Raw genomic sequence first — 107,398 nt, 5'->3', positions numbered from 1 at the left:
CGCACATGTGAAGGCGAATGAGGGTGACATAATGGCCTTTTGCCTTGTGGGCACTTGTATTAGTAGGGACAGAAGGGAGACAAGGCGCGACTAAGAGATAACGTGTGCTCCAGACTCGACTCCATACTGTAACCTTGCGAAAGCAAAGGCGTGAAAGAGCAGAAGCAGAGTTTGGGTGGCGAAACCGGGAGACAACGGGCCCCCCCTCGAAACTTGCTTGCGTGAATGGCTCTTTGCGAACTAGAATCTTGTCGGACCGGGTCTAGTGGAGGGCCATCGGCACGGACGCTGCATGGAGGATAAATTGGATTTCCTGGGCTTTTAATATCAAGAGCCACGCTCTGGTCTCTCGTTGGAAAAGCTGGGTTGGATTAGGAAAGGCGCGGGGACCGCGGTATGCGTGACTTTGCGAGTTTAATGCAAGTCGGACGCTGGCTGGGAGGGTTTTTTGTTTTGTTTTCCATGCGTGTGACGTGCGAGCGAGAATGCCTGCGCTACGGCACTCGTATGTACTCCGTATGTTAGTTTGGGGGATTTTTGGGATCATATCAGGGAGCAGAGCAAAGCAGCAGCTGAGGGTTTTGATTCGCCGGGAAGGGGGGGGAGCCCTCGTTGGTTTTCCCTTTTTCCTGAGCTTCGAATGCGAGCAATGAAACCCTCTGGGCCTCTGGACAGTGCACGAGGGCCCGCGGCGGAGATGACAGGATGGGCCGCGCTTATTATATCTCTGCGGGCTTGGAGGCGTTGCTTTTCTTTTTTTGGCCGTTTCTTCCTTGTGCAAGGGTTTTGGCGACGACGATGCCTGTAATTGGAACCTTTTTTTTTTTTTTCCCTTTTCCAGGACGGACTCGGTCATCTTTGTACGACGGTCTGAAAAGGGCAGTCCGGAGAGCGGCAGGCTGGGATCCTGCTTTTCTCTCTTTACCGTTCTCTCGTCTGTCCTGTTTCTTTTTTTTCTTACAAATAGTTAATGTTGCTGCTATCTGCCGGGGGTTGATTTGATTTGATTCCATTCCAGATAAAAGATATATTGACGCATGACCGTCCGTGATAGACGGCTCCAGGCAGACGGACCCTCATCCTTCGGCTGGCCGCCCTGATAAATCCGACAGACGCGGTTGGGCTTGGGCTGAAGCTGCTCCTGTTTCTGCTGGTCTCGTATGGGAGAGTCTCATGCCGTGCCGTATCACACGCCGCCCATCTGTCTGGTCTGGTCTGGTCTGGCCTGGCTACGGGCCGCACCCACGGCCTTGGACTCTGTTTTCTCTCTCGCTCCACCCATCCCTGGGTTTGGGTTTTTGTTCCTTTTTTTGCCCCAACAGCTAAAACTTGATTATCGACAGCGGCGCTGTTGGTTGTCCGGCGTTGTAGAGATCTGAGAAGCACATGCCGGAGTGGAAGCGTGCTGTGTTTCATTTTGCCTTTTTCTTTTGTGACCGTAACCGGGACTACTTTATTAGTAGGAGGTAGTAGTGGACTGCCTAAGGGGTGGTCCCTGCGCTATGGGACGTATGGATGACCTGTAAGTACCTGAATGGATGGATCGTAATTGATGACACTTGATCTATTGGATACGTGCCTCATGTTTGATTCAGTTTGAAGTCGTCTTTGCATTTGTACTTGAGCCAGGAGTTGTGCTTTGGTTGCTGAGCCTTTTCTTCCTCTTCTCATGATTTCCCCTTTCTCTCCCCTCCCCTTTCATGCTGGTAGCATCAAACTTTGGACTTGCGTCGTTTGCGTATCATCAATTAATGCTTTGTGGCAAAGAGTGTCTGGTCGTGGTGGCTAGTATTACGGGGAACCCGCCCAACTTTCAGCTTAGTGGATTTGAGGAGGCTCTCGGTAAACCATGGATGGATCAAATGTACATACGTACAGTACGGAGTATACGGGCGCAGGTTGGATTCCGTGGTGACTTTTGGCTGGTGGCAGGTCAACAGCGTCAGATTTACGGCGAGCTATTCAACGGGGAGGAATTCCAGTGATTTGATAGAACCTCATTATCCTTCCATGTTCTTTTTTTGATCTCGGTAATCAACGACACCAGAGACGAATCGCGACAAAGGGACCTGGCTGGGGAGCAACAAATTGAGTTCAACTGCCCAGGCTGGTTTGCGCTCGCCTCCAGGGCCCCTGCAGGGCGCCATGAGTCCCGACTTAGCGCTGTCTAGCGCCTGGAGTCCATTGAAAGGTTGGGGTTGGCAGGGCAGTGCTGAGCGCGGGAAGCACACAGCACAGTAGATGATGGAGCCTCACTCGAATTGATCTCAGCAGCCAGCCCAGTGTGCATGTCTTCCTCACGCCATTTACTCACGGCCGTCGTCCAGACTCAATTCCAGCCCAATTCATCTTCCTGCGGCTTCTTCCAAACCCTCATGATTGCTCCGGACGAGCGCTGCAGTTCTCTAGCCCCTGGCCTGGACACGAAAAGAGCAACGGCCCAGCCTCCAAATCTACTTTGATCGGGCACACTTTTTTGCCTTTGGATTTCTCTCCCGCTACGACGCAGCCGCTGTGTGTTCCATTTTATGGACGCTGTGGGCTGCTAAAACGCCTAAAGACAGCGCTCTTCCCTGCACCGTCATCTGGTCCAGCTCGGAGAATCGCCTTCTCGTTCTTTTCAACTTCAACTCGGACGTTGAGAAGCAGGCAGGCAGAGGCTCTCGGTCCTCTCGCACGACGTATTGCTCCGTCTCACCACCGCCAGACCGCAAGCCAGCGCGTGTTTTGGTCCTGGGGGACTGTGGCAGAGGATTTGAAATGTCGACACCTACAACCGCAACGGCCCTTCTCCCGCCGACTCACTACCGCCTCCACCCTCCATACTCTTCCAACTATCGCACAACAACCACCGCGAACTCGCTGCTGCCCACAACGGCAGTCGTCGACCACCAGCCGGCGTTGCAGAGCCCGGCTCGCCCTCAGCCCTACTACTACCATCACCAGCCTGCCGCCAACGCGGGCTACAGTCTGCCGGATGGCGTAGCCCAGAGCTCACAACCCGTGCCTCGACCCCCTCACGGCCACTACAGCCATCAAGACTCCAACCCGTCCGCGACTGCTCGCTTTGACGACAGCTACGCTTCCACCATGCCAAACACGACGACGACGAGTTCCGGCGTCGCCCCTGCCGCTGGCCGCCCTGTCGCTGAGGACCAGCCGTCCAGGAAGCGTCGGCGCTCTCGGGAGCCCGATTGGAACAATTTCTACCGGAACGGCCTCCCCAAGGAAATCATTGTCATTGACGACACGCCCGAGCCTGAGGCCAACACGGGCCGCAAGATCACAAATGGTAATGCCGTCGTGCCCGACTCGGCCGCCGCCGCCGCCGCTCAGCAGGCCGCGAAAAAGCGAAGACGAGACGACCCGCCGCTGGGCTACCACGTCCAGTATTTGGGCGGTTCGCACACGGGCTCGCACACAAACACGCCCTTGCCCAACGCCACGCCTGCTGGCTCTACCCTCTCCAGCGACCGAACAAACTCGGCATTGAATACCACCGCGCCCACGTCTCTGTCGTCAAATAGCCAGTATGATGAGCTGGCCGCGCCATTAAAGCGCAAGCGCACCACCCGCCAACAGGCTGCCAACGAGGCTAAACGAAGGGATGTTGACGGCCTGGGAGGCGCCTACATGGCCTACAAGCCTCCCCCCTACCCTCCCAAGAAGTCTGCTGAGGTTCCCGTCAGAGTCATTCATGATGTAAGTCTGAACCCGGGCTGCCTCTTTTTTTTCTGTTTACGCTTAAAGAGAGCGAAAAAGAAAAGGGTTCGATGAGGAATCGCCACCTGCTAACTCCTTCTTCTCCCCCCATCACAGCGTCACTATAGCAAAAATGCCAAGGTCGATGATGATGATGGTCACTACATCGTCGTCCCAGATGCGGGACTTACTGAAAAGTGTACGTACAAACAGGACAAGCCCTTCTCCTACGCGGCCATTGACAGCTGACGCCTTTGTTTCTAGACCAGATTGTCCGTCTCCTTGGTCAGGGTACCTTTGGTAAAGTGGTCGAAGCCAGGGATATCAAGAGAAACAAACCTGTGGCTGTCAAGATCATCCGATCCGTCCAGAAATATCGCGACGCTTCCAGGATCGAGCTTCGCGTATTGGCTACGCTCAAGGCCAACGACGAAGAGAACAGGAACCGGTGCATTCACCTGCGAGACTGTTTCGACTACCGCGGCCACATCTGTATCGTCATGGATCTTCTGGGCCAAAGCGTTTTCGACTTTCTCAAAGGCAACGGCTTTGTACCTTTTCCCAACAGCCAGATCCAGAACTTTGCCAGGCAACTGTTCACCAGCGTGGCATGTAAGTACCCAAAGAACCGAAATCTCAAGCAAAGGAAATCGGGGGCAAAAACTGACTGGACATCTTCTAGTTCTTCACGATTTGAACTTGATTCACACTGACCTCAAGCCGGAGAATATTCTCTTGTGCGATAACTCTTATCAAACATTTACGTATAACAGGAAGATTCCTTCATCGTCTACCACGATTAATAGGCAGGCATCTCAGCGGCGGGTGCTTCTTGACACCGAGATTCGTCTGATCGATTTTGGATCAGCCACGTTTCAAGATGAATACCACTCGTCGGTTGTCAGTACCCGCCATTATCGTGCCCCCGAGATCATCCTCGGCTTAGGCTGGTCTTTCCCCTGCGACATTTGGAGCATAGGATGCATCCTGGTCGAGTTTTTTACAGGCGATGCCTTGTTCCAGACACACGACAATCTCGAACACTTGGCCATGATGGAAGCCGTCGTTGGCTCTAGGATAGATACCCATCTTGTCCAAGCGGTCAACAAGATGTCTACCAGGAGTGGAGGGAATCCCGCTTCCAAGTAAGCAACCGCCACCCTCGATCAACGACAATGACCCTACTGACTAAATATCTCGCAGGTACTTCAAGAGACTTAGGCTCGATTATCCAACCCCCGACACAACTAGGGGTTCCAGACGGTTTGTTAAGGCCATGAAGCACTTGAGCGTAAGATTCTGTACCCCTCCAGCTATTGAAACGTGGCAGCGAAATAACAGGGCGACTTAGGACATAATACCTTCAAACTCAACCTTTTTCAAGAACTTCCTTGATTTACTGAGGAAGATCTTCGTCTACGATCCTGCGCACCGCATCACGGCCAAGCAGGCCCTCAACCACCCGTGGTTCAAAGAAATGGCCCAGCCTGACGACGGAACAGAGGCCGCCAAGATTCGCTTCGAACGGAGACGACTAGAGGTGGACAAGGCGAGACAGCACGCCCACTACGTTGGATGAAGTATAACCAAGGACGAGCCGACATATTTCGTTTTATAATGACTACATAAGCATGATCAGATTCCGTGGTAGCGCACACACACTGGATGTGTATAGGGGGGAAAGTCCATTTTCCCGCTGGAGGGGTTCAACATGACCCTCCGGTAGATTTGCCATTGTACTTTAGCGCTTTGAGCTGTTGCAGTTCCAACTTTCTTTTCTCTCTCCCTTTTCTCTTCCTTTGTTGTTTCATTTGTCCTTCATTTCTTTTTTCTAGCGTAGGGTTTGATCTCACAGGTTCATCGTCCTGGGAGGGTTGGCGTCCACAATCACGGATTAGGGTGAGAACCGGGGACGGTTATAACACGACGGAGCTGGGAAGGGAGGGGGCGCCTCGTTGTTGGTGGACGAAGTGTGCAAAGGTCTTCTCGAAAAATCTAATATACCCTCCACAATTGCGATATCAAAATGTCTGAACGTCTTGACTTGGTTTAACTTGAATATGCTCGTGTTCAGATGATGGTTGCTACGGGAACTCGTGTGGACTCGGGCAAAGCGGCTGCACGTCTTTTCATAGGAAGAGGAGGAAAGAAGCAGGAGAACGGGATGAAGATGAAGACACGTCTAGCCTTGCTGGATAATCAACTTTGACAGTGCCCTCGATTCGCGAATACGGTTAGAAAGCAGGGTCGAAGGCATGCTCGAAGCAAGTCAAGAGGATGTTGACTGACCAGGTTCGGCCGTGCCATGCATGCTGCCGAGAGGATTGTCTTTAAGGGGTTGCACATTTTTACAAAGACATGGCATGTTCACTCCTACGCATTTGTCCAAGTTATACGAGGTTGCCCGACTACGTATAATCTTCCGTCTATGCGAAGGAGTTACTCGGCTGGATGACTGGCAAAAGAGAGAGAAAATGTAGCCATGGAGGAGAAAAGGGGCAGCAAAGGTTTTGTCCTTGTGGCATCTGCATCATCTCTCAGAGATTAATGCGTCGTTGATCAACCTTCTTCCTCCCCCTTTTTGTTGTTAACAACAACAGCCTTGACTATGTTTTGAGTCTCCTCATCATTATTGTTAACCATCACTGGAAAAGGAGACAGATGCGGAACCATGCCGTGGTTCGTTAAGCGGCGAGACCCAGCTCTTGCAGACGTCTCCGATGAAGCCCTTCAGCAGCTCACCAAGCTGCTTTACATGGATACGTCCGACTACTTTGGCCATCGGGCCAGAGAATGGCTCGTGAAACAAGAGCAGCAAGTCAAGGGGCTTGACGTTGCGCTGCTGCGTCCAAGGAATCTGTTGGCACGCCTCACTCTCGGGGTTTGTGGATACAGATTACCCATTTACTCGGAAGGGCCGAGACTATGCGCGGCACATGAAGCCCTGGATTCGAAGATTATCCGGTGTATATTGCAGTTGGTTGCGGATGAGTGTACGATGCAGACGAACCGGTATCGCAGCCTACGACTCAAGAAGATGCTGAAACCTTCGCTGGGGGGTTGGATGGGGAGAATCGATTCTATAACGGCGCTTTGGCTGGGAGAAGACAAGTTTCGGCGTGTCTTTGGGTGTCGTCTTAGGGGCGAGATGCCGGATTGCGCCGGGATCAAATGTGAGGCGTGTATGCTTGCTGTGATTGGTGGCTCTTCGATTCATCTTACGGATCTTCGGGCAAATGTGTTGGCGAGAAAGGCGTATGGTACGGAGCTTACGGGGCGGGAATGCAAGCGGCCTCGATTGCTACGGGTGATTGACTCGTGGATGTCACACTTTCAGGAGGACTGCCGGAAGGATATTTGTGAATGTAGCGAGGCCATGGTGAGCGACATTGTCGAAATGCGCACTATGGCGAGGAGGAGGAGAGACAGACGAGATGAGAGACGCAGGAGGAAGGGAAAGACGCCCGGAGTGCGCAGTGATGTGAGGATGAGGTTGACGGAGGAGGGACTACCGATTCCACGACAGCCGAGACTGAGAAGGCGTGATAAGGAGAGGCTTGTTAGGAAGAATGAGAAGAAGATGGAGACGCTGCTGTCACTTCAGGAGACGGTGGTTGAGCAACAGGAACAGGAGTTGGAATTTGTTGCTCTGCTTGTTGTGGACAAAGATTGTGATTGCGTGAGAACCAAATCCTCGAACTGCTCTCAGAAGAACAACGATACTACCGAGACGATAACAGACTCCAAATCTAATGGAGGAAATCAACACGATTCTAGGGAAGACCGGCCATTAGACAAAGATACACGGGAAAAAGAAGCCGTCGACGAAGAATTCCTAGTGCGATCACAGCTCACCCCTGACGACGACACGTTTTGTAAAAGCATCCGCACACGAAACAAGCTCGACTACAACACAAACACAACGTCGAGCTGGACAAGCAAAGTCGACGAGGATTCACCACTCATCGTTCAGGCGCCTCGCGTCGAAGAGCTGTTGACTCGCGAGCAGACATCGTCGAGCGTGTACTCTTGCGACGAGGCCGTCAAAAGCAAGACGAAGATGACGATGTTTGATGAGGCGCTTTCGGCGCTTTCTGGGTTTACGCGCGAATCAGCGTCGTTGTGGTTGATGAATGGGAACAAGGATCATGCTAAGGCGGGGACGGAGAGGAGTAAAAATCACAAGACGGCATTGGCAATGTTGGAAGGGAGAGAAGAAGAAGAAGAAGAAGATGATGATGCTGCGTCGTGTTATGAGACGATGGGGTGGGGAGGACCCAGCAGGTGATAGATTCTATACTTGCTTGTATCGTTGAAGAATGGAGTATTGGCACTAGTATACGGGCTGTGCTATATAACACATGAAGATGCAGGGGTGGTATATACATAGGGAGAGAATGGGCGGCCAAGTGAGAATACCTATAGTCTTTTTTTCGGAGGAGATGAACTCAGCTCGACATGTCTGGTACATGCAAACGAGCAAGTAAACCTGCAGAGTGGCAGGAGATTCTACATCGAGCATCGTCTCCATCCATCTTAAACAATGCTTGGGTTTGGATCATCATCCTCATGATCGCTATATATACATACATACATACATATACACGCAACTCAATCCGCCAGCTTCTCCATAAACCTCTCCACCGACGGCAAATAGCATGCCGCCTTCTGGAAATCCCCCAGCTTCACAGCCATAAAATCAAACGCCAACAGCACATCGTGCTCGACGCCCTCGACGCGCTCCCTCCTCAGCGAGTCCGACTTGGAATATCGCTGCGAAAAGTGCGTCAGCAGAGTCCGCCGCGCGCCCATCTCGCGTGCCACCCAGAGCGCCTCGCCCATGGTGCTGTGCTTCTTGGCCTTTGCGTGGTCCTGCTTGTCGTCGCCAAAGGTGCATTCGTGGACCAGGAGGTGCGCGCCATGGCATTCCTGTGCAAACAGCTTCGACGGCCGGCAGTCACCAGAGTAGGCGATTTTGAGACCCGAGGTGAGCTCCAGCTGCGTGCCAAACGAGCGCCAGCAGTGGGGAACGGGAACTCGCTTGATGGAAGCAAGGCCAAAGTTCTCTTCGCCGAGGTCCTCGCGGGTCGTCAGGTCTCGGTCTTTCTCCTTTGGCCAGGGGCAGCTGGGGAAGCGCAGTCGATGGTAGCCGATATCCTCGATTTGGGACAGCTCCTCCAGCAGGATTCGGTAGCGCCCAATGCAGGATATTGCGAGTGTAGCGTTGCTGTTGTCTCTCAAGGTCTGTTCATACCAGGCCTTGATGAGTGAAGGGGTGCCCATGTGATGGTCGGCATGGACGTGGCTGATAACGATGCACCGCAGGTTACGCAGAACATCTGCGGCTTCTTCAGCGCCAAAAAGACGTCGAATCTGGCCCAGTGTTCCCTCACCACAGTCGAGGAGATAGTTTCCGATTCCAGGAACTCGGATCAGCGTGGCAGAAACATTCCTGTATTTGCTGGGAACAGATGAACCCGTGCCGAGGGGGACAATCTCTGCGTCACGGTTCGGGATATCAAACTCTTCCTTTTCAACCCGTTCTAGAAATTTGGGGTCTGTGGCTTCGGCGCGAGCCTCTTCGGCCATCTCGAGGACCTCGTCGTCTACGGAGTCGTAGGCCTCGACCAAATCGGGAAAAGGAGCAATGGCTTGGTCGTCGAATACAAGACGCGGCATGAGCTGGAATTTTTGTCCAGCACGGCCCAACTCAATCGGAGAGCCTTCTGAAGGGGCCGGGTATTGGACAGTGTTCTCGAATTTGAGGAGAGGGAATCTTTCGGGATCGATTCGGCGCAACTTGGTCTGGATAGTAGCGGCACCGGGGTGTGTAATCATGTTTGGGCATGCCTCGTCTGCGCAAAAAATGTGCTTAATGCTGGCATGCTGCTGGATGAATTGCTGGATTCGTGCGTCGCTGGTCATGTTTGGCCCCAGGATCCAGTACATGACGGCGACGTTTTCCATTATCTCTTTGCTCTTCCACTCAGGTCGCTCCATGAAGGCCTCGACGAAGTCCTGGCTGCTAATATCCGCCACAATGATACCTCTCCCCCGTTGGGTCTCTCCGAGAACCATTTCGGGTATCACCAGGCCATCCTTTCCCCGGACACTCTGGCCTGCAGTAAGGAGTTTAAAGTCCCGAGGCTCGACTCCTAAAGATTTCGCCACAGGAGCATTGAACTTCCCTCTGCGGTCATGAGTCTTGATGACGTAGCTCATAGATGTCTCGCCGTATGTGGTCCTGGGAAGGGGGAAGTGGTTGATTGCAAGAACGTTATTATTGCTCCGGTCATCCACCCCAGTCTCCCCAATATCTGGGAAATGCCACACGATATCATCCGGATTTGGAACCTCTACGCTGTCAGCCATGTAAGGCCCCTTGTACATCCTGATTGTGCCATTTTCCACTACAGCAGCTTTATCTGTGGATTTGAGATCTCGGATCTTCTTGGGTATCAACACGGATCTGTTCTTCAAGCTGCCATTGAACATGATCCTCTCGACTATCGCACTCGCAACTTCCGGGTCCGAAACAGATGGTCGCTGTTGAAATATGGTATCCTCTGGAGACGCATCGCTGTGCCGCCTCTTACGGGGGCTACTCGATCGTTCTCGCCGTACCGGGATCTTCCAGACCTTGATGGCATCATCTGACCAATCTGGCTCGATGTTCGCCGCGTCTGCAGCTCGCGGGTCTGTCCTGTGCTCGTGGGTCCGCACGCAAATGGGTTGTCGAAAGATGACGGGCCGGCATGCTGCCAGCGTGTGGCACAGGTTGTCCGCGCCGTGCACCGCAATCCCGGCATGAAGAGTCTTGTTAAGAAGCTTCTGGCCCTTTTGCTCTCTCTTGACATTCTCCAGCGTCGTGAACTCTTTGGCTGACTCAATAGCTCCGCCAACACTCAGCAGATAGCCACAGAGGCCACCCAACTGCTCCCAGTTCACGCTACCGCTGAGGAAGACGTGCTCTGTCCCTCCCATGTGTATTTTGCGGCTTCCAAATGCTCGCTGCGTTCCCTCTGTGACGCGACCAAACACATACGAGCGCTTGTCGTGATGCATGTATATACATGTGCCTGGAGTGTCGACCGAGGGGACGGCGGCAAGCTCGACTGTGGTCGTCATGGTGGTGGAATCGGCGTGAGTCTTTTTGAAGCTTTTAGAGTAGAATCGTATATGATGATGTTGTAACGGCAGATGTGAAGTGTGTATCGAGCTGTCTAGTCGCGATTGCCGCGGTCTCGTGGGATTGTTGGAGAGAGAGGTAGAGTATCTGGCGATGGAAAGACCGGGAATGGCAAGCTGTCGCGTCCGTCTACCAGCAAGAGAGGAGAAATGTCGAAGCGGGGATGATACGGAGTAGACGAGGCGCCTGGATACACATGGTTCCATCAGCGGGAGAGGAGGAAAGGAAAGGAAAAAGACGAGGAGAGACGCTTTGCAGTCTGCATTGGCAGCTCCAGGCGCAACCCCACGATGACTTTTTTTTTATGCGATAGAGCCGATAAGCAGCACTTTAGCTGCCTGGCGGGGCAGCCACATGCTAGCCTTGCCACCTACCTGAGGTACCTATACTTTTCTCATATATGCTCTCTTCACAGGGGCCATCTATAGATTTATCATGATGTGTCTATGAATTGACTTATAATGTTGTGATAACCTGGTTTGAATATACCTTCCATTAAATAGTAGCCTTTGCATAAACACATGTATACATCTGCATCTGCATCTGCATTTACATCTACTTGCGATTCGCTCGCTTGCGTGCCTTGGCCTCCCTCTCGTAAGCATTCGCTTCTCGTCCCTCCTCGTTCTGAATCTCGGAAATGAGTCTCTTGTACTTCTTCTCGTAGGCTTCGTCCTTTGCCTTCTTGACCCGGAGGTTCTCCCTCGCCATAAAGTTGGCGTCCTTCCGCAGCTCCCGCATGGCGCCCTTGCGCTCCTTCTTGTGCTCGGCCCTGAGTTTGGCCATCTCGGCCCTCTCACGATCAGGATCGTAGTGCTTATCGGGATCAAATGTCTCCTCAAACTTGGGTATATACGTCTTGATTGCGAGGGGTTTGTGGTGGTGAAGCTCCAGAGGCCGGCGTGATAGCTGTGAGACTCGCGACATCCTCTTCAGCTTCTCCTCTAGCCTCTCTGCTTTTTCACTTACAGCTGCCGGGAGGTGCTCTCGTGATGACTTGCTGTTGATGTGACTCAAAACTTCAATGGCCTGGCTGAAAGTCTCCAAAAAACCAGACTTTCCAGTCCACAAGTCTGCAGCGGCGTCGAGCAGTTGAATCGTTGTGGTAAGCAGAGAAACCTTGAGAGCATTGCCCCCCTGTGAAGTTTCAGGCAAGCAGTCGGAGAAGTTTAGACGCCTTAGCCCAACAGCCTTGGCTTTCTGAATGCGGCTACCAGCCGGTGGTTCATGGATCGGGAAGTTGCCCAAGAGATGTGACGGGGCTGTTGGTGAAAGGGAGCAGATTGTGTTGAGGGAGAAGTTGATCACCTCGGGAACATAGCGCTTGGCCAACTGTTGATACTGCAGGGACAGAATGGACAAGTATGTTCCAATGGCGTAATCCGACATCTCTCGAGGCACCTTTTGGCCAATGTACCGGCCAATTGTGAGCATTGCAGGCGTCACAACCTGGTGGAAGTGATCAGACGTTGGGAAGATGGTCCCAATCGCTGTAAGAAGCGTCAAGTCTGACGGCTGCAGCGCAATGGGCCGAGTCTGGCTGATCTCTCCAAGATGATGCCGGAACTGCCTGGCAATTTCGATGGGAAACATCTTGGAGAGGGAGTGAATGTGACGCACAAGGCTCTCCAAGATGGAGAAGGCTGGTGATGTCTCTGAATTCCAAGGAAGAGCCACAAAGTCTACCAAGGCCACAGCGAAATTCGCCAGTCTTTCCTTGTTCTTGCTGTCAAGTTTGGGATGGTGTAGCGCTCGAATGCGCTGGACGATTTTTGGCAGGTTTGCCTGGTCGTAATCTTTGGTGATGGACACAAACTCAGAGCATGACTGAGGGCAAGGGAAGGTGAATGGTAATCCGTTCTCGTCGTTCTTGTCATTGGAAGAGAAGTTTGCTTGGAATATGGGGTTTTTAGTTTCTGCTTCATTCAATAGACCCTTTGTGAATTCGTCATCGTCATCTTCATTATTCTCGGCTTGGCCTGCGGAGCTGTCGTCATCTTCTTCGCCGTCATTGTCAAAACCGTCGTCGCTGTCTGCAAGGTCCAGATCAGATCCACTAGCCACCAGGTCGTCTTCTATGATGAAGTCATCCTCATCATCAAAGCCCAGCTCCGTCGCTGTTGGTCTAGCCTTGATACCCTGTCCGAGGCCGAATCCATCGTCATCGTCGTCCTCCTCCTCCTCCATATCGCGAGAAACTTGGTCGCGTTTCTTATCCTCTTCTTCTTCTTCGCTGTCTGATACTTCTTCGCCCATCATTCGCTTCTGGCGTTTGTCTTCAAGCTTCCTGAGTCGGGTAGACTCTTCTTCCGCCTTCTCCTCGTCTGTCTTGGTGCGATTGGACGGTTGCGCCCTCTTGTCTTGTGCCAATCGTTTGACTTCAATATCGAAATTCTTGTCAAAGGCGTCTCGTTCGACGCCCGCAATGGCAGACAACGGCGCAGCATGGTCTTGACGCTTTGCATCATTGAGACCAAACCAGAGAAGTTGTTTAATATTGGGAAGTTCCTTGTCGAGCTGCGCCCGAAGGTCTTCGTCGTCATCTTTGGCCGCTTGTCGCTCGTATCTGTGAAGCTTTGACTTTGCAATGACTTCTTCCATGACCTCTTTCTTTGTCTTTTTGCGCTCAGGTTCACCCTCTTCGCCCTCCTCTTCACCTGCTGCAATGATGGCGCGCAGGCGCTTCAGTCGCTTCTCGCGGCTTGAGCCGTCGCTATCTTCGCCATCCTCCTCGAGATCATCTTCGTTAAAGTCGTCCACCAGATCCTCCTGGTCGTCAAAAGCCAAGGTTCGCCCCATGTGTGTCAAACCATCCATTGGTTCGTCATCCTCCAGATCGAAAAGAGAATTCTTCTTGTGCGATTTCTGCTTTTCTCTGGCAAATCTTTCCAGCATTTTGTCTTCAGGTGTCATCGTTGGGTCGTTCTCGCCGAATCGTCGATCCAGAATACCGCCGACCTTGTTACGACGCTGCATATCCACGAGGAGGGTTTGCTTGCGCTATTGTATAGAGTGTCAGAGAAATAATTGGCAAGCAAGAGGGAGAGGCGCCTTCATACCTTTTCCTCGGCGGCAGCTTTGGCCAAACCAGGTCGTCCCTTGATGGCAGCATTTCCAGGCTTCGGCCGATTGGTGGTCACCTCGAACTTGGGCCCGCGCGCAGCATGTTTGAGGTCAAACGGGTTGAATTGCTCTCGAATGCCCTCCAGAACAACGCCTCTCTGCAGACGCTTGTCGTTCCGAGACGGGTCATCCTGAGCCTGCTTCCGCCGCTGCTTCTTGGACTTTTGAGGACCTGTGATTCCTTGTTCTCTCAGAGACGCCTTTAGGCGCTTGAGCTGGGAGCCGGCCATAGTCGGCGATTGCTTGTCCTCCGCGACCAAATCTTTGATCACGAAAAGTTGCCTGCTCACAGAAACATGGCTTGCTACAGCGAATCGAACTTGCTAAATTTTTTGACGGCGGCTTATCGATAGCAGCGCCTAGCGCAAATGTCGTTGGTGGGGACAAGCAGAAAAGGTGGGTACGTGCTTCACTTAGTGGGACGTGACTTAAACTGAGCTTCGTCAAGAAGCTTCCACCTATGACAACATCATCAGCAACCGTATTGACAGCAATATCTTCACCGATCTTCCCCATGTGATCCCGCCGGAAAAGAGGCACTCGTGGGACGACATGAGCTGGACACGCCGGCTCTTATTATTTGCACGCGATGAGCGAATAATCTTAGTTAGTATCGGGCTGGCTACGTTTGGCGTGGTTAGTACCATCATCACAGCTCTCACGTTTATTCGAGATGACAATGAGATTCCCCCGTCGGAGCCCAAGACGCAGTACATCACGCAGGACACCGAGGACTCACTTCAGTCAGACACGCTGGAAAAGCTTCTGGACCATCCAAACTTCTCAATCAAAGAAATTGCCGTCAAGATTCTTTGCGACAGAGCTGCCAATGACCCTCAAGTAATAACATACATATGGTTCGGGATCACTCGACCAGATTACGAAGAGCGGATGGACTCCCTGAGGACACTTGCTGTGCTCACAAGCCAGACAGGAAACGAAGGGCTGGCGAGACTGCATGATTACAGAGCCTACTCCGCCTTGGTGCGGTGCATGGAGCTGTGCATGGAGAGCGCCGATCTGCCCGACGTCACTGATATTCATTGGGACGAATACTTTCTCCGTGACATGGGTGAAAGATTCTGCCTCATGTTCATCACAGAGCTGATTAACAAATACGGGGCCACGATGCTTGTCAAGGCCAAGTTTGTTGAGAAGTGGCTTGCAAAGCAAGATTGGGGGAATACTGCCGAGGAAAGGCGTCGCAACTTTAAAGACTACATGGAGTTTCGAAACAACCGGATAACCGACATTGTGAACCGCATCAAGCATTCACGGCGGGGCTTACGAGCTTTGGAAAAAGCAGGGCTGATCGACAAAGAAAGCTCTCGACGTAGAATGAGAGAGCTTCCCGATCTGCTCATGGAAGTGGAAGAGGAGATTGCAGCGGGAGAGCATTCGGGAGAGCAACAAAGCCGGCGGACTAGGGAGCATTCGGCAGAAGAACAGAGGCTTCGGCGCCAACATCGCGAAGCAATGGTTCTCAATGACGGAACACGACCCCTGGGCCGGGAAGACATTATTGAGCGAGACGCATCTCCTCCAGCATGACGTTGTGATGCGTGTAGGCGGGAAGCATATATTCAAACACGCGAGATGACACCTAAAGGTAGTCTGCGGACGGGAGCCATGCACAGCTGGATGGTAATGGTGGCGAGAGATGTTTATATAACAACTGTGAGGTCCGTCTCCCCTCGTCTTGGAGGGATATCAGCTCGTCTGACGCGAATGCAGTAGCAAAGGGACTGGGCGATTCTGGCGACACCAGCTTGCGCTCGTGCATTGCGTACTCTTCTTTACGCAAGCAGAACAAGGGGACTTCCGGAAGGGTATTTCGCTCGGTGGCCGGATGATTCATAATGCCATCACATGCCCTAATTCATGGTCTTTATTATCGGCATGTCCTGATTGAATAGGGGTGGGTTGAATAAGAATTCAGCTGACAGCGTGCTCCATGTTCACATGATGCTGGAGATATGCAACAAGGTTCACATTGACTGCCTGATATCCATACACGTTTCTAATAGATCTGCCTACCTCTCCTAAAATTACCCATATCTTACCCATGTCTTTTAAAACTACCCATATCCAAGATACCTGTAGATCTCTCTATACACGTCTGTTGAACTGATCTATCCAGCACCTCTACTTCAATTATATACTATATGTATTCTACCCTACTAATTCCATAGGTACTTTTGTTCCAGATGCCCTCGCATTGAAGTAAAATAACCCATAACAAATTACTTGTTTGAATGCACTTCTACAGTGCGCACTTTTCTCGAGGTCTCGCGCTTGACCTGCTGACGCGGTGACTTGACGTGGTCTACTTTTGTTAGGTAGACAAGGGGCGAGCCCAGGTTCATGACTGTTAGTCCCGTGCCCTATTACCTTGACGAAGTTGCTGGTACCAAGTGCCATTGGCTACGAGATGGCGGCAGGAGATTGGACGTCTTAAGTATTGTGTATTGGCAGCCAATAATGTGGTGGCCTCCAGCTCATTGCGAGAATAAACAAACAACGGCCGCTGCCCTATTGCGACCACCTCCTGTCACATCTTTTTTCCCTCTCTGCTCGTCTATTTTTGCCTAGTTTTGTTCCTTTCCTTTCTATTCCTTTGCGATTTTCTACACAAAATCTGGCGCTTCTAGAATCTACTTCTGCCGGGCCTTCTTTTCCCGCTACAGGTTTATTGTCATCCAGCTGGGTATTGATTGGCGCATCCCAGGTTCTTGTTTAATTAAAGAGGCCGGGTACCTCCTAACCTACTACCTTGGTAGGTATACCTAAGCATCCTACCTTGCTCATCTCGTTTCCGTCCCCTTGCCGCCCAGCTGGCTCAGCGAAAAGCCGCCAAAAATACCAGTTGATCGAATACGATCGGATTATTCTTTCAATAACAAGGGAGCTGTATTGGCGACCGGGGTGTCCCCTTTTTTTGCCTTTTCGTTCCTGGGCAAGCAGCTCTCCCGAACGGGGCGCCACTACCGCAAAAGCCTGTGGGGTTCTGGCTGGTCTTAACCGCACCGAATCGAATAATGTCGATTTCCATCTCCTCCCCCGTTAAAGCGTTCTCGCGCCTGAGACGACCTTCTCTCTCCAACTCCAAGACAGCTTCGACACCGGACTTGGCAGCCGCCTATTCGCAGTCCAAGCTGCTGCGCAAGACGTCGCTCGCGGCCCTGACTCCGAGCTCCCTCGCCAGCATCCCCGATGTCAGCGAGAGCTACGCCATCGACTCAGTTCTGAACGCAGCGCCCCAACATACCATTCACGAGGAACCCGAACCCGAGACGCCGTCCGCCATGGAGCTGTCTGTCGGCGACTCTGTCAATGTGCCTGGAGGCATGGTCGGCACCGTCCGTTTTGTCGGCACCGTCCAGGGCAAGAAGGGCACATTTGTCGGCGTCGAGCTGGATTCAGAATTCGCCGCAAGGGGGAAGAATAACGGCGACGTTGATGGGTAAGGAGAGAACCAGCCGCAGCGCTACCTGGCGCATCGCCACCGCATTGCATCAAGAGCCGATCGCTAACATGTTCTGTCTGTCTGGGTTTGCAGCGTCTCTTATTTCACCACCAACGCCGCTGGTGCTGGCATCTTCGTCCCGGTTGCCAAGGCCCTCCGACGGTCTTCCGGTCCACCCCCTATGACGCCCACGCCTGGTTCGAGCGGCCTGAAGCTGAGCATGAACAACTCGGTCAGCTTGACGCCTCCGACATCAGGCCTTTCAAAATTGGGCGCCTCGGCAGGGCCCACCTCTCGGGTTCAGAGCCCGCAAGGCAAGAAACCACGACCTTCACTGCAGACTGAGTCACCGCAACGGAAAATGGCCATGTCGCCAGGTCCACGCCCATCGATTTCGGCACCAGCAGTCAGAGCTCCCTCAAGACTTGGCAGCCCGACGGGTAAATTTTCGCAGAGTGTGCGCGGGACTGCCGGGCACCTGAGCGATCCCAACAAGAAAGGCCCAGGCATGGAGCGGCGGCCCAGCTTTGGGGGGCCCCGTAGCACTTCGTCTCTGGGCCCCGAGCCTCTCTTTGACGAAGAACCGGCACCTGTAGCAATGTCTACGCCCCCAGCAAAGATCAACACCAACTTGGGGTCGCTCTCATTGCGCCCACCGTCCCGAGCGACCTCTATCAACGATGAGGAAATTGAGCGGCTACGCACCCAGTTAGAAGACCGCGACCGACAGCTGAAAGAGCAAGCCGCAACATTGGCCGAAATGGAGAGCAGTCTTACAGAACTTCAAACTCTGATAGAGAACCCAGATGGAATGGGATTGAGACGAAGCAGCATAGACGACAAGGATGCATCTCAGCTTCGACACATGCTGCGGGAAAAGAATGACAAAATCGCCATGCTCACCATAGAATTCGATGCCCACCGAGCGGATTTCCGGAGTACTATTGACACACTCGAAATGGCCAGCACAGAGACCGAGCGGGTGTATGAGAAGCGGATAGAGGAACTCATAGCGGATATTCGCGAGCTCGAATCGAGAAACTTGGATGTGGACTCTGTAGCGACGCAACTAAAGCAACTCGAGGAGCTGGTTCAGGAACTCGAAGAGGGTCTAGAGGATGCTCGTCGTGGCGAGGCTGAGGCCCGCGGAGAGGCTGAGTTCTTGCGAGGAGAGGTTGAGAGGACCCGTTCGGAGCTTCGGCGGGAAAAGGAACGCGTCATCCCCCATAATGCAGCGGCCTTGAGTGGTGATAGTGCTGCACTAGCTAAGAGCTTGGAGCAGAAGGAAGATGAAATTCGAGGGCTCAAGGCTATTATTCATTCCCTTAGCCGGGACTCGGTCCCTGGCGCCGAGGCCCATACTCCCAGGCCGCGTCCAGGTTCATTAATCGGCGAAAAGGATGCCATCGAAAACAAGATTGCTCGAGACAACCTGGAGAGACAAGTGGCTGAGCTCCAGCAGGTATTGAAGGAGAAGAGTCACCGGGAGGAGGAGCTGCAGCACGAGATTGAATTCCTGCGCTCGAATAGCGTCAAACCGAACCGCGAATCCAACCGCGAGTCCAACCGCGACTCTGTTCCCATTCGGCGATCATCTGTAAGGGACTCACGGGACACCATCCTGTCCACTCGATCCCACGAAGCACGATCGCCGGAGCCGTCCCACAAGCGGATAAGCACTCTCGATACGATGCACGAGAGCGACACCTATTCGACCGCCACCGAGAGTAGCACTCTTTGGTGCGAGATTTGCGAGACTGGTGGTCATGACATCCTGACATGCACAAACATGTTTGGCACCGATAGCACCAAGATTTCCAAGCCCAATGCCAAACCCATTCAAGAGGAGGACGAAGATGATGAGGAAGCTGAGGAGAAGGCGCGGAGAGCAAATGCCCAAGAGGATCTCAAGCCTCTTACACCCACGGGTGACGAGATTCACCACCCAGCTGTCTTAACCCCCGGCATTCCCAAGGAGGAGCCCGCATCGGTTCCGGCAGTCAGGATCACCCCCAACCCCATGGAATCAGGGCCCGTGGCTGGCAAGGAGAGCGGTGTCCTGGACCTCGAGAAGTGGTGCGCCATATGCGAGCGAGATGGGCATGACAGCGTGGACTGCCCCTTTGAAGATGCATTCTAAGACGGTTGAGCGGACGGACAAGAAAATTAGAGCAGACGATAGACGGCGGGCATATGGCACGCGAACGGCATTAACGACTCTGATGTTTTTGTGTGGTATGGCTGCGTTTTGTATTCGGGACATGGCATTCATTCTTTTTTTTTTTTTTGGCTTGGCTTGGCTTGGGCGCCCTTTCGCATGATACCTCCACATCCTCTTCTTTGCCACCTTTTTTTGTTTACCGGTGCAGAGTTGTACAGTATGACTTAGTCATTAGAGAGCCTTAGATATTCAGGTATGCGTCTTTCTTTCTTTTTCCTTTTGCAATAATACCATTGAAATTTTGTGTAGCATCATATTACACACACCGCGGACTTGTTATCTAATGCCAAATCATTCTACTAGGTGCCTCATCCTTATTCTAGCACCGAATAGCTGCTTATTACCATTGGGACACGAGATGCTGGATATTCCTTTAACTGGTGTGATGGGTAAAAGCGAATTCTTACATGTCATGTACTTTTTACTTCAGCCTCAAGCGGGCTTTAGCTTAGACAATGATTACAATCAGCCAGAGTACCGTGTACGAGTACGGAGTAATACGAGGCTATGGGCTTTGTTGTATCCTATCCCATATTATTAGTACCCGGGTTCCACAGATTGCCTGGGCACATTACTGCATGATGGCCGAGCCGGGACACACAAAGGAAGTGGATGGATGGATGCCTTTTTCAAAGCCCAGGGGAGCCCATGGGTACAGCACAGCACAGCTCTGTCTGTCTGTGCATCTGGTCGACCACAAACCCGGCCGTGTGGCGGTGTCAGCCAGCCTGTTGCTTTTCCATCCATCCCTTTTGTCGGAAGAAGCTCGCGGGCGTGCATTGAGGCTAGTCCGTTTCCACGCGGCCAACAACGGGGGTCCGCTGAGCGAGATCGATGATTTGACCAGGCAAAATCGACGGCCGACGTTTTCGTGGAGGTGCAGCGGGATCATCCTGGTCGGCCAGCTGTTCCTTCACCTTTTTGCTGTACTGTTACGGAGTACGAGCATGTACAAGTACGTGTACTGCTACCCTACCCGTTTGTTTGACAGACAGGGATTTTGTTGGTGCAAAGGACGGCCGGATACGGATACCAGCAGACAGCAGAAAAATCTTGAACAAGCCCGACGGCTGATGGCCGAGATTTGACCAAGGGTTGTCTTTGGTGAGGAGCGGAGGTGGTACAGGTACAAGTGCGGAGTGCGTGAAGATGGAGAACGAGCAGCGTCGGAAAGTTTAATGCAAGAACCAGTACGAGGCCAGCTGGGCCCAAGTACCGGCCATGTAGCGATACCGTACAGCCTCATCTTCGATTGGGTTCCAAGTTCGCTGCCATGTGCCTCTTGCTAGCACCGCTTTTGGCTGCGACAAGTGCCTGAACTTACCGTCCTTGTACTAGAGCGGTACGCGGCCACCGGTCTGAAAGGGCATCGAATCGAATGGGAGGATGTGAGATCCAAAGGAGCAGGAATCCGGAGTGACGAGTAACAAAGGAGAAATACTGCCTGCTACCTACCTAGGTACCTTAGTAGGTGGTACTAGTAGTAATGAACAAAGCAATCGCAATCACAATCACAATACCTATCGTGCTACCGCTCTCATTCAATGTCCTCCCTCCGAGCCAATGTCAAGCTCGGCTGGGCTGTACTCCGTACAGTGACAAACAAATACTCGGCGGTACCCGCTGCTAGCCCGCGTGGCAGCACAAAGGTTGCCAGCTTTTTGCGTTATCGGGCACCGCCACACCATCGACTTTCTTCGATACAATTCCATGAGGCGCACCAGCCTTGGGACCCCTGCAGCCGCCCTTTTAATCCTCCAAGGCGGCGCTTGATCTGCCCTTGGCTACTGACCAAGGCCGCTTCCCTTGACCGGAACATTCTTCTCTTCGTTTTCTTTCAAATAAACCACCAGACCGGCCGAATCTCACCGTCTTGCTCTTCGCCGCTTCACTCGCCTTCTCTCGAATCCTCATTCTCGAGCAAGAAAAAGAACAAACTTCAACTCTCTTCATCCCGCAAATTTCTCCAACGCCCCACCGTTCCCTCAGCGGCTTTCTAGGCACGCTATCTTTTTTTTTTCTGCTGGGCTACTTTCTCAGGTACGATAAAAACCACAAGGGCCGTTTTTTATCAGCATTTGCCCCTCGGCGCAATCGCTGGCCACGGCTTCCACCTTCTTCCACCGTCACCACCAGCGTTTCGCAACGTAATCCCTTCAACCTCGTTTCCAAACTCGGCACGATAGCACAAGTTTGCTCTTCTTCTCTTTGCTCTTCGTTGCCTAGAAGTTTCCACGGGCGCTCGGTTACTGCGGACTCTTCTCATCAGCTCTGACTAATCACTCTTCCACAGAGCCTCTTTTATCATCGTCGAACGCTTGCCGTCGCTCTTGTCGGTTTCATTTCTTTTTGGCGCATACAAAGATCAGTTTTTTTGATATTCTATAATCCGGCACCATGGTGAAGGAGTCAAAGCTTTATGACACCCTTGGTGTATGTATTGGCCTCGCTACGCTGCCGCGGCGCGGATCTGGACGAAGAGACTAACACGCTTGATACTAGGTCGCTCCCACAGCTACGGAGCAGGAGTTGAAGAAGGCCTACAAGATTGGTGCCTTGAAGCACCACCCTGGTACGCTATTACCCCGATGACTGTTCATTACAAACAACATGATTTCTAACATGCACTTTCTTCAGACAAGAACGCACACAACCCCGCTGCCGAAGAAAAGTTCAAGGAGATCTCGCACGCCTACGAGATCCTTTCCGATCCTCAGAAGCGACAGATCTACGATCAATATGGTGAGGCTGGTCTAGAAGGCGGTGCGGGTGGTGCCGGCGGCATGGCCGCTGAGGATCTGTTTGCTCAGTTCTTTGGCGGTGGCGGCTTCGGCGGCATGGGTGGCATGTTCGGTGGCATGCAGAACCGTGGCCCTCCCAAGGCTCGCACCATTCACCACACCCACAAGGTCTCCCTCGAGGACATCTACCGAGGCAAGATTTCCAAGCTGGCCCTGCAGCGGTCCATCATCTGCCCCAAGTGCGACGGTCTCGGAGGAAAGGATGGCGCCGTCCGCAAGTGTACTGGCTGTAACGGAGCCGGTATGAAGACCATGATGCGCCAGATGGGTCCCATGATCCAGCGCTTCCAGACCGTTTGCCCCGACTGCAATGGTGAGGGAGAAATCATCAAGGACAAGGATCGCTGCAAACAGTGCAACGGCAAGAAGACCACAGTTGACCGAAAGGTCCTCCACGTCCACGTCGACAGGGGTGTTCGAAGCGGCACCAAGGTCGAGTTCCGCGGCGAAGGTGATCAGGCTCCCGGCGTTCAGGCCGGTGACGTTGTCTTCGAGATTGAGCAGAAGCCCCACGCACGCTTCACTCGCAAGGAGGACGATCTCCTCTACCGATGCGAAATTGAGCTGGTCACTGCCCTTGCTGGTGGTACCATTTACGTCGAGCACCTGGATGACCGATGGCTCAGCATTGACATCCTGCCTGGAGAGGCTATTGCACCTGGTATGTATCACTCTTACTCCACATTTGCTTCAATTTTACGGCAAGACTAACACCTCTCTCTAGACTCTGTCAAGATGGTCCGCGGTCAAGGTATGCCCTCATATAGACACCATGACTATGGTAACCTCTACATCCGCTTCGATGTCAAGTTCCCGGAGAAGAACTGGACCGACGATGCCGAGGCGTTCGAGACTCTCCGCAAGATTCTGCCACCCCCTACATCACAGCCTGCTGCCCCTGCTGAGGCCATGACGGAGCCTGCTGATTTGGAAGACATGGATACCAAGGCTCAGACCAAGGTCTTCGGAGACCCCAACTCCATGGGAGAGGACGAGGACGAGGATGGCCACCCTGGCGGCGAGCGCGTCCAGTGCGCGTCGCAGTAAAGCAGAGCCAATATATACCTATATATAACTTGGGGCTAAAAATAGAAAAGGAGAGCGGACCATGGATGCACGCTGACGCCATGAGGCATTGGACGGCCCCCCTCTTTCCAGAGGCAACAGGCGTGTGAAGCAGGCGGAGGATACTGTTTTGGTTTCATTGGGAAATTGACAACTTGACGTCATTTCATTCTCTCCCGCAGCACATGGGTTTTTTTTCTCGCATTCTCATTGATACCATCTGCACTTGGGAAGGCGAGGGATGCGCGCTGAGGGACGATCACGGGCATGTCCATTTTGCCGACCATTATTATGGACTAGGGTGCTTTTTGGACTGCATGACTAGGTTGGAGGGCGTTTAGGGGGCATAGACGATTTGACGAGCTTTTTTAAGTTGAGTTGTTGCAGACTTAGACTATGAATACGACGACATCAAGCATGCCTTTCTCTTTCTCTCTCTCTCTCTCTCTCTCTCTCTCTCTCTCTCTCTCTCTCTCTTCTATGCAGCATCCCAGTAACAGCTACACAGTGTCAGGTACTACTACCTGTAATGAAGTACCTAGATATAGCCACATTTTTTCAACGTAAAGATGATTGGTATAGAATCTTGCAATTGCAGCGGAATCGAATACTATCAAGACTAGATTACTCCTCGCCATCACCTGCATCATCTACAGCCACGTCACTATCAACATTGCCCTGCGGTGTTTCCGAGCCCCCTTCTTCGTCCGGCCCGCCAGTGACCACCTTCCGCAGGCTCTCGACAGTGTACAAAAGCCCTCGGACGTCCTCTTGACTAATTTCGGGCTCGTTTGCCTCTACTTCCTTGTCCTTGAAGCAGGATTCAACATCCACGGCCAGTCTGCCGTTGGTCATGGTCAGGCGGAAAGCGTGGAGGCTTTGAGCTTTGGTTTCCGCATCGGGTTCAATGGCGGCGATGACGGTGGGAGCGGCGTCGTCGCTGGGGGAGATGGTGAGGGAGAGGGGCTTTCCGGGGAGTTGGATGATGCCTGGGCAGTGGAGCTCGTTGTTTTCGTTGAGTTTCCATGAGAAAATTGCTTTGATGCTGTAAATGTTTGTTAGTATATGAGTTGCTGTGACTGGACTGTTGATGAAGTGAAACACTTACTCTTCACAGATGGCCAATATGTAGGTCATGGGGCCGTCTTCGGAGGGATAAGGCAGAGTGTAGAGACCCGAGACGGCAATCGTTGCAGTTTCGGGAGCAATTTCCTGGGCGAGAGAGAGGATGCTTGTCTTGAAAAGCTGCTTGCCGGCGAGCCAGTTCCAAACGAAGATATCTTCATCACCGCCTCCGGAGATGAGGATCTCTGGTTTGGCCGTAGGGATAACCATGTCACTGATGAACTCCTTGTGACCAAAGCAAAAGTTTTCAATGATGTGTGCTTGGGGAATGTAGCGTGACAGCCGGATATGTTCATCTCTGTCTGCTGTGATGATGTATCTGCGTCCCTGCTGCTCGCCGAGAGCAAGGGCAGTCAGCATGGAGACGTGTCCCAGCAGCAAGTTGAGTTCGAAACCGGGGCCGCCGTTGCCGTCCTTGGATTCGTTGGCGAGTTCGGCTTGTTTGATCTGGTTGAGAAGAGCGAGACGGTTGCCTTTGGAGTGGACGGTGAGTGTGGTGGCAGTGGGCTTAAAGGACTTTTTGGAGGGCAGGGGTAGAGATGATTGTGATGCCAAAGACTTTGATCCATCGGCTGGGATAATGAGAGGTATGGCGTAGACGTCTCCAAACTTGTCGGCGCTGATGATCTGAGAGTCTGGTCCAATGGCAACTGCGCTTGGTCGCTTGGGCATGGTCCTATATCATATGTCTTAATACGGGTCAATCCTAAAGGGCAATTGTGATGAGCGATATCCATACCTTTGGCTAAGCTGCTTCAGCTGGCCATGTCCATCATGCTCAAACACCCAGATGATCTTGTCGTGTCCTGTTATGGCCACCACATGGCTTCCATCGGGAGTACTTGTTAGATGAGTGATCACAGGCCGGTCAGGCACACGAGCGAAACGGGTTTTGCCATTATCAAAATCTTTTGCAGCCTTCCCTTTGCCCTTCTTCCCTCTGCCGTCGAAATGGCCGACCTGGGGCTTTTCATCCTGAGCTGTCGTAGGAGCAGAATCTTCTGCATTTACTGAAGCGCCCCCACTGTCACCATCCAGCTTTTGCCGTTTAGCTGGCGGGCCATCGCTTTCAGTCACTAGATTGTCCGCCTCTATCGTGAGTGCAGCTTCGGCTTTGGCCTCGTTTATGGCTTTGATAGATTGTGCAACTTTGTCGGCGTCGGGATGCTTCCATGATGAGATGTGGCTGCCGTCTGTGAGATTGAAGGTATGGATTGCGCCTCCACGAGCAGCAAAGAGAACCTGTCCGTGGACGTGGACTTTGTTATAAGGAGTCTTCATTTTCTATAAATGCTTTGAATGTGAAAGTTGAAATGAGTGACATCCAATTGAAGCTTGAAGGAATCACGTATTGAGATCCTTTGGCGTATCATCAACTTTTTTTCGACAAGCTCTGAAAAAAAAGATACTTCCCGCTTGTACCTTAGCTTCAGCTGCCTGCCCACCTCTGCACTGAAGTGCCTGCCACATGTAAAACGGTACGTACTGGCCCCACCCAAGCGCTGACAAAGAAGTCCAGCTCTCACCGCTTGCCCAAATCAGGCTAGCAAAGCCATGCCCTAGCCGTTCGACACACATTTTCTCACTGGCTGCAAAATCCGGAAATTTGGCTCGTCTCTTCTTTTTTTCGCGATAGACATCTAGTCACCAAAATTCCCATATACCAAGATACCCTTTTGCCCTTAAATAACCTGCCTTCATAAAAAAGAAGATATGGGGGGCAAATCAGCAAACAAGGCCGGCTACTTCGACAAGCTCAAGGGCTTGCTCCAAGACTACAAGTCCATCTTCATCGTCGAGATTGACAATGTCTCCTCGCAGCAGATGCACGAGATCCGACACTCCCTTCGTGGTACGGGAGTTGTCCTGATGGGCAAGAACACCATGGTATGGCAATTGCGCAAATTTCTGGAACAACCCCAGATTTTTCAAAGGAAGCAAGGCTAATGGAATGGATTTTGCTTTGAACAGGTTCGCCGAGCTCTCAGGACCTTCCTCGTCGATACTCCCGAGTACGAGCGTATCCTGCCTTTCGTCAAGGGCAACGTCGGTTTCGTCTTCACCAACGGCGAACTCAAGGACGTCCGTGACCAGCTTCTCGCCAACCGTGTCGCTGCTCCCGCTCGTGCTGGTGCCGTCGCGCCCGTCGATGTGTGGGTTCCTGCTGGAAACACCGGCATGGAGCCTGGCAAGACCTCTTTCTTCCAGGCTCTCGGTGTCCCCACCAAGATCGCTCGTGGTACCATTGAAATTACCACCGATCTGAAGCTCATCGAAGCCGGCAACAAGGTCGGCCCCTCCGAGGCCTCGCTGCTCAACTTGCTCAACATCTCTCCCTTCACCTACGGTATGGGTATCGCTCAGGTCTACGACCAGGGCCAGACCTTCCCTCCTTCCATCCTCGACATTGGCGAGGACCAGCTCCTCAAGGCCCTGAGCACCGCCATCACCACCGTTGCCACCATCTCCCTGGCCATCAACTTCCCCACCCTGCCTTCCGTCATGCACTCTCTTGTCAACTCCTACAAGAAGGTCCTGGCTGTTGCCGTTGAGACCGAGATCAGCTGGCCCGAGATTGAGCAGCTCAAGGACCGCATTGCCAACCCTGATGCCTACGCTGCCGCCGCTCCGGTTGCCGCCGCTGGTGGTTCCGGTGCTGCTGCTGCCGCTCCCGCCGCTGAGGAGAAGAAGGACGAGTCCGAGGAGGAGGATGAGGAGGGCTTCGGCGGTCTCTTGTATGTGATGCCCTTGAAATCTCTTTTGAAACCAAAACTAACAGGCTTAATAGCGACTAAACAATCAATAACGGTACTGGGTCGGCTTTCAGGGCTTGTTCGGCTTGTTTCACGGTATATGGATCTGAATATGGTGCATAAGTCATTGCTTGGTCAAATTAGGGCCAACGCAATGATTACATGAGACACGAAAAATCAATGAAAGTTGCAAGTCAACTATTGAACAATGAAAAATGGGCCAACTTGTGCATATGTCGAATTGTGATGGTAATGGCTGGAAACCACTCATTAACAAAAGGTTAGTCTCTTTTCTTTTTTTCTAGTGAACACACCCTATCTGGCCTTGGATGATTATAAATTTATTCATGAGCTTTTTAACCCTGAAATCTCCTGATGAAAACAAATATTCAACAACACCTTATGACTCTAACCCTTATGTTTACCAATATTCCATTGCAATGCTTTCAAGACGAACCAAGGCTAATTAGCAAAAGATTTTACAGGACTTTCAACGAACTTGTAATCGTAGATGCGATTTGCCCATGATTTATGCAATGCCACGAGACTTGCTCTCCTTTGCCTCCGTAGCATCCAACACATTCTGAGCAATGTCAATTGCGTGCTGCGGTATTCCAGCCAGACGGGCCACTTTGAGAGCATGGCTCTGGCGATTGACCCCTGGCCGTAGTTTGTGCACGTAGACGAAACTTCCATCTTCATTCTCTTTGATATCCGTGCAGTAGGTCTGGACGGGGCCATGTTTTGGGTGACAGAATCCCTCGGCAGCTGCCATGTCGGCTATATCATGGAAATGTGTCGCAAACAGAGTCCTGCATTGGTTAATGGTCACGAGATGGTGCAGGCAGGCAAATGCGATTGCTGTACCGTCCTCTGGTGTGGTTCCTCGACCTATTTCATCCATTATGACAAAAGACCGTGGCGTGGCTTGTCTTAGAATCTGGGCCGTCTCGAGCATCTCAACCATGAAAGTGCTCTGGTCGTGGTATAGGCTGTCGGCGGAGCCCACGCGACTGAAGATTGCATCAACAATGCCAATTTCAGCATGCGAAGCAGGGACATAGCATCCAATCTGGGCCATGATTGTAATCAAGGCGTTTTGGCGAAGAAATGTGCTCTTGCCGGCCATGTTCGGCCCAGTAATGAACCAAATCTGGCCGTTTGGGGATGGTCCGACTATACAGTCGTTGCGAGTGAATCGACGGCCTTGCTCCAACAGACCCCTTTCCACCGTGGGATGCCGACCACCCATGATGATGTGAGTCCTTGAATCAGTCAAGGTGGGACGGATGAGATTCTGCTCAAGAGCTATTTTCGCAAACGATGTTGCAATGTCGATTTCGTCCAGCACGGCTGCAATGTGCCGTAGCTTGATGAAGTTCTTAACAACTTGTTCGCGTAGGGCGTGAAAAACACGCTGCTCCTCGCGGCGAATTCGCAACGTTACTTGTTCCAAACGCTGACCAAGAGCTGTCCATTCATCAAGCTGGAATGATCTCGTGCTACGGCTTGAAGAGACGGTCTTTATCTGGGCAAGGTTTTTGGCGTCCTTCTCCTTAATATGGGCGATATGGCTGACGGTTGGTGCCCATTTAAGGGTCAAGCTTGGTGCTCGAAATCGTTCGCAAAGTTCTTCTCCAAGAGTAGTCTTGTCCTTTAAAAGCGATGCAAGACTGTCATGAAGACTCTGAAGCTCTTTGCTCGCAGTTGGCTTCATAATCCACGGCCGATTATCTTCGCCGTATTGCTCCTCCTTGATGGTGCTTCGCTTTTTCCTCTTTCCTTTGGTCAAAGCAGCAACATCCTCCGGGGAGCCTTCGGAAGAAACAATATTTTCAGCTTGAGCCATAGCTTCTTCTGCCTCGGAATCTTCTACTGCCTGCTGCTGGGCGATGCCCTCCTCGTCTATTGACTCTTGAATCCTATGGGCAAGTTTAAGCGGCTCTTCAAGCTCAATCCGAGACGCTAGCGTATCAATACAGTCTGATGAAGAAGATGTATTCTCTCTTCTCGATGCTTCTTTCAACAAAATCGTGATTTCTTCAGCTGCACGAATCGTGTTGGCTATTCCAAGTAAGTCATCGGCCTCGCCTCTTCCCAAGGCAAATCTTTGAACAAGTCTTTGGCAATCATCGCTTAGCCGTAACATAACGACCAAAGAATCTCTGAGATCGCCTAATTCCATGAAACGAGCGACAAGGTCTTGTCGAGCTTTGATCACCTCTAGAGATGTGGACGGAGAGCCAAGCCATTCATTGAGCAACCTAGCGCCACTCTTCGTAACCGTGCGGCGTATCGCATGAAGAAGACTGCCCCGGAAGTAACCATCGCGGATGGTTTGTTTGATTTCCAGTGCCCTCAAGCTGTTCTTGTCGATTGTCATCGTCTGCATATTCCCATAGCGCAGAGGTGGCTGAAGCTTCATACTCGTCTCCTGCAGCCGATTCCTAACATAATTCAGCGCTAGGCCACCCGCGATGATTTCGTCATCTGTAAAGGACGTTTGTAAAGTTTGGGAGATTTCTGATTCCAGATGTGGTGCCCAGTCATCAAGTTTCACTAGGCCCCCATCAGATGAAAATGTGACGAGATGCCGGTTGTCTGTCAATATTGAGAAAACGTCGTGATCTTGTTTTAGTTCGAATGACTGCTCAAGAACAACTTCTCGTGGGGCTATTCGGGACAAGATGGACGGAAGAGATGACAAGGTTGTGGACTGGGTGAAGAACTGGCCGGTGGAAAGATCAAGCCATGCTAGACCTATAGGTGTAGAATCTACGCCCATGACATCTGAAGCTTGGTGAGACGAGGAAGTGTCTGGCTGTATATTTCCATCAGGATCGTTCTGAGGAACGTGAATTGCCATGATGTAGTTATTGGCGTAAGGGTCAATAAAATTCTCGTCAATGAGAGTTCCCGGAGTGATAATTCGGGTAACTCGACGAGTGTGCATGAGGCCACCCGACTTGATCTTCTCAGAAGCATCGTTGGGGAATTCTTCGGCTATAGCGACGTGGCGATTCAAGTCTTGAACGAGGATTTTCAGATATCGGTCAGCATGGATAGACCGAAATCCAGCCTGTATACTCTGATTAGCATGGCTCGAATTTGTCAGGTGTTGTGTGTGCAAAATAGAAGCATGCACAGCAAAAGAGGGGGGTAAAGACTTTACCATAGGCACAGGTCCAGCAGTTGTCTTCTTAGAAGCCAGCTTCAGGCTGAGCAGCGACGCGTATTCCTCGGCATGCTCAAAATAGAGCTCATAGAAACCGCCCACTCTTGTGATGAGAACACACTTGTCAAACTTGTCCATATGACGGCGCGCTTGGAGTATGACGGTTGGATAGGCCGGCCCATTTTGTTCCTCCTGTGCAAGGGGACTCGCAGCAATTTTCCCCTGAGGCAAGTCAGAAAGCTTGATAGTCGTCTTCTTTCGCTTTGCGGCAGCTTGAAGATGGGCAGAAGTGGTAAAAGGCTGCAAGGCAAACGCAGCTCTTAGAGCCGGTGCCGATGAGCGGCGAGCATAGAAGGGCCGAGACCAAAAGCCATGAATGGTGCGTTGACGAAGCATTCCAGCTCACTTGACAAGATCACCTGCTCCGTTGTCGAACCTTTGGAAAGTCGTGAAACCCTCGACATTGAGCTCGTGAGCATGAATTTCCATCGAGTGGGTTGGTTGGTTGGTTGGTTGTTTTTTTTAGGTGTCGAGGCCGTGATAGAGGCCCGGCCCCACCAACAGGCGGGATGCCGGTGCCTGAAGCGCCGTGGAAGCGCCACTGCGGAATTTGGAGAACGAACGGCGGCGCCAATTGCCAGCAGCTGCGTGTCCATAGCTCTGAATTGGGTAAAATAATAGCATAAAGGATGGTGTTGATCAGGATGATATAAGGTGTAAGGGGTGTTGTGCAAGAAGATGGAAGGGAATCTGGTAGAGTGCATTGGCAAGCAGAGGACAGAAAAACCAAAGCCGAGAAGATTTCAAAGACACACGGGGTAAATGATACGCCTGGTTTTTAAGTATCTGCTACGGAGTACGGTAGCTACCTATATTTTCACTACTAGGTACTGTGTCTATATTTCTCTACCTAGTAACTGCTATTATAGTTATATCTTTTTCTATCCTCTCCCTGATTGGTACATGTATCGTATTGTATCGTATCGTATCGAGGTATGTACTTGGTACTAGGTGAGTGGAAGGAGCTGGTTGGGCAGCCGCAGGACATTCTCCTTCTCGAGCTCGGCTTTTACCAACCTGCCAATTGTACCCAATACTAATGCTGCAGAATTGGGGGACTTTTTTCCCATCTCTTTCATCCTCTCTCTCTCTCTCTCTCTCTCTCCATTATATTTGATTGTATCTACAGTTTCGGACCCTCGCCTCGTATCCGTTATAGCCGCCAGCCTCTTACAGAATAACGTTTCGGAGAAGCTCTGCCCTGTGGCCGAATCCAGATCGGCCTTGACTCTCCCGCATTCCTCCCTTGGTTAATCCTCGTCTTGCACAGAGTCTGGCCATACTTGGCCTATACAGAGTACGTTGAGAATCTTGACACTCGATCGATTCGGCTCTGGGGTTACGTCTGCGGCGCCGCTTCTCACCTAATCGCCATCAACCCTGTCTGCTTGAGAATTGTCCCTATTCTACTCTGTTCAATCCTGAATACCTTCTTCCATCCTTGGCCATCCTTGGTACTTTGAGCTCCATCTTTGCATATTCGATTATTTACCTATTCCTTGTCAAAGCAACATTGCAATCATGAGGTGCGTACTCCGTACTCCCGCCCTGGGGCCTGAAGCATCATTCCAGCCCATGGCATGACCCCTGAGAGGAGGCGGATCGGCCCAAAAACTCCCCCGCACGCAGCGCCAGCTTCTCCGTCATTAGCGCCCCATGAATTGTTACATCGCCTGGGAAACGGGAATCTTTGAAGCGGTCTCCCCACCTCCACCTCCCCACAGCGGTGACAGCCAAGAGCTTCCCCGACGCAGGTTCCGCGCATCGCAGGGTGCTAGAGCTCTGCACTATTTTATTATCCATATATAATCCCGAATTCACCTTGCTGGCACACCTCTTCTTCCTTTATTCAATCACACCCCTTAAGAATCGACCGCCAGGAATTCGCTCTTGAGCGTCCGGGCTGCTGCTTGTTTCAACTCGCTGATTAGACTCTGCAGTTACACCGACAGCTTGATCGGCCATCTCCTCCCCGTCTCCTCCGATTGCCCACAGCATTCACCCTCTCCGGACAACCTCCAGCCTCTGCCGGGCAAGCTTCGGCGACTGTCCAATCGATCAGCACCGCCGGCTCCAGGGCACGACCTTCTCACCATGGGTGGCGGCGGCGAAGTTAGGAGCAACATCTCCTACCCGGTCTTTGCGCAACGGCCTGTCGGCGTCCCTAAAACTAGCATTCTCAAGGGTCGCATTGAGCCATTCTACAAATCAGGACAGTATGACAAGGTGAACTTGCTAGCGTACGTCTTCCTGAAGCTCCTTTGTCCTCCTGATGTCGGCCTATTGACACCTTCCGTGTAGGAGCCTCTACAATGCCAGATACTCGGGCGCGCCACACGTTCAGCTCTCTGTTTGGAGCGCTCCCGGACAAGAACGACCAACCTTTGAGCATGCAGTTTCCCAGCAATTCAAGGAGACACACATTGGCGCCTCCTTCGGACCTTCATGGTCCACTCATTGGTTCAGGGTGGTCTTGACTGTCCCTGAGGCAATCGCCGACGAAGAGCTGCTCGAGCTCCAGTGGGACGCAAACAATGAAGGTCTTGTGTGGACAGAGGATGGTATGCCGCTCCAAGGCTTGACTGGTGGAGGCGAGAGGATCGAATGGGTAATTCCTCGCTCGTTCCGCGACGGCAAACCGCACACTATTTACATCGAGATGGCTTGTAACGGGATGTTTGGAAACGCGCCAAACGGTAAAAACAGCATTATGCCGCCAGACCCCAATCGATATTTTGGTCTTACAAAGGCCGACATCGTTGCCGTCAACGTTCCTGCGCGCGGTCTTTACTTTGACATGTGGGAGCTTGGGGACGCCGCTCGAGAGCTGCCTGAGAACTCGGCGGAACAGGGGCGAGCGCTGTCTGTTGCCATGAAGATTATCGACACCTTCGAAGTGAATAACCAAGAGTCCATTCTCGAGTGTCGAAAACTCGCGCAGGAAATCATTGGCCCCGATGCCGACTCTCATCGGGTGTATGAAGTTGGTCCAGAGCCCGTCGTTTTCGGCATTGGTCACTGCCACATCGATTCGTGCTGGCTATGGCCCTTTGCAGAGACGAGGCGCAAAGTGGCTCGGTCGTGGTCAAGCCAGTGTGATTTGATGGACCGGTATCCGGAGGCTCATTTTGCTTGCTCGCAGGCTCAGCAGTTCAAATGGTTGAAACAATTATATCCCAAGGCCTTTGATCGTGTGAGACGCAAGGTGAGCGAGGGTCAGTTCCACCCCATCGGCGGCAGCTGGGTCGAACACGATACCAATATGCCCGGTGGCGAGTCTCTGGTGCGTCAATTCTTCTACGGCCAGCGGTTTTTCGAGGCAGAATTTGGGTCACGCTGCCGTACTTTTTGGCTTCCCGACACGTTTGGCTACTCCAGCCAGCTGCCCCAACTCTGTCGTTTGGCCGGCATGGACCGCTTCATGACTCAGAAGCTAAGCTGGAACAATATCAACAACTTCCCCCACACTACCTTTATGTGGGTGAGTCCCGACGGAAGCCAAGTCATTTGTCACATGCCTCCGTCCGAGACATACACTGCTGAAGCCGACTTTGGTGATTTGAGACGCAGCGTCACCCAACACAAGACTCTTCGTGTCGACAATTCATCGCTGTTGGTGTTCGGCAAGGGCGATGGCGGCGGCGGCCCGACTTGGCAGCACTTGGAGAAGCTTCGACGAATTGCGGGAATCAGCAACACCATTGGAGGCATTCCAAAGCTGAAGCTCGGCCTCAGTGTCGATGACTTTTTTGATCGCCTTGCTCCAAAGGCCAACGACCTTCCAACATGGTATGGTGAGCTCTACTTTGAGCTCCATCGAGGCACCTACACCACGCAGGCCAACAACAAGTACTACAACCGCAAGGCTGAAGTCTTGATGCGAGACCTTGAGCAGCTCGCCACACTGGCCTCGATCAAGAACAAGTCGTACAAGTACCCTACTGAAAAGATTGATACCATGTGGGAGGGCGTCCTCCTATGCCAATTCCACGACTGTCTTCCCGGTAGCTCCATCGAAATGTGCTATGACGACTCTGACAAGGTGAGAGGCCTGTCTTGTCCCTCCTGAATATTTCATGCTAACTAGTCATTAGATTTACAAGGACATTTTTGAGACTGGCCACAAGCTACTTTCGGAAATCTACAAGGCCCTGGGTGCCAGTGATTCAAAAGCCGATGGCCACGAGTCGGTGGTCCTCAACACGCTGCCTTGGCATCGCAAGGAGCTTGTTGAGGTGTCCGATACACAGGTTAGCGTTGCTTGTGGACAAGGCCCTCTCCTTGCTCTCCGCAACTTCAAGATCCAGGAGGATAAGCCGGCTGTTTCAGTACAACAGGTGGGCAGCCAGTTCATCTTGGAAAACGAAGACCTCCGCGTTGTTGTTGAGGGTGGCTGCATCACTTCATTGTACGACCGTGTCAATGACCGCGAAACCATCGAAAAGGGTGGCAAGGCGAACAAGTTTGTCATTTTTGATGACATTCCTCTCTTCTGGGAAGCCTGGGATGTCGAGGTTTATCATCTCGAGACCCGCCGAGAGCTCAGCTACGGCAACACAAGCCTCCACGAGGTGAAACCCCACCGCGTCACTCTCGCCACTGAGATTCAGATCAGCAAGCACAGTTCGATCAAGTCTTACATTACTCTGTCGGCGGCTCTCAAAGGCCAGCAGTCTTGGGTTGAATGCAAGGCCGAGGTGGACTGGCACGAAAACTCCAAGTTCCTCAAGGTAGAGTTCCCCGTAGACATTGTCAACACGGAAGCCTCGTATGAGTCCGCGTACAGCATCACCAAGAGGCCAACGCACTACAACACGAGCTGGGACATGGCCAAGTTTGAGGTTTGCTGCCACAGGTTCGCCGATTTGTCGGAGAACAACTATGGAGTATCCATTCTCAACGATAGCAAGTACGGTTTTGCTACGGCCGGCAAGCTCATGCGCCTATCTCTACTTCGGTCCCCCAAGGCCCCCGATGAGCACGCGGATATGGGCCGCCACTCGATCCGATGGGCCATTCTTCCTCACAAGGGAGCTCTGTCGGCGACAACGGTCCGAGCGGGCTATGCCTTTAACAACCCTCTCAAGGTCTTGTCCGCACCAAAGGCTGCGGTTGAAAGCTTGACCAGCGTCCCCATCCAGCTCATCAACTCGGATGAGTCTGCTTCCATCATTCTGGACACCATCAAGCGAGGCCACGACGACGAGGACGTTAGCCGCCGCGAGGGCCTTCGCGTCAACGGCGGCCAGAGCATTATCGTCCGCCTGTACGAATCCTTGGGCGGACGCAGCCGAGGCACCATTCAAACCGAGTTCAACGTGAAGCGCGTCACCAAGGTCAACATTCTGGAGGATGAAATCGAAGAGGTTTCCTTGGCGGATGGCAAGTTTAACATTGTTCTTCGGCCGTTTGAGGTGGCAACATACAAGCTACAGCTGTAGGACAGCAACGACGCTTGTATATGCCCCGGGTCTACCATTCGCATAATGCTGGGATACGAGGCGACTTGACCAGGTGCTGCGTTCAATTTGTGATGTGTGACAGTGAGGAACAGTGTATTGTATCACAAAGTCTCTGTTAGGAAATAGTAATTCTTTTTTACGAGCATTCGTCTCCGTTTCTCTAAATGAATCATTCAGTCCGTCATAACGCCAAAGCCTCCCTAGTGATATGTCATGAATAGTTAGACAGACAGCTCCATCAAACTCGAATGGTATGTGCAGGCTCGCATTTGCATCCAATATCCCCAAACAAATAAACAAGCAAAAAAAAAAAAAAACAGAATGAAAACCAACTATCTACGTCATGATGTAAAGTCACCCTCGGGCAGCTCATCAATGACTTGCTCAACCATGGTGATGAGCTCATTTATGTCGGGCCGCTCCGCAGGCTCAACCTTGAGACAGGCCCGGACAAGATTACGAATAGGCTCGCTGATGACGACGTCTCCGGAAGAGGCACCGGCGCCGGGACCGGCCTCGCCGCTGGCCTTTGCCTTTGCGGCCTGGATGGTGTTTGTGCGCTTCGGCCCGCCGCCGGGGTTCTCGTCGGGGAAGCGCCAGTCGCCGCCGAGGACGCAGAGGCTGAGGGTGCCGCCGGTCTCGTCGGAGCGCATCTCAAAGGGCGACTTGCCGACGAGGCAGGCGTAGAGGGTGCAGCCGAGGGACCAGATGTCCGTCTTTGTGTCGACGACGGTGCCGGTACGGACGTCGAAGAGCTCCGGGGCTCGGTAGGGCATGGTGGAGTGCTCGGCGGCGGTGTCCTGGATTTGCAGGGCGAGGGACTGGGAGGTGACGGGGGTGGGCGAGGCGGCGACGGAGCCGAGGTCCATGAGGATGGGGATGGAGCCCGAGTCGTCAATCATGATGTTGCCTGGGGTGGTTTACAAGTCAGTCAACGTAACCAATGAAGCGGCTTTTGTTTTGTTCGTTACCTGGCTTAATGTCTCGGTGCGCATACGACTTGATCTTGCCGCCGGCCTCGCCCTCAATGCGGTTCTCCGAGTCCATCAGCGGCCGCTCGTGTTCGCCCTGCTCCTCCTCCTCGGTGCGCTTCCCACTCGTGCCCAGCTTGCGGCCGCCTCTCGACCCAGACCCAGATCCCCCCTCGGCAGCCTCGTCATGGTCCTCCTCGCGGCCCATCTGCATGCGCTCGGCGGGGGCGGGCTGGTACTCGTGCATTGCGCGCAGGGCCTTGCAGACGCCGAGGAAGAGCATCATGAGCTGGCGCTCGGGGAAGCGGTTGTGGTTGACGAGGTTTGCGTTGATCATGTCCTGCAGGTTGCCGCGGCGGTAGTAGGGCAGCAGGACGTAGACGGTCTTGCTGGCGTCGTCACCAGAACCGCCACCGCGGTCGGTGGCGACGCAGTGGTCGTAGGCCGAGATGATTGTGGGAACGTGGTCGAAGAGGCGGTAGGCGTCGACCTCGCGCATGGCCTGCTGGACGGACTCGGCGCCGAAGGGGCATCGGATCTTTTTGAGGGCGAAGAGCTCGTGCGTGGATGTGTCTTCGACGAGGTAGACGTAGGAGAAGCCGCCCTGTTCGAACGATGCCTTTGTTAGCTACATTTGTTTTGTTTTACTGCTGCGAGAGACTGAGAGAAGAACAAGTGAGGCTTCTTGTTGTTGTTGTTGTTTTTGCGCACCTCGCCTAGTAGACGCTGAATCTTGAAGCTCCGGCTGTTGATCTTGAGCGTCGGGGAGCCCGGGAAGCAGTTGAGGCAATTGCCAAACGAGTAAAACAAATCAGCGAAGATCTGCGCCATGGTGACGATGGGCGATGTTTGGGCTGAATGGACATGTGAAGAGGAAGAGGAACAGGTGGGAGAAGAAGAAGAAGAAGAAGAAGAAGAAACAAAATGTAACTTGGCAGCTGTCACACATTTGTTAGTGTTGGTACATGTAAATCGTGTCAGCCACAAGTACTGTAAGAGTAAGAGCTCCCTCCCACAAAGACTCAGCCCCACCTACCCCAGCACTGCCCAGCCTTGCGCGTTTCAGAAGAGGCGATTGATGACGAACTGTCCCAAGCATTGGCTCGTACCCTTCAATTATATCTATCTAATAATTACAGGTAACTATCATAGAGACTACATTCTGGGATCAAAGTAAAGTGCCTTCATCTTAACTTGTATTCTTCGAAATACCCGCTGCTATCGCTGCCCAAGATCCGGCCTGCAATAACATCCCACCTGTGGTTCCCCAAAACGTCATGAATCATGTCATTGAGGGCACAGGATGATGGTGGACAAGGTAGACATTCTTTCTATAAGCTCGTCTAGATTCCTAAGTCTGCATGTTTTTTTTCTTCTTTGATTCAATTGGGGTATATATTTCACCCAAGATACAACCTACAAATCTTACTAAAAATACACACGAGGCAGAGCGTCATCAGCCAGGGCGCTTCTAAATTTAGCAACCCCCAGAAGCTCTTCAAAGAGTGGCTTAGTACGCCGTACCGAGTCTGCAAGAGGCCATCTCCAGCTGCCATTGGAGAAATCCCATCGCCATTTTGTATCTCATAGTTTCTCTCTCTCAATGGGTTCACTTAATTGCTTTTTGAGAATACATTTTTTTTGAAGTAGAATCAAACAACAACTCCAAGGGACCCCAATGGAAAGAAGTGTCCACCAATTCGACGGCAGATATCGTCGACTTTTGCCACGACTTTGCAAAGGAGAGTATCTCTAGCATCTCTACCAGAATTAGCAAGAAGTATTTCAAAAGAAATCGTGGCAAAGGGTGTGCGGTCACGAGGAATCACATGAAAAGGGTCGAGTTGAGGCTTGATTTCCTCACAGCTCCATATGCGGGCAATCAAGTCAAACACTTCCAATAATATGTTATTATTCTTTTTTTTTCCTAAATCATGACGTGCATCAAGCATTATCGTCTATTGTACGAATCCAGTCATCATCTACTACAAGGCAGTAACAAAGAATCCACTCCGTAGTACGCCATCCAAGCAGAACTGGCTTTTAAACATATAATAACAATACCACTACTTCAAGCTTCTCATCCAGTGACGCTCTTTTTAAGAAAAAAACACAAGGTTAAACAAAACAAGAAAATACAGAATTCGGTCAAGCAAAAAGAACAATTCTCAACTCCTATATCTCAGTCTTATGCGCCGCGGGCTAATTCTGAATCCCTAACCAATGTCTCAAGAAAGTAAATTGCGAAGAGATGGATTCGTACTCGCGCCTGTGGCAGGCCTGCTGTCTGGAGGTCGCGGTCCCACGGATGCTGGAGGCGGCTCATGAGACTGCGGCGGTGGAGGCGGGGGCCCATTTCTCAACATGGGAGCGCTCGCATGGGGGGTTGGCGGATATGATGATCGTTGAGGGTGTAGCCCGTGTGAGAATGCGTCCGCTCGCGGAGGAGGCGGCGGTGGGGGTGCTCCGTTGCCCATAAGGTGAGCCGGGGGATGGACGGGTCCTCCGTGGCCGGTATGCCCGTGGTAAGGGGGAGGAACATACGGCGCCGGAGGAGTGGGCCCACTCAAGCGTCGAGGTGACGGGGGAAGCCCATTTCCATATGCGTGTCCATGCGGGTGACCGCCAGGCATTCCGCTTGGAGCCATGGCAGGTGGTCTCAGAGCGGAAAGATTCGACATCGGGGGCGGCGGGGGACCGCTGTGCAAGAGAGGAGGCGGAGGACCCCCGTTTAGATGACGGGGAGGGGAGCCATGCTGACTGCCAGGGCGATGCGGTGCCCACTCGCCATAAGCAGGTGGTCTGGTCGGCGGCAACGGTGCAGGTGGATATACCGGAGCTGGGCGGTGTCCTGCCACTTGGACCGGTGCGTGAACTAGCGCTGGCATAGACGGCGGAGTCGATCCGGCTGGCATAGCATGTGAACTCGGCGGAGGAGGCCACGAAAGGGGGTGGCTCGAATGGCGCCCGTCACGATAGTCCACCAGGGGCGGCGGTGTTGAGCCTGTCATGGGAGGAACCGGAGTCATCAAGGAAGTCTCCATTGGCTGGGGACGCGCAAGTTCGGGAGGCGGAGGCGACGGTCCGGGTAGCAAAGTCAGGCGCGGGCTGCGAGGAGTCTTTCGCAACTTGTGGCACTTGTGGCACTGGAATTTCCGCTGCTCAACAAACTTCTGCGCTTCTGAGCCAATGACCCCGTGATGTCCGTTGGTGAGCTTCCGCTCTTGCGAGTTGTCAATAGGCCACCATCTCAGCGTGACATCTATGCCGCAAGTAATGCAGACTTTTTCTCCTGGATGATGGGCGTTGGATCCGGGGTCAACAACTTCACCATTGCGCGGCTGAGCCCAAGTGTTACCGTTGGGGGTCGTCGTTGTGGATGCTCTGCGGTTCCCTGGTTGGATTGGAGCTCCAGACAGCTTCGCTGCCGCTGCCATCAGAGTGGCCTTGCGGACCGTTCCTGTCAAGGTAAGATCGGCCTGCTTGAAGTTCTGGACGTAAAGCTGAAGAGCATTCAGCCCAGACTCGCTGGCCACGTCGTGGATCCGATGAACAATCGCCTTGGTGGGAGCGTGGTCTTTACACCATAGCATGGCTGACATGGTACCGCTCTCGCCGTTGATCGTTACAATATTGAACTGGTCTCGTCGGGAGCTTTTGACAGGGGTTATATCGAAACCAAGAACATGGCCTTTCTGTCGTGCGCACTCAACGTGATCTATCATTTCATTAGCATAAGCACCATGCCATAGCCAAGACCGCTTCAAGCAAGAGCTGAAGTAGAAAAGAAAACTTACAAGGTGCACGACACTGGTGGCAGGGCACACAGGCTCCACCCTGTTGGTTACAGGCCTGGCAGATCTCGTCATACTTTGACCTCGAGATGGAGGGGATGCCCTCGGATGGTTCCATCGCCTTGGCGTTACCAAATTTGACTTCAGGGGTCCATACGGCACAAGTGACGTGAACCCAGTTGTTATCCGCGGTGCGCTTGAGAGGCTCCCGAGGGTTAACAGGGCGGTTCATGTCTTCTTGCTTCTTGCGGTAAAATTCGGCAGCTTTGCGGGCTTGTTGGACTTCCAATTTCTCGCGCTCCCGATCCTTCTCAGACATCTTCTTCTTGTGGTGCGTGAGTTTGGGTTGCTCTACAAAGTCATGCTCGGTGTGCTCAACAGGGCACAAAACACATTTGTATTGCTATCACATAATTGTCAGTATGAATCGATGTGAGGGGAGTTGACTTGACTTACGATGGATACTTGCGGGCTCTTATCGTTGGCACACATATCACATACCCATTTGCCTTGCACCTTGTGATCGATAACACCGTAGCAGTTGCGATGAACCGTCAGGCGGCACTCTCGACACGAGAGGTGTTGATCTCCCATTGGTTCCATCTGATCACAGATAGCACAGGGAAGAACCCGCGGCTTGGGCATTTCAGGGGCAGCGGGCGGCTCCACCACTGCTTTTTCCTTCTTTTTAGCAGGAACTGCGCTGGTAGTGCTACCGCTGTCGGATGGGGTTGCATCAGCCTCTTTGTCGGCGGCAGCCTTGAGCTTCTTCCTAGGAGGCTCCTGTGTCTCGGTAGGCTGAGCCGCAGCTTTAGAAGGAGTCGGAGCTCGTTCAGGGGTCATGTAGCCCAATTCATGTGCGAGCTGCAGCTCCTTGAGGAGCTCTTCGTCTTGCTTGCGTTTCCATGCACGGCCACCAGCCTGTGCAACCTTCTTCGCCACCTCCTCGATAACCTCGTAACGAATGGCATAGCGCCTCCACAATTCGGCGCAGCGTCGGCACAAAGCAACAACGTATTGATTCCCAGCCTTGTCCTTGCCAGATCCCTTGAGGCCCTGGTCGTTGACCAGTCCGGGAAGCGGATTGGGCGCTCTCCTCCACTGCCGGTCGTTTGTTCTGTTACAAAATTGACAGATGAAGCTCCGTTTCTTTTGTACTGCCTTGTCCGCGTCAAACGCAGAGTCGTCATCGTCGTTGGCCACATCATCAGCGAGCTTGGAAGCGGCAGCATCTTCACGCTTCGCTTGCTTCTTCCCCTTGCGACCCGGGAAAGTGCCCCAGACTTGTTGTCCCCTCTCTGATTTCTTCCAGGCATAATAATGCCGAACAATCTCTCCAGGCGACTTGGTCTTGACATGCTTCATGACGAGATGCAATTCGGAGCCAAATTTTGAGACACCTTCTTCAAATCTCTTTACCTCGGCAGGGCTCAAGTTGGGCTCTTTGAACTCGATCCTGGGCTTCTTAGAGAGCACGGCGAGGGCCTTGGAGTCATCAAAGTCTTGGCGATACAAGGTTTCCACCGCCGCATCACGAAGGTTTGTGGAGCGCTCGGGAAGGTCTAGCTGTTTGGCCTTGGACATGGCATCGTCAACAAAACTGTTGATTTTGGCGGTAGACGGGTCATCTCCAGAGGGCGGCTTCCACAGCAGCACCGCCGTGCAATTGGGGTCATCTTCGTCCAGGTCCTCGCCGCGAGCGACGTATCCAGGTGGTTGATCTTGGACCCACTTCGGCCGCTGGCCCCGGCGAGCCCTTTCGGCCTCTTGCTGTTCCTTGAGCAGTTTCTGATCTTTCTTGCCGCCCTTCTTAAATTCCAACGGCTTGACGTACTGCACAGGTTGGCCTGGCCAGGGCCCGACAGAGGCTTGGTTCCTAGGGCCAATGCGGGTGCCCGCACGCGGGTAGATACGGTCATCGTAGTCCAGCGCGTCCTCCGGCTTGCAGTGCATGCCGAGATAACGCCACGGCCAGAGGCTAGCCTGGTAAATCTGCTCCGCGGTTCCCTGGTGAGGCGCTTCATCGTCACCGGGGCTAGTCCTCTCGGTTTCAACGCCATGGACATCTTCCTCATCCTCATCTGGAGGCTCGTCATCTTCGCCATCTCCAGCGTCTATGGTATTTGGCGTGTGGCGGGCTTCCAACTTGCGCTCCTGAGCACGACTGCACGCAGCGCAGGACCAAGCAAAGCCACGTGAGGGTTTTTTGAGCAACGGTGGCTTGACGCAGTTCATATGGTATGTGTGCAGACACACTGCACAGTCAACCGAATCATTGCTATGTGAGAGATTGTGTCAGCATGGGGGGGGTGTATCCAAGTCAGGCCCGATTATGAAAAATAAAATGAAAAAAGAGTGACAGGCTGAGAGAAAAAAGAAATGCTCTGAAAAATAAAGAGGAGTCAAATGCAAAAACTGCAAAAAGTAAACAAAACAGACATGAAAGAATCAGCCCGCAAATGTGTTTCTCTCTTCTTGTCGTCTTGAAATGTAGTCGGTGGTTGCCCATGTACCTCGTAGCTTTGGAGCCGATGCAGTGATGCACGATGGCTGGGGCGGTGACATCCGACAGTGCCTAAACGGCAGCCGGAACACGGCTCTGCTTGCTGCTTGACAACTCAGGCACAGGCATGGCAGCGCGAGTGAGGAGACGGGCAGTGGTCCGACCCAAGGCCAGCAAATTGCATGCACATGCACGCACGGCAAAGACAGGGAGGGGGGAAAACGCAAGGCAAAGGCGGAGACGTGGAATGAATGGGAGGGGGGTGTCGAACGGCTGCGGCTATTGGGATGCCCTATGAGGCACTTGAAGAAAAAAAAAAAGGGCTCTCCCTAGACAGGGCTAAGAGAAGGGGGGGTGGGTGTTGGCGATGGATCAAGTACGTAGCAGCCAGAGCTTCTGACCCTGGTCGATACTTTGTCCTCGGGCCAAAAGGGGCCGGGCAACAAGGTACCGGTCGGCAGACCAGGTGGTGGCCGGTACTCGTGCTGGCCAGTCCCGCAGCTGGAAACACCAACGGACAGGATTCAGGCAGAGACACGCAGACCGAAAGGGAAGACAAGGACAGGGACCGAGGAGGAAAAAAGAAAGGAAAAAACCCGCCCTAGGCCCGATGAAGCGGGCTGTAGGGTCGTGTCGACAATACGTACCTGGCGCAGTACGACGAACATCGTTTGCATAGCTTAACGGCGCTAGTCAGCTCTTTGCCACGCCCCTGCTCGACTAGCACGTATTTCCAGCGCTCGTCCAGCACCTTCTTGACCTTTTCGGGCACGTTGACAATGAGCCGGGTGGGAATCAGATCGTAGTTCTTCTGGATGTACCTGTCGTACAGTTTCTCGAACCAGAAGCTGTCCGGTCGTCGACGGTAGTCGTCCAAGCCCTCGATCTCCAGCCGATGCCTGATCTCGCACTTACCGCGCAGGGCCGTCAGGGGGCTGATGTCGGAGTGCATACTGGCAAAGACCATTCGCGTGTCACTGGCCTTGCGCCCGATATCCTTGGGGCGATAGAACCAATTGATGCGCACCGCGTCCACGGCCTTGGCGGTGTCGTTGCTGGCGTGCATAAACTCCATGATGCGCCCCAGATAGTAGGGCTCTCCTGGAGGCTCGCACACAAGATAGACGTGATCTGCCAGATTGTCTGTTAGCCCGGTCTCGCCGCAGGTGGAAATTGCCTTCGCATAGGGTGGAGGTGGATCCCGGCCGTGCTACCTACCATTCGCCTCCAGCACCGTGCCATCGTCGGCCACCATTCGCCCATTGTCTGGCATGCCTTTGCACGTCTCGAACGTGAGCATGTTGGACTCGGGCCACGTCATGCCCTGAAGCTGGGTTTGCGCCGCCAGGGCACTCTTCTTAGTCGCCGCCGACGTTGAGGGCGGCGTTGCTGCTGCCGATGTTGCAGTTGATGCGGCCGCGGTGCCGTTCTGGTTCGCTGCCGCCTTGCGTTTCCGTGAAGGCTGCGACGTGCCAGCTCCTGACGCCGCCTGTGATGCGTGAATGGTGCCGCCGGATTTTGAGTCCTGGGTGCCGTTCTGGCCTGGGCTGGCCTTGGTGTCATCGGCGGCAGCAGCAGCAGCGGCGGCAGCGGCAGCGGCAGCAGCATTTTTGCGTGAGGTGCCATTGCTGCGAGGCGCATCGCCATTGCTGGCGCCATTCATCTGTCGCGACGACTTCTTGCCGGAGTCGCTGTCCTTCTTGTCGGGGTAGTAATCATACATGTCCATCTCAATGTCCTTGTCCTCAGCGTAGTTGGGACGGGAACTGGCCGTCCTGTTGCGAGAGCGAGTCCCATAAGGCATGGCCACGTCAATGACGGTATCTTTTTCTGCTGCGCCCGAGCCGGGCGACGTCTTGGCCATTGGCTCTGACGTTGGATTTGCTTCCGGTTCAGCAGACTTGGAGTCCTGTTGTGGATGTCAGAGCAGCCAGGCGACGGGTCAAAGATATTCGAGATGGACACGAGGAAAATGAAACAAAAAATTGAAAAAGCCAAATGTAGCGTGTAAGAGTATAAAGGATATTGCAGCCGGAAAACTTACATTTGGTTGCACCATATTGGCGGCAGATTAGCAGCGCGGCCGTGAAACGAGGTAAATCAGAGGCATGCCCGTCTGATTGATGAGTGTGTCAAGACAATTAGAGCAAGACGGGGAGCGATGAAGGTCGGGACTATGAAAGACGGGAATCTGGGCTGATATGAAATTCTAGAAGGTTTGGGATTCGGGAGAATATGCGGGCCGATGAGTTGGGATAATAAAATACGCGACGAGCAAGGTGAAGAATGTCGTCTCGCAACCTGAGGAAAGAGTTGATAATGAAAAAGGAAAGAAGTATACCTGCTGAGAGGCAAGAAGGAAGGACGCCCAAAGGAACGACTTGGAAGAAAGAGGGTACGGAGGTACTTTCCTAAGTGGGTCTGCCTAGGTGACGCTAGCCATGCGATACTCACGTAGCTCGCTACCTTGTCACTTGTACCTTTTAACAATTTTCTGTGGCATATGCAGCAAACATGAGCCTAGCCGCAGCTGATACGCGATGATGGCGACTTGAGCGCCATGTACTCAATACAAACCCTTGCCATGTCCCTTGAGCGCCCACACGAATGGAATTGCAGACGTTCAGGGCATTCGACTGTGAGGAGTCTCAGTGGCGTCTGGCAGAGGCTTATACCTCATTAAGTTGGTTGGTCCAAAACCTTCCAAGTGCCCTTTGCTGGGAGATCGATCAGACCGCGCTGTGCTATCTACAGAGTACCTACTATAGGCTAGATACTGTACATACGAGCATATGTCCAAGAGGCGCCCGTACTGTAAGAGGGGCGGGAGGTGCAAAAGTCGTGTGCTGTGCTGCGCGTCTTCCTTTGGGTGGGCAGCACCACAAGCTGGGACGTGGAGGCACCAATATCATCCATCAGTCAACCTGCTGGCCAGTCCCTCCTTTTTGGGCTTTTTGCATTGGCGGGCGGAAAGGGAAATTTGACATCCCCCATCCATGCCTGGAATTCCAGTCCAAGCACTATCTACGGCGTACCTTGTACCGGCGACGTCTTTCTATCTCTCTCAATTGCAGTACTAACTAGAGCTTCAGTCGGCCAAAGATTTACACATGGACAGCGGTTAGGCATAACGTAGAGTGAGAGCACTGGAGGGCGTTCGGAATTTTGCAGAGCGTGAGGTCATGAGCAAATCCGCCCCCCGGCACGTGTTATGCGGCATGCAAGCGTCAATCTCTTTAGGCGTCGTCTGGGTTTTCAGTTCCAGGGACTTTTTTTGATGACGTATTGCCACGATAGATGAGGTAGTATGTGCTACGCATTTACACCACTGTTTGCTTGGTTATGAATCTGGTCCAGAGGAGGGGCAGTTGAAGCTGAGAACACTCGCACATTGCGATGACAAAATCAGTATAGGAAGCCTTGGGACGGTGCTGGGAAATTGGCGGCGTGTTTCTGCATGCCGGTCGGACATTGCGAAGAATCTACCCGATACCCTGAAGATTCATGTAGGCGTCTCCTTCACTTTAGCAGAAGCAATGCAATGCAACACCACACAAAAGAGAGATATCTTTTTAAACAACGAGACCAACACCAGACATTAGAGGCTTGGTGTGCGTTTCTTTCGCTTTTTTTTCGATGAGAAAGAGAGTCATTCGTGTGTCTGCGCCTCTCCACCAGTGAAGCTGAAGACATTGACATCGTCCTTGTGACCACGAGTTGATAAAACAGCCGTGCGAAAGCCCCGAGAAACCCGCAGCTGCAGTGACATCTGACGAATACGACGGCGCGCACAAGAGAAGCCCCAAAAAGGCCGGAAGTTGAAAAAAAAGGCAAGCTAAGGCAGCAGCCCGAGGACATAGGCAAATGGTACGGATGCGTTGGGTCGAGCCTCTAACACGACGCAGAACCCGCCAGATCGGTGTGTGGGGGCTAGGACTCCGCCTCCAACGCCACAGGCGACAAGAAAAATTAAAGACTCGAGGGGATAATCCGGAATGGCGTCAATAGTAAACCATAATTCCCGCTGGCAGTCGGTACATGGATGGTACAAGCAACCGCGATTTCATGGGCCGTCTCCCAATTCGCACATCGTCGCCACAGCAAGCCAACTTTGTTGAGGAGAATCTCACCAATGGGGTGGCAGAGCGTGGCGGGCGGGAGCCATCGTCAGGTTATCAGCCGACTCATCCCTAATTTTTGAACAAGGCATATATAAAGTACAGTATTGGCATTGTCGCGTGGCGATTATAATGATGGGCGTCGCATTAACTTCAATGAATGAGATACTTGGTAGGCAATGTAAGTGATACTGGGCATTGGCAAGAGAGAAGATCGATTGGGCAGTTCTGCAACAAGTTTCCGATATAAAATTCATATGCCCGGAGTAATTGCGTCGCTTCGGCTGACGACCAATGAAAAGCTGCGGGGCGCTCAAATCGACAAGTGGGGGATGACACGGCAAATGAGAAGAGACATCGGAACCTCCCCAATACAGTATCTTGTCTTCTGTACTGTTATTAGATCTACCCTGGACATCCAGTAGTTCTATTATACTTGTGGCAACAGGTACCTGTATCATTCACAAGTGTTCTCCCTACAACATATTCACTCTTTTGCTAGAGAAGACGTGGGTGGAAGTCCATGTTAACGAGCCTAGTTCCATGACAAGCATGTCGCGCCCCTCGCTAGTAAGCTCTAGTAACCTTCAGAGAGCGCCTAGTAGGCACACAGGATGGCGGTAGTGGGCCTCCATCACGTTGTAGATTCAACTGCGCTTCGTTATTCGTCAAGGCTGAGGCCGAGGAAGAGAAATGAAACAGGGCCGCTAATGTACAGAGTAGCATACCACCGTCGGAGTCTTCAAGGGCTGGTTGGCAGGTAGATGTCAAGTACAGGTACATTTCCTGCGGCTTCAAACGCGTTCGGATCGAATCAGCTATGTTATGTAAGCACCGCACGTGATTTCGCGTTATGTTCGTTCATACAGGATCTCGAGCACTCGTACCTTGTACTTGGGGCATCACGCTCTACTTGTACTCCATCCACATCCTTGTCACATTCTGCCTAAAGAAGCTGAACATACACCATGATTTGCTAACCGACTGAAACATTCATCGAACCTTCTTTTTCCTTTCCTTTTTTCCTCTCTTGCGATTTTTTCTTTGTTACCTTCTTGGTTCTCTTTCTGTGTGCATCTCGATGAATCGCCCTTCTTCATAGGTGCTTGTCGCGCGCGCGCTTCCCCTCCATCATGGAGAGCATGAGGGGCATCTTGTACAAGACGAGCCTCCAAGAAGCTCGAGAGCGGCAGCTGGCTGGGCAAAAGAGGACCTGGTCGATGAGCATTGGTGATGAGAACGGAAAAGAGCCGTCTTCTGCATCTGGATCTGGATCTGCCTTTACTGCGACTACAGCTGCTCCCGCGTCAGCTTCTTCCCAAGGCTCGGTCCGGTTTCAAAGCGCTCTCCATTTCCTTCCACCGGCCACCAGACTTTCTGCAAGCAAAATCATCGCATTTAATGCACCAGAAGGCCCTTCCGAGTATACCCAGAGGCGTATTTTTGCTGCTACGCCATCTTCTACCATAGACCCCGAGCTCGATCTTGCCTATCCTGTATATAATCTACCGCCTCGGCTCGTTAATAATTTTGCTTCCCTTGGAATTAGGCAAATCTATCCATGGCAGAAAAACTGCCTCAAAGGACCAGGCTTGCTTACAGGTGCTAAAAATCTGGTTTATTGTGCTCCCACCGGCGGTGGCAAGTCTCTTGTTGCTGATTGTGAGCCCATCTCGTTGTATCTATAATATTGCCTTGGGTTAAGCAGCTGATGTTTTGCCCAGTACTCATGCTCAAGAGGATAACGGAAGAGCCCGAGACCAAAGCCCTCCTTATTCTCCCATATGTTGCCCTTGTACAAGAAAAGGTTCGCTGGCTACGGAGCGTCGTTCAGGGACTTACCGCAAACCTAGATCCCGAAGCGCTGGAGAAGCAAAGAGCCAATAGTATATGGCGACTTCGTCCAGACCATGATTCTATCAAGGTCATCGGCTTCTTTGGTGGCGGCAAAATTCGATCGACTTGGCAGGATTTCGATATCGGCATATGTACCCTGGAAAAGGTTTGATTTGTCTTATTTGACTCGATCTAATGCTTCTGCATGATATCTAACAGGCTTGTTTTTTTAATTCAGGCCAACATGCTCATCAATACCGCCATTGAAGACTCTTCCATATCCCAATTGCGAGCTGTAGTTCTCGACGAGCTTCACATGATTGATGATGACCATCGTGGGTATCTTCTCGAGCTGATAGCAACTAAACTCCTGAGTTTAGAACAGCCCATTCAGATCATTGGCATGAGCGCTACTCTTCCTGTAAGTCATACGTACTAGATAAACCTCACGCCTTTCCTGTGTCTGACAATTTACTAGAATGCAAGCCTGGTTGCCAAATGGCTTAATGCACATTCTTACGAAACTAGGTATAGGCCGATACCAATCGAAGAACACCTAGTCTGCGAAGGAAAAGTCTACCACATCGGTACCAACGGTGCTGCGGCCCAAAGACAGGTGAAAGTCGAGGAGATATCAAAAGCTCAGATAGATCCTACGCGACAAATCGAAGAATCCAGCCATAAGGAATTTCGCGATCCCGTCCTCAACGCCGTGGTATCCTTGGCACATGAGACAGCCCTGATGGGTTATGGCGCTTTAGTATTCGCTGGTAGCCGAGGCATTTGCGAGTCGGATGCTCGCCTGATCAGCAGAGTAATGCCCCAACCGCACGAAGTGGATAGCAAGACTATGGACAAAAGGATGGATCTGTTGAGTGAGCTACGAAGTCTCAGTACAGGAGCCGATCCTGTATTGGAGGAAACCGTCTTGTCCGGCGTTGCATTTCATCGTAAGTCTCCCTCTTTGGCATCAAATTTCATATGCTAACTACGAGTCCTCAGATGTGTGTGCACCACTATCTCATCTCTCTAGGAAGTGTGCATATTAGCTGACCTGAGCAGGCGGGCTTAACGAGTGAGGAGAGAGATCTCATTGCCGAAGCGTATGATGCTGGCACACTGCTAATATGCGTCGCCACCTGCAGTCTGGCAGCTGGTATCAATCTGTGCGTCTCCTCAATTACCTGGATCGCGACACGCCTAACTCACTAATTACAATGCACCAGTCCTGCTCGAAGGGTGATCCTTCATAATGCAAGGATGGGGCGTGAATTCGTCGGCCCCTCTATGCTACGACAGATGAGAGGTCGTGCCGGAAGGCAGGGCAAATCGCCCGTTGGAGAGACATATCTCTGCTGTCGCCAAGACGACCTAGAGCAAGTCTTAGATCTCATGTATGCGGATATCCCAGAGATTGCTAGTTGTCTCAACACCGAAAACAAGCGGGTTCAACGGTAAGACACTGTTTCAGTTTGCCGACAAGCATGGCATTCGTTGACATTTGAGCAAGGGCCATTTTGGAAGTCATTTCCGTTCGCTTAGCAAACAGTCATGAGTCTCTCCTCGAATATTTTTCCAATTCTCTAATAAGCTATACTCACGATCGAGAGTTTGTAGAAAAATGCCTAACCTCAGGGCTGGAAGAGATCCACGATTTAGGGCTAATTGTTCATGATTCTTCCTCGAGTTTTGCAGCGACGCAATTGGGCAAAGCCATCGTTGCCTCTTCTGTTGATCCCTACGATGGAGTCTTTATACATGCCGAACTAACTAAGACGCTCAAGGCCTTTGTCATGGATGGCGAAATGCACATTCTCTATGTCTTTACTCCGGTTCAAGATTTCGGCATCATAGTCAACTGGCAAGTGTTTCGCAACGAGATGGACGCGTTAGACGAGAGTGGGCTTCGAGTCCTTGGCTTTCTGGGTATCAAGCCGACGGCCGTTCTCAAGCTGTAAGGGATATCTATCGCGAGTCCCTTTCTTGTCAATGTTGCTTCGCTAACGACATCTCAAGTGCTCAGGGAGTTCCACTTAAGGAGAATACACCCGAAGAAAGGGAGTTGGCCCGTATATACCGTCGTTTCTATCTGGCACTGCAATTGCGAGATTTATGCAATGAGATGCCGATACATGTGGTTGCGCGAAAGTACGACTCACCTCGAGGTTCTGTGCAGACACTTGCGCAGACATGCCAGGGCTTCGCGGCAGGCATGATTAAGTTTTGCGAGCACATGGGATGGGGGTAAGATACAATCCACCCTCCTTTTTCTTTCATCCATAGACTGACAAGGTGGGAAGCATCATGGCTGCTGCGCTGGAACACTTTTCGGACAGGCTGATGGCCGGTGCAAGGACGGACCTACTGGAACTCGCCAAGATTCCATTCATCAAGAGCCGCACGGCGTGAGTACACTATTCGAATCCTTACAAAGCGATACAAAAGACAGAATATGCTCATACTACTGATTCAGTCGAGTCTTTTGGGAGAACGGATATCGAACCGTCGGTGCTATAGCAAACGCCGATCCAAAGGAATTGGTTCTGATTCTGATGCAAGTAAGTTGAAGAGTTCTTTAATGGCATGAGTAAGCCCTACGTACAAATTCTCTAATGACCTTTCCAATCAGGCCCAGCCGAATAAACTGCGTATCAAGGGGAAGATTGACGAGAAATATGAAGAAAAGCTACTCGCCAAAGCAAATGTGATATCAGCTTCGGCGAATCGGCTATGGCGTAAGTGGTTTACATCTCACAATATCTACATTGTCTTCTTCTTCTAGGCTAATTGTGTGTATAGAAGTTCAATTGCAGGCTGAAATGGCTGAAGAATAAGAAAAGTAGGCTCAAATATATGATTACGTCTAGATTGTCAGGTGGATTTTTTTTGTCGACATATTCACGTTGGGAGAACTACTAATATACCTTACATCAGCGTCTTTATAAGAAGAGATTTATTCAGTTTTCTACCACAATTCATACAACAAGGATATCTGCTTCCAAGGGTAGTCAATGAACGAAAAGAACTCCAAATCTTTGCCTCTCAAATCTCACTCCATCTACTCTGCAATCCTAAACAACCCGGATGCGTTTTCTATAATTTCTTCATCATCGATTTCCAAGACAAAAAAAAACATGTCCTCGCTTGCGCAACTAACATAATGATCTCTCTAAAGCATCTGCCCAACGTTGCTCATCTGCCGCTCGCAAGAAACCTTGTTCATGATTCCCACCCCCCTCTCGTCTAATCAGCCAAGACATTCCTTAGCATAACCAGGAAATTCTCCTTCAGCTTGTGAACCTCGGAGATATCCGGCTTCACAGGCTCTCCCGCCGAACGGCGCAGACGGTCGCGCTTCTTGGCCCTTCTCTGCCTCTCAGCATCTATCGGATCCATGTCGTCCTCGTCCTCCGCCTCAGTCTCGGAACCATCGTCGTACGCCAAGTCCTCCAGGTCGTCATCGTTGAGGCCAAAGTCGGACGAGCTGAAGCCGGTCGGCATCATATCGCTACCCGGCTGTCCTTCCGCCGCCATCTTCTGCTGCGTCTTATCGCTGTGCCACTTCTTCCGGGCCTCTTGCCAGGCGATCAGGGCGTCAATCTCCTTTATTGCCTTGTCCTTGTTGATGACGCCGCTGCTGACGCCGCCTTCGAACAAGGCGTTGACGTTCAGCGTGCCGTTCTTGGGTCCTTTGCGGAGGAACTCCAAGATGCCCTCGATCCACTCCATCAGCTGAGTAAAGAGACCATTGTCGTGCGTGTGGATCTCGTGTACGAATTTGTAAAAGTTGTGCTCGTGTCTAGCACACAGATCGATAAATGCTTGGACAGTCTGGTTAGGATCTGCAGACGCATCGTCTTCCCTGCATTTTTCAACCACCTTGATCATGTCGTCGATGAAAACAGCAAAGTCAGTGACGCTATTGTATACGTTGGCCGACTTGTACACCCGCACGAGGGGCTCGTAGAATATGGTGAATAGGTCTCGGAAAAGCTTCAGCGTAACAGGCTCCTCAATCAGTTGTAGCAGCATGCTCTTATCTCTGTAGCGCGTGCAAAGCTTGAGAAGCTGTTTAAGGTAGGAGAAGAGCTGGGCTCCTTGCTTCAGTTCCTCGTCAATGTTCTCGACGGCATTGTTAAAGGCGACATATGCGTTGAATAATCGCTGGATCTGCTCGCCCGTCAATTCGGGTTCGAGAAGATCTGATCGCAAGATCACCACGATGATGTCAAGGTCCTCTTCTTCGGCTTGGCGCCGGATTTCCTTTTTGATGTCTTCCTCGGCGTTCGTGTACAGTTTGATCTTTTCGGTGAATACGGGGTCGCCAATCTTGATATCCAATGCGTCAATAGACCTCTGGAAGCTTCGGATGCCATCATGCAATGCGAGGGAAAACATTCGCTGCATGAGTGATCGGGCTCCGAAGGGTTGGGCAATGAATATGTCCAGGATACCGGACATGACGGCTGCAGGATTCGCAATTCGGATGACGTTCTTAATGACGGTATATGGGACGAGCGAATGAATGCGTTTGGCTTGAGCAAACATGTCTGCCGAGTTGTCTTCGGCCAAGAAGAGGTGGTATATGACGGCAGCGATTTCGATCCTCAGCCACTCGGCAAATTTACGATATTGAATGCTGAGATCGCCAATCGTCGGTTTTTCCTTGATCTCTTTGAACAAGAGTGTAAGGCCATTGCGTTCGACGATATCCCGCCGGAACCTATTATATAGTGTTAGAAAAAAAAAAAGTCAAGGGGCTCGAGGGAGCAACTAACTGTTCCATATACTCATCAAGCTCAGCAGCACGCCTCCTAGCAATCTCATAAAATTCCTTTTGCTCCTCCATACGCTTCTCATCGAGTGCCTTGCGCCTCAAGATATCTTCGACGTCCTCGTCTGTCGGTGTGATGGGGTCACCGCTGAAGAAGTCCACCATTGCTTTAGTATTGGCGATTTGGGGGTTGTGCAAGAGAGATCGTAGGAAAGCGCGGAGCGAGACTCTCTGGTTCTCACGCCAAAGGACATACTGCACATCATGTTAGCTCTCTTCGCTGTATACAAGCTCCGTGGGCGGTAGATGCTAACCTCCTGTTTCCCATTTGGAGTACCTGCTCCAGAGCTTACTTGACCATCGACAGATGGCCGAGGTGAGGCTACCTTCCTCGAGCGGTTTGATTTGGATGACCTTATTGATCCTGGGCCACGTGAAGCTATCGCAACAGTTAGCCGGCGACTTTTTATCCTTGTTGATAGTGGGAAGAACAAATGCTCTCGGCCAAGTACTTACCTCCTCCCCCAGGAGTTAGTAGCGACGCTGCGCCAAACTGCTGGGACAGTCTACTCGTCCTCCGAGTTGATTCTGAAGACACAGAGGAGGCATCAGAGTCGTTTCCTGTAGTAAAGCTCGGCAGCAGCCCGGTTGCTCGCGTATCCGACTTGTTCTTCTTCGGCAGCGCAGGTATGACTCTCCCAGGCAGTTCGGTGCGCAGTCTTCGGTGCAATTTGCTAAAGTCTCCATATCGGCGCCCGACAAAGTGTTCCAGCTCGCCCTTTCTCTTGATTCGGAGAATGAACTCGGCGTGCTTGTGGTATCTGATGTTGCGCTTGACCGAAGTGACGCGAACGCCGGCCACATTGACGTCCCAGCCGTTGATGTAGTTTCCTTCGGGGAGGGTGTTCATAACGCCCCTGTCGATGGCGTTGCTATCTACGATTTCGATTTCCGAAAACTTGATGCGCTCTTCGAACCCGGACGAGGTGGGGATGCCGGAAACCATCATCAGCTCGACCAGCTTCTGCGCCTTGATGGCCAGCTTCCGCCGCTTCGTTTCCTCCAGACGGTCTTCGGACGAGGAAATCTGCTTCATGGCAAACGACTCGAGAAACTGCCCAAGGTGTCAGCATAAAATCACCCTCACAGTGTAGCGGCGCAACGTACGACTTGGAGCATATCTTGCCAAAACTCCTTCTCCTTGGCCTTGTCGAGAAACGGGAAATCGCGGACATGATTGACAAAGATGTATCGCAGAATCGGCAGCTCGGATTCCTGGGGGGCCACTTCGCCCTGTTCCGACTTGAAAGGCGCACCGAAGCGCTGCAGGGCCGTGGGGGAATTGAGCTCGCTGATCTCCCACTTGACTTGATCTGCGATGAGTTCCCTCTTCAAGTCTATCCCGTGCCATCGTTGGTTAGCTCCCATCGCAACGGTAAAAGCATCAAACAAGGGGAAGAAACATCAAAGAAACGCACAGTGCTCCTGTTTTCCCGTCAGCGCATTGCTGCTTGACGCGGGCGCGACATCTGAGCCATTGGCGCGAATGGGCAGAGAAACAGCAGCGCCGCTATCGGGCAGTTCCTGTTCGGCAACTGTCATGGCCGAAATCCAATATGGCACCAAAGGAGGGCGATCGCAGAAGACGAATAGGCGCAACGCGAAGATGAGAAAATCCAGGCGTTTGCGAGTCTCGGATGACAGCAGATGCCACAGCCGCCGTCAGCCAGAGGATGAGGAGCCGGCTGAATTCTTGGCGGGGTATTCCGTAGCTAGCGAAGAAATCGCGGTAGGAAAGAGTTTGTGTCCGAGCAATATGTAAGCTCGAGACTGGGCGGGTTCGCCTAAATAGCAGGGCGCAAAGCTGCAGAATCGATTGCGATTTCGACAAAAGGCGAGGAGGGGTGGTGAGGGGGGGGAACTGTCTTGGCCAGGAACTATTAATCAACCCAGTAGTCAAGGTACTCGTTGCAAATCTCGCGCACACAACAAAGAGGAGAGAGAGAGAGAGACAAAGAGACAAAGAGGAGTCGAGAATCGTGGCAATGGCCCGACGTATTAAAAGGTGGTGATGGAGAGTGGAAAAGAGAAAGAGAAGATTGGAATCCAAAGAGTATTACCAAAACACCACATCCATCAAATCCACAGCCCTGTTGCGCCCCATAATTTATTACTACATACATGCTACATATTACAAGCTACCTTGCACACTGCAGTCCAGTCGTCCTCTCAAGTATCACGGCGATGCAGGTGGATTGTTTTGCCGTTATCCCACTGGTAAGCAAAATGCCTGCACTGCATGGGCGCAGTTTTCTGGCCCAGAAACATGACGTTGGACTGCAGCATCCCAAGCCACTCTGGTGCTGTAACCGCCGCACCGCTGCCCATTTTCGGCCCCTCCTCAGCCGCCTGGCCGAGTGCCGAGAGACATTAATTCCACAGAGACAAAGAGAGAATCCATGCAAAAAATTCGTTTTCCTTCGCACATGCGCAAGCCAGCAGAAGCAAGGAACAGATCCATGGCAGCGGCATGGCTTCAGCATGACATCACTAGCTTAAGGCGCAGGGTAGCGTGATGATGGATTTTTATAATTTTATAGGCCTTGGCCGCCCCCTAGGGAGCGATGTGGCTACTAATCCAGCAACCCCCCCAGCGGCAGCGGCGTTGTTGAGGTGTCATTGATGGACAGATACAAAAAGTATGAATATGATTGATCTAGTAAGATTTCCCCTTTAAATCTGACGGAATGTTTCAAAACATATCATACCTATGCTACTGTCACCACAATCTCCTACAAGCTGATACGAGTATTATCACCACTGTAGACCCCATTAACCTCTTCTTCCTTACAGGGTAGTCCATTCGACGCTCACGAAAATGGAACACTGGAAACAAAAGAACGGAGCCAGCGGAACAAAGCCACAAGCCGCCCAGGCTCAATCATGGCGCCATGGCCGTTTCCGCCGCCAAGATCCCCCCATGCCGAGAAAACACACACAGCGGCAGATCCATCCAAACATACTTTTCTTGAACATGTATTTCAAGACATTCTTTTGCCAGCCACATCTCTCAGCGAAATTAAGAGGGGAAGCAAAGGGGTAAGAGAGAGAGAGAGAGAGAAAAAAAAAAAGAAAGGTAATCTCGTCTGACAGGACTCGACAAAGTCTTCTTAATCAAGCTCGTTTCTGCTGCGGTGATTGAGATCATCTGCACACAATTGCGTATAACTCAACTTGACAAAGGCATTGGGGGCTAAATCGCGGTCCTTGGCGCCAAGTTGGCAGTGCGGGCAAACATGAGACCAATCAGTTCCTACCTATACCTACCTTAGTACTAATGCTTCACTCATGAGCGTCTTTTCTCGTCTCTCAACAACGACGAGTAGAAAGGTCAAAGGTACATGTACATTGATGAAATACTGTGGTCAAAGTGCATTGTGTACGAGTACACGATCTACAGAGTATTACAGTACACGGCCGCAGTTTGTTGTACACCAAAATGTCCAGTCCAAATAACCATCAAACCCTCCAGACGCATCATCGCAATTACAGCTTCCCCACACTACACTGAATCCTCAAACCGCCGACTCTTGCACCAACACCAAACGGCCCATTGTCTTCTCCGTGCTTTGGCCGATCGGCAATTCTTTGCAATTAGGATAGTATCATGTATTACCCATAATGTAGTCTGTCCTTTGTCTTCATACCCCTGGCAAAGAATAGTTGCACTCCATGCTACCTTGGTAGTAATTGAGGCTGCTTATTAGTGGCAGCGTTATGGCATGTACTCGCAGCAGCTGCATCCAAAGCAGGCAGGTAATCTTAATCTTACAACTCTGCACGTTCTCTCGTTTGCCCAGCCAACCAGCCGAACCTTGCTTGGCTCTTTGTTCCAATCCAACTCGCAAGTCCAATAGCAAGCCCGAAACGCCGGCTGAGCAACAACGCACAAACCTCGGGATGCTTGGCTCTTCCTCAGCTCCACTGTGGCAGTGAAGCCGGCGCAGGGTTTTGCGAAGTCCGGGTACCGTACGAGTATGGCCAAAGCAGTGCTACACGTCCGTTCTCCGCATATCGCTAGCAGTGGGCTAAAGTGTTGCTCGGTGACGCCGAACAGCTGGTCTCGTGCCAAAGCCGGCTCCTGTCCCCCCGAGCTATTGATGCAAATCCTGTTGGCGCTGTCGATGCCGGCGCGGTGCTGTGCACCCAATGTGTATGGCTTTGGCCGCTCTGCGTCTTGGCAGTGCGAATGGCCCCTCGGGTTGCTTTCGCTCCGTACAGTGTCGACAAGTTTTTGTTTGGGTTTGTTTGTTTGGCATTCGCCTGTCGCGGTTGGGGGTTCAGGTCATAGCTCGTCGAATATCCGTAACGGCTCGTCTGCTAGTGGTGTTTCCCATGCCCTCGTCGTCTCTGGTTTGTCGTCGTGGTTGTTTGCTGCGAGCACTTGCTCGACGCTTTGATGCTGTCCTTTGAACTCGGGCGTGGTATTTCTCCATGCGCCCCGAGCTCCAGGGCTGACCTGTGCTGCGGCGCCGCGGGCATTGTAGCTGAAAGCCATGAAGAGGAGGCCAACGATGCAAACAAGGACTAACAGAGCCGCCCAGATGAGCCTCAGCCGCTTGCGCGTCTTCTCTTGCCACGCCCTGTCGGCGCGCTCCCAGCCCTCGATTTGTTTGCGCACCACATCCACTCGCTGTGCTAGCTTGTCGGCGGTCTGCCTTCCCAGGTGTATGCGACTCTGGAGAGTCTCGATCGTCGACTGCTGTGATGCAAAGTGCCCAATGCCGCGTAGCTGCTCTGTAACGTCCGTCTCGAGCTCGCGCGCGGCCATGTCGAATCCCTCTTGGAGGTCACACGACGCCTGCGCGAGGTCCTTGAGGGCCTTGACCATGACCTGCAAGCTGCTCGTCTTCTCCAGCAGCGCATAGTGTGTCTGGTCTAGCTGGCGGGTGGTTTCGGTCGAGAAGCTGCTGAGCTCCGTGAGAGACTGTCGCAGGCCACTGTAGAGAGGAACCAGTATCAGCATGTGTGTAATCTTACGTCTCGCAGCATCGCCCCGTGGTGACGTCTTCTTACTCTGTGCTGGAAGATGCCTTTTCCTTGTCATTTTCCTTGTTCTTTTGGAGCTTCTCCTTGACCTTGACCTTTTCCTTTTCTTTGTCTTTGTTGTCCCTGTCCCTGTCCCTTTCCTCCCTTCCCAACCGCCCAAAGTCCAGCTTGTCGTCGCCGTCTTTGGAGATCAAGAGACTGGCGCGCCGGCTGTGGATCGGGCTGATGATGGGCGTCACCGGCCCCGACCGCGGCACGTCAACTGAACGGCGCATCCTGTGAGCCTGTGCCTGTGCCTGTGCCTGTGCCTGCGTCTGTATCTGGGGGAGTGTTGGCGTCTCATCGTCGTCCAGCCTCTTCCGGACTTTGTCGCCCATGACCTCCGTGGCCGACCGCTGGAGAACGTGCCGCACAGGCCTGGCTGGGGCTGCGGATGGAGACTCGGGCAGGTTTTGGGTCGACATTGCCGCTGGTTGGACCGTCAGAGGGGCCCCCTTTTCCATCCGAGCATCGTGCATGCATCCAATTATCCACAAAACCGAGGCCTGGGCAGGGCAGGTTGAACATGCCGCCGGACAAAATTAAGTGGGGCCTCGCTCGGCAGCAAGCAAAATGACGACAATCCGGTTCACATGTCATCCATGGCCTGTAGCTGCTGATCACCAAGTTCAAGCTGTACTGTAGACATGTGAGCAGTCACTCTGCGTAGAAATTCAATCGTTATTCATTGACATCGCCTTCAATTTCCTTTGTCTCTTTTTATAAGTTCTTTCTTTGTTTTAATCTTCTATTGTTTCGGCATGTTCCGTCTCAAATAGCTGTTCGTTGAATCAATGTGCTCCCCAACGCCGTGCAAATGCAACACCTCCAAAACCCATCCGCAAGAGCCGCCCCATACTGTAACTAACTAGACGTAGTAAAATGTAAGATGCAGGTAGATACATAGCACCAAGACAGAGTCTGTGTGCTATACCTTGGTAGGTAGGTATCCAGGCCCCAACGCAGCTCAAAAGAAATCCCAGCAAAGTCCCACAGTCTGGCGAAACCAAGTAACAATATCGATCATTCTAGCATGAGGTACTGGGCATATGATGCAGGCAAATCCGCAACAGCTAGTAGTCCTGTTTTTGCTGCAGAACGCAAATAAGACCCAAGTTCAGACTACTGCGAGCAGCGACTGGAGTCCATGGCGGTGAAGAGCTTGCCGCTACAGCCCCCCGTCCAACTGCTTGCAGTGCTTGCTGCTTCGTGGCCGTACCAAGTCCGGATGCCACGGTGCGCATCCGTTGCAAGCATGAGAACTCTTGCATACCGCCGGTACGAACATGTAGAACGCACCACGGGGTTTGCCGATGCAGTCTGATCGCAGTGTCTGTCTTCGGCGTGGATTCTCGGCTCATGAGTTCAAGAGCTTGTTTCGCTTCTCCTTGCGCTTCAATCTCTCCACTCGCTTGCGGTGCATCTTTTCGGCCATCTTCTCGTATCTTTCTCTCTCTTCCTTCTTTGCTCGCTTATCCCTGATGGCCTGGATCCGTCGCTGCGGGTTTGTTGGTAAGTAAACGCACTGTAGATCGATCAACTCGCCAAATGTGAAGCACCACGTACCTGGCGCTCTTCCTCCTTCTCCTCCTTCATCTCCTTTTCCTTTGCCTTCATCTGCGCCATTGCAGCCCGCTCCTTGGTCCTCTGCTCATACGATGAGAGGCCTTTGGTCGGGCGAAACGCCTTCTTCGGAGCATGCCATTGCATTCCTGTGGCCTCGATGTCAGTACATGTAGGAACCGGTGGTGGCGATGCGCCAGGCCGGGATGCGCGTACCATTCTTGCGCATGCCAAGTGGCTTTGTTGTCTTTTCAACCTTCTTCTCGACTGGAGCCTCCATTGTGGACATTTTGCCTTATCTGATCCCTGATGAGCTGGAGATCAAGCAACCGTTTGAGCAGTTCTCCTCTTGGCGCCGCTTCACCAACTTTTTTTCTTCTTAGTTTTTTTTTTGCCAGATAGCTATTGATGTGGGGCTAAGGCGGTGAAAGTTGAAGCGCCTCTCCACTCAGGGGGATCTTGACATTGTGAGTCTGGGAACTACAGCAAGGTACGCCGGTTTAGTCCCTTTCAGCGCAGTGTTAGCGGAGGATTCTCCGTACTTTCAGGTACAGTTCCATGTGTCTTCTGGAACCGAGTCTCTTTGGGCAACTGGTTGCATTCGCCTTATGCGATGGTTGCACAACATCATTGACACATGTCTGGCGCTCAAGTACCAAACAGTACGTAGCAGCCTCGTCTATTTTGCCGGCACCATCCATCCACCTACTAAGGTAGGCGCTTGGTATCTCGTAGGTACCTGGCCTGGGCAGTCAGAGATCAATTCTCAATTCTCAATTCTCGACCTGGATGGACAACTCTCAAGCTGAAGCCGCGGTCCACCTTGCAAGGCCTCGCCGTCCATTCACACTCTGACAACGCACAACTACCCGGCATTCCGTTGTGTTGCGCTGCAGATGCAGGGGCATCCGTACCGCTCCGATCTTTACGAAGACGAAGACGAGGTATCGTGCAGTAAACATCACCCCCCCTGCCAGTGAAGACGACTCTTCAGCAGGTTTATGTAAATAAGCTGATGGATTGATCTTATTTGCTCCTGCAGACGCCTGCACGGAGATGTAACATGCCAGCACATGAATTTTGCCTACTACTACGAGTATACGAACCAAGTTCCAATATACATGATGTAATTAACAATCATGCTCAATAATATTTCTATTTACAGCAAGCAAACTGGCGTCATAGGCGACAAAGGGGCGAGCTGCTTAACGTTGCTTCAGCATCATGGCAGGAGATTCCAGATTCCCAGACGGCCTCGGGCTGACGCCTCGCCAACATGCCTGAACATGTCTATTTTTAATTTGCCTTGTTTCAGGCTCCAAGTTAATCTTCAAACATCCGCTGGGCGATCGGTGGATTCATTGATATTTCCCAACACAAAACAGAAAAGGGTTTTGTGCCACGTACTCCCTTGTCGCTCACGATATTAAGAGAGGCTGAGACAGGTGATTGATTACATGGGGGACGTGCCCTGTGCTCTGTCTAGTAGAGGTATCAATGCCGGTACCACGAATACATTCGACACTGTACGAATACTGGACAGCAAGCAATTCGTCGAGGTTCTACGAGTGTGGCCATGTCAATACGCACATGAACACGCCCTTCTCGTATGTATGACAACATGATCTAGGTATTGCAACATCGATTCCGTTGCCATGGAGGGCTTCCGGTTCCCATGTATCGACGACTTTGTGACTGGGAAAATTACTTTTCCTCCCTGGTGACAAGGATCCCTGGGGTGGAGAATTGACGGGAAATCCCCTTGCGGGCTACTCGTATGTATTAAGGCCTCCCATCAACCAAAGGGAAGTGGTTTTTGGGCTATTTTACTGGCAAATTGCCGTAACAACAAGTTTCTCATGCGTCCTTCAGCTGAGGGCAAGCAGCAGGGCTAAAATTTTCCGTCAGCCTGCATATCGTGTATCAAATAAGACACCAGCAAAAAGTCCCGTAGCTTCAAGGTTCCGTTGTTGGAGGAATTCAAACAAGTATCAGTGGTCACTCAGGTACGAAGTACTGCTATGTAATTAGCACGGAGCACGCAGTCACATCGGCCACGGGTACATGTTAGCACTAATTGAGCTAAATGATGAAACACGAAGAAGGGCCGGCGGGCCGTTGGCTGCCAGGCTGTCGGCGAAAGAAGCAAAGAATGGAAAGGAAAAGAAAAGGAATACCTGCAGAATAAGAGAGAGAAGGATCCAAAACACTCGGGTTGGCCAAAAGGGTTGACCGATGCCAGCTGAGCCCGCGAGGCTAAGATTGTCCCAACACCAGGTAGGTGTCGATTACGACCGCGGATAGGCGCAGACCAAATTGTTGATTGCATCTTGCACCCAACTGCGGCTAGCAAGAGTTGATCCGTATCTGCGGACGTCTGATTGGGGCCTCGTACCGCCTCGATGCCCCTGTCTGTCTGTGGAGCCTTGGTGTCAATGTGCCGCATGAATCTACGGGTACAGGTTCTGTATAGAGCAGGGCAGGGCAAGGCAGGGCAGGACAAGGCAAGGCAAGGCAAGGCAAGGCACCGTGACCAGAGACTCTGCGTTCCTGTCTTGCGTCAAAAAGTTCGATTGCCGATGGGGCTCGTGACCAAAAGAAAGCATCCGGAGAATCGACGATGGCCCTGCCCTTCCCGTCAGCCCCAGCTGATGGGCCTCCAAGGCAAGGGAGAGAGAGAGAGAGAGAGGGAAGAAGAAGGGAAAGCCGTCGAGGGCCGTGGACACTGCGCACTCACTCTGGATGACTGACTGCAAGCGATCAATGCAATGTATTTGCATATACCACCACCTCTTTACGGGTCACGAGGGGACCATGGACAACCATAACGGGCCGGATAGGTGCCAAGATGTAAGTAGTATTACTACCAAGGCAGGAGATGGCCATTTATCCATGGATCAATCAATAGTGTGCTTGTAGACGCCTGGTTATGCAAGCTGACAACAATAGGAAGGCGATTTTAACGTTGGGCTCGCTTGTACGAGTCGATTTTTCTTCTTCTTCCATCGCTGCCGCGTTGGATCTGCTGGGCGCTTCCTTGTGATCTCGATACGCAAGGGACCTGCCTGAGTTGTCCGATAATACCACCTCGACAGCCAGGTCGGATGGGGTGATTTTGCCTCCCCCAGCTGCTATTATCTGATCTCTCTCGAGGCTGTTGCCCGGCTGCAAGACAACCCAAGGTAGTAGGCAGAGTGGCTAATACCAGTAGTCCCAGTTCCGGGGTGAAGCGGGAGCACTACGACGACATGTGTGAGTGCTAACAACTTAGCGCCTCGTAACTCATCATGGCCGTCTTGTACATTGATGTGTCGTGGGTAGCAATTGATACAAAGGGAGGGCGTGGAAGAGGCCTGCTTTGCAGTACTATAAAGAGCGCACTTCGCATGCAAGGCTGCTTTTGGTTGCCCGCAACTCAATGGTTGTGTCTTTTACTGAGTCCCGTGAGCAAAACAGACGGGACCTTGTGGGCTAGAAGAAATACGTACTCGTACTAGGTACATGCACTTATCGGCCCTGTACCGTAGTACATGTAAGGGGACACCACCACCACGAAGCACACGCAAAAGGGCTGACAGGGACATTTCGAGATTCTGCCAATGGCAGCGGCAGGCGGCGGCTGGGGATGCAGATGGCCTAGAATAGATCCATGGGTCATTCTGGCTTGTCTTGTTCCTCTGCTCATGCTAATGTCCCTGTTGTAGACGTGCCTTAGTGCTGGCCCGCACCACGGCACTGTGTGGGCGCGCGCCGAGTTCGTTCGCTAAAAGTACGAGCGCTGCAATGCAATGGAGGACCTCGGGAGGCATTTACGAGTACAAATGCAAGTAACGGTCCAGTGGCAAATGGCGGTTTTGACGGGCGGTTGGTACCTCTAGTGCCTTTTGTGGCTGTCCCGGGGCAGGGAGGTACCTTGGGTACCAACTGTACTCCCGCAGGTACTTGCGGGTGTTGCGAGACATTCCACTGGATCGCGTCCCCCGGCAGGGACGTGCAAAGTACCAGCCCAGGTACTCGTACCGCCCTGGTGTACTTCGTACGAGTACAAGTATGGGTACCGTCGAACCCATCTTGTGCACAAGGCCGCACAGGGTTAGCGCCGGCCAGCGTGCATGTGTACCCAGTACTTGTCGCAAGGGCTTGCTGAGATGTCTGGGGACAGACAATAATCCGCATTTCGCTGTGGGGACCGGGCCCTTTAGCGCGCTCGTACCCCGAGCAGTAGGTACCAGGCACACAGGCAGGGATCCATTGCTCCTGCTTGTCTTCCTCCAGTTTCCGGCCCCCCCCATATTTTCCATCTTTCTCTTCTTCCCAAAAATCTTCCTTTCTAATCCTATCCACGCCATCCAAAACTTTAACCATTTGGTGCAATTCCAGCTACGCTTTTCGAAGTTGTTGCTGGTTTTGGCCGTCCACTCATTTGCCCCGATTTTTGAACTTGATTCTCTTCAGCATTTGCATTTTACCTTTTTTCTCTTCGTCTCTTCTTTTCATTTCTCTTCACATCTTTGCCGTATTATTCGAGCCGCCGTTGATACGCTGGTACGCATCGCCAATCCCATCCTCCTCCTAGCGACGCAGCCGCCGTCTGGGAATCGGCCGCTCATGACTCTCTATAGACTCGGGTTTTAATCAAATCTCATCTGCTTCGGCCTGTTCTATATCGCCATTGTACTTTTTTTTCAGACGAAGAAACGGGAAGAAATCGGATAAAACAACGCCGCAACCGAACCCCCCCCCAACCAAGCACCGTCACCATAGCACATTCACGTCCTCTCTATGGTACAACTACACCCTTCAATCTAGTCGCTCATCGATGATACTGCCACCCCACGGCCGGAAGCAATGATGGCAACCGCACTCTACAGCCCCGAGCGAGCAGCCGTTGCTTCGCCTGTCCACAACATGGAGGGGGCTGTGGGCTTTCTTGCTTCCTTGGACGACGCGACTACGACCTCTCTTGCTCATGGATCCGCGTCTCACGGCGCCCTGCCTCCTCCTAATCCTCAATTCTCGTTCCCCGCAGCACCCCCCTCTCCGGCACACGACTCGATTGCCAAGCGGAGGCGACCTCACTCTGCGGTGGAAATGCACACGAGATCCCTCAGCATAGCCGTAGACAATTCTCGACACGCTGCGCTGCCGGCATTCAGCTTCAATCCAGGTGCCTCTCTTCCTCCAGATTCTCGCGCTTTTCTCAGCCCGCCCCATTCTCCAAGCTCTGCCAAACCCATCCCCGGATCTGCTGCCAATCGCCCCATGGGCCATGGGCATAGAAGGGGCGGCAGCGAGTTTGTTGGCGGTCGTCTTCGTGAAGGAAGCACGATTGCCGTCATGAGCACCAGCCCGCCAAAGAATGAATTCGACATGAGCACGGCCTCTCTGCAGCCACCGCCGCGCAGGGGACATCGCCGAGGCATGTCTGCTACTATTCCCGCAACCGACCTTCCGATTCTTTTCGCTCCACCAGCCATCGGCTCTCTGCCTCAAGGGAACAGCGCTCCCAACAGCCCTACAATATTCGGACGCAAAGATGACTTGCCTCTCATTGGCCCCGGCTTCCCCTTGCCGGAGCCGATGCAATTGGGAACAGACAAGAGCGCAGAGAGTTCCAAAGCCTCTCATCTCACCCCCGAAGAACCTTGGAAGATGGGCAAGCCAATGATGCGTGCGAGAGTTGGGTTTTCGGATACGCTCGAGTTCATTCCTCGACCGCTCTCACTGGTTTCAAATGATACATCCAGCACTGTAACTGCACGACCCAGCCATTCAGTCTCTGACAGTCTTTCCTCAATCGTCTCGATTTCCGAACTTAACAATCGAGACGGCTCCTCGCCGCTGGCGAGGACACCAACTGGTGAACCTCAAGAGTCAAGACCAAGCACCGCCGGCGCTGTTTTGGAACGCACCGCAGAGCTGCAGAGTGTGGATGAGCCACCTACTTCTCCCCGCCGTAGAAACTCGATTCCTGCCCTCATCAACATCGCCGATGCTGATCCTACAGACTCAAACATGTCAACTCCTACCAAACCTGCCAAACGTTGGTCCTTCTTTGGCCTGGACGCCTTTGCCTCCGGATCCCCCATGAAGAGGCGGTCAAGCACCTCTAGTTCTTCAGATTCTACACCTCGCCCTGTTGATGGAATTTCCTGCTCTGACCGTGGGTCGGAATCCTCACTAGAAACCTCAGAAGCTCCCCCTTCGAAGCCTAAGAAGGGAGGCAAAAAGGGTGACAAGAAGAAGAAGAAGAAGAGCAAGAAGGAGAGGAAGGAGAAGAAGGAGAGGAAGGAAGAGGAGAAGAGGGAGAAGAAAGAGGAGAAGGAGAAGAAGAAAGAGGAGACCAAAGAGGAGAAGAAGGATGACAAGAAGGCCAAAGGCTGGTTGCCTCTGAAGAGCCACAAGAAGCGTGGCAAATCAAGCGCAGTTCGACCACCAACCCCTCCAGCTTCTGTCTTCCATCCGGAAGATGAGGAAGAGGATGAACCCGAAAGCGTCATTCAAGAACCGTCAGTCGAACCACCCACCATAAGCATCACCGAATCGCCACCTTTGCCTGAGCCGACAAAAAGCTTGTCAGAGGATGTGTCTTATCCCATGATTGATCTTGACGCTGCTCTTGGTCCCTTCAATACCCCTCTGTCTTACAACCCTGAGTGGGAGGCTGCTCAACGTGCTGCAGGCACTCCGGGCAGCAGAAGGCGCCTTCATAGTGCTCAAGGCTTAAAGGGCTTTAGCGGCCCTGGCATGCATTATCACCGACGCGCCGAGTCGGCTCCTGATCTTCCTCCTTTTGATTTCCGCTCCTCGATTCACCGATTCGGCAGCAGCTCCACCATGGCTGATGTGTTTGAAGAGGATGAAGAGGATGACGACGGAAAAGGCAACGCCAGAACTAGGCTGGAGACTAGCGAAGAAACCAGCGAGGAATCTGATGGCGAGACCACACCCCCTGCAGTCATGCCTATGCTGAAGGAGTCCTTTGTCGGTCCAAGCGACAAAGCGTTGGGCAAGATGCGTCGCGGAAGCGCAGGGCTGGTTGAGAGAGAAGCTTTCAGCTCGCACGCGGTCTGCAATATCCCATTCCAAGATGATACGATCATGGAGGAGTTTACGCTGCCCATTTTCCGGGCCCCAACTTTCCAAGGCCGCAGGGAATCCGTCGACTCAGGAGCACCCTCAGCCCCATCTCCGAGACAGCGCCCTGCCACTGCCGAGTTATTAGTGGATGAGCCTCTCGCTCTTCCCAGTGCCAGTACCACACCTCTCAGCCCCTATTCGGCTAGCTATGCTTCTTCCTCCCATCCCTCTCCACGGTCGCCAATGTCCATTGACGCCCAGCGCATTTCCACCGCACCTTCATCCGTCACCGACGACAGCTTCCACTCTCTCCTCATGGGGGAGCCGGGGCCCGAAGTCAGGATCTCAATGGATTACGACATCCCGTCCCTTGCATCCAGCAACTCCGCCATGACCCGTGACAGCACTTTCATTCCTGTCCCACGACCCCGTCAACCTCTCTCCCGTGATCAACGTCCCGTGTCCATGTCCGCCCCCTTTGGACGCAGACGATCCAGCTTGGCAAGCCTCAGCCGGCTCATTAGCAGCTCTCATGGCGAGAGAAGCAAGCTCTCCATGGAAGTCACTCTAGACAATGAATCGGAATCGAAGAAATCAAAGAGCAAGACCAAGCGGCTAGGACGGATGATGCAGTTTTGGAAACCGAGCAAAGAAGATAAACCGATCAAAGATGATAAAACCGCTTGAACTTTTCAGCGAAGAGGAGAGAGGCACGAAGAATTTACGAAGCAGAGTTTCGCCGACTGAAACTCTGCTTTGACGAACTTATATGTATTCTATGTAGCGCATGCTTTCAAACCAAGAAAATCCTTTTTTCGCCTACACCTTATGGACACTGGATCTATCTGAAGCCTTTTTTCATCGCCGTGTGCTCGCGAGTCATTTATTGATTGAAGATATGCCGAAGCCAGTTTGTGAAAGGAGTCGAGATTTTTCCTTTTTGAAGCAGAGACTTGAGAAGAAGATGTTGTCTCATGTTTGCGATTTCTCACAGTGAGCTCTACAAGAGAGTCGTCACCGCACACATAGCGGGTGCGAACAGGGAACTGGCGTTTGACGATAAGCATGAACATTGCTATTTTTGCACGATGAGTACATTTTTTGTGCTCTTTTGATTTTTTTTTTTAAAACAATCTATTCTTTTTTTTCTTTCCCTTTTGGCCTTTGTTTTGGATGGTTGGCGGATAGGAGGGGAAGTTGGAAGGGGATTATGGAGAAGGGATTTTCGACGAAAGCAATCATGTCGAAATTGGTTTTTTTATTATTATTCGTGGTACTCTGGACCTCGGGCAATTTCAATCTGGAGATCACTGGGGTGGTATGCAAACGTTGGAGGTCAAATGGGAGGGCCATTTGCTTTTTGACGAATGAGTTGCCGATTTGGCTGCTGATAGAGTTGCTTTTTTATTTGAAAGACATATCCATAGCAGATTTAGCTAGTGGAGTTGAGTGCTGAACTGAGCGAAGTTGAAAAGAAAATTATTTACAAATTGCAGGATTTACGGAGTACTTGTGATGGTTTCTTTGCGATTGATAATTGAGTCTCACTGATTTCACGGTAAATCGCATGTACAGTGTTGGTAAAAATTGTATTTAATTGCAGATACCGAGGTGAAATGCCCAAGTACCGACCAAGTAGGATATAATGTTGCAAACAGTTTGCTCTGTCTTTGATGTAAAAAGAGTCATAAGCCGTAACACGTCATAAAATGGTGAGAGATAGAATGATAAAAAAAAAGAGGTCAAAAAGAAAAGAAGAAGAAAAGTCGTATCCAGTCGTATGCCAAAGACAAACAAACATCAACCCTCCCCAACGCCGTCCCCCGTCTCGTCACATCGTCACACAATCGTGGCCTCTAGTGCTATGAAAAGAACTTGGACACGCCCTTGCGAAAGCCGTCCATCATGCCGCCCTCCTGGCCGCCGTCATCGTAGTAGCTGGCCTTGCGCTCCCACTGTAAGTCGCCGCTGCGGCCGCGCTCGACACGAGAGCCGCGGGCATACGAGTTGCCGGCAGCATTGGCGTATGAGTGGCCAGCGGCATTGGCATACGAGTGACCGGCAGCGTTGGCAATGGCGTTGCCGCTGGCGTTGGGGTTGCCGTTGCCGTACTCGCCGGCCATGCGCACAGCGTCGCCGACGGCACTGAAGGGGTCGCCTGTGGCGGCGCGCTTGGCCACGCCCAGCATGCGCTCGAGCGAGGGCGGGATGCGGAGGCCAAAGCGCGCCAGCAGGGCCGTCAGAGCGCCTCCGGTGACGAGGGGCAGGATGACGAGGAAGAAGACCTTCCACGGGTGGCGCTTGGCGTAGTGCTGCAGATCGCGGAGGAGTCGCTTCAGTTGCTTGATGCAGCGCTGGACGAAGCCCTCGCGAGGAGAGCGTTTGTAGTATGAGGGACGGCCTTGTCAAGTTGATCGAGTTAGCATCCGTGTTGTTCGCCAATGTTAGAGGTAATGGTAGTAGCACGTACTGCTTCCAAACAGGCTGGAGCGGCTGTTGTTGCCGCCCAGGCCAAAGAAGGAGCCCTTGGAGCTGCTGTGCCTGCGGTGGCCGCTCTCGCCGCCAAAGATGCCGCGATCTCGGTTCCGGGAGCGCGACCTGTCCCGATTGCGATCTCGAGATCGGTCCCGGGATCTGGACCGGGATCGCGACGGCGAGTGCGAGTGCGAGCGGCGCTTCTTGTGGCGGCTGCTCTTCGCGTGGTGACGAGACGAGCGGCCACTCTGGCTGACGACGTCGCCGTACTGGTCGAGCAGGCTTGAGGAGCCCATGATTGTCGATCAGGAAGGTTTGGTTTCGGGTCCCTTGTTTTGTGCTAAATGACGCGAAGCATAAAAACTGACTTTGACGCTGTTTTTTTTTTCTCAGGCGGGCGGGCGAGGCTCAGCTGAGATCCAGGCGCATTTGGTGTTTTGAGAAACGAGATGGTTGTTGTTTTAGATTGAGAGACGCTGTGTTCCCTCGAAGACGCGGCACTGGCTGGGGTACCTCTAACTACCAAGGTAGTACGTGTAGTACAGGCCAGTAGAGCGCAGCTTAAAAGAACGGATGCAATTAAAGCTCCGTATGCACGCTGAACAGAAAACCAGCAGTACAAAAAAAGCAAAGTAGATGAAAAGTATAGTAATGAAAAAGCAGGCTGGAGCGAAGAAAGAGGGCCTTTACTACAAGGAGTAAGAAAAAGCAAAAGCTGCTGACTACTATACTATACCTACGAAGCTGGTTACTCGTACCTGATGCACTGCTGTAATGCCGGTAATTTCCCCCCCTCCCTTGTCTAGGTGACTCCGTACTTGGTACCTTGTCTCGTCCTGGGAAGCTTCTCCTTTGCGATATGCGCGCAGCGAGGCGGGATGCAGGATGCAGCAATGAGGTGCAGCTGAGCGAAGCTTCGACGAGATGAGATTTGCCTCTAGTCAGCAAAAAGCAATGCAAAGGTGGGGAGCAGAGAAAAAGGCGCCCTGACCGCCATAATTCGGGTGGCTGGGGGGGTTCCGTAATCAAGGAAAAGTCAATCAAATGTCTCTTACTGTACAAGTATTAGCCGCCCACAGTGAGACTTGTCGCGGACTTCGTACGGAGTACCGGGTGACTTTGGATTTTGGATTAACACGAGCTGGACTTTGGCCCTGAAACGTTGCGGTCCCTGAAACATCCATACGAAGAAAAGGTGGCGCAGCAATCCTTGAGGGGCCTTTTTAGCAGTTCTCCAGCTGTCAAAAGGTGCTAATCGAGGTACCTAGTAGTTGGGCCGAAAAGTGCCAAGGAGCGAGAGCTACTTTCAAATACAGCGCCTTATGTTTGCAGATCCTAATACAAAGTTAGTACGGATTACGGCATATAATTATTGTACAGAGCCGTGTTCTCGTACAGGGCGCCGAGTACCAAGGTACTGTTACTTGTGAGATGCTTTGAGCATGTTTACAATGTGACAGACCGCTTGCCTTTCTGAGAAGACGAACCCTGAGTTTAGAATGTACACTGCCATTGGTGTAAACCAGCTGTTTTCGCGCCACACTTGCTACGCCACACCCCAGATTTCAACCTCTTATGCTAATCGTGCTTCGTTCTTGCTTCATGATTGACAGTCTGATATTTCGTAGAACTTGCCATCACCAATACTCTGCTACATAATTGCCATCTCCATCGCTTCTCAATCTTTCAAGTTAGATAGATTCTATCAAGCCATCGAACGAGCGGAAAGAAACATTGACTCCAACAGAACAGCATCCACAATATACAGCCAAAATGTCCGGTGAAGACGATGAAGACGATTACATGAACATGACGTTCCAAGACCCTACTCCCGCCACAGAATCATCTGTTCAGCGAGCTCAACGGCTGAAAAAAGAATCACGCGCTCGTGGTGTCATGAAATCCAAAGCACAGATCGCTCAGGAAGAAGTTGCCGCGAGAGAAAAGGCACTCTCAACCTCCATGCTCGAGGATCCCCGTTCAAAGAAGAGCAAAGGCCTTGCCATGATGGCTAAAATGGGCTTCAAGGGTGGTAGCCTGGGCAAAAAGGCAGAAGATGGCCAATCCTCTGGTAAATCAGAGCCCATCAAGATCAGCATGAAGGAGGATCGCGGCGGCATTGGCATGGAAAGTGAGAAGAAGAGGAAGCTTCAAGAAGCCTTTGAAGAGAGGGAAATCAAGACTGTCAAAATCGACCCCTTAGAGTACCGTGAGAGGATGCGATTGGAAAGAGAAGATGCTAGGCTGGAATCACAGCTGCACGCTGCACAACGAACGGCGGAGAGACTGGATGACGAGAAGGCCGGCTCAGATACGAATGAACACTCGTCATCGGAAGAAGCTTCAACTCCAAAGCCTAAACCACTATCATCGCGACCGCTCAAATCTATCCCGGTGCTTTATCGCGGCTTGATTCGGCATCGCGAAGAAAAGGAGCGTGATCGACGAATGAGGTACGACTTGGAGCAGTCTCTTTCGCGGTTACCGACGTATGAGAATGACGAGGAGGATGAAGATGACAAGAAAGCTCTGGGCAAGAAACAGGTTACATACTCAACTGCGGATGACTTGGACGAGGAAGATGAAGAACTGGACGAGTTCAATGCACTTGAGCCCGGTACTAGACTGAGTCGTTTAATCATGTACTTGCGAGAGACACATCGCTATTGCTTCTGGTGCAAAATGGCATATCCGGACGCGGAAATGGACGGTTGTCCCGGTATAACAGAGGAGGACCACGATTGATACATTCTGAGGATGGAAGTTTATGTAGATTCTCATAGCTATTTCCTTTGCTGTGCCATATTAGCGTATTAGTGTTTGCTACTGTCTCTATCTCATCGGTATGCATGCACGTGAATGATGTATGCCTTGGATACCGAATGCTGGAGAGCTACTCCCTTTTGTTTTAATGGTAATAAGAAGGTCAATCTTTTATTTCGTATTCCTCGCCGCCACCCCTCAAGTCCATTTTCTCATAACTTTGGATACCGACCATCTGCACCTTTAGAGCAACAAGCTCTCAATTCTGTTCCCGTTTATTTTCCTTTTGATCTCGAAGGTGAAGCTGTAGATTCCCTTTTCAATTTACAACTACCCTCTTGCGGTTGAACCCCCAAGACTCATTGGCCACCTCTCTCATCTTCATCGTCATCTTCGTCGCTATCTTCACTACTCTCATCGTCATCTTCTTCAAAATCGTCGCCATCTTCACTATCTTCATTGTCATCCTCTGTAAGAGCCACCTCGGATTTACAAAGGATCATGCTGGTATCGAACTTCTCCCCGTCTGCAGTCCCAATTTTCATTAGGGCAGGGGCTTCGACAAACTTAACAGAGAAATTGGATATATCGGTGTCTTTGTCGTACTGAATAGATTTCATTTGATTCTGGTCATAAGGGTGAAGTCTCTTGCCATCATCATCTCCACACCAATATAGTAAGAAGATAGCCTTTGACTTCATTCTCATGAGATGCAAGTCTGCCGTATCCGTAATCAATCTTCTTATTTCATTCCTGAATTGATTCACCTTTGGCTTTGGTATGAAAGGACCAAGTCGCTTCTTGGCTTTGTTAATGAGAGCCTCCATGGCTTCTTTGTTGAGATGACCTTCGTCACTAAGGTCTGCGACTACTCTAGACTTAATCTGGCTGATAATTTGGAGGTACTTGGGGTCGTTTCTGTGATGATAGTCTGTAACGAAACAAATGATGTTAATAATTAGATTTTTGACAAAACAGTGGGAAATATGACAGGGTAAATATTTACTCTTTATAAGCAGACTCTGTGTCAAAGTGTTACCAATCTTTCCCTGCCAGATAGAGTGTTCCCCTGAAAATACCGGAAGTATCACGAACTTCCATACCGCTCGTCGAAGAATACAGCTGCGTAAAGTCGACATATCGTCTATGGATAAGAGCCGGTGCTCCATCACCAATGACTCGAGAATCGTATCTTGATCAGCTGGGATCTGAGTGAGGCACTGAGAGACTAGGCCTCGGATATTGTAAGATAATGTCATCCAGTTCTGCGCAACTTCGGAGTCAGAAACTTTGACGTATTTGCCAGAGTTCTTCTTCGCTGCTTCAAGAGCAGAGGCAAGGTCACATCGCCATTTTTGTGAATCGTTTTTAAGCTGATCTATCTTTTGGTTGAACGATGCTTCACTTTGCTTGTGAGCTTGTTGCGCTTGTTCAAGCTCCGATTTGAGAGTTTTGATTTGAGCTTGAAGATTTTGGTTCTCGGATCTGGTAGTTTCGTACTCAATCATCTTGGAGCCAAATCTCTCAGCTAATGCGAGGGCGTCCTTCTCAAATCTCTTAATCTCCGTACTGGCTGTGGGCTTCCGGCCACGCTTTGCGGGCTTCACAGGCTCGCTTTCATCATCGCCATGACTTCTTTTTACGGGTTTGATAATCACGCGGCGATCTGGGGTCTGTTGTTCTGAGCTCATTGGCTCTTGCTTGGCATCTTGTGGACGCTGCGCCCGGGAGGCCACCTTTTTTGCGGCACTGGGCTTCTTTGCTGGAATATCTCCTTTGAAGCCCATGTATTCATCATTTGCTTCCTCGGTATCAGATGCGCTTCCAGAGTCGCCATTACCGCATTCCTTATAGTTGGGCCGTTTGTCTCCACCGCGTCGACGAGATGGAGTCTTGGCCGGTTGGGCTGCTTTCTTCATTTGCGAATATTCCTGATTATCTGCCAAACGATTAGCTGGAATCTGAGCCTTTTTAAAGATACATTCAAATCATCAAGGAATAATAATGGAGCTGGGGATACATTATTACCTTCGTCGTCGTCAGTAATTTGGATGATGCTGTTTGGCGGCATTGCACTATCAGTAGGGCAGAGGAGAGTTGACCTGGAACTGCGTTGAAAACAAAATCTCACGAGAATGAAGAAGAGAAGAAGAAGAAAAAAGAATGAAGATCGAAAGGCGTGGAGAGAGAAAGAAATAAGACAAGTGTATTGTGCTGTGCAGAATCATGTGTGCACCGCTTTCGCTTTGCCCAATATCTGCCAGCTGGCACTGTCAGTGTATATCAACTCCCTCACTCTAAAACCTCACCTCAATTCACTTCCTCTTTACTTGAACTTCACATTTATTCCATTTAGTTGGTGAGGAGCTACGATCATCCCTCACACTTCCGACCTGTGGATATCTTGCGCATCTATCATCTCTTAGAGGCGGAGTGCATCTCCTCCCTAGACGACGGTACTCGAGTTGATGAGCTTCCACCATGCCTCGGCCTACGCGCACCCGCAGAGGTGCTGGAAGAGGTACACGGCACCTTCCAGAGACTGATCCTTCGGTCATTATAGGCATAGACTTTGGAACCACGTAAGTTGATCGGATCATCATGATGACTCTGGTTGCTGACTATGCGTAGCTTTTCGGGTGTGGCATGGGCTAGATCGACTCGACCAGAGCAAATCAACATAATAACAAGCTGGAAGACTTCTCTCAACTTCAACAGCGACAAGGAAAAGGTCCCAACTTCCATCTCCTATAGGAACAAGAATGAAGTAGTTGCCTGGGGCTATGCGGCGCCTCTCGGCGAGTCTTCCCTGAGATGGTTCAAACTGTGCCTTCTTGAAAGAGAAGATATACCAGAGTACTTACGAAATTCGAACAATCTCCAAACCGCGAGAGCTTCGTTGGAAAAGCTGGGCATTCATGCCTTGGATGTCATCAGTGATTATTTGCGAGAGTTATGGAACCATAGCCTTGGCTGCATCGAGCGAGCCGAGGGGTCTTCCATGCTGAATCTTTCTTCGTTCAAGGTCATCGTTACGCTCCCAGCCATTTGGCCGCCTTATGCCCAATTCAGGATGAAGGAAGCCATTGAAAAGGCTGGGATTATGAACTTTCGAAGCACTGCGGACACGACTCTGCAGTTCATCCCGGAGCCCGAGGCTGCAGCTCTGGCTAGCTTGCAAGACATGTCCGATAGGGCAGATATCAAAGTAAGAGAGTCCGATCATGTTGAGCTTGTCTTTGCGTTGCTGACGAACTCTCATCCCCAGACCGGTGACCACTTTGTTGTTTGCGATGCTGGCGGAGGCACCGTGGTAAGTGATTCGCAAATGGACCTTCGATTTACGAGATGGCTTATACTATATACAGGACATCATTACATATACCGTCACGACCAAAGATCCAATGAAGGTCAAAGAAAGCGTTAGAGGAGACGGTAAGACGTCCATTCTCTTCTTTGCCTATACAACTAACGCTGTATACAGGAAAGCTATGCGGTGCTACCTTTGTGGACGAGCGCTTCCGACTTCTCCTCAAAAGCAAAATTCCTCTGTCTTCTTGGGAAAGACTTGGGGAAAATGGTGTAGCGCGCCTCATGAATGCCGAGTGGGAAAACGGCATAAAGCCTCAGTTCCGTAACGATGGTCGCGATTGGACTATTCAGATCCCCGTCTCGTCGCGGAAGAGAGATCACGACGAGTTCAGTTCTCCAGAGATTAGTATCACCAAGTAAGTTGACGATAAATTGAATGGCAGTCCAGACGAAAAAAGAGGTTGCTAACTATGCAAACAGCCAGGAGATTGTTGATGTATTCAGGCCCATAATGGCTCAAATCGTGGAGCTCGTGACAGCGCAAATCCAAGAAGTCAAGAGACGATACAAGAAGCTGCCTAAGGTATGGAATTTACTGAGCTATCATCATTTATGAAACTTTAATCTGAGCTGTTAGTTTGTGATTCTGGTCGGTGGCTTTGGTCGATGCCAGCACCTTTTTAGCTGCCTGAAGCGAGGCTTAAAAGACAAAGTTGAGATTCTTCAAAGCTCTGGAGCACGACCGTAAGTACTTATTTCTACAGATAACGTTGATCAAAGCTGATTTACTTCTTCTCGTTGATGATATAGCTGGACAGCGGTCTGCCGAGGTGCAGCCCTTCGTGGCCTCGAGTCCAGCAACACCGCAGAATCGGCAATCTGCTCGAGAATTGCGAGGGCGAGTTACGGCGCAATATACAATATGACACCATGGCGCGAGAAAGAGCATGATGTACGAGACAAAGAATGGTGTCCCATCACCCAAGTCCATATTGCCGCCGATCAAGCTTCCTGGTTTCTACGTATCGTGAGTCACTACATGTGCGCTGATAATGGGAAATGCTAATGTTTATCAAGGGCGATACTATTAAAATGGGCAAAGCTGTTGAAGAACAGTTCCATCAGGATTTTAATGAGCCTGTGGACAGCATTTCCACGTGTCTTATTTACTCTAACGCCCTCAACCCGTCTCAAAGGTGTGACGACACGGTCAAGGAACTTTGCCATATCCGATGGTCGAGTATTCCCAAGTATGACGATCTACCTTCGTGGAAAAATTCCAAAGGCCAGCTGGTTAAACGGCTCGACTACATCATCAAGATGACATCGAATGGCGTATCCCTAGATTTCGAGATTTCGTACGAAGGGAAAATCGTGGCGTCAAAGAATGTTGCGGTTGACTATCGTGAGAGCGGCGTGGCGGCTCGTCAATCTGTTGACCACCTTAACGTGGACGACAGTTGTGATGATGATGATGACAGTGGCACCTATGTCCCAGATTCTGAAAGATCTGAAGCACCGAACTGGGGAAACCTAAGCTGGGACGACCACATCGCATCTAGAATCCCAAACATGTGAACTGAATAGAGCCAAGTTCTCGGTTACGAAATTGCTAGAAGGGATCGTTCATCTAAACAAAAATTGGTGAGAGGGGTTTTATATGAACAAGCTAATGGCCTGATTGTGGCCATATATAACTACATCATAATGTTACATATTGAGCAGCATCTACGGTAAAATCTAGCTAGTATATGGACAAGATAAAGACGATGCAATGGTACAGAAATAAAACTCTTTTGGCATAAATGGGCATCACGAGTAAGATGAGCTCCGAGTTGAATCGTTTAGTATCCGGACTTGGCCAGTAGCTGATAGACTGAGAAATCGCGAACTCATTCATAAGAACTTGATACCTAGATCTGTATGCCGATAGTAATAATCTAAAAGCCAAACAATGTTTACCAAATACTCTTCCTGACGTCCTATAGTTTTAGATATCTATCTTTGTGCCATTATTGGCCATTCCACCAACGAAAGACGCTCTGCCGAGCAGCGGTAAAAGAAAGAGTCACTCTGGTTCCAAGCTCGTTAATCATGTGTCCCAACGTCGCCTCAAGCCTATGTCCTTACGATGATGTTCCTCCCAAAGTATCTGTACTAGGCTCACTCCTACCACCCCATTGAAACACAGAATGTTGGCATAGGACCGTGGTAGAGTCGAAGTTTTCGCCGTCTCCATTTCCAATCTTCCACACAACCGGCGACTCGACCACTCCGATAACGCGTTCTGGTGCATCACTGAGATCAATCATGCCGGAAAGCTCCATGGTCTTTGGATCATAAGGGTAATCGTTGACTACACCATTATCACCCTGAGGCCACTGAATGATAAAGATGGCTTTGGACATCATCATGGCGGTGTAGATATCCCACGCATCCGAGAATATCATCTTCAAATCGTCCTCAAATTCGAGCCGTTTTTTGTCTGCTATGATATCTTTGAAGTGAACAACTGTGTTCTGAATCATCTCTACCCTTTTGGTATGGCTTTTAGTATCTGTCTCCTGTTCAAGGTCCGGGTCAAGAGCTGACTTTATTTTGCTAATCATTTGGAGATACTGGGGACTGGGGAGTTTGTTGACATCTGTTACAGAAGAGGCGTCAGCGGTTTGTTCTTCTCAAGATAGAAAGCAAGAAGTGAAAGTGAAAGTAGGTTCTTTAGGCATACCTAGATGCGCAAGAAGGCGAGCTATTGATCCACCAATATGTCCAAGGTGGTAACGATTAAGGGCCGCGAAGATGTTGCAGAGTAGAATACCCCATAGCTGACGCCGTTTGAGGCTGTCTCGCACAGCAAGAATTCGATCATCAGATGAGGACTGTGTAGATCTATCGTACTCGATGCCATTGATGGAGATCTTCTCATCTTGAGGCCACTCGGTAAAATAGTTACTAACGGTATTCTTGATCTTGTATGATAACCGCCCCCACATGCTCTTGATGGTGTCATCCGATGCCTTCTTTGTGCTAAGATCATCCATATTCTGGAGGAGAAGCTGTTCCATATCGCGATTGAGTGCCTTGATCTGGTTATCGAGTATGCGACGATTCTCTTCATGAGATTTCTTTTCTTGCTTGATTTCTGCTTCAAGCGACTTGATTTTGATGCGTTGTCTCTCGATTTCAGCCCTGTTGCCATCGAGCAAATCACATACAGATTTAGGATCACTCTTGGCTAGCTGACACAGAGTGAATGCCTCCCAACTCTCCGCTCTGGACATGGCAGATGTGGGCATTCTGCTGTACTTCGTAGGCGTCGCAAGCTCGTCTTCTTCCTCATCTTTTACTCGATGTCGCTTTCTGCTACGTGTACTCGGACCCTGGTTAATTGCCACTTGTCCTGAGTTTACCAACCCTCGTTCATTGCCGCAGGAGTGGTAGTTTTGAAGTGCATTTTGCTCCTGTATCTTAGTCGGTGAAGCATTGTGGCCGGCCATTTCCCATTCTTCTCAGATGTCAGCTTGTCATTTTTCATTAAGAAGCAAAGCAGAGAGAAGCAAGTCCAAACAAAAGATGGATCTGTCAGGTGGAAGTTCTCACCATTTTCGTTGGCGGCTGTAGGCATATTCGTTGGCATTGCTGATCAGTGCGCTGGAGAGGCTGGAAGATGGCTGAGGTTCTCCTGGGCGTGATGTATTCGGACGAGAGTTTTGATCGAGTAACCACGGCTAAAATGGCATCTTATGTATGATGCCTTCGCGCTTTGTATCGGACCCTTCTTACTCGGTGAATTGTGTTGGGGGAAGTGTGTTGAAGGAAGTGTGCTACAGGTTTCTGTTGCGGATTTTATCACCTCTTCCGTTTGATTCACTGATGCCTCAGGTTCTATTACGCAGGCATATAAAGCCAGAAATCTGCCAGGTGTAAATTTTCCCTCCTAACTCTGCTCACAACTAGCACACACAAACATCCATCCTCATCCACCGAGAGCACTTCTGCGACGCAAGAGTCGTGGCTCACAGGCAGCAATCATGCCTCAGCCCTATCAAACCCAAGCGGCTACTGACGAGGGAAAGAGCCGAGAGCCCACGATTATCATAGGCATCGACTTTGGTACAACGTAAGCCGATAGTGTCTTGACAAAGAGAACACGAAAATGACTGACTTTGTGCAGCTATTCAGGCGTTGCCTGGACCACTTCAAGCAGACCCGGACATATCAACATGATAACGAACTGGGATGCCGTCAAGAATCACTGCAGTGACAAGGAAAAAGTCCCGAGCGTCATCCATTACGGCGATAAAGGCGAAATTTCTTGGGGTTACTCTGTTCCAGAGAAAGCATCTTCACTCAAGTTCGAGTGGTTCAAGCTTTGTCTCTTACACGAGGGCGACATTCCTAAAGATATTCGCAACGCGGCACAGATTCAAGCTGCTCGCAAATCTTTGAGAGAGTCAAACAAGCGTGTAGAGGATGTGATTAGCGACTATCTACGGGAGCTATGGAAGCATAGCATCAGGAACATTCGGAGAGCTGTTGGTGGGCAGTTGGTGGACATTTCCAAGTTCAAGGTTGTTGTCACCATTCCCGCTATCTGGCCAACCTATGCTCAGCCTCGCATGACCCAGGCCATAAGAAAGGCCGGCATTCTGGAACCTCGAATTGCTGGCGATACAGTCCTGAAATTCCTTACGGAGCCAGAAGCAGCTGCTTTGGCTACGATACACGACATGAGCACGTATAGCCGGCCGAATATGGAGGTGAGAGCATTCCGGATGCCGCAAATTTACTCTCACAAACTAACGGCTATGCCAAGGTTGGGGACCATTTTGTTGTTTGCGACGCTGGTGGAGGCACTGTCGTAAGTTCCAAAGGAATTCCTTGGGCTCTTATCATAGCTTACATTAAATTTAGGATGTCATCACCTACACCGTCATCCAGACTGATCCAATTCGAGTTGAAGAAAGCGTCAAGGGAGACGGTATAATGCCACCCATTCCGTGACCGCCTACAACAGCTAACACGGTGTATAGGAAAGCTTTGCGGCGCTACCTTCTTGGATGAGATGTTTCTAACGGCCCTTCGAAGCAAAATCAACAAAGTCTCTTCAAATGCTTTCGAAATTCTTGAAAAAAATGGAGGGTTGCGTCGCATTATGCACAACGATTGGGAGAATGGCATCAAACCTCAGTTTAGCAACTCTAATCAACACTGGGTGGTTCAGATGCCAAACAGCGGGTCAAACAGAAAACGAACTTATGATCAGTTCCACTTCTCAGACCTTAAATTCAGTGCGTAAGTACTGCTAGGCGGGCTGTTGAGGGCTGAGACTGAAGGAATTCGTGGATGCCAACTAACTTGTTGACGAACAGCAAAGATGTCCAGAAGATCTTCAAGCCAATAGTGGCTGAAATAGAGACCTTGATAGCTATTCAAGCATCAACTGTCAAAATAAAGTACAAAAAGGAACCCAAGGTGTGACATTTGTATTCTTTCGTTGCCGGCTACAATGCTGATCTTTATCCAGTTCCTCGTCCTGGTCGGTGGATTTGGCAGGCAGCTGTTTCTTTACACTCGGCTTCAAGACCGACTGAACTATAAGAAGGGCCAAAAAGAGAAGACCGAAGTGCTACAAGGCTCAGGTGCAGAACCGTAAGTGCTCCCAAGAATCTAGATTGGGAAATGCTACTGACTAATTCTTTTCCATGACTATATAGTTGGACAGCAGTCTGTCGCGGGGCCGTAATAAAGGGACTCGAGCAGTGTGAAGATACAACCGAGTCCACAGTCAGTTCCCGGATATCAAGAATAAACTACGGCACGTCTTGTTATCATTCACCATGGGAAGCGGAGCAGCATGATCCACGGGATAAACGCTGGTGTGATATGGAGCAGGAGTTCGTAGCTAATGACCAGACATCTTGGTTTTTACACGTTGTGAGTCACTGCACCTATATAAACAAGCTCAATCATAAATTAACCACTTTTTAGGGTGAAACTATTCCCGTAGATGAGCCTATCACGAAAAGTTTCTATCAGAACCTCACGCAACCGACCGAAATAGTTGAGACCAGTTTCATCTACTCAACGACGAGTACTCCGTCAAAAAGATGCGATGAGACAGTCAAACAACTCTGCAGCGTACGCTGGGAGAGAGTTCCTAATTTCTACAGCCTGCCTACTCGGAGAAATTCAAAAGGTCGGGTTATCAGGTACATTGAATACGATGTTAAGATGACATCAAACGGAGTAACTCTAGATTTTGAAATTGTTTGCAACGACCAAGTCATGGCGTCGACAAATTTCTGTATCGACTATACCGGCTGTGGTTCTACCGTGAATCAAGGAGACGATGACTCGACCGAAGACTCTGGGGATGATTGATGCTCTGGGGAAGAGGATCTTTTCCTAGCGGAGAAGCTACTGCTGGTATCCGTATTGAGCTTGCTTAGATGGTTATGGATGGAGGCGTTCTGATTTTGACAAAAAGGGGGAGGTTGCCTGCAGATATATTTGCAAGTTTGCCTTTGGGCGGTTGGAGAAAAACAAGATGGCAATATTCAACGGTTCACCAAGCTTTTAGGGAGATTTTAAGGAGAAATATCGCACACAAATAATATAGCTCAAGACAAATATGAAGTTGCTTAGTATCACGTCTAAACCCTTGACCTTGCCATCCACGTCACACTGGAGAACGACCACTCTCATAGCACGCTGAAATTAACTATCTTGCTAGGCTCGCAATGCCACCCCCGTCTCAAAATGCTCGACATGTCGTAAAATCAACCCGTCTCAATCTATGACCTCGGTATATACCTACACTCATAAGGGTATCTGATGAGGCCTCTCCCGCCGGGCCAGTCAATAAATCACTAAAGCCAAGGTACAGAAGCAAAGATGGAGCTGCGTTCATCACAAAAACCCCTTGGGCAAACTACGCTTCCCTTGCCCCAGCCAACTCATTCGAATTCGTTGCAAATATTCCATCACCCTCACCCTCCTTTTTTTCTTTCGTATTTTCGTCCACCACGACCTCATCTCCTGTTAGGCAAAAGGCTGTTTCGCCCAAAGGGCGCACCAGAAAAGGCCGGTCCAGAATTCCAGCCCTGGTTCACGCTGTTCCTAACAATGAGCGCCGCAGCTGCCGTCGCGGCCTGTCGTTCCTTTTGACGCTGTCTCTCCTTGAGATAGTTTGCCGCTTCGGGACGCATACGCAGGATTCGTAAGATCATATCGTCACTGGCATCTGCCTGCATCTCGCGTCGCTTCGCCTCCTTGGCCTTGCGCATCGTGCCCAGATTGCGGCTCATCATGATACTCTTACCACGCCTGATGGTGCCCATACTTGCAAACGAGCCGGCCCCGCCCAGAGATGCTCCCAAGCTTGATGGCACTGCCAGCCTACTACCTGATTGGCTTTGCGGCTGGTTCTGCTGCTGCAAAGCTTGCTGAGCTCGCTGCGCTGAGGCCGCGGCCATGCGCTCGGATTCCCGAATAAGGTTGCTGGTATCTTCAAAGTAGAAAAAGTTCAGCGAGGCCAGTTCGTGCCACTTAGGCGACTTGAGTACTTCGGCGGGAACTCCGAGTTGCTCGCCCGAGTGCTCGTCCTTGGCATTGAAGAAGACGAAGAGCATTTCCAGCCAGTGATACACAATGTCGAGCTCTCTTCGCGAGAGGGGCTTTTGGGTCGACGGCTTTTCTGACAATGGTGGGACGAGAAGATTCTCAATCGTCATGAGGACATCTTTCCACAGACGAGTCATGACAGCTATCATTGTAGCGTCTGTCAGGGTCATCTTCATAATGGCAAAGTTGTCATCAAAATAAGAAAACAGATTAGTGAGAGCACTCTCAATCTGCGCCTGGGTAGGCGCTGTCGAAGGGGCATTGGTGGACGTTCGCTTCTTCCATAGACTAGTAATCGATGCGCCTACGCCCCCAGACCCTAGAAGGCTCCTAAGAGTCTCCAGCGACAGGGTTTCGTTAATTTGAACGGTGAGCTGGAGATGGGTTAGCTGGCTCGAATCTTGATATCCACTATTACGCATACAACACAACATACCTTATCCGTAATTTTTCGAACCATGTCTCTTTCCGTGCGCTTTAGATGGCGGAAAGCTTTTCCAAAGTGGAACACAATGTCATCACGCTCTCCCTCCATGCTGACTCTAATCAACAGGCGGCCTTGTGAGTCCAGGTCCAGCCAGAACTCTCGGGGGAGATAGTCTCCAAAGTGGTTGGGGTCTAGCTTGAGGGAGGTTCGTCCGACGTAGTCGTGATCTCCGAAAGTATCATAGTCCCATATCGTCGCAATGACGTTAACGGGCCCCTGAACTGTAATATCAAACGACTCATCCCAGCGAGGGTTCAGATTCCGGTGAATGATACGCGTCTTGTGAAGTCGCTTCTGGTACTCGTCACCAAAGACTGCGTATGGATCACTGTAGCCTGATGGATCGCAAGCTTTGAGGTCCTCAGCTTCGACAACCTTGATAGTGAACGTATACTTGTTTGGCTTTCGTGTCTTCTTCTTAGGTCCATCTTTCTTTTCTAGCAAAGCCGCACAAGCCTCGACATTCATTGTCTTTTCCAGCTTGTCAAGCTCTTGCATGGCATACTCGATGTTGTTGAGCTTGACAAAAGACTACGGGGGAGTTTAAGTTAGCCTGAACTATAATTATAGCGGACGAGTAAGTTTATAAACTTTGAGGCTTACCTCTGGGAAGAACTGAAATGGTTCAGCCTTTTCCTTGTTGTTCCATGCGTCTTTGGCATACTGCATCCACTTCTCTTGGGTAGTTTGGGTTTGTGCGGCGAGCTCCTGGGCAGAGGGCCGATCCATTTCCTTTGCAAACTGTTGGTCAACTGTTTCGCAATACCGACCAATACCTGTGGAGAAGTTCTTTGCTAATGAGGTCATAAACCTGGCATGATGCTCTGCATTAGCCCATTCCAGCTTGAAAACTTGATCTACCGTCTGGTTGAACAGCATAAACATGTCTATAATGGACACACTATGCCGTTGCGCGTCTCCGGGGATCTGATCTGGACTCTCTGTCCTGACTTGGAACTGATCTTGCTTGATTGCCTGATCTACAAAATCCGTCATCCGAGTCTCGGCCGAATGTAGCCAGCGCCACACGAAGTCGACAAGTAAGTCTTCAATGTTGAAGGCAAAAGGCTCTTTGGGGAGGAACTCTTCGTGAATTCCGCGAATCTCCTTCAGCTCCTTGTAGAGCTCAAAACCGTCCTGGATGTCGATTTCCTCACCTCCCTCGCTGGCCCCTTGCACAATGATTTGGATGATGGCGCTTGCATCTTGTTCAAATTTCGGAAACACCTCATAGACCAGAATGCTCAACGGATCGACCCCCATGATGCTTGCAGTCTTTTTATATCGCTTTCGAATTCGGTCGCACACCTTGGTCACTGCCTTGCCAAGTTTGACAACGTGAGCAAAGTCCCACTCTTCCTTTTGCTCTGGTATCTGCTTCTGCATATTTTCGTGATATATTTCCGTGGCTTTGTGGGCCAGGCGCTCACCTAAGAGCTTCCTGAAGTCTTCCATCACCTCGGGCCGAGGAGAGAAGGTTGAGTCTTGACCAATATGGTTCTCTAAAAGGTACATGACAGGTCCAATGTTTGGGGGTTTAACCTCGTAGCACCCTTCCAGGAGGTCGTAAAGTTCTTGCAACAGTGCATCGTGAAGAATGTGAAGAGTGTGCTGGTAAGCGGCAAAATCATGCATCGTCCAACGGCTAGGGTCAAAATCGGTCAGGGGTGCGTGGTATTGATGTATATGGGGCGGCTTCTTGAGCTCCTGTGACGGAGACTTGATCATGTCAAAGACGGCGTCAAGGTCTTCGGGGGCTATCTCTTTATCAATGAACTGACTGGCGGCTGCTTCCAAGAGAACGACAAGTCGCGAGAACTGCGGGATGCGCCACCGTACACATAGCTCATTCATCAGGTCCATGGATTTGTGTGACAGCGGCTGGTAGTCCATGTTGGGGTCGGCATGGATCTGATCAAACAGCATTGCTTGCTGAAGAACGAACTTGTAAAATGCCCTGGGGTTGGGGGGCGTAAATGTATATATCGTTTCATCTACGGTTCTGATACTGCTTGATTCACCAATCGCTAAGGAGCTTAGGCTGATGGATGGATCAAAGGCGAAGGACGAGGAATCTGGGTCAGATATTACACGGCTCAGATCAGCATATGCCTGGTCATCTGCGTAAAGTGACCCCGGTCGACTCGGCAACGATTTGTCGATGGGGCCGGTTTTGGTTTTTGCCAACTCTGGCTTGGCAGTCAAAATATCCATCATCATCTGTGAGAGATGTGTAGCCTCGGATTTTTTCCACTCGACAAAGCCATCTTCAACATCAAAATCGTGGCTGCTCAACGTGCCGGGCAGGTTGGCATTAAGCCTAGTCTGGTATGATTTGAGATCTTTGAGAGCGGCCTCTTCTGTCCATACCTGGCGGTTTGCGTTGAGTTCCTTTTGAACCTCTGAGAGGCCCATCCCAAAAATGCTTGCAACCACCTGCACCATGGGCATATCCTTGACCTCGTAGCTCAGAGGCACAATCACTTCGATTGTGGTGCCCGTACCAGCTGTGCTGTTGCTGACCAGGTCCTGATCGTTGCGAAGAAGCTTGGTCTCTAGATCTTTGAGTCTAGACATTAATTCAGGTCGATCTCGGTCGTGGCCCAGGTCTTTCATGACATTTGCGGCAAGCCTCACGAACATGGCCAGGTGGCGGTCTGGGAGTAGCTTCCAGGAGTCGGATTCATCGTCCGGTCCTTTTCCCTTCTGGGCGGCCTTGGTCGCTGCAGAGTAGAAGATCAAGACCAAGGGCTCAAACTTCCTTTCCTTCTCAATTGTCTTTCGAAACGTCTTCTCGGAGAAGGCCGTATACGCTTCGGCAAAGCTTCTCTTGACAGCCGCATCGCTGTAACCGGGCAGGGCCTCGCTGCCCCTCAACACGCCACCCACACGGTCGAGCAGAGCGGCAGCGAAGTTGTGAGGCAGCTTGATGCTCGTGGAGGTTCCCGAGACGAAATCTTGCACGAGCTGTCCCACGCTGGTGTGCGTTCGAGTGGGCACCTTTGGAGCCGGAACATATTGCTTTCGTTTGGCCTTGGGTTGCAACAGGTAGTGCAGATAGGCGGTGCGCAGCGCAAAGCTTCGGGCTTCGTCGGGGTCGACAGGATGCTGCGCTGAAGACTGAGGCCGCGATCTTCCCATGTCTTTGCTGCTGTTGCTGTGCCCATGTTGAGGCTGGTACGACTGGCGGTGCGACGCTGACGACATGGCGACGCTCAGCAGGCAGAATGATGCCCAAGCCCACGGCGGATGCTAAGCCTCATAGCCGGACTGAATCTAAAGGGGGTGTCGAGCAGGCAGCCGAGGCTCGAGGCGGCTAGTGGGCGACGCTTGAAGGAAGACAAAGACAGCGGGAGGCTGAAAGGTGTTGCAGAGATTCGTATACGTGGTGTGGTGTTGGGAAGAGAAGGCCACTCAACTAATTACAGTAGGATGGATGGAGGTTTGGTGGTGTAACTGGCCTGTGGAGACAGCAGCACCTGAACGTCATCTCCTGATATGTGCTTTTTTAAGCGCGAAGCCCCCTGGGAAACGTCCAAGCATGCGCCACGGGATGCGCAATCAGGAACCGGGCTCTTGTTGCAGAGGGGCGCTAAATCGTTTCGACGGACGCAATTGATGTCCATTGGATGTACGAAGGGATATGGATACGAAGCAGAGCGCGACCCCACAGCCACTTGATCTATAACGAGACACTGAGCACGGGGAATGAATGACACGGGCTTATGCGATATTTTACTGAGCCTTGCTTTGCCGGTCTGGTCGGGGCCTGGAGTCTCAATGAAAGCGTACATGTATTGATACGGATACATACATGCAGAGTGGTATCGAGAGGCTTGAACATGGAAATTCCGGGGTTGTCACATCTGTTGTCGTTCAATTGGCCAAGGGGGGACGATACGAACCAACTGGCACAAGTTGCCCTTGGAAACCCCGCTTTGCTGTGCTTTGGAGGGGGGGGGTTTAATTTCAAACTCGACGAAGATGACAGTCATGATAATTTGTATGTATGCTAGGTATTCTACCGAACCTAAGAATAGGTTCTGCCTTGAGTAAGAAGTGCAGTATTTGCCATCAGCCCCCGTCATGGCCGGTGTTGCGGATATTTTTACATCACGCACGCGCGTTCACATGCTCTCAAGGCACGTGCGAGCTAGATACCCAGATCTCGCCACCATCTTGCTTTGTCTTGCCCAGCACCCATTTACGATGCTGTCAGTTAGTACCTTTTACTCATGCGGAGAACCTTGATGACATCAGTCATTGGCATTGGCATTTCAAGTAACCATGAGTAAAGCAACATTCAGCTTGAATAGACGGATTGCTTAGTAGGTATAGTAGTAGACTAATCAAAAGCTGTGCCGGTTCTTTAGCCTGTGCTATGCTAAAGAGTACCGCACGTTACCCGCCAGCGGCCAAGATCACTCGGAGCTCCTCTTACGCGGAAATGCAATGAGTAAGACGATCTACCACCTTTAGATACTTTCTTGGCGGCAACGGCTGCTTGATCGCATTATCGATAGCCATCAAATTGCATCCAGTTCTCGTAAATCCCAGCAGGCCCAACGCAAGCCTTTGGTGGCTCAGTCGGTTGTAACAAAGAACCCAGCAAGCGCTAAAACTACTAAACAAAGAGGAGCTCAGATGGATGTTTATCTGTAACAGGCGCCTCCTTGAAGGCGTTTAGCGGTGCCTGGTAGCTGAAGCCACATCTCCACAGCCCTGCGCTCCAGGTCACCTTCAGTGGCCAAACTCAGTTCCACCTGATGCCCATTCAGCCATTATAGGCCTATAGGCGCGTCTGTGGCCGCGGTATACTTCTGCAACGTCCAAACTCTTTATTATTCATCTCCCCGGCTTCTGCGTGCTGCTCCTCTCCTCTCTCGCATCGCATCGCAGCCTTGCAGCATTCAACCACCGCATCCATTTGCTGTCATCACTTATCCAAGCATTTCTTGCGGCCTGTCTGATCGCTTCTGGCCTCCAGATGACGATCCGCTTCCCGCCTCGAGCCCCGCGCCATCTTCCCTTTGCCAGCTCGCTCGCCTCTCAGTATCGCCATTCCCCAGCTCCCGCCGCTGGCCTCCGCTGAGCTCTCGTCGTCATGGGCAATGTCAGTAGCAGACCCGACGATGGGTCAACTCTGTATCTCAGAGACCAGAATCGCCGTGCGTGCCATCCCTGACCGGATCTGCGACAAGTTTGGCGTACTGACCTAAGCCTGCAGTGAGCATCACTTCGATTGTTGTTACGAACCCGCGGAAGCGCACCTCAATTCACATCACTCCCAACGCATTCCCGGCCTCCAGAGTGAGCGTCGCGCGACCTCCGGGCGACAGCAACCCCATAGAATTTGTCCAGGTTAGCCCTGCGCAACCTCTTTGTTTATCCCGCTCCCTGAAGCTAACATCCTCGGGATCAGGACCCCGAGTCTTCCAACGGCAATGGACCGCCCAACTTCCTACTCAAGTTAAGTGGCGATGACGAGCTTATATTTACCTTCGCATTTGTTATCCGCCAGACGACGCAGCCCGCGCTATCCAACTCGCCAAACCCCGACGGGCAAACCGCGCCGACCGATACCAACATATCTGGCCTCACCTTTGTCTACGCTTCCACCTCAAAGGAAGTCGAGAACCTAGTCACCCGGGAATTCCACGCCAATCCCAATTTACATAAAAATGACAATGTGGCTCTTGTTGGAGATTATTCAACAAGCGGCAGCGCCGCAGTGTCCTTCGAATGGACGTGGAAGTGGAAAGCTCCCAGGAGCCAGGAAGACAAAGGCGGTGGCTGGAGGAACTCTTGCAGCGTTCGTCGCATACCTCCTATTTCCCACGGGCTGTGAAGCTGACTGTCTCAAGTTTGTCGAGTACGATTCACGCGCTCACCGATTGCACACTCTCGCTGCTTTTTCATATTGGGTTTCAAGTATGCTCGGCCGGTTAATGTTGCGAAGTCTTCTTGTTGCTGACAAACCTCTTTTCAGGTTCATACACGACACCAACTCAGCCCAGCTCCCCCTCGGCGCCTTTCCATCTGGCGTCACCACCCAAGATCCGAATTGCTTCAGCTCAATCGGTAGACTCTCGCCTTGCCGCCGCAGAGATTGACGAGCAGCCGCTCTCCCCCATGCTCACCCCTGGCGAGATGAACCTACCCCTTGTCCCGCAAACTAAGGAATCTGCAAAGGTAGACGTACAGTGCGTTCCCAGGCCAGCCGAAGATGTTACCGTGGCCGACGATGGTCCCGTTTTCCGCGCCACACTGAAAGCACTCGAACAAAAGACTGGAAACATGCGCGCCCAGATGAAAAAGGTGTTAAAGAGAGCAGAACAGGTTCATGCATCTCAGACCGAAGCAAACGAAGCATTTGTTGCTTTTGTGGATTCGTTGCGCGAAGCCTCATCTACGAATGCAAACGCCGTTCAGCCCGCGTTGGAGCACTACTTTGACAAGATTGCTCGAGAAATCCTAGCCTACGAACGCCAAAATACCGCGAATCTTCAGAGAATCATTATCGAACCAATCACCAAATTATACCAGTTTGATATTAAGCAAGCAGAAAATAAGAAGCGAGATTTCGAGGAAGAGAGCAAAGACTATTATGCCTATGTTTCACGATATCTTGGCCAGCGTCAAGACTCAGTCAAGGCTAAGAAGCTTGCCGAAAGCGACTCCAAGTATCAAAACAAGCGGCGAAATTTCGAGCTAAAGCGTTTCGACTACTCGAGTTTCGTCCAGGATCTCCATGGTGGCCGCAAAGACCAGGAGGTGTTGTCACATCTGACAAAGTTCGCTGACGCACAGACGGGTGCATTCTTATCCACGGCGCAAAAGATTGAAAATCTTCGCCCCCAGCTTGTTGCTCTGGCAAACGAAGTCCAAGAGGCCGACAAGGAATACCAATACCAGCGAAGGGAGCGCGAGGAGAAGCGGCGCCAACTAGAAAAGAGCAACAAGACGTACACAGAACCGGAACAAGCCAGCCTCGGCAGCGCCGCAACTATAGTGGCAAACTCTAACAGCAGCACGGCTCATACCTCAGACACGGAGCTGGGAAGAGCTGAAAGCACAGGCTCTCAGCTCAAGCCTTCGACGTCGAGCGGCGCCGTGCAAACAACAGCGACTATTCCCGCAACTGTGGATATCGGCCAAGCCTCGTCTATCGGCAGCCCCAGCCAAAGTTCAAAGTTCAAAGGCATCCGCGATCTCGAGGACCAAGGTAGCTTACAATCAAACTTATCACAGAGGAAGGAAGGTCTTCTCTGGGCATTGAACCGGCCAGGCGGGCACGTTGACCCTCGCAACTTGAACAAGCAGGGATGGCACAAGTATGTAACCCAACTCCCTCTAGGTTGACTGTTCTTTTGGGCACGCACACTAACACAGCATACAGATTTTGGATCGTCCTGGATCAGGGTAAACTGTCCGAATACAGTAATTGGAAGCAGAAGTTGGATCTCCACATGGACCCAATTGACCTCCGCATGGCTTCGGTCCGCGAAGCCAGAAATGCCGAGCGGCGATTTTGTTTCGAGGTTATCACGCCCAATTTTAAGCGTGTGTATCAAGCAACGTCCGAGGAGGATATGAACAGCTGGATCTTGTCCATCAACAATGCTCTGCAGAGCGCCGTGGAGGGCCGATCTTACCGGGATCGACAGGCAACATCAAGGGGGTCTGATTCTTCTCTTAAGAGGGACATCGGCTCCGTTCTCACTGGCAAGATCCAATCCGTCCATGGCTCCCACCACTCGCATCACTCAAATACAAATAGCGGGGTTCCGTTCCGAAGAACAACGGTTGGCGCACGGCCCAGTCCAGTTCGGATGCCCAGCTCAACCTACGATGAACATCCAGACAGGCTGTTGCAGATGTTGCGAGACAATGACCAAGGAAACTGCTACTGTGCTGACTGCGGCTCGGATATCAAGGTTGAGTGGGTGTCGATCAATTTAGGCATTATTCTTTGCATCGAGTGTGGCGGCATCCATCGTTCGTTGGGAACGCACGTCAGCAAGATACGCTCTCTCACTCTGGATATCAAATCCTTTACTCTCGATATTATCGAAATGCTCCTCCTTGTCGGTAACCGAGTGTCCAACATGGTCTGGGAAGCTAAACTCGACCAGACTCAAAAGCTAGGAGCGCAAGCAAACCGCGAGCGACGCCTGAGATACATCACTGCGAAATATGTGGAACGCGCATTTGTCGATCCTATTTCGCCGACACTTTCACGATACGCTTCAGCGGACGAGACCTTGTTGGCCGCTATTAAGAAGAACGAGATCCAGCAAGTGCTCTACGCTTTGGCGCTGGGGGCGAACCCAAATGTTGTGGACAGGATGCGAGGGACGCACGCCGTGTGGCTAGCGCTTGCGGCCGCCGACCCAGCCTCACCGTCCCCCATTCCCGGGCAGAGCTCAGCGGACTCTGAGAACAAGCCGGTGCCTTTCCCGGTAGCCGAACTGCTGATTCAGAATGGCGCGGAAATCCCAGCATCTCTTCCGGCGTTCCCGCTCGGAAGGTACGCGCAGCAATATTTCGAACAGAAGAAGGGCAAAGGGTTCACCATTGGCAACGACACGGTGCCCTCGTTGCCCAGCAGTGGCAGCAGCTCCGCCGATAGGCTTCTGAAAGACAAGGAAGTTCGCCTTCAGAAGCGAGTGAGTGCAGGGGGGAGGCTGGCAAGGTCGCCCATCCCGGAAAAATAGGAGCCCAAATTCTGGGATCGATTGGCGGGATTCACGCTATGCTATCAAATGTACGAGGCGCATTGGCTCCGCAGCTTCAGATGAGCTAGTGGCATCGATGCATGTACATTTGCTTTGATGATGGGGATGATTATATTGCTATCCGGCTTTTCTTTTCAAGGCCTGGCGTGATGCGACGTGACGCGGTGACTTGGGGTGGCCTGGCGTTCTTGGAGCAGTGTCTTGACGACTGGAAAGAGAAGCTATACGAAGATTTGCACGAGCCGATATGATTACGATGGGAAAAGGCTCGACAATGGGTGCCCAAGCGGTTTTTTCTGGAGAAATACGGTTAGAGGGCCACGGGAGTGTAATATTGGAAAGGTATAATTGTGCTGGGTAGTAGGAAAATTAGTGATTAATGATTAATGGAAACATGAGATGGGGAGAAAGCTCCAATATTACGGCTGGAAAAGAGGGTATCAGAGATGGATAGCAAACAAGTTAGTTACCTAGCTATACCATACGCTGTATCGGCATCTTGGCTATCTGATAATGGAGATGAAAGAGTTGGTTCGTACTCCGTACTGCAAACCGCATGGGCTGTTCTCATCACATGTGAATGTGTAGCTGGACCTGGCCGTCCTCCCATGGGAACTACCCTGAGGCAACAAGTCATAGGCAGAGACAGAGATGTTTCCAGTACCTACCTACTAGGTAGAAAGAGAACTTCTAGTGGCAAATAATTGTGCAACTCTACAAAACGGGGTGCGTCCGCAGCTGCTGAAGCGTCTACTGACTTCACTTTGCCACAAACCTGGGGCGTGACACCGACGCTTTAATGTTCACGCTGGGAAAAGGCGTGATCTAAGCATTTTGAGCATGACGGGCCATGCGCCCCTTCGGTATCGTTATCGTGACTGAGGCTGAGAAGGACTTGCAAGGTCATGGAAATGGGGCCTCGTGTATCTCTCAAGTGAAGGAAGTGGCTGTGGCAGGTGACTATCTGGCAAGGGAGCGGGGACTGATGCCTCGGAGGCAGCCTTGCGAGTTGCAGGGGAATTGGATGTCATTTGCCGACATGTGAGTGCGAGATTCCGTACACGGGAGCTACGAGCATGATGGAGATTTATTTTGTCAAATGTCATACACACGGCTAAGCCATGTTACAATACGAAACTTTGATGTCCTCCCAAGCTCTGAGAGGTACAAATCTGCCTACAAGAACAAGATGGTACAGCCGAGATGTTCTGATAGTGATTTGCGGCTACAAAAAAAAACACCGGACTGACCTACCAAAGAAAGGCCTTTCCATTTCCCATTACTAGCACCATGAATTTTTAATCCTCCACTCCCATGACAGTGTAATAAGTCAGCTGGTCCGCGCACCGAGAGAGCACCAGACGCAAGGGACGACAGGTACCTCTTACTTGCATGCAACTCCCCAAGCTGCCTACATGGTAGTGCTAATACCTTGATTGCTTAGCACGCCCTAGCACCGCCCGGTAGTAGAGCTGTGACTCAAAAGTACCTCTTACCTACCATCTCCCGTGCCACTTCCCATCGGACAGGTACCGCTACCAAAGAGGTGTCTCAGTGTCTCACCAGGTGCTGTAGCGGGTCCAGGTGCAGTGACAAAGTGCTTTGCTTCCCTTCTAGGCTCCCAGCCCAGTTTCTCACATCCCGGACATATTATTCACGGTAATCTTAGGTATACGAGCAACAAGCATCGCCCAACCACCAGCAGTCTTTCAACATCTGTGAATCCCCCTCGCCTGAGGATTATCCAAAGCCAATATTCGGCGCCTCCGATCAGCGCTTCGGAGGACCATGGCGCACCGATCCGAAAAGAGCCAATTGAAACGGCCTCGCGTACGTCCTCTCGCCGCCGACGCCCGTCCCTGCTGCACCGGCCTCTTTCGTCTTGGTGATCCATTGGCATCGTTGCTAACCTCTCTCTCGCAGGGCTCGCTGCCGGAAGATGGTACAGACTCCAAGAAGCCCCGTAGGTCCGACCGCTTGGCCCACGCCGACCCGGACAAGACTCCCGTGTCGCGCGAGCATCAGCTGCCGTCGCCCGTCACAAACAATGCCACCGAGGGCTCGGGCGAGCTTCCCAAGGAGCACACGGCGACTCCTCCCGTAGCCGTGGCCGACGAGCTCACTCCTAGAAAGGCCCCCGATAGCTTGGGCCAGAGCCAGGCGCTGTCGTCTCCGCCGCAAGACACACAGCCGCTCAGCCAGTTCATCGACCGGCACCCGGCGCTCTCTGACGATGTGGTAGACGAGCTCAAGGAAGGTGTTTGGGGTTATCTAGTCCCCCTGGACCCTAAATATGGCGACAAGCCTTTGGTGCTCAAAAAACGCGTCTCATGTCCCCTTCCCGATACCGTGGAAGCTGCCGACGACGGCGCAGCGAAAGACAAGGAGTCATCGGCCGTGAAGGAAGAGGAGGCATACGAGAAGACCAAAGTAAAGGGTGTTGCAGCTGGAGGGTATCTGATTGGACGTCACCCCGAGTGTGGTAAGATATGCCTGACAAGACTGGTGCCTAGTTTTGATGTGGAGACCAGTCAATGCTAACAAATAGTCGGTAGATGTGGTTGTCAGCGAAGGAGTCGTTTCCAACCGACATTGCCTTCTTTTCGCGGAAAACGTCGGGACAGATACCGTAGCAGTTGTAGAAGATGTGTCGAGCAATGGAACGTACGTCAACGAGGCTCTCGTCGGGCGCAATCAGCGTCGCGAACTGGAGGACCAGGATGAAATTGCCGTTCATGGCAAAGCAAGATTTGTCTTCAGATATCCCCAGAGCCGGCAGACGAGCGCGTTTTCACAACAGTATACGCTCATGGAAAAGCTCGGAAAGGGCCACTTCGCAGAGGTTTATCTGTGCGTAGAGAAATCAACTGGCAAGCGATATGCCGTCAAGATCTTCACCAAGCATCCCGGCACCAAGGAGGACAAGTCCAAGACGGAAGGCCTGCAGCAAGAGATTGGCGTTCTGATGGGTGTCAGCCACCCCAACGTTCTTTGCCTCAAAGATACCTTCACTGAACGCGACCACGTTTACCTGGTCCTGGAGCTTGCTCCTGAAGGCGAGCTGTTTAACTTCATTGTTAGAAAGCAGAAGCTGAGTGAAGACGAGACGAGAAAATTGTTCCATCAACTCTTCCAGGGCATCAAATATCTGGTAAGGTCCCTATGCTTTTACAATATGCCTTGCTCGTCATTAAAGCGTGTTTCTAACACCTTTCCTTTTCCTAGCACGATCGTAACATTGTGCATCGAGATATTAAACCAGAGAATATCCTGCTCGTGGACCAAAATTTGCATGTGAAGCTGGCCGATTTCGGATTGGCAAAGATTATCGGAGAAGAATCATTCACAACAACGCTTTGCGGAACTCCCAGCTATGTCGCCCCGGAAATTCTGGCCGATACTAAGAATCGAAAGTACACCAAAGCAGTTGACATTTGGTCTCTCGGCGTTGTGCTATACATTTGTCTCTGCGGTTTCCCGCCTTTCTCTGATGAGCTCTTCTCTCGAGACTTCCCCTTTACACTCTCTCAGCAAATTAAGAGCGGCCGATTTGACTATCCATCTCCTTACTGGGACTCAGTCGGTGACCCAGCCCGTAAGTTTCCAACTACTCCAATGATAACATCTACTTTGAGAGTCCCCGCCATGTGCTAACTGAAATTCAACTCATAGTTGACTTGATCGATTGCATGCTAATCGTGGATCCGGAACGTCGTTACACCGTCGACCAATGTCTGAAACATCCATGGCTCACAGCCGGTGCACCAGCTGTAAATGACAGCACCGGAGGACTCGTGGGTGGTATCGAGGGACTGGAAGTCAACCGCCGAGCCCCTGTTAGAGAACGAACTCTGCTGGCAACACTCAACTCGGTGTCAATTGCTGCTGAGATAGACGGCGGAAGCAAGGGAACCCCCATCAAGGTGTTTTCTAAGAACAAACACCGTACGGCGAATGCGCCCCATGAAGCCGGGCCGGCCCACCAGCGAGCACCTGACGAGTTCATGGAAATGGGCGGCAAGGGAGACCAGCAGTTGTTTGGCGACGACACCGGAAGCATCTATCCTGCTGGTGACATTACTACGAAAAAGAAGGCAGCAGGTAAACCAAACGGCAAATAAACGAAGTGATGATCTTTTAGTTGGCAACAACGAGTTTTCTCTGCTCTGGCTGATTGTTTCAGTCAATCATCGGAGTCTTTGCGTGTACATATAGAACTGGCAAGTCGGTGTGGTCTTTGGTATGGGAGATTCGGTCCGGATCTTTTTTTCTCCTTTTCCTTTTTCGCTTTCCCCCTTTATTACGATTGCTGTTTTCTTTTTCATTCTAATGTTGCGCTTGTCTTTCTTTCGTTGGGATATGTGCGGAATGCATGACACGTTTGGGGGGCTGTAACGGAGACCAGCTGTCTCCTTTGGGCCTTGGGAAGGGTCCTCTCTGGCCTCGTGAGCCAGGAAAAAAGATTTGCGATAGGGCAGCAAGTATCTATAATAGCGATAACAAATAACAGCATCTTGCTTCATATGGCCTTTGGACTGGGACGTGAAGTATACACGACCCTTGATGGATATACATTTCCAACGCAAATGTACGTCAATATAACGAATATACCTAAGTAACCTATATAGGGACAGGTACCTTGTCCATATTAATATACTACGGAGATATAAATAGATTTAGGAGATACGGATGGAGAAGAAACAAAAATACTTTCCCATCTAGGATATGTTCAGTTTTCATCGTACTTGGCACCTTGCAGTCCCGCTTATTTTGTCCACTGCTTTGCTTCACATCTTGCCATCACTTCGTCCAGTCCAGATCAACTTGCACGTGACACATCACATGGCCACCACCACTGCAGCGTCACCGCCCTCGCTTAGCTCCCACACTTTGAGAGCGGCAGAAAAATCGGCGGGGTGGGCATTGTCGGATTGAGATTGACCACAGAGAAAGGAGGGAGAAAAACGGCTGACCCCACCACAGGGCTATTCAGGCGCCGACCCTGTCAAAGACGCTCAACTTCACATTTTGCGGTTGTCCAGTGCCACGTCCACGCCTCCGTCCACGCCCCCGCTCGCCCTCTCGCCCTCATTCGATCGCAAGGATCCAAGGCCATCACCAAGCCGAGACGGGACGAGAACGAGAACGAGAAACCGCACGCGAGCGAAACCGACAGTGTATCCGGTGTTTGGACAGAGAAAGAAGGACGAGAAAGAAAAGAAGAAGAAAAAAGAGGCAAAATGCCGGGCGCCACGATCAACGGGCCGCAGCCCCAGCTGCTATTTGTCGATGGATCATTCGAGGATCTTGCCCGGGAGATGGCCGAGTACCTCAAGTCTGAGGAGGCCAAGCAGCTCCTGAGCGGCGACAAGGAGGTTCCCAAGGAGGAGGTTCTGTCAAAGCTGGTCGCGGCCTCGAGCGCCCTCAGCACCGTGCCGGAGAAGGAGTTCACTGCCGCCTCGAACCTGATGATCCACCTCGCCATGCAGTCGGCCGACCCCAAGAAGCTGCTGCCCACCCTCTGCGCCAACCTCTCCAAGCCTGTCATCAGCTCGCCCGTCCACGGCGCCGGCCTAGCGCTGAATGCGCTCGTCACCATCTTCAACCTCCTCGAGACCAATGACCCTGTCCGCGCGCGGGTCTTCATGGAGATCCTCAAGTTCCTCAAGGCACACAGCTTGTTTGATGGCCTGCGGATCTACCTGGAGAAGCTGCCGGAGTGGATTGCGTCATGGGGAACCGATGCCGTCATGGAGAGGAAGATTTACGAGGACGTGGCTGATGTTGCCCTCGAATCTGGAGAAGAAAAGTAAGACAAGAAGAAGAAGAAAACACACTGTTACCCCAGATCACAGTTGCGAAGCGCCGTATACTGACGATGGTGTCCCTATTTAGCACTGCCTACGAGTTCATCCTCAAGGCTCTCCGGACCTTTGATGGCGAGGGTGTTGCCTCCGAAGACGCCCAGAAGCTGTCTCTCCGCGCCCTCAAGATGGCCATTGCCTCCAACACCCACTACCTCTTCCAGGACCTTCGCGCTATCCCCAGCGTGCAGGCGCTCAGCGACTCTCACCCCGTCTACTCCCAGCTTCTCGATATCTTTGCCGAGCAGGACCTTGAGGATTACAACGACTTCAACGACGAGCACAAGGGCTGGGTTGAGGAGCAGAAGCTGGACGGCGAGAAGCTGTACCGCAAGATGAGGCTCCTTACCTTTGCCAGCTTGGCTGCCGCTACCCCCAGCCGCGAGGTTGAGTATGCCAAGATCACCAAGGCGCTCCAGATTCCCTCGGAGGAGATTGAGACATGGGCCATTGATGTTATCCGAGCTGGCCTCGTGGAGGGCAAGCTGTCACAGCAGCGCCAGATGTTCCTTGTCCACAAGGTCACCTACCGCGTCTTCGGACAGAAGCAGTACCAGGAGCTGGCCACCCGCGTCGACCACTGGCGATCAACCCTGCAGAACGTCCTCGGTGTTTTGCAGCAGGAGCAGGCCAACGCAAAGGCCGCCAAGGCGCGCGAGATCCAGGAGCTGGAGCGAAAGCTGGCCAACGCCACCACCGGAGGCCAGGAGGGCGGACGACGAAGACAGCCACAGCGCGAGAGGACAGATAACGACGACTAAAGCGTTAGTGGAACAGAACTGAATCGAACATGAGACAGCCAGGAATCTAAAGGAGAGGGCTACAACAGAGAGAAAAATCAAAGGATTGGGGGGTTTTCTGGCATGGGAGGGAGATATTTGATCGTTTGTGTTAATAGTACATCGCTGGGAATCCGATATCACGAGCCGGAGGATATTGCGAATGGCGTAGCCGGTTTAGCATATGATGTTTTTGTTAGACTTTCCTAGTATTACGAGCCTAGGAGGGGGAAAAAAGCTGTCGGTACAATAGAATTCCGAGAGAGAAAAAAATGCTTAAAACATGAAAAGAATCAGGTTGACTTTGGAGTTTGATGTGGGCTAGATTGCTCTACTGCGGGATAGATGCCCAGCAATATCTACCCCTTTGCCAAAGTGGATTAATGTCGTTATATGAAGCAATATTGCATCTATATATGGAGTTGAGTTTGCTATAACAGTACTCAGGGAGACGATGGGTTTTGCGAGAGCGAACTTGACAAAGAGCCAAAGACCTCTCGCGGTGGTCGTTTAGCAATACTAACTAAGCATTATTCTTGATGGCTACTATACGAAATAGAATACACATCAAGATCAATGTTCAACTCAGTGAACAAATAAGGCAAAGCTGTATCGAGAATCAGGAGTTGATGAAATGCCCATTTCCCCCTGAGCGCATCACGTGACGTCGCGTACTGCCATTTGGGGGGGTAATTTGCCATGCCTCCAATCTGCTCATTGCATAGACTTCTGTAATTGTTTCTTGTTGGGCATTATAATAAGGTACATATACAAGGTGTCTTTACGTTTTCAAAAGTCAGTTGGCTTTTCTACTTCTCCTTTCTCCATTCCATTCTTTCTCTCTTTACAGCTCACCTTTGTTTCTCACAGAGACGCACATTTACTTTTAGTTGATCAACTTGGACTCTGCAGGCTTCAACCTTTGGGACAAGACAACAGCTGCTGGCATCAGCCCACCAAGACGAATCCCTCCAGACTGCTGTACCAACGGACGGATCTGACACCTGACACGACGATCAAAGGACCCCAAAAACGAACCAATGGCCTCCCGCGTGTCGACCTCGTTGCGCCTCGCCAACCGCACTCTAGGCAAATCCGTCTCCACACGCGCAGCGTCTTGCTCGTCACCGCTTTGCAACCCTCGCGTCTTCCGTCAACATCAACAGCGCTTTTACTCCTCGCAAGAACCTCGCACCGGCGGATCGCAAATCAAGTTCTGGCCTTTTCTTGCGCTTATTGGATTGGGTACGGCGGGATATATTCAACTGGCAAACACTCGTGTCAAAAGTGAGTGATGGTAGTTCCATGGGCCACGGATCCGGACCTTTTGTATCTTGATTTGCTGACAATTGCTTTTTTTTATTTGCTACGTGAAGACATGCCTCCCGCGACCGAAGTTGCCGCGCCTGCTGCGCAGCTTTCTCAGACCACGCCGGTCTTTGATCCCGCTGATGTGACTGTTGTCTTCGTGCTTGGCGGCCCGGGTGCCGGAAAGGGCACGCAATGCGCCAGGCTCGTTGCCGAACAAGGCTTCACCCATCTCTCCGCCGGCGACCTCTTGCGCGAGGAGCAGAACCGACCCGGCTCCCAGTTTGGACAATTGATCAAGGACTACATCAAGGACGGCCTCATCGTCCCCATGGAAGTGACCATCAAGCTGCTCGAGAACGCCATGACCGACTCCCTCCGCCAGAAGGGCACCACCAAGGGCCGCTTCCTCATCGACGGCTTCCCCCGCAAGATGGACCAGGCGCACAAGTTTGAGGAGGCCGTCTGCCCCGCCAAGCTCGTGCTGTTCTTCGACTGCCCCGAGAAGGTGATGGAGGAGCGCCTGCTGGAGCGAGGCAAGACGAGCGGCCGAACCGACGACAATGCCGAGAGCATCCGCAAGCGCTTCCGCACATTTGTCGAGACGAGCATGCCCGTGGTGAACTTTTACGAGGGCGAGGGCAGGGTCATCAAGGTTGATGCCACGCCCACTCCCGAGAACGTGTTTAAGACGACGAACAAGCTTCTTACGGAGAAGCTGGCTTCTTCTTAGAGGGGCCAAGAATTCTTGACCAGGGGTGGCAAGATGTGGAATGAGGGGGAGGGGCGGTTGCAGGGATGATGCGATGATGGGATTTTTAGAATTGGGGTTTATTTTTTTGGGTTGGGAGAGGGATTAAAGACAGCGCACATCTATGATAGACTGCGGGATGGAAGGGGAGCAAGGTAGAAAATGATTGGGATTCTTGTACTACAGCCGATCGACGGCATTTTATTATCATTACTATTTATTATTGCCTTTATGGCTGGCTATAGACCTGGAGCTGATATCCACCTCGTCAAAATATTATCATGTAGAGTATAATAGCACTTGTTATCATCTTGTATGTGCAGCAGGGAGACTATCTATTTTATTTTGATTTCTTTCTCCTCTGGTGTTTTGGGAAGCCTACAGAAACTGAACGTGATATTCCATTGTCATTTGATGTGTTCATGAGCTACGACTACGAAGTACAGAGCACGGCAGACGGCAAAGCAAAGCCCTGGCAAGGCAAGGCAGAATCACGCATTGAAAACCAGGCCCCCTTGCGATAAAATGCATGGCCAAGTCGGCGTGAGCCCATGAAGCATGTTCAGCTCTGGGCAGGCGGTCGAATCAAAACGGGGTTCGAAGCGCTCCCCAGCCTCGCTCTTTTGAGAGAGGCGCACACACGAAACACATGGTGATCAGCCAACAAAATCCGGATTCTATTGAGATACTAGCTAGATAACAGTGTGAGTTAGGTAGGACATCTTGAGGCATCCATGCGTAGGTACTGCCTATCGACGCTATAGATATGTAGGCAGAATGATGAGGCATGGAGCGCTGTAGATGCTGCAAGTTAGCCAGCCAACAGCACAGGATAGTGGCCGCCAGATCCCCCCCAGAGCTAGGGTTCCTCCCGCTGTCAAAAACCGCCCGCTTCCAGATTAGTTCTCCATGCTCGAACTTTAGGTTAACAACTTGCGTCCGTACTTGATCTTCCATGACATTTCCCACGTGGAAGCAACCTTCTTATGGGTTTATGAGAGAAGCGTCCGTGCAGATTGCGGCACGGCCTCGTATTTTGATCTAGCGACTGTCTTTTTGGCCCTTTTTTTCTCTCTCTTTTTGCTTTTGGTTCTCGATTTATTGGCGGCATCTCGAGTGCGCTGCAAGCTCAGTTGGGTTTGGCTTTGGAGAAGCTTCATTCAGTTGACAGAGTCTTGGGTTGGCGTCAATCCTCATCAATCCCCAGAGCCTCTTGCGCTCCCATGGCGACGACGACGCCTTCTAGCAATCGCTTCCATAACGTCTATCCTTCGACACCAACTTCCGAGAAGCGGAGGCTTAAGGGACTTTGGCAACGGAACGAGTGGTGGTGTATGTTGTCTCTCCTCTACTTCTTCTTCTTCTTCTTCTTCTTCTTCTTCTTCTTCTTCTTCTTCTCTCTCTCTATCCATGACCACACCGCTTCATCCAAATCCCCTAATCGCTCCCATCCTATACATCCAGTCTCACTTGAGAATGAACTACGAAAACGCGAAAGCGCTCAAGCAGGCTCACATATGACTCTCTCTCTATCCAGGCAATTGTGACCCACGCGCAAAGGCCGTCCCGCGCGCCGTCACTGCAGATACTCCTAACTTGGGTAAATGGTTCTGGGCTTGCCCTCTTCGTGGTCCCGACGGGTGCGGCTTTTTCCTCTGGTTCGAAGAGGCAAAGTTGCGAGAAATTAGTCTGTTTAGTGACCGCTCGGGTGCTACTCCGTCGAAGCTGCCATCCTTCACGCAGACGCGCCTCACAGACATTGGATTCGAGATTTTGGGAGACAGACGGCGGAGCGATCCTGGGAACTTCTTGGCCGGAGAGATGGATGGCGACAGAGAGGATGCGAAACCTCCTCAGCGAGTGAGCTCGTCACAGCCAGAGGCGGAGACGGCATCGGGCAAGGGCAAGGGCAAGGGCAAAGCAGTTGTCGACGCTGGCCCTGCTAGCTATGAGCCTCTTACTCCTGGCCCCAGCGCTGGTGCCAAGCGCAAACATGATGTTTTTGCGGAAGACGACTTTGACGATCTCGGTTCGGATGAAGAGCGGCAACTTGCTGACATGACGGATAAGAGCGTCGAGAAGTTGATCCGCGAGCAGGCCTACGACGATCCCAAGGCAGCTGATGGCGAAGACGGCGCTTTCGCCTCTTCGTCACGGCCAGTCGCCCGCACTCTCTTCCCCCAGGCACAGAGCAGTACCAAGCGCTCCAAATCCGTGTCCTTTGAAGAGCCAGAGCCGTTCCCTCCTACGCCGACCAAGAGCAAAGACGCTCAGTCGTCGCCAACCAACACGCAGCAGACCACTCCTCCTAGCAGCATGGACGCTCCTGCTCCGACTGTTCCTTCGTCGGCAATGACGGCAACTCAGCTGAATGACGACGAAGAGAGGGAGGACAACGACGATGTTGCCGAGCAAGTCATGTGTATCCTCCAAAAGCAATCCATCAAGCCGTCCGTCCTCGAGTCCGTTCGCAACATTCTCGCCACGTCTACTCGACGGGCCAGGGGCATCGCCATGGGCAGGGACTCTGCTCGGGCTGCCCTCAACGAAAAGAAGATTAAGATTGCGAGGATGCAGGAGCGCATTGCGGTGCTCGAGAATGAAAAGCAGTCTTTGAACGGCCAGATTACGAATATCAAGGCCAGCTTAATGAAGATGTACGAGGACAACTGACATCTGATCCTCTTGTTTCCTTTGGGGGATTTCGGAGTCTCGGGTGTGTGTTTGGATTTCATGTCAGATTACCACAATACCATGTCATGTCAGGTCTTTACGCGATATCAAGCTTTGAGAATGAGCAAGATTCATTTTACAAGATTTAGAATGGGAGGCAGTGTCTCCTGTTACTTTGCCATTGAAATCCAGTCTACTCCAGTCTACTATCAGCCCTGATTTTGTTCCCTTACAACAGCATATGATTGCTACGACTCCGTTTTCACGAGCACGGGGGTTCGTTCCTGCGTGGCATTTTCTTCCATATAAATCGCAAGCCTGCCCCGGGCATTCAAGAAGAGCCGTCGGCATTAAGCAGTAATATTGTATAATTATAAGTCAGTAAGTCGCGAGAACAATCCGCTTCTAACAACCAACACCCTTCGACTCCATTTCCAACTGCCGCGCGTTGCAGCCTCACGAATCCCGGTAAAGCTTATACTGTCGGCGGCAAGGGGTAAGGAAGCAATCCTACTCGCCCAAGGCCATACCTGTACATGAAACTATCGAAGCCATTAAGCCCAAAGGAGGCTCTCTATTGTGGTGGACGGGGTTTGGAAAGCCGCCGCCGGGGCGTCTCCCCTTTGGGAGAAGATGGGACGGGGATGCCCATTGCCACTCTGTTCCGTCTACGGAAGTATGTATACAAAAACGCAGATCTGGCTACCTGATCAACTGATGGACCAGATTCCGTGCCTGAGCAACAAAAAACAAACAAGACAAGGCAAAGTCGAAGCAAATCAGCGCAGGGATCAAGGTACATACATTCGCAACGCACACTGGTAAACATGACTTGACTGCTGCCTTGTCCGAAACTGCAGAATGGCTGGAGAAAAAAAAAAGGAGGGAGACTGGATGCTTTTCGACAAACCTCTCTCTCTTCCGTATGGATGCCCATTGGGCTCTCGGCAAACAACACACACTCGCACACACACATGGAGTGGCGTCCCATTTCGACCAGGGTAGTCTCACCGAGTCGGTGGATTGCCGACGCCCTACTGGCCCCGGGCTCGCCTTGGGCTTTTTGTTCTGGCCTCGTCGCCTCAAGAGACCTGTCAGTTGTGACTTGTGCCAGCTTGGGGGGTTGCACGGAGGTGAGTCTAGGCCACACTTGGTTTTGCGCGGGCTGCTGTCGTGTAAGAGCAGCTGCTAAGATGGTACATAGCAGGAGCAGTAATACCTAGTCGAGATACTTCTCAGGTGAAGGTATGCGAGAGTGTGAATGAATGAATGTCAACGACAACGAGTCTCAGACAAGGGGGCCATGTGAGGAGAGGCAAAAAAATGCTTGGCGAGTGGCGGTTTCACGATGGGCTCTCCGTCTTATTTTCTTTTCTTTTTCTTCCCCCAACTTTGCCTTTCCTTTTTTTTCCCATTTCCCTCCCCCTCATTTTCTTTTCCTTTTCCTTTTTTGTAAGTGTACAGGCATCTATGCTGTGGTCATGCGCAGCCGTTGCGAGGGTTAGTTGGTACTACTATAGTGTCTTAGTCCCGGTCCTCGTCAGCACTTTTCTTTTTCCTTCTTCTTTTTTTTCCGCGCCCAAAAGCCCGACATCAAACGCAGGCATTTTCGCATGTACTGTACGAGTAAGTACCGGCGATTTCGGCATCGGGCCCGAAGATGCGGCCTGCCTGATGCCAAGGGCCAATGAGCTGCATGTTCAGCTTTGCCTGTACGTATGTACATGTACTGTATGTGCATGGAGTGGAAGGCAGGGAAGAGGAAGAGGGCCAGCGGGAAAAGAAACCTGACAAAGACCCTTGCCTGTCAGGCGGGGGGAGATTCAGCGCCTGGGGTGCTGTACAGTAGGACAGACAGGTCAATGATAATTTGCAACGGCAGACTACGAGTACTATACCTTGTTACTACCTTGTTTAGTCGTGCATCTGATATTCACCCATGTGGGAAAAAAGGCCACATCTAAAACGACGGGACAAGCTCTCCGGGCTCTTACTACCCCCGACTAAGGTAATTCATTTTCAAGGGTTGTCTAGCAAACATCATCCTTCGGGAACCCGCATGATCAGCGCTGGCCGTCTGGGGGCTGAGAGTTATTGGTCTGGGTCGCGGGTTAATGAAACACGGGCTCTGCGTTTATTTGGTGGTGATCGACACTGAGCCCTCCAACGTGAGGACTTTTGGGCGAGCCAATGGAGAAACCCGTCGAGCATCTCCATCAACGCGCCCCGGATTCCATCACTGCCTAACGTTAGCACAAAAAAGGGTCCAAGGCACGTGCTGATTGCCCTGCAATTTTGACATTTCGTTGCCGTCATTCTACTGTACCTGCACATACAGTACATGATGGATTTCATAGGTATCTTAGGTATGAGTCTGGTGAGAGACAAAGAAAGACGCAGCTCTGGGCGGTTCTAGGCCTGGAATCCCTACCCTGTAGGACCACAAGAAAAAGGCGCAAAAACAAAATGAAAAGTAAAATAAAATAAACAAATGAGCAAAAAAAAGCAAGCCCGCCATACAAAACGCGCGCTATTCCATACTTGTCAGCGAGTCCCTTGCGGCATCTTGGCTGGCGATTGACGTGACGGTCAAAGGGTCTCAACTGGTCTTGGGTCTTTCCTTCCCTCTCCGCCGCTATTGTTGCGGCACCTTCATTAGTTTGACTAGCTACTACCTGGCTTGGATGACGTCTGTGGCGGGCCTCTCCACAAAAGAACGGAGACAGCGCGACTCTGGTGCTCCGTAATCCGTA

The 107,398-nt window shown here is 51.5% G+C and overlaps 30 protein-coding genes across 30 annotated transcripts; 17 read left to right on the top strand and 13 right to left on the bottom strand.

The window, feature by feature from the left end:
- Window positions 1-1,751: 1,751 nt before the first annotated feature.
- Window positions 1,752-5,281, top strand: Triagg1_3073 (uncharacterized protein; the record flags this gene model as incomplete). The annotated part of the gene is made up of 9 exons (XM_062897325.1): window positions 1,752-1,842; window positions 2,048-2,237; window positions 2,275-2,514; window positions 2,565-3,702; window positions 3,820-3,901; window positions 3,967-4,314; window positions 4,385-4,847; window positions 4,906-4,993; window positions 5,054-5,281. 9 exons carry the CDS (start codon window positions 1,752-1,754, stop codon window positions 5,279-5,281), a joined length of 2,868 nt encoding a protein of 955 aa, XP_062758140.1.
- Window positions 5,282-6,373: 1,092 nt separating this feature from the next.
- On the top strand, window positions 6,374-7,990 carry Triagg1_3072 (uncharacterized protein; the record flags this gene model as incomplete). The annotated part of the gene is made up of 1 exon (XM_062897324.1): window positions 6,374-7,990. One exon carries the CDS (start codon window positions 6,374-6,376, stop codon window positions 7,988-7,990), a length of 1,617 nt encoding a protein of 538 aa, XP_062758139.1.
- A 323-nt stretch (window positions 7,991-8,313) lies between these two features.
- On the bottom strand, window positions 8,314-10,830 carry Triagg1_3071 (uncharacterized protein; the record flags this gene model as incomplete). The annotated part of the gene is made up of 1 exon (XM_062897323.1): window positions 8,314-10,830. The coding sequence occupies one exon, from the start codon at window positions 10,828-10,830 to the stop codon at window positions 8,314-8,316; it is 2,517 nt and encodes an 838-aa protein (XP_062758138.1).
- A 616-nt stretch (window positions 10,831-11,446) lies between these two features.
- Triagg1_3070 (uncharacterized protein) lies at window positions 11,447-14,244 on the bottom strand (the record flags this gene model as incomplete). The annotated part of the gene is made up of 2 exons (XM_062897322.1): window positions 11,447-13,891; window positions 13,951-14,244. 2 exons carry the CDS (start codon window positions 14,242-14,244, stop codon window positions 11,447-11,449), a joined length of 2,739 nt encoding a protein of 912 aa, XP_062758137.1.
- Window positions 14,245-14,382: 138 nt separating this feature from the next.
- Triagg1_3069 (uncharacterized protein) lies at window positions 14,383-15,565 on the top strand (the record flags this gene model as incomplete). Its single annotated transcript, XM_062897321.1, has 2 exons — window positions 14,383-14,414; window positions 14,491-15,565. 2 exons carry the CDS (start codon window positions 14,383-14,385, stop codon window positions 15,563-15,565), a joined length of 1,107 nt encoding a protein of 368 aa, XP_062758136.1.
- A 1,487-nt stretch (window positions 15,566-17,052) lies between these two features.
- On the top strand, window positions 17,053-19,620 carry Triagg1_3068 (uncharacterized protein; the record flags this gene model as incomplete). Its single annotated transcript, XM_062897319.1, has 2 exons — window positions 17,053-17,477; window positions 17,574-19,620. The coding sequence occupies 2 exons, from the start codon at window positions 17,053-17,055 to the stop codon at window positions 19,618-19,620; spliced, it is 2,472 nt and encodes an 823-aa protein (XP_062758135.1).
- Window positions 19,621-22,098: 2,478 nt separating this feature from the next.
- On the top strand, window positions 22,099-23,549 carry Triagg1_3067 (uncharacterized protein; the record flags this gene model as incomplete). Its single annotated transcript, XM_062897318.1, has 4 exons — window positions 22,099-22,134; window positions 22,204-22,273; window positions 22,339-23,163; window positions 23,227-23,549. The coding sequence occupies 4 exons, from the start codon at window positions 22,099-22,101 to the stop codon at window positions 23,547-23,549; spliced, it is 1,254 nt and encodes a 417-aa protein (XP_062758134.1).
- Window positions 23,550-24,191: 642 nt separating this feature from the next.
- Triagg1_3066 (uncharacterized protein) lies at window positions 24,192-25,973 on the bottom strand (the record flags this gene model as incomplete). Its single annotated transcript, XM_062897317.1, has 3 exons — window positions 24,192-24,612; window positions 24,676-25,368; window positions 25,432-25,973. The coding sequence occupies 3 exons, from the start codon at window positions 25,971-25,973 to the stop codon at window positions 24,192-24,194; spliced, it is 1,656 nt and encodes a 551-aa protein (XP_062758133.1).
- Window positions 25,974-26,405: 432 nt separating this feature from the next.
- Triagg1_3065 (uncharacterized protein) lies at window positions 26,406-27,487 on the top strand (the record flags this gene model as incomplete). Its single annotated transcript, XM_062897316.1, has 3 exons — window positions 26,406-26,579; window positions 26,664-27,427; window positions 27,481-27,487. The coding sequence occupies 3 exons, from the start codon at window positions 26,406-26,408 to the stop codon at window positions 27,485-27,487; spliced, it is 945 nt and encodes a 314-aa protein (XP_062758132.1).
- Window positions 27,488-27,974: 487 nt separating this feature from the next.
- Window positions 27,975-31,016, bottom strand: Triagg1_3064 (uncharacterized protein; the record flags this gene model as incomplete). The annotated part of the gene is made up of 1 exon (XM_062897315.1): window positions 27,975-31,016. The coding sequence occupies one exon, from the start codon at window positions 31,014-31,016 to the stop codon at window positions 27,975-27,977; it is 3,042 nt and encodes a 1,013-aa protein (XP_062758131.1).
- A 1,185-nt stretch (window positions 31,017-32,201) lies between these two features.
- On the top strand, window positions 32,202-36,121 carry Triagg1_3063 (CAZyme family GH38; the record flags this gene model as incomplete). Its single annotated transcript, XM_062897314.1, has 4 exons — window positions 32,202-32,206; window positions 32,621-32,920; window positions 32,982-34,722; window positions 34,775-36,121. 4 exons carry the CDS (start codon window positions 32,202-32,204, stop codon window positions 36,119-36,121), a joined length of 3,393 nt encoding a protein of 1,130 aa, XP_062758130.1.
- A 362-nt stretch (window positions 36,122-36,483) lies between these two features.
- On the bottom strand, window positions 36,484-37,944 carry Triagg1_3062 (uncharacterized protein; the record flags this gene model as incomplete). Its single annotated transcript, XM_062897313.1, has 3 exons — window positions 36,484-37,052; window positions 37,114-37,717; window positions 37,762-37,944. The coding sequence occupies 3 exons, from the start codon at window positions 37,942-37,944 to the stop codon at window positions 36,484-36,486; spliced, it is 1,356 nt and encodes a 451-aa protein (XP_062758129.1).
- A 1,397-nt stretch (window positions 37,945-39,341) lies between these two features.
- Triagg1_3061 (uncharacterized protein) lies at window positions 39,342-45,469 on the bottom strand (the record flags this gene model as incomplete). The annotated part of the gene is made up of 6 exons (XM_062897312.1): window positions 39,342-40,831; window positions 40,911-41,310; window positions 41,364-43,185; window positions 44,058-44,541; window positions 44,629-45,319; window positions 45,455-45,469. 6 exons carry the CDS (start codon window positions 45,467-45,469, stop codon window positions 39,342-39,344), a joined length of 4,902 nt encoding a protein of 1,633 aa, XP_062758128.1.
- Window positions 45,470-48,661: 3,192 nt separating this feature from the next.
- Triagg1_3060 (uncharacterized protein) lies at window positions 48,662-52,198 on the top strand (the record flags this gene model as incomplete). The annotated part of the gene is made up of 14 exons (XM_062897311.1): window positions 48,662-49,190; window positions 49,253-49,530; window positions 49,603-49,699; window positions 49,745-49,785; window positions 49,843-50,314; window positions 50,367-50,368; window positions 50,427-50,530; window positions 50,591-50,818; window positions 50,875-51,318; window positions 51,381-51,608; window positions 51,665-51,769; window positions 51,838-51,922; window positions 51,994-52,099; window positions 52,164-52,198. 14 exons carry the CDS (start codon window positions 48,662-48,664, stop codon window positions 52,196-52,198), a joined length of 2,754 nt encoding a protein of 917 aa, XP_062758127.1.
- A 409-nt stretch (window positions 52,199-52,607) lies between these two features.
- Triagg1_3059 (uncharacterized protein) lies at window positions 52,608-55,740 on the bottom strand (the record flags this gene model as incomplete). Its single annotated transcript, XM_062897310.1, has 6 exons — window positions 52,608-54,087; window positions 54,143-54,393; window positions 54,453-54,577; window positions 54,655-55,252; window positions 55,306-55,535; window positions 55,617-55,740. The coding sequence occupies 6 exons, from the start codon at window positions 55,738-55,740 to the stop codon at window positions 52,608-52,610; spliced, it is 2,808 nt and encodes a 935-aa protein (XP_062758126.1).
- A 2,743-nt stretch (window positions 55,741-58,483) lies between these two features.
- Triagg1_3058 (uncharacterized protein) lies at window positions 58,484-59,651 on the bottom strand (the record flags this gene model as incomplete). Its single annotated transcript, XM_062897308.1, has 2 exons — window positions 58,484-59,138; window positions 59,215-59,651. The coding sequence occupies 2 exons, from the start codon at window positions 59,649-59,651 to the stop codon at window positions 58,484-58,486; spliced, it is 1,092 nt and encodes a 363-aa protein (XP_062758125.1).
- Window positions 59,652-60,583: 932 nt separating this feature from the next.
- On the bottom strand, window positions 60,584-61,078 carry Triagg1_3057 (uncharacterized protein; the record flags this gene model as incomplete). Its single annotated transcript, XM_062897307.1, has 3 exons — window positions 60,584-60,724; window positions 60,793-60,938; window positions 61,006-61,078. 3 exons carry the CDS (start codon window positions 61,076-61,078, stop codon window positions 60,584-60,586), a joined length of 360 nt encoding a protein of 119 aa, XP_062758124.1.
- A 4,559-nt stretch (window positions 61,079-65,637) lies between these two features.
- Window positions 65,638-68,556, top strand: Triagg1_3056 (uncharacterized protein; the record flags this gene model as incomplete). The annotated part of the gene is made up of 1 exon (XM_062897306.1): window positions 65,638-68,556. One exon carries the CDS (start codon window positions 65,638-65,640, stop codon window positions 68,554-68,556), a length of 2,919 nt encoding a protein of 972 aa, XP_062758123.1.
- A 1,175-nt stretch (window positions 68,557-69,731) lies between these two features.
- On the bottom strand, window positions 69,732-70,640 carry Triagg1_3055 (uncharacterized protein; the record flags this gene model as incomplete). The annotated part of the gene is made up of 2 exons (XM_062897305.1): window positions 69,732-70,270; window positions 70,340-70,640. The coding sequence occupies 2 exons, from the start codon at window positions 70,638-70,640 to the stop codon at window positions 69,732-69,734; spliced, it is 840 nt and encodes a 279-aa protein (XP_062758122.1).
- Window positions 70,641-72,117: 1,477 nt separating this feature from the next.
- On the top strand, window positions 72,118-73,089 carry Triagg1_3054 (uncharacterized protein; the record flags this gene model as incomplete). Its single annotated transcript, XM_062897304.1, has 1 exon — window positions 72,118-73,089. The coding sequence occupies one exon, from the start codon at window positions 72,118-72,120 to the stop codon at window positions 73,087-73,089; it is 972 nt and encodes a 323-aa protein (XP_062758121.1).
- Window positions 73,090-73,466: 377 nt separating this feature from the next.
- On the bottom strand, window positions 73,467-75,178 carry Triagg1_3053 (uncharacterized protein; the record flags this gene model as incomplete). The annotated part of the gene is made up of 4 exons (XM_062897303.1): window positions 73,467-74,038; window positions 74,114-74,156; window positions 74,211-75,046; window positions 75,136-75,178. The coding sequence occupies 4 exons, from the start codon at window positions 75,176-75,178 to the stop codon at window positions 73,467-73,469; spliced, it is 1,494 nt and encodes a 497-aa protein (XP_062758120.1).
- Window positions 75,179-75,588: 410 nt separating this feature from the next.
- Window positions 75,589-77,997, top strand: Triagg1_3052 (uncharacterized protein; the record flags this gene model as incomplete). Its single annotated transcript, XM_062897302.1, has 8 exons — window positions 75,589-75,689; window positions 75,739-76,420; window positions 76,476-76,542; window positions 76,592-76,835; window positions 76,900-77,002; window positions 77,057-77,163; window positions 77,230-77,446; window positions 77,497-77,997. 8 exons carry the CDS (start codon window positions 75,589-75,591, stop codon window positions 77,995-77,997), a joined length of 2,022 nt encoding a protein of 673 aa, XP_062758119.1.
- A 548-nt stretch (window positions 77,998-78,545) lies between these two features.
- Triagg1_3051 (uncharacterized protein) lies at window positions 78,546-80,056 on the bottom strand (the record flags this gene model as incomplete). The annotated part of the gene is made up of 3 exons (XM_062897301.1): window positions 78,546-79,063; window positions 79,148-79,924; window positions 80,020-80,056. The coding sequence occupies 3 exons, from the start codon at window positions 80,054-80,056 to the stop codon at window positions 78,546-78,548; spliced, it is 1,332 nt and encodes a 443-aa protein (XP_062758118.1).
- Window positions 80,057-80,450: 394 nt separating this feature from the next.
- Triagg1_3050 (uncharacterized protein) lies at window positions 80,451-82,803 on the top strand (the record flags this gene model as incomplete). The annotated part of the gene is made up of 9 exons (XM_062897300.1): window positions 80,451-80,539; window positions 80,594-81,179; window positions 81,236-81,280; window positions 81,334-81,400; window positions 81,453-81,714; window positions 81,792-81,894; window positions 81,947-82,071; window positions 82,137-82,356; window positions 82,411-82,803. 9 exons carry the CDS (start codon window positions 80,451-80,453, stop codon window positions 82,801-82,803), a joined length of 1,890 nt encoding a protein of 629 aa, XP_062758117.1.
- Window positions 82,804-83,453: 650 nt separating this feature from the next.
- Window positions 83,454-87,739, bottom strand: Triagg1_3049 (uncharacterized protein; the record flags this gene model as incomplete). The annotated part of the gene is made up of 3 exons (XM_062897299.1): window positions 83,454-84,419; window positions 84,482-85,063; window positions 85,136-87,739. The coding sequence occupies 3 exons, from the start codon at window positions 87,737-87,739 to the stop codon at window positions 83,454-83,456; spliced, it is 4,152 nt and encodes a 1,383-aa protein (XP_062758116.1).
- A 1,897-nt stretch (window positions 87,740-89,636) lies between these two features.
- Triagg1_3048 (uncharacterized protein) lies at window positions 89,637-93,249 on the top strand (the record flags this gene model as incomplete). The annotated part of the gene is made up of 6 exons (XM_062897297.1): window positions 89,637-89,700; window positions 89,760-89,893; window positions 89,955-90,344; window positions 90,397-90,463; window positions 90,522-91,866; window positions 91,932-93,249. 6 exons carry the CDS (start codon window positions 89,637-89,639, stop codon window positions 93,247-93,249), a joined length of 3,318 nt encoding a protein of 1,105 aa, XP_062758115.1.
- Window positions 93,250-95,058: 1,809 nt separating this feature from the next.
- Triagg1_3047 (uncharacterized protein) lies at window positions 95,059-97,391 on the top strand (the record flags this gene model as incomplete). The annotated part of the gene is made up of 4 exons (XM_062897296.1): window positions 95,059-95,752; window positions 95,826-96,421; window positions 96,496-96,865; window positions 96,943-97,391. 4 exons carry the CDS (start codon window positions 95,059-95,061, stop codon window positions 97,389-97,391), a joined length of 2,109 nt encoding a protein of 702 aa, XP_062758114.1.
- Window positions 97,392-98,112: 721 nt separating this feature from the next.
- Triagg1_3046 (uncharacterized protein) lies at window positions 98,113-99,895 on the top strand (the record flags this gene model as incomplete). Its single annotated transcript, XM_062897295.1, has 3 exons — window positions 98,113-98,186; window positions 98,282-99,079; window positions 99,166-99,895. The coding sequence occupies 3 exons, from the start codon at window positions 98,113-98,115 to the stop codon at window positions 99,893-99,895; spliced, it is 1,602 nt and encodes a 533-aa protein (XP_062758113.1).
- Window positions 99,896-100,953: 1,058 nt separating this feature from the next.
- Window positions 100,954-101,954, top strand: Triagg1_3045 (uncharacterized protein; the record flags this gene model as incomplete). Its single annotated transcript, XM_062897294.1, has 2 exons — window positions 100,954-101,200; window positions 101,290-101,954. 2 exons carry the CDS (start codon window positions 100,954-100,956, stop codon window positions 101,952-101,954), a joined length of 912 nt encoding a protein of 303 aa, XP_062758112.1.
- A 1,241-nt stretch (window positions 101,955-103,195) lies between these two features.
- On the top strand, window positions 103,196-104,645 carry Triagg1_3044 (transcriptional regulator family: Zinc finger, GRF-type; the record flags this gene model as incomplete). The annotated part of the gene is made up of 2 exons (XM_062897293.1): window positions 103,196-103,304; window positions 103,510-104,645. The coding sequence occupies 2 exons, from the start codon at window positions 103,196-103,198 to the stop codon at window positions 104,643-104,645; spliced, it is 1,245 nt and encodes a 414-aa protein (XP_062758111.1).
- Window positions 104,646-107,398: the final 2,753 nt, after the last annotated feature.

The sequence above is a fragment of the Trichoderma aggressivum genome (genome assembly GCF_033847375.1).
Source record: "Trichoderma aggressivum f. europaeum strain CBS 100526 chromosome Unknown scaffold_008, whole genome shotgun sequence".
Classification (NCBI taxonomy): domain Eukaryota; kingdom Fungi; phylum Ascomycota; class Sordariomycetes; order Hypocreales; family Hypocreaceae; genus Trichoderma; species Trichoderma aggressivum.
This window is presented reverse-complemented; position numbering and strand designations above follow the sequence as displayed.